Below are 144,179 nucleotides of genomic sequence, written 5' to 3'. Positions count from 1 at the left end.
AACCAAGCTGCTGTTCGCGTGCTACTCAAAGGTGGACACCTTTGAGCTTTGATTTATACGCGGCCGTCCAGCCGCGGAGTATGCACCACCCCGGTACCCTGGGGGTCACTACAGTGAAGCAGCAGTCGTACTTGGAATCGAGGACGGGCCCACTTGTGGAGTCCATACAGGACTTGATTGTGTGCTTCCCGGACCACACTTCCCAGAATGCACAGTCTCATTTGAGCCTCCCATCGGTGGGTGTGTTATATATAAAATGGGGAAGTGGCTCGGCGGTTGCGCACACCGCTTCCGTTAAAGCCCCTGAAGAGAAGCATATGGAGCTTCGAAACGCGTCGGGCAGATCCCGTACGGAGCGGCGTCTACGAGTGGATCCCCGTCCTCACCTATACATAAACCAAGCTGCTGTTCGCGTGCTACTCAAAGGTGGACACCTTCGAGCTTTGATTTATACGCGGCCGTCCAGCCGCGGAGTATGCACCACCCCGGTACCCTGGGGGTCACTACAGTGAAGCAGCAGTCGTACTTGGAATCGAGGACGGGCCCACTTGTGGAGTCCATACAGGACTTGATTGTGTGCTTCCCGGACCACACTTCCCAGAATGCCCAGTCTCATTTGAGCCTCCCATCGGTGGGTGTGTTATATATAAAATGGGGAAGTGGCTCGGCGGTTGCGCACACCGCTTCCGTTAAAGCCCCTGAAGAGAAGCATATGGAGCTTCGAAACGCGTCGGGCAGATCCCGTACGGAGCGGCGTCTACGAGTGGATCCCCGTCCTCACCTATACATAAACCAAGCTGCTGTTCGCGTGCTACTCAAAGGTGGACACCTTCGAGCTTTGATTTATAAGCGGCCGTCCAGCCGCGGAGTATGCACCACCCCGGTACCCTGGGGGTCACTAGAGTGAAGCAGTAGTCGTACTTGGAATCGAGGACGGGCCCACTTGTGGAGTCCATACAGGACTTGATTGTGTGCTTCCCGGACCACACTTCCCAGAATGCACAGTCTCATTTGAGCCTCCCATCGGTGGGTGTGTTATATATAAAATGGGGAAGTGGGTCGGCGGTTGCGCACACCGCTTCCGTTAAAGCCCCTGAAGAGAAGCATATGGAGCTTCGAAACGCGTCGGGCAGATCCCGTACGGAGCGGCGTCTACGAGTGGATCCCCGTCCTCACCTATACATAAACCAAGCTGCTGTTCGCGTGCTACTCAAAGGTGGACACCTTCGAGCTTTGATATATATATATATATATATATATATATATATATATATATATATATATATATATAGTTAAAGAAATCTAAACACAGATGTATGTTTTTGTGTGTTTCAATACATATATATTTATTTTTATATCATTAACTATTATTTAATTTAGATTATATTAAAATTATATATTAATCTATTTAACATGTACTACTTTAAACTCTATGTATTTTGTCTGTTTTTGGATGAGATTAGTGGCAACAATATTTTTATTCTGATATTTTTGTACTTACCTTTATAAAGATAGAATCATGATATTATGGTAAACAATATTTATTTACCACGATATTGTTTCAGTGATCCGTCTGCGAGTGCATTGCCCGTGCAATGTCTTGCTCCTTCAGTGATGGCCTGGACTGCTGTGCGATGAGCCTCCTTGCTGGCCAGGCTCACTACGATGTTGCACAGGGTTGTGGATGTGCTGATCCAATTCACCTAATAGCCTACTGGGTATGTCCCAGGACTGTGGTGTTGAGAGATGCGGGTGAGTGTGGGTCATCAGTCTCATCGGCAATTGTTTATTTTGTCCCCATAGGCCTCTGGAACCTATCCTCAGCACAAACAAACACACTACACTGTACACAGGCTCTTTGGCTCGAATCTATGACAGAATATCAAGGGTCAGAATATCGACAGACAAAATATCGACGTTGGAATATCGAAGGCAAGTATATCGACACCCTATCGACAACATGGTAAGTACAAAAATATCGAAAATAAAATATCGATGTTAAAAATATCGTACTTAAAAATATCGTTTTTTTTAATTGAAAAAAGTTAAATTAAGTTAATAATACTTATATATTATTTAAACGTATTTAAAAATATGTTATAATGTTTAAAATGATTAAATAATACATATTTAATATTAAACATTTAATTAAATGTAAAAATACAATATTTAATATATACTTAATTAATAATAATATATATATTTTTTTTAATTAATTAAAAAATATTAACAAATAGTATAACTTACAAATACACCAACACTCATAAAATTATAACATAAATAATAATAAATAATTACATTTAATAAATAAAACCAATTATATATACTTTCAATATTTTAATAATTAATTAAATACAACATTATGTAACATATTAAATACATAAATAAATATAAATAATATTGGATAGCGTAAGGGTAAAAAATACTACTCAAACTCCAGAGGGTGCAACATTAGGGAAAGCGTTGGATAGCGTAAGAGTAAAAATTACTATTCCATCTCCAAATGATTCAACAGTAGGGAAAGCGTTGGATAGTGTAGGGGGAAAAATTATTAGTCCCTCTCCTGAGAGTGCAACAGTAGGGAAAGCGTTGGATAGCGGGTGGGTAAAAATTACTATTCCCACTCCAGTGAGTGCAACAGTAGGGAAAGCGTTGGATAGCGTATGGGTAAAAATTACTATTCCAGCTCCAGAGGGTGCAACAGTAAAAAAAGCGTTGGATAGCGTAAAAAGAAAAATTACTATTCCAACTCCAAAAGGTGCAACAGTAGGGAAAGCGTTGGATAGTGTAGGTGGAAAAATTACTATTCCAACTCCAGAGGGTGCAACAGTAGGGAAAACGTTGGATAGCGTAGGGGGAAAAATTACTATTCCTACTCCTGAGAGTTCAACAGTAGGGGAAGCGTTGGATAGCGTAGGGAGAAAAATTACTATTCCAACTCCAGAGGGTGCAACAGTAAAAAAAGCGTTGGATAGCGTAAAAAGAAAAATTACTATTCCAACCCCAAAAGGTGCAACAGTAGGGAAAGCGTTGGATAGCGTAGGTGGAACAATTACTATTCCAACTCCAGAGGGTGCAACAGTAAGGAAAACGTTGGATAGCGTAGGGGGAAAAATTACTATTCCCACTCCAGAGAGTGCAACAGTAGGGAAAGCGTTGGATAGCGTAGGGAGAAAAATGACTATTCCCACTCCAATGAGTGCAACAATAGGGAAAAGGTTGGATAGCGTAAGGGTTAAAATTACTATTCCAACTCCAAAGGGTGCAACAGTAGGGAAAGAGTTGGATAGCGTAGGGGGAAAAATTACTATTCCCATACCAGAGAGTGCAACAGTAGGGAAAGCGTTGGATAGCGGGTGGGTAAAAATTACTATTCCCACTCCAGTGAGTGCAACAGTAGGGAAATCATTGGATAGCATACGGGTAAAAATTACTATTCCTACTCCAGAGGGTGGAACAGTAGGGAAATCATTGGATAGCGTAGGGGTAAAATTACTATTCCAACTCCAAAGAGTGCAACAGTAGGGAAAGAGTTGGATAGCGTAGTGAGAAAAATTACTATTCCCACTCCAGAGAGTGCAACAGTAGGGAAAGCGTTGGATAGCGGGTGGGTAAAAATTACTATTCCCACTCCAGTGAGTGCAACAGTAGGGAAAGCGTTGAATAGCGTACGGGTAAAAATTACTATTCCAACTCCAGAGGGTGCAACAGTAAGGAAAGCGTTGGATAGCGTAGGGGGAAAATTTACTATTCAAACTCCAAAGGGTGCAACAGTAGGGAAAGCGTTGGATAGCGTAGGTGGAAAAATTACTATTCCAACTCCAGAGGGTGCAACAGTAGGGAAAACGTTGGATAGCATAGGGGGAAAAATTACTATTCCCACTCAAGTGAGTGCACAGTAGGGAAAGCGTTGGATAGCGTACGGGTAAAAATTAATATTCCAACTCCAGAGGGTACAACAGTAGGGAAAACGTTGGATTGAGTACGGGTAAAAATTACTATTCCAACTCCAGAGGGTGCAACAGTAGGGAAATTGTTGGATAGCGTAGGGGTAAAATTACTATTCCAACTCCAAAGAGTGCAACAGTAGGGAAAGTGTTGGATAGCGTAGGGTGAAAAATAACTATTCCAACTCCAGAGGGTGCAACAGTAGAGAAAGCTTTGGATAGCGTAGGGGGAAAAATTACTATTCCAACTCCAAAGGGTGCAACAGTAGGGAAAGTATTTAATAGCGTAGAATTTTATTTTAACATACTTATAATTAATGTTTATATTTGAAATAATGTATAATAATTTTTTTTAATACATCAACATCAATAAAAAACTATTCATAATTAATAAAACCAATAACATTTGAATAATTAATTGACAATAAATTAACAACAAACACCAATAAATAATAATTATTAAATATTACTCACCAAATAATAAATTTAAAAAAATAAACTATTTATCATAAAAAGAATATATATTTTTTTAATTTAAATCACAATTAAAAAACAATAAAAAACTATACAAAATTAAAAAAATTTATAAAAATGTTTACCAATTAATTGATGAATTTTTCTACTGATTAAAATATAATTACTAATTACAAATATTAATTGCCAATTAAATAAATTAATTATGTATTCAAATAAATATTTGCCAATTAATAATTAATTAATACATTAATTATCCATAACAAAAAATGTATAAATAATTAAATATTTACAATTAAATTACTTCCCACCCAATAGCCCTATAAACCCACAGCACGCTCCGATACTAAAACAAAACATTTAATTTAAATTAACATTAATTACCAATTAAATAATTAATTCATCAATTAACAAAATTAATTGCCAATTAATAAGTAATTACAAAATAAATTATACATATTTTTTTTTATTTAATTACAATTAAATTACTTCCCACCTTATTCTCCTATAAACCCACAACCCGCTCAGGTACTAAAACATAACATTTAATAAAAATTAACATTAATTACCAATTAAATAATTAATTTATAAATTAAAATAATTAATTGGCAATTAATAATTAAATAAAAAATTATTTATACATACATTTTTTTTTTATTATTTACAATTAAATTACTTTCCACCCTATTCCCCTATAAACCCACAACACACTGCGGTACTAGAACATATAATTTACTTAAAAATACATTTATTAATATATAAAAATAATACACATATAATATAAATTAATTTAAATATTTAACAGAAACATATAACACATACATAATAAAAAACATAAAAATAATACAAATATCGATATTAGTGACATCGAAATTAGTTACATCGATATATCTGCTATCGATATTACTAACTTCGATATTACTTACATCGATATAAATGAATTCGATATTACTTACCTTAGGGTCGATATTCTGTCCTACGATATTCTTGACATCGATATTCTGTACCTTCGAAATTTCAAACACGATATTTTGGTAGGTCGAAATTTAAAACTCGATATTTTGACTGTGTACCCTTTGGCTCATTTGTTATCACCCTGGCGTCAAATGGATGCACACACTTAGAACCCAACCACAGGGGGCGACAGTGTTCCCAGATATGTCACTGGGAGCATTCCCCCACCCCCATCCTGCATTACAGGTAACCTCATCAGTCAAAAGGCTAACATTTGTAGCATGAGCTACTCTCTCTCTTTGTGCCTGTCATTCCAATTTGATGTGTATACTAAATGTCAGCAAAACTACCTCAAGAAAGCATTTAAATACTGACTAATAAAATTAAATTAAGTCATCAATAAACATCTACAAATATATACTTGAAACCAAAGTTATCATTCTCTTTAAGCACATCATATGCTTTACTATTTCATCTTGTAGTGTGCACTGCTCTGACAAGTTTCCCCTTTTGAGTGCTCCTGACTAGTAATTTTCCTGTTTCTACATTCCAATCTTTTTGGACAATCCTACTGTGGCTGCCTGGGTCAACGCTTCCCTAAGTCAATTTGAGGTAGCCACCTTCGGGCACCACAGCAAGAGGGCACTGCATTGTAACTAAAAGGCTCAAATGTGACCCACGTATTTGTGGGGAAGGGAATGAGTGGGAACACACACTGCAACATTTTAATTTGCCAAGGTCATCAAATTCTTGCAATATCAAAGTTGACGCCTGATTCCATGCTTTTTCTCCTCCCTTCAGTGCACTCATTCCCAACCCGGAAAAAGCAGAAACCTGATTTTTTGTAAACATCCTGTATTTCCTCGAACAGCTGCCAGTATTCTGTCCTTCTCACCTTCCTTCTTCATCTTAAACATTACAAGAACGTGCTCTTTTTTTCTACTCATGATGACGGATGGCCCTGAAAAGAGGGATTATTTTCTTTTGAGAGATTAAGACAATTAATATTTGTTCGTCAGGCACGATTGAGCAGTCTTAGTGTGTTTACATTATCTGAAGGAAACAGATTCAAAGAAAGGAGCAGAGTGAGAAAAGAGGCGAAAAGGAAATGCTACTGGGTGCCAAACTTAAAAACCTTCTCGCAGTCATTTTTCAAAGACAATCAAGCAAAAAATACTTTATTTAAAGCACTGAGGGTGTCCAAAGTTTAAATGAAAGAAAACATAGTGCAAATCAGGAGATTATATTTGACAACCAGCATTGGTAGGAAATCGCCATTTTCTTTGTGGTCACCCCAGATTTTTCACCTTTTGCTGGACTCTTTATTTTGCTGGCTGTAGAACTTTGTGTACTTTACCCCTGATAACCAATAGTAAAGTGTCTGTGCTCCCCCTTCAGCATGGTTGAATTGTCATACTTGTAATTGGTATTTTTAAATTGCCTGTAAGTCTCTAGTATATGGTACAAAATGTAACCATTATCTGGGAGTTAAATGCCACCAGTGATCTGCAGCACCTATTGTACCATCCACTACAGTGGCAGTGCAAACATGGCTTCTGGCCTTCTCTATGTAGCATGGCTGTAGCAATGTAAAAACTGCAACATGACTTGTCAAAATAAACCGTTTTCACAGGTCACAAACCTACCTTTTAAAATTAATAAATCAACCATAAGTAGACATTGTAGCCCTCAAGGCAGGGTTCATGGTATTTAAAAGTAGGACTAATAGAAATGTAAATTCCTTGCTATGACTAACAACCAAAAGCACTGTGGCAGGCCTAGCTGCCCTATGTAGAAAACCAGACCACAGATTAAAATGTTAATTCTGTATCTCATGAATGAGATTAGCTACAAAAATATATTCCACAACTACTTTGATCAATTATGAATAATTCAAATCATTGGTGAAATTGGATTTTTAATAAATAGTATGGGAAAGAAACTTTTAGGCAGTCACCTTTTCCTTGCCTGAAGTTCCTGGAGGCTAATTTACATTTGCTATGCAGCTTCTCCCAGTCATGATTAATATTTAAATAGGTATGAAGATGGTGTTAAATGCCAGGAGCAAACTATACGTTGAGGTGATTGGGCAGAGATGACTCCTCGTAACCTTACAGAATATGTAGGCTGGGGTTTGTGGGCATCCTTTTTAACCCTAAAGTGTCAAATCCTGTTGTAGTGTCAAATCCTGCTTGACAGGTCTGCTGGGTTATAATAAAGCACCTGGGGTGCACTAGAAAGGCAGAGAACAAGATGCCCAGACAATTCATGTATATCCACTGGCTGGGTACTGGTGGGCCTTGCTTTTGTCCTACCAGACTTCTGTCTCTGGGCATTATATATAACTCATGGGGTACACTTGAAAGGAAGGGAACAGGATGCCAAGACAATTCTTGTGCATCCACTGTCTGGTTGTTGATGAACCCTTCTTTTGTCCTATCAGAGGTCTATCTCTGGGTTTATTGGGGGTGTAGTGGCTACTGCAAACCAAACTTTAGTGTTAGATGTTGGAGGATATTAGGACTTGCATAGTATACTTCTCTCACACACACCCAGCCCTCAGTGCCCAAGTTCAGTGTTGGCAAAGATTTTTGCTATTTTGTAAATGCCCAAAGGGACTAGGGCTGGCCATGGGAAGTTTTACCCGGGACAAAGACTTGGATTCAAAGGGACATAAGGCTGATCTCCAGTTCAACCTACATGGGTATAACAAGCTCAAAGTGGCCTTTCCTGTAACTGCCCAAGTAAACACTTGTAACTGGACTTGGACTTGACCTTGCTGTTGGCCTCTGCCTGACAGAATTGGACAATATGAGTGGACGTTTCGGTCTTAACGCTTAAATCCCTAAGACCTTCTTCAGGACAAATAAACTTAGCATCTAGCGATGCCCCCTTAGAAAGAAAAAATAGGTAACCAACTTCGCAATTATTGAATAGGGTCGGTGCCTAGTCGTCTCTGAATGAGTGTGTAGAGAGCTCATCAAAAAAGTCTCAAGGCGTCTTATTTCATCGGAAGTCTTCCTTATGACTTAATCAAATAGGAATTTCAGAGTACAACTCTACAGCGGCAATAATCACAAGCTGTAGATGCAGGCGCGATAAGCAACCGGCGTTGTCATGATTAAGGAAAGCTCTACCAGCTTGTACTTTATAAAACTGTAACCGCTGAGTTATTTCCAGAGTAGAGAAGTCACAACGGCAATGCTCGCAGGCTGTGAATGCAGGGACGGCTAACAATCGGCGTAGTCACGGTCAAGAACAGCTATCTTTTCTTTCTAAGGGGTCATCGCTAGATATGAAGCATAAACATATTACATCGCAATATGAAACGTCGACTCATATTGTCCAATTCTGCACTCCAGACATCTGCTACAAGTGACTTACCTTCAGTGGATTAGTAGTCACTGTGTCTTTGTATTACAGTTTGGACTCTTCTTCTTATGTATTATAGGAGTAATTGTCTAGATCCTGTGTACATTTGAAATGCATCTTTTTGGTCAATGTTTATGACTGATTGTGTACCCTTGATAATTGAATACAGAAAGTAAATAATAATACTTTTCTTGGATATTAAGACTTCCTGTGTTGCTTTTCTCTTCTTTTGTTCATTTAGTTAGTGTGGTAACGTTATTCCTCTCATAAGGTATTGGATACATTTAAATTTCCAGCGACTGAGTGCACTAGTCTGGATCTTTAACCAAAAATATAGATCCTGTTGCTGTAATTCACAATCAAGAAAATTCCCTTGCTGGCAGCTTTCTATTTAACCTATTCTGAAAGAAGACAAACTTGCTTTTCGTAAGGGTCGCAGATCACTTTTTTGTAGGGCTGTGATCGTGCGGATCCTCCGCAGGAGTATTTGATGAACAATAGGAGTCTGCCTGTGAGGCTCAGAACAGACACAGGAAAGAAGAATACCCCCTAGTTGGTTGCATTTGTGGTCTCAATTTGTAAAGTACTTTCTATGTACCTGTTTGGTTGTTCAACAATGAGAAAGGAGCGCCCTTTAATGGCTCCTCTGATACAGCAGAATGGGCCTGGATGGTCTAATTGGTCCACTGGAAATAGGGTAGTGGTGGTGGGTTTTATTATTGTACTGATGATACCATTATTTTGAATAGTCTGGTATTTGGAGGACCAACACCAAGTACATCTTCTGATAGGGACTACCACAGTTCCAGTTGAGCATTCGTTTATTATATTGGCCCCAAATAAATAAAGACATAGACAAACTTACACTCAGAATATATTCATTCAAATGCTTCATCAGGTACATAGCACTACTGATATCACGAAGTGCTGGGTATGTGGACTACTCCCCTCAGTTATGCATAAAAATGACTTATTGATTTCCATGCCCTTGTCTTACATAGAAAGCTGCGAAGCTTGGTTTCAAATATTATCTATGGTTTATATGCAATGAAAATGACACAGGCTGATTATAAATCAGTTCTAGAATATATAGTGGTGCATCAAGGATATACACCTGGGGATGACAGAAAGGAGGGTACATTGCACCCTGATGCTTGCATGAATGTTTCCACAGTCCACAAAAATGTCACCTGGTTAAAAATTAAGTACTAGACTTCCAAGGATTCAATGTCACTGAATAATTTAAATATTTCCAAGAGCCCAATATCACTGAAGATAAAGCTATGCCCGTTCCTGTGATAAATGCTACAGCTAGTTTCTGTGTTCAAGGGTCAGGGAATGTTTCTGTGGGACAGAGTCATTGTAACTATACCTACCAACTGAATACGACCTGTAGTCCACCCTTACTGACACCTCCGAATGTGTATTTCAAATGTGGGGATCAAGCTTATACATGGCTCCCTAGGGCGTTGTCTGGCCAGTACAATCTCTCCTTCCTTCTGTCTCCTGTTTACATTGCGCCATCCACATACCACAAAGATCAAAGGTTGCATCGAAGGGATACCTCCATGCACTGAGCCAAAAGAGTGGTCAATGTAGATGATATTGATCAAACGGATACTTCACTACAGCAATTCACTGATATAATGAAGGGAATTGTGCCATTCTGGGGTCCCATGTTTAATAGCTGCAACATACGCCGTCTTGCCAGAGTAGTTGAGTGAGTCATTAAGACTACTGCTGGTATACTCACTAATATCACAGTCGAGCTCCGAGCAACGAGACTCATTTCACTTCAAAATCGGATGGTTTTAGATGTCATACTGGTCGATAGGGGTGGAGGATGTTGGGTCATCGGCAGTAGCTGCTGTGTGTACATACCTGACAATGCTCCAACTGTATATTCTGCATATAAAAGTTACACAGATTGCCCGCAGAGCTCCACCAGGACAATGGTTCATGGTCTCTCACAGGGTGGCTCTGGGGCCTGTTGACTTCATAGGGTTGGAAGACATTTCTGGTTCTGATAGTCATTGCAGGGGTTACCTTCACCTGCTACTTATGCATCAATTGCCTCTCGGCCTGTTGCATGTATTGTGAAAACAAACTCACCCCCAGCATTGTACTGTCCACACAGGAAAATGAATATTCCCCCATGATGGTGCAAGAAATTCAGTCAATTATGTTAATAGATGAGGGAATATTTGATTACTGAAGACCAACGATTCTTATATGTTTCTTTTGTATGCTTTGAATGCGTTTTGCCATATGGACGATTATGCAATAGCCCCCCCCCTTTTAGAATTGTAAAGACCCTGCTGGATAGCAATAAAGCTTTTAGCCACATATGCTAAAAGGAGGGTCTGTTTGGTTTGAAATTCCTTTTCTTGCTGTGCATTTATACATACAATGTTAGGTTAGCATTATGTGGCTAAATAGATTTGTATTCATATTATGCAACCCACTGAGTTATCCTTGCAATGTATATGTTTCATTAGCCTGTGTGCCTTCATTTTGTATTTCATGACTATTAGAAGACTGTTTGGGCCGCATCTACACTAGGCCTATTTTTGCTTTCCACTTGCTTCAACAGAATTGTAAAACTGTACACCGTTATTATTTTCTCTCTCATGTTCAAGGTTAAAGCCTGACTTGCTAATGACTCGGCAAATTGGCCTTGCAGTACTGATAATGCACCCATCTGGCAGGTGTTAGCTCATCTCTCTGTACCTCCTTTGCTCATGCCTGGCTCAAGCCGATACTTTTCCACAAGAAGCGTGGCTGAAGTCCCCAGAAGGGTTTATCATGTATTAGCATGCCTTGGGGAATCAGTCCCGCTCTGCAACCATTTTAGGGTGAAGGCCTGACTGGGCTCCTCTGCAGAACATATATTGAATAAAGTTAGTTTGCATTCTCTACTGTCTGACCGACTCTTCATTTGGGAAGGCATAGCAGTTGGTTGCGGAAATAACCCGCGGGCCCTAGAGGGCCCGTCCTTCAGCCCGGCCCATAATCCCAAAGGGTGGCCCTTCTGCCCTTGGTATTACGATACTCGGTCTTCGGCAGGCTCTCCAAGTCGGGCTTTCCGACATGGAAAGCCTGTCTGAGAGCAAGTATGGGAGCCACTAGCAGGGCCCCCTTGCTTCCGTGAGCTCTGGTTGGGAGCCAAGAGGGCAACTATGGTGCCCCCCTGTTCATCTCTGTACCATGTGGCAGGCAGCCTGATGTGCAGGGCTGAACACAGACTCCCATTCCTCTAAGGCAGATTGTTTTAACACAAGCTTCCATTGAGGAATGAGAGTATCATAATGAGGAGGTCGGGCTGCTGATTGAAGGTCAGTCGGTCCCGGTTCCAAGACAGTGTCGGGCGGATGTAAGTATGCCTGACACCCTATGTGTTTACCCTGACTAAGGTTGTTATTTTTGTTGAGGTGAGTGATCACCCATCCCAATTATTAATCCAATATTTTTGCAGTGGGCATTCCCCAACAGGTATTTTGGGAATGGGTGCCCTGTATTTAACCTTGTGGTCTACTAGGCTTTAGCAGCACATATCCTTGCTTACAAATGGTATGAAAACACACCATTTTCAAACAAATCTCTTTTTTTGGTGGTACTGATGGTAATTCTGAGAAGAACCACACAACTGTATCTCATTGACAATGGGCTTTGTCATTTTTTTCTCTTAGTTATAATCAAATGTTGACACCCATGAAGTCAGAAGATATTGTAAGTACCTTTGTAAGATGCTGCACACTGGATAATGGGCCTGTGTTTATTTATTGTAAGGACAGAACTTCTCAGCACACAGTGCAACTGTACTATCCCTCAGTCTGCCGCTCCCTTTGCATTTTAGGCACTTGTTAGTAGGCATTCTAAACCCTAGGCACCCCTAAAATTGCAGATTGAGGCTCCTTAGGGAGTCCCTATGATGGATCATGAAGATAAAGACACATCTATTGATCTCACCTCCAAGTTATATCAAAGGGGAAGCCCCCTCTACCATTGGCTGTTGGCAGCCCAAGGTGTAAATCTGTGGTACTAGGTACCGCTCAGGCAAAATGACGAATGGCTGCTTTTTGGCTCTAAATTAAATCCATACCATCCAGGCTAATGGACAGCCCTTCTTATTTAATTTAAAAAAAGTGTAATGTTTGTCAATATTATGAACCTTATGCATGGACATAAGAAGGAGTGAGTGGAAGTAATAAAATGCTTGACCAATTTTACCAGCGCACCAACCCCTAAGGTTACCACTAATTGTTTGATAATGGTTTGATACAGTGCCTGTGGGTGTGGTCATCAAATCTGCTGGTATTTTTCACCACAATGTATTCACAACGTCCTCCAAGTTTGATTGGTTTTATGCTCACTTGCCATTGATGATTTGCTAACTTTAATGGTCTGTTCCCTGCCCAGTAATGCTAAGCTGAGAAATTTGGACTGCTTACAGCTTGGCTCTGTCAGACCCTTCTTTCACCAAGATACCCTCATGGGTAATGGCGTTCTTTAAAAACGCATATCACATAATATAACTACAGTGAGTGGCTATTTACAACAACTGAACTGAAGATAATTATTAAAATTGACACAGGATGCATTAAACAGGGTGATACCCAAAAAACCCAGCTTGCTTCTTTGTAAAAAAAGGTCGCAGACATTCAGCGGACACTAAGTTGAGGAAAGAAAGATTATTCTTCACCAAAGAATCAAAACCGTAGTAGCTCGTGAGTAAAGATCAGAGGACCCAAGATCTAATAAGAAAAGGAGGAAAACTGAGGTCATGGAATACATTGGACCTGACGTAAATTGTGTCACTGCTAACATCAATGAAATCTGGATCTCCCGAAGATGAAGATTGTTGGACTTGGCCCGCAGGGCTGGTTCACCCCTGAACTTTTTGCCTTATGTGTGACCCTGTGTCAGTGATTTTTGGGTCTCTGCGCACTTTCCCCTGGGTCCCAGAGTGAAAGTGCGTGCGTGTAGTATGGCTGGCCTGCCCTCCCATAGGAATGCATGGGGAATGTGTGTGTCCCTGGTAGTTCCTGATGCGTGGGGAGTGCAGGCTCGAGTTTAGTATGTATAAACTCATGAGAGTGAATGCTGCGAGGTGGTGTCTGCGGCGTGTGTGTGTCTAGTTGGGAAGTACTACTTCTGGACATTGAGATATGTGTGCAGTGAGGGTACTGGAGCGTGATTGGCTGGAGCTGGCTGGCATGCCAGGCTCCAGGAAGTCTGGATGGGTCTGCCTGGTGGTGAGTGGGAGATTAGCATGAGTGATGTGTGGGAGGAGTGTACCTGTGTCCTGGATGGGCTGGGTTTTCCCCACACAATGCTGGCTCCGCCCCCCTGTGGTGCGTCTAACGACCCTAGCCTCCCCAGTGAAAGAAATGGGTGGTTGGGCCATCAAGAGTGCTCCAGAGCCAGCTGAAACTGGTTTTCCCCCCACCCTGCACCTTGAAACAAAGGATTTGTTACTATAAGAAGGGGCTGTGTCCCCTTAGAAAATGTTCTGCTTTTGGATCCTGCCAGAGGGGGCTGCTGCTGCTGCTGGGGCCAGGAGGACCGCCACTTGGGGTGTCTCCCTGCCTGGAGACCCAGTGTGCTGGCTCTGGCCCAGCCTTGCCCCCCCTGCCTGCCTCCAGCTGGAGCTTGTGCTGTGCCTACAGCACTGAGAGCGCTGCTCTCTGCCCTTCAGCGCTGGGGAGCTCTGAGATTCATTGCCTAGCGCTTGAGAGCGCTTTATTTGGCCCACAGCGCTGTGAGCGCTGGATATTTTCCCCTGGCTGCTAGCGCTTCGAGCGCTGTGAATTTGCGCATAGCGCTGCGAGCGCTGCTCTCCTGTCCGTGGCGCTTGAGAGCGCTGCATTTTTGCCCGTTTTGAGGATTTCATAGGAGGCCGGTGCCCACCCGGCATTGCCCAGGTCCGTGATCTATTGGGATCACATGGGAGCCCGCCTGCCTGCCTAAAAGCGAGCCGCCGCGCTGCCCGCGGCGACCCGGAAGTGGTTGTGAGCCCGGCCACTCACAGCGCGGCCCGGGAGAGGCCGACCGGAAGTCCCGCCCCGGGGCTCCCGAGGACGAGGGAGAGCCCCAGAGCCCAGCGAGGAGCAGGAGAAGAGTGGAGAGAGCCCCCGAGGAGCGGGAGCTCTCGTGGAACAGCCGCCCGCCGCACGAGACAGCCGGTGAGTGCCTGGAAAGGGAGAGGGGCGTCGGGACACATTGTCGGTGTCCGCCCCTCCCCCGTAGCGCGACCTCGCGCTCGCGAATGTTGGGAGCCAAAGAGGCTCTTGGGGGCATTTCCCTTTAAATCCAGGGGCCGCATTGTCTGTCGAGCCCGGAGAGGCTCGTGGGGCACCTGGTGATTCGGAGTCCCTAGAGAGGGGACTCCACCGACGGCAGTGGTTGAGAGCCAGAGAGGCTCTGGGGTGCCACAGTAATTTCTCTAGAGCCCAGCGAGGCTCCTACATTGGCCCCCCCCCCATTTGCTCTTGAGCCCTGAGAGGCTCCCCCGCCCAGATGTCGTGTCACGAGCCCTGAGAGGCTCAGGGGCATAATTGTGGTTCAGAGCCTAGTGAAGCTCTTGAGAGACAGTCAGTTGGGCAGAGCCTGCGAGGCTCCAGCGTTGGCCCATTATTGATGATTTAGCTGCCCAGCACTTTGTGGGCAGCTGCCACGTTTAGGCCCTGACATTTGGACACAGAGACTGTCACAGGTGGTGACTTATCTGAGTTTGGCGCAATTGTGTGCTTTTACACCTCTGAATGTTAATGCATCATGTGTGTTGTTTTTACACCCCTACAGGAATTGAGACATGTAGGTGGTTGTTTTTCTCCCTAGTACAGGTGGTGCTAGTGAGGTCCTGCTACCAGTGATTACTGGTTGTGTGCTCTATTTTCATATTGTGTGCTACACTGAATTTACTTTCTAAAGTGCTATTTCTGAAAGTATTATTTCTAAAAGTGCTGATACCCCTGACAGTGGTCCAAGTGGCCCTGTCCTGTGCAATATCCCTTGTAAATTCCGCCCGTGCCTGTTGGCACAGTGTAACAAGATGTGTGTTTTATCTGATGTATATTTATTATAATACAAAGGCTATTTTCATATAACCTTGTGTGGAGTTTCCTTTGTGGTGGGCCTTTGGTTGTTGTTGCTGGGGTGCGTGCGCAAATACTTAACTTACATCGCCTCCAAGTTTAGCCTTGCTGCTCGCGCCACGTTACCTAGAGGGTGAGTAGGGGTTATCTTGGCGTGTAACTCCCTTGCCCTGACTTGGGAATGGTGGTCTCTGACTGACTTTAGCGAAAGCCCTGGCCAGCCAGGGATCCCATTTCCAACATTGGCGGCAGCGGTGGGATAAGGATTTGTGTTTGCGTTGTACCACAGTGGCGGCTGGCCGCACTTCAAAGCTCTACATTTTTAGATAACCACATTTTGGGGATTATTGTTGTTGGTAAAATTCCATTGTTTCTTCTCCTGAAGAGTGTCATTTTATAATTGTGTTCAGTACATTTGTCCCCCGCCCTGCTTCCAGAGTTTGGTACCTGTGTCACTCTTGGTCAGGTTGAGAAGTCAGGGATGGTAGAAACTGCCTTACCGATCCGAGGGGAGGGTGTGTGTGGATGAATGGTGTGTTTCCCTGGACGCTTGAGTGAGTTCTTTTTTTAAGGAGAGTGTGGAAGTTTTGGAATTGTGTACTCCTACTTCAGATTGCTAGATCCCTTGTGTTGCACGTGTCTGTGAACATCCTGTCAAGATGGAATCTCCTTTTAACCTTTGTGGCCTGTTTAAGTACAGTGTGCATGAGTTGGTACGGTTATGTAAGGAGAGAGACATCCCAGTGAGTGAGTCAGACACCCAGTCCAAGCTTAGGGATAACATGATCCTGTGGCAGAAGAGTGACTGGGAGCGTGAGCACAGAGAGAGAGAGAGGGCCCGGGCCGCACACCAGGAGGGTGGTGGGTCTGAGGGGAGCCCTGAAGAGTCTGATGTGGAGAGTGAGTTTGACAGTGGATGGGCGCCAGCAGAGAGTGAGTACCCCCTAGATAGGGAGTCCCTTGCTGGGTCCAGTGTCAGATGTAGCACCCCATCCCTTTCCCTGTCCCCAGAGGAGTGGGTGGATAGGAGAGAAGAGAGGGAGCACCAGCTGGCCATGGAGAAGCTCCGGTTAGAGTATGCCAGAGAGATGGCGCAGCTGGGTGTGAATGAGCGGATTGCAGAGGCTGAGAGGGCCTTGGCCAGGGAGAAGATAGCCCTAGAGTGTAGGTTATCCCCTGACCGCAGTCATAATTTTCTGGATCCCCCAGGGAGGGTTGAGTCCAGTGGTGGCAGCTATTTAGATTCCAGTATAGGGAATCCCAGTCCCAGTTCCCCCAGTCTGGTACCTGTTTCCCCAGAAGAGGAGTTAAGGGTGAAATTCAGGGGCAGTAGGAAGCTGCCTCACCAGTCGTGGGAGAAGTTTGAGGATGAATGTCATGGAGCACTGTGGGCTTGGGTAGAGGTTCACACTGACTCTGATTTTGAAGTATTGTTTGATCTTATTGTCAAAGAGCAGGTGCTCAGTGGTTGTTCGCCAGAGTTGCGCCAACACCTGTTGCAAGTTGGATTTACTGATCCAGAGTTACTTGCTGAGGAAGCAGACCGCTGGGAAAGGGCCAGAGGTTCTGTAGAGTCATTGGTGAGTGACTCCGAAAGTAGTGGGTCAGGGATCTTCCAGCCCAGCGTGGTGGAAGAGACTCAGTGTAGCCCAGCTAGGTCCCAGTATAGTGAGAAGGGTGTAGGGGCTGACTGCCTGGCTCAGTGGAGCAGGAGTCAGTGGGTGGCTGAGAGCCCCCAGAGGCCCGAAGCCCTGTCTCAGAGCCTGGGTGGTTTCTTGAGGGAACACCAGGTTGGGGACCTAGGCTGTCCTGTTAGCCCATTTGAGGAGGATCTCCTAGTGAGTAGAGGACCTGGAGCGTCTGTAACCAGAGCTCCTGTGGTTCTAGAGGCTGGCAGTACCGCTCCGGTAGGGAGGGTACAGGAGTCCAGCTTGAGGAGTGATTGGGGGATGAGTTTCCCAGTGGATGCACCAGTGGACCAGAGACTAGCCAATTGGGCTAGATCTTCTTGGAGGGACCCGGGTGGTGCCACTTCTGGTCGGGGGGATCGTCACGCACTGTCAGGTGGACAGAGGGCGGGAGATCTGTGCCAGACAGACAGTCACGCAACAGATGTGACATTTGTTAGCCTCAGGGGGATTGAGTGTGAATCCCCAGAAGTCCTGGAGTGCCAGGCAATTGTTCCACCAAAGGTTTTAGACCGGAGGTTGGATGGCCAGGTTCAGGATCAGCCTGACCTGAAGGGTAGGACGACTGTAACCAGTGTCCTGACCGGTTCTTCTTCCAGAGGAACTTCTCCAGTTGGGAGAGGGCAGACCTCTGGAAGGGGGTGCAGAGGGTGGGAGAGCCCACCTCTGACCCCGGTGCAACCTGAGGGGTTAAACCCTGGGTTGGAATGGCGTTCTAGGTTTCCCCCTCGCACGGGGAGGAGGAACCCTAAAAGAAGAGGTAAGGGGAGGAGAGCCTTCCCTGAGACTCCTGGTCCGCCTGGGGTTGTAGACCCTAGGCTGGAGAACCAGTGGCAGTCTAGCCCTGTCTTGCAGACAGGAGGAGTGGAGAATGGCTACTATGTGCCAGGGGTTACTACCCCCCACTTCGTGAGTAGGCAGGAACCAGTGGCACCTGGGTGGCCTAGGGCCTGGTCCTGGCCGCGGACAGCTGAGGAGTACCAGTGGGGTAGCCCAGCTGGTCCTTACAGTAGCTTTAGAAGGAACCCTAGGGGTTCACCGTGGCATAGAACAGGAGGGTGTCCCGGCAGTGGCGGGCCTGCGTCCGTGTTCTATCGCCCCAAGCAGGGAAGTCCATCACGGTGGTGATTGTTCTCCCCTGCGTTTTGGCTGGAAGGGGGTTATGTTGGACTTGGCCCGCAGGGCTGGTTCACCCCTGAACTTTTTGCCTTATGTGTGACCCTGTGTCAGTGATTTTTGGGTCTCTGCGCACTTTCCCCTGGGTCCCAGAGTGAAAGTGCGTGCGTGTAGTATGGCTGGCCTGCCCTCCCATAGGAATGCATGGGGAATGTGTGTGTCCCTGGTAGTTCCTGATGCGTGGGGAGTGCAGGCTCGAGTTTAGTATGTATAAACTCATGAGAGTGAATGCTGCGAGGTGGTGTCTGCGGCGTGTGTGTGTCTAGTTGGGAAGTACTACTTCTGGACATTGAGATATGTGTGCAGTGAGGGTACTGGAGCGTGATTGGCTGGAGCTGGCTGGCATGCCAGGCTCCAGGAAGTCTGGATGGGTCTGCCTGGTGGTGAGTGGGAGATTAGCATGAGTGATGTGTGGGAGGAGTGTACCTGTGTCCTGGATGGGCTGGGTTTTCCCCACACAATGCTGGCTCCGCCCCCCTGTGGTGCGTCTAACGACCCTAGCCTCCCCAGTGAAAGAAATGGGTGGTTGGGCCATCAAGAGTGCTCCAGAGCCAGCTGAAACTGGTTTTCCCCCCACCCTGCACCTTGAAACAAAGGATTTGTTACTATAAGAAGGGGCTGTGTCCCCTTAGAAAATGTTCTGCTTTTGGATCCTGCCAGAGGGGGCTGCTGCTGCTGCTGGGGCCAGGAGGACCGCCACTTGGGGTGTCTCCCTGCCTGGAGACCCAGTGTGCTGGCTCTGGCCCAGCCTTGCCCCCCCTGCCTGCCTCCAGCTGGAGCTTGTGCTGTGCCTACAGCACTGAGAGCGCTGCTCTCTGCCCTTCAGCGCTGGGGAGCTCTGAGATTCATTGCCTAGCGCTTGAGAGCGCTTTATTTGGCCCACAGCGCTGTGAGCGCTGGATATTTTCCCCTGGCTGCTAGCGCTTCGAGCGCTGTGAATTTGCGCATAGCGCTGCGAGCGCTGCGAGCGCTGCTCTCCTGTCCGTGGCGCTTGAGAGCGCTGCATTTTTGCCCGTTTTGAGGATTTCATAGGAGGCCGGTGCCCACCCGGCATTGCCCAGGTCCGTGATCTATTGGGATCACATGGGAGCCCGCCTGCCTGCCTAAAAGCGAGCCGCCGCGCTGCCCGCGGCGACCCGGAAGTGGTTGTGAGCCCGGCCACTCACAGCGCGGCCCGGGAGAGGCCGACCGGAAGTCCCGCCCCCGGGGCTCCCGAGGACGAGGGAGAGCCCCAGAGCCCAGCGAGGAGCAGGAGAAGAGTGGAGAGAGCCCCCGAGGAGCGGGAGCTCTCGTGGAACAGCCGCCCGCCGCACGAGACAGCCGGTGAGTGCCTGGAAAGGGAGAGGGGCGTCGGGACACATTGTCGGTGTCCGCCCCTCCCCCGTAGCGCGACCTCGCGCTCGCGAATGTTGGGAGCCAAAGAGGCTCTTGGGGGCATTTCCCTTTAAATCCAGGGGCCGCATTGTCTGTCGAGCCCGGAGAGGCTCGTGGGGCACCTGGTGATTCGGAGTCCCTAGAGAGGGGACTCCACCGACGGCAGTGGTTGAGAGCCAGAGAGGCTCTGGAGTGCCACAGTAATTTCTCTAGAGCCCAGCGAGGCTCCTACATTGGCCCCCCCCCATTTGCTCTTGAGCCCTGAGAGGCTCCCCCGCCCAGATGTCGTGTCACGAGCCCTGAGAGGCTCAGGGGCATAATTGTGGTTCAGAGCCTAGTGAAGCTCTTGAGAGACAGTCAGTTGGGCAGAGCCTGCGAGGCTCCAGCGTTGGCCCATTATTGATGATTTAGCTGCCCAGCACTTTGTGGGCAGCTGCCACGTTTAGGCCCTGACATTTGGACACAGAGACTGTCACAGGTGGTGACTTATCTGAGTTTGGCGCAATTGTGTGCTTTTACACCTCTGAATGTTAATGCATCATGTGTGTTGTTTTTACACCCCTACAGGAATTGAGACATGTAGGTGGTTGTTTTTCTCCCTAGTACAGGTGGTGCTAGTGAGGTCCTGTTACCAGTGATTACTGGTTGTGTGCTCTATTTTCATATTGTGTGCTACACTGAATTTACTTTCTAAAGTGCTATTTCTGAAAGTATTATTTCTAAAAGTGCTGATACCCCTGACAGTGGTCCATGTGGCCCTGTCCTGTGCAATATCCCTTGTAAATTCCGCCCGTGCCTGTTGGCACAGTGTAACAAGATGTGTGTTTTATCTGATGTATATTTATTATAATACAAAGGCTATTTTCATATAACCTTGTGTGGAGTTTCCTTTGTGGTGGGCCTTTGGTTGTTGTTGCTGGGGTGCGTGCGCAAATACTTAACTTACATCGCCTCCAAGTTTAGCCTTGCTGCTCGCGCCACGTTACCTAGAGGGTGAGTAGGGGTTATCTTGGCGTGTAACTCCCTTGCCCTGACTTGGGAATGGTGGTCTCTGACTGACTTTGGCGAAAGCCCTGGCCAGCCAGGGATCCCATTTCCAACATTGGCGGCAGCGGTGGGATAAGGATTTGTGTTTGCGTTGTACCACAGTGGCGGCTGGCCGCACTTCAAAGCTCTACATTTTTAGATAACCACATTTTGGGGATTATTGTTGTTGGTAAAATTCCATTGTTTCTTCTCCTGAAGAGTGTCATTTTATAATTGTGTTCAGTACATTTGTCCCCCGCCCTGCTTCCAGAGTTTGGTACCTGTGTCACTCTTGGTCAGGTTGAGAAGTCAGGGGTGGTAGAAACTGCCTTACCGATCCGAGGGGAGGGTGTGTGTGGATGAATGGTGTGTTTCCCTGGACGCTTGAGTGAGTTCTTTTTTTAAGGAGAGTGTGGAAGTTTTGGAATTGTGTACTCCTACTTCAGATTGCTAGATCCCTTGTGTTGCACGTGTCTGTGAACATCCTGTCAAGATGGAATCTCCTTTTAACCTTTGTGGCCCGTTTAAGTACAGTGTGCATGAGTTGGTACGGTTATGTAAGGAGAGAGACATCCCAGTGAGTGAGTCAGACACCCAGTCCAAGCTTAGGGATAACATGATCCTGTGGCAGAAGAGTGACTGGGAGCGTGAGCACAGAGAGAGAGAGAGGGCCCGGGCCGCACACCAGGAGGGTGGTGGGTCTGAGGGGAGCCCTGAAGAGTCTGATGTGGAGAGTGAGTTTGACAGTGGATGGGCGCCAGCAGAGAGTGAGTACCCCCTAGATAGGGAGTCCCTTGCTGGGTCCAGTGTCAGATGTAGCACCCCATCCCTTTCCCTGTCCCCAGAGGAGTGGGTGGATAGGAGAGAAGAGAGGGAGCACCAGCTGGCCATGGAGAAGCTCCGGTTAGAGTATGCCAGAGAGATGGCGCAGCTGGGTGTGAATGAGCGGATTGCAGAGGCTGAGAGGGCCTTGGCCAGGGAGAAGATAGCCCTAGAGTGTAGGTTATCCCCTGACCGCAGTCATAATTTTCTGGATCCCCCAGGGAGGGTTGAGTCCAGTGGTGGCAGCTATTTAGATTCCAGTATAGGGAATCCCAGTCCCAGTTCCCCCAGTCTGGTACCTGTTTCCCCAGAAGAGGAGTTAAGGGTGAAATTCAGGGGCAGTAGGAAGCTGCCTCACCAGTCGTGGGAGAAGTTTGAGGATGAATGTCATGGAGCACTGTGGGCTTGGGTAGAGGTTCACACTGACTCTGATTTTGAAGTATTGTTTGATCTTATTGTCAAAGAGCAGGTGCTCAGTGGTTGTTCGCCAGAGTTGCGCCAACACCTGTTGCAAGTTGGATTTACTGATCCAGAGTTACTTGCTGAGGAAGCAGACCGCTGGGAAAGGGCCAGAGGTTCTGTAGAGTCATTGGTGAGTGACTCCGAAAGTAGTGGGTCAGGGATCTTCCAGCCCAGCGTGGTGGAAGAGACTCAGTGTAGCCCAGCTAGGTCCCAGTATAGTGAGAAGGGTGTAGGGGCTGACTGCCTGGCTCAGTGGAGCAGGAGTCAGTGGGTGGCTGAGAGCCCCCAGAGGCCCGAAGCCCTGTCTCAGAGCCTGGGTGGTTTCTTGAGGGAACACCAGGTTGGGGACCTAGGCTGTCCTGTTAGCCCATTTGAGGAGGATCTCCTAGTGAGTAGAGGACCTGGAGCGTCTGTAACCAGAGCTCCTGTGGTTCTAGAGGCTGGCAGTACCGCTCCGGTAGGGAGGGTACAGGAGTCCAGCTTGAGGAGTGATTGGGGGATGAGTTTCCCAGTGGATGCACCAGTGGACCAGAGACTAGCCAATTGGGCTAGATCTTCTTGGAGGGACCCGGGTGGTGCCACTTCTGGTCGGGGGGATCGTCACGCACTGTCAGGTGGACAGAGGGCGGGAGATCTGTGCCAGACAGACAGTCACGCAACAGATGTGACATTTGTTAGCCTCAGGGGGATTGAGTGTGAATCCCCAGAAGTCCTGGAGTGCCAGGCAATTGTTCCACCAAAGGTTTTAGACCGGAGGTTGGATGGCCAGGTTCAGGATCAGCCTGACCTGAAGGGTAGGACGACTGTAACCAGTGTCCTGACCGGTTCTTCTTCCAGAGGAACTTCTCCAGTTGGGAGAGGGCAGACCTCTGGAAGGGGGTGCAGAGGGTGGGAGAGCCCACCTCTGACCCCGGTGCAACCTGAGGGGTTAAACCCTGGGTTGGAATGGCGTTCTAGGTTTCCCCCTCGCACGGGGAGGAGGAACCCTAAAAGAAGAGGTAAGGGGAGGAGAGCCTTCCCTGAGACTCCTGGTCCGCCTGGGGTTGTAGACCCTAGGCTGGAGAACCAGTGGCAGTCTAGCCCTGTCTTGCAGACAGGAGGAGTGGAGAATGGCTACTATGTGCCAGGGGTTACTACCCCCCACTTCGTGAGTAGGCAGGAACCAGTGGCACCTGGGTGGCCTAGGGCCTGGTCCTGGCCGCGGACAGCTGAGGAGTACCAGTGGGGTAGCCCAGCTGGTCCTTACAGTAGCTTTAGAAGGAACCCTAGGGGTTCACCGTGGCATAGAACAGGAGGGTGTCCCGGCAGTGGCGGGCCTGCGTCCGTGTTCTATCGCCCCAAGCAGGGAAGTCCATCACGGTGGTGATTGTTCTCCCCTGCGTTTTGGCTGGAAGGGGGTTATGTTGGACTTGGCCCGCAGGGCTGGTTCACCCCTGAACTTTTTGCCTTATGTGTGACCCTGTGTCAGTGATTTTTGGGTCTCTGCGCACTTTCCCCTGGGTCCCAGAGTGAAAGTGCGTGCGTGTAGTATGGCTGGCCTGCCCTCCCATAGGAATGCATGGGGAATGTGTGTGTCCCTGGTAGTTCCTGATGCGTGGGGAGTGCAGGCTCGAGTTTAGTATGTATAAACTCATGAGAGTGAATGCTGCGAGGTGGTGTCTGCGGCGTGTGTGTGTCTAGTTGGGAGTACTACTTCTGGACATTGAGATATGTGTGCAGTGAGGGTACTGGAGCGTGATTGGCTGGAGCTGGCTGGCATGCCAGGCTCCAGGAAGTCTGGATGGGTCTGCCTGGTGGTGAGTGGGAGATTAGCATGAGTGATGTGTGGGAGGAGTGTACCTGTGTCCTGGATGGGCTGGGTTTTCCCCACACAATGCTGGCTCCGCCCCCCTGTGGTGCGTCTAACGACCCTAGCCTCCCCAGTGAAAGAAATGGGTGGTTGGGCCATCAAGAGTGCTCCAGAGCCAGCTGAAACTGGTTTTCCCCCCACCCTGCACCTTGAAACAAAGGATTTGTTACTATAAGAAGGGGCTGTGTCCCCTTAGAAAATGTTCTGCTTTTGGATCCTGCCAGAGGGGGCTGCTGCTGCTGCTGGGGCCAGGAGGACCGCCACTTGGGGTGTCTCCCTGCCTGGAGACCCAGTGTGCTGGCTCTGGCCCAGCCTTGCCCCCCCTGCCTGCCTCCAGCTGGAGCTTGTGCTGTGCCTACAGCACTGAGAGCGCTGCTCTCTGCCCTTCAGCGCTGGGGAGCTCTGAGATTCATTGCCTAGCGCTTGAGAGCGCTTTATTTGGCCCACAGCGCTGTGAGCGCTGGATATTTTCCCCTGGCTGCTAGCGCTTCGAGCGCTGTGAATTTGCGCATAGCGCTGCGAGCGCTGCGAGCGCTGCTCTCCTGTCCGTGGCGCTTGAGAGCGCTGCATTTTTGCCCGTTTTGAGGATTTCATAGGAGGCCGGTGCCCACCCGGCATTGCCCAGGTCCGTGATCTATTGGGATCACATGGGAGCCCGCCTGCCTGCCTAAAAGCGAGCCGCCGCGCTGCCCGCGGCGACCCGGAAGTGGTTGTGAGCCCGGCCACTCACAGCGCGGCCCGGGAGAGGCCGACCGGAAGTCCCGCCCCCGGGGCTCCCGAGGACGAGGGAGAGCCCCAGAGCCCAGCGAGGAGCAGGAGAAGAGTGGAGAGAGCCCCCGAGGAGCGGGAGCTCTCGTGGAACAGCCGCCCGCCGCACGAGACAGCCGGTGAGTGCCTGGAAAGGGAGAGGGGCGTCGGGACACATTGTCGGTGTCCGCCCCTCCCCCGTAGCGCGACCTCGCGCTCGCGAATGTTGGGAGCCAAAGAGGCTCTTGGGGGCATTTCCCTTTAAATCCAGGGGCCGCATTGTCTGTCGAGCCCGGAGAGGCTCGTGGGGCACCTGGTGATTCGGAGTCCCTAGAGAGGGGACTCCACCGACGGCAGTGGTTGAGAGCCAGAGAGGCTCTGGAGTGCCACAGTAATTTCTCTAGAGCCCAGCGAGGCTCCTACATTGGCCCCCCCCCATTTGCTCTTGAGCCCTGAGAGGCTCCCCCGCCCAGATGTCGTGTCACGAGCCCTGAGAGGCTCAGGGGCATAATTGTGGTTCAGAGCCTAGTGAAGCTCTTGAGAGACAGTCAGTTGGGCAGAGCCTGCGAGGCTCCAGCGTTGGCCCATTATTGATGATTTAGCTGCCCAGCACTTTGTGGGCAGCTGCCACGTTTAGGCCCTGACATTTGGACACAGAGACTGTCACAGGTGGTGACTTATCTGAGTTTGGCGCAATTGTGTGCTTTTACACCTCTGAATGTTAATGCATCATGTGTGTTGTTTTTACACCCCTACAGGAATTGAGACATGTAGGTGGTTGTTTTTCTCCCTAGTACAGGTGGTGCTAGTGAGGTCCTGTTACCAGTGATTACTGGTTGTGTGCTCTATTTTCATATTGTGTGCTACACTGAATTTACTTTCTAAAGTGCTATTTCTGAAAGTATTATTTCTAAAAGTGCTGATACCCCTGACAGTGGTCCATGTGGCCCTGTCCTGTGCAATATCCCTTGTAAATTCCGCCCGTGCCTGTTGGCACAGTGTAACAAGATGTGTGTTTTATCTGATGTATATTTATTATAATACAAAGGCTATTTTCATATAACCTTGTGTGGAGTTTCCTTTGTGGTGGGCCTTTGGTTGTTGTTGCTGGGGTGCGTGCGCAAATACTTAACTTACATCGCCTCCAAGTTTAGCCTTGCTGCTCGCGCCACGTTACCTAGAGGGTGAGTAGGGGTTATCTTGGCGTGTAACTCCCTTGCCCTGACTTGGGAATGGTGGTCTCTGACTGACTTTGGCGAAAGCCCTGGCCAGCCAGGGATCCCATTTCCAACATTGGCGGCAGCGGTGGGATAAGGATTTGTGTTTGCGTTGTACCACAGTGGCGGCTGGCCGCACTTCAAAGCTCTACATTTTTAGATAACCACATTTTGGGGATTATTGTTGTTGGTAAAATTCCATTGTTTCTTCTCCTGAAGAGTGTCATTTTATAATTGTGTTCAGTACATTTGTCCCCCGCCCTGCTTCCAGAGTTTGGTACCTGTGTCACTCTTGGTCAGGTTGAGAAGTCAGGGGTGGTAGAAACTGCCTTACCGATCCGAGGGGAGGGTGTGTGTGGATGAATGGTGTGTTTCCCTGGACGCTTGAGTGAGTTCTTTTTTTAAGGAGAGTGTGGAAGTTTTGGAATTGTGTACTCCTACTTCAGATTGCTAGATCCCTTGTGTTGCACGTGTCTGTGAACATCCTGTCAAGATGGAATCTCCTTTTAACCTTTGTGGCCCGTTTAAGTACAGTGTGCATGAGTTGGTACGGTTATGTAAGGAGAGAGACATCCCAGTGAGTGAGTCAGACACCCAGTCCAAGCTTAGGGATAACATGATCCTGTGGCAGAAGAGTGACTGGGAGCGTGAGCACAGAGAGAGAGAGAGGGCCCGGGCCGCACACCAGGAGGGTGGTGGGTCTGAGGGGAGCCCTGAAGAGTCTGATGTGGAGAGTGAGTTTGACAGTGGATGGGCGCCAGCAGAGAGTGAGTACCCCCTAGATAGGGAGTCCCTTGCTGGGTCCAGTGTCAGATGTAGCACCCCATCCCTTTCCCTGTCCCCAGAGGAGTGGGTGGATAGGAGAGAAGAGAGGGAGCACCAGCTGGCCATGGAGAAGCTCCGGTTAGAGTATGCCAGAGAGATGGCGCAGCTGGGTGTGAATGAGCGGATTGCAGAGGCTGAGAGGGCCTTGGCCAGGGAGAAGATAGCCCTAGAGTGTAGGTTATCCCCTGACCGCAGTCATAATTTTCTGGATCCCCCAGGGAGGGTTGAGTCCAGTGGTGGCAGCTATTTAGATTCCAGTATAGGGAATCCCAGTCCCAGTTCCCCCAGTCTGGTACCTGTTTCCCCAGAAGAGGAGTTAAGGGTGAAATTCAGGGGCAGTAGGAAGCTGCCTCACCAGTCGTGGGAGAAGTTTGAGGATGAATGTCATGGAGCACTGTGGGCTTGGGTAGAGGTTCACACTGACTCTGATTTTGAAGTATTGTTTGATCTTATTGTCAAAGAGCAGGTGCTCAGTGGTTGTTCGCCAGAGTTGCGCCAACACCTGTTGCAAGTTGGATTTACTGATCCAGAGTTACTTGCTGAGGAAGCAGACCGCTGGGAAAGGGCCAGAGGTTCTGTAGAGTCATTGGTGAGTGACTCCGAAAGTAGTGGGTCAGGGATCTTCCAGCCCAGCGTGGTGGAAGAGACTCAGTGTAGCCCAGCTAGGTCCCAGTATAGTGAGAAGGGTGTAGGGGCTGACTGCCTGGCTCAGTGGAGCAGGAGTCAGTGGGTGGCTGAGAGCCCCCAGAGGCCCGAAGCCCTGTCTCAGAGCCTGGGTGGTTTCTTGAGGGAACACCAGGTTGGGGACCTAGGCTGTCCTGTTAGCCCATTTGAGGAGGATCTCCTAGTGAGTAGAGGACCTGGAGCGTCTGTAACCAGAGCTCCTGTGGTTCTAGAGGCTGGCAGTACCGCTCCGGTAGGGAGGGTACAGGAGTCCAGCTTGAGGAGTGATTGGGGGATGAGTTTCCCAGTGGATGCACCAGTGGACCAGAGACTAGCCAATTGGGCTAGATCTTCTTGGAGGGACCCGGGTGGTGCCACTTCTGGTCGGGGGGATCGTCACGCACTGTCAGGTGGACAGAGGGCGGGAGATCTGTGCCAGACAGACAGTCACGCAACAGATGTGACATTTGTTAGCCTCAGGGGGATTGAGTGTGAATCCCCAGAAGTCCTGGAGTGCCAGGCAATTGTTCCACCAAAGGTTTTAGACCGGAGGTTGGATGGCCAGGTTCAGGATCAGCCTGACCTGAAGGGTAGGACGACTGTAACCAGTGTCCTGACCGGTTCTTCTTCCAGAGGAACTTCTCCAGTTGGGAGAGGGCAGACCTCTGGAAGGGGGTGCAGAGGGTGGGAGAGCCCACCTCTGACCCCGGTGCAACCTGAGGGGTTAAACCCTGGGTTGGAATGGCGTTCTAGGTTTCCCCCTCGCACGGGGAGGAGGAACCCTAAAAGAAGAGGTAAGGGGAGGAGAGCCTTCCCTGAGACTCCTGGTCCGCCTGGGGTTGTAGACCCTAGGCTGGAGAACCAGTGGCAGTCTAGCCCTGTCTTGCAGACAGGAGGAGTGGAGAATGGCTACTATGTGCCAGGGGTTACTACCCCCCACTTCGTGAGTAGGCAGGAACCAGTGGCACCTGGGTGGCCTAGGGCCTGGTCCTGGCCGCGGACAGCTGAGGAGTACCAGTGGGGTAGCCCAGCTGGTCCTTACAGTAGCTTTAGAAGGAACCCTAGGGGTTCACCGTGGCATAGAACAGGAGGGTGTCCCGGCAGTGGCGGGCCTGCGTCCGTGTTCTATCGCCCCAAGCAGGGAAGTCCATCACGGTGGTGATTGTTCTCCCCTGCGTTTTGGCTGGAAGGGGGTTATGTTGGACTTGGCCCGCAGGGCTGGTTCACCCCTGAACTTTTTGCCTTATGTGTGACCCTGTGTCAGTGATTTTTGGGTCTCTGCGCACTTTCCCCTGGGTCCCAGAGTGAAAGTGCGTGCGTGTAGTATGGCTGGCCTGCCCTCCCATAGGAATGCATGGGGAATGTGTGTGTCCCTGGTAGTTCCTGATGCGTGGGGAGTGCAGGCTCGAGTTTAGTATGTATAAACTCATGAGAGTGAATGCTGCGAGATGGTGTCTGCGGCGTGTGTGTGTCTAGTTGGGAAGTACTACTTCTGGACATTGAGATATGTGTGCAGTGAGGGTACTGGAGCGTGATTGGCTGGAGCTGGCTGGCATGCCAGGCTCCAGGAAGTCTGGATGGGTCTGCCTGGTGGTGAGTGGGAGATTAGCATGAGTGATGTGTGGGAGGAGTGTACCTGTGTCCTGGATGGGCTGGGTTTTCCCCACACAATGCTGGCTCCGCCCCCCTGTGGTGCGTCTAACGACCCTAGCCTCCCCAGTGAAAGAAATGGGTGGTTGGGCCATCAAGAGTGCTCCAGAGCCAGCTGAAACTTGTTTTCCCCCCACCCTGCACCTTGAAACAAAGGATTTGTTACTATAAGAAGGGGCTGTGTCCCCTTAGAAAATGTTCTGCTTTTGGATCCTGCCAGAGGGGGCTGCTGCTGCTGCTGGGGCCAGGAGGACCGCCACTTGGGGTGTCTCCCTGCCTGGAGACCCAGTGTGCTGGCACTGGCCCAGCCTTGCCCCCCCTGCCTGCCTCCAGCTGGAGCTTGTGCTGTGCCTACAGCACTGAGAGCGCTGCTCTCTGCCCTTCAGCGCTGGGGAGCTCTGAGATTCATTGCCTAGCGCTTGAGAGCGCTTTATTTGGCCCACAGCGCTGTGAGCGCTGGATATTTTCCCCTGGCTGCTAGCGCTTCGAGCGCTGTGAATTTGCGCATAGCGCTGCGAGCGCTGCTCTCCTGTCCGTGGCGCTTGAGAGCGCTGCATTTTTGCCCGTTTTGAGGATTTCATAGGAGGCCGGTGCCCACCCGGCATTGCCCAGGTCCGTGATCTATTGGGATCACATGGGAGCCCGCCTGCCTGCCTAAAAGCGAGCCGCCGCGCTGCCCGCGGCGACCCGGAAGTGGTTGTGAGCCCGGCCACTCACAGCGCGGCCCGGGAGAGGCCGACCGGAAGTCCCGCCCCCGGGGCTCCCGAGGACGAGGGAGAGCCCCGGAGCCCAGCGAGGAGCAGGAGAAGAGTGGAGAGAGCCCCCGAGGAGCGGGAGCTCTCGTGGAACAGCCGCCCGCCGCACGAGACAGCCGGTGAGTGCCTGGAAAGGGAGAGGGGCGTCGGGACACATTGTCGGTGTCCGCCCCTCCCCCGTAGCGCGACCTCGCGCTCGCGAATGTTGGGAGCCAAAGAGGCTCTTGGGGGCATTTCCCTTTAAATCCAGGGGCCGCATTGTCTGTCGAGCCCGGAGAGGCTCGTGGGGCACCTGGTGATTCGGAGTCCCTAGAGAATGCATCATGTGTGTTGTTTTTACACCCCTACAGGAATTGAGACATGTAGGTGGTTGTTTTTCTCCCTAGTACAGGTGGTGCTAGTGAGGTCCTGTTACCAGTGATTACTGGTTGTGTGCTCTATTTTCATATTGTGTGCTACACTGAATTTACTTTCTAAAGTGCTATTTCTGAAAGTATTATTTCTAAAAGTGCTGATACCCCTGACAGTGGTCCAAGTGGCCCTGTCCTGTGCAATATCCCTTGTAAATTCCGCCCGTGCCTGTTGGCACAGTGTAACAAGATGTGTGTTTTATCTGATGTATATTTATTATAATACAAAGGCTATTTTCATATAACCTTGTGTGGAGTTTCCTTTGTGGTGGGCCTTTGGTTGTTGTTGCTGGGGTGCGTGCGCAAATACTTAACTTACATCGCCTCCAAGTTTAGCCTTGCTGCTCGCGCCACGTTACCTAGAGGGTGAGTAGGGGTTATCTTGGCGTGTAACTCCCTTGCCCTGACTTGGGAATGGTGGTCTCTGACTGACTTTGGCGAAAGCCCTGGCCAGCCAGGGATCCCATTTCCAACAAAGATCTAAGATGTGGATAACTTACAACAATTATTAGAACTCATCAACTCTTCGCTAAAACACAGAACAATTCCAAAAGCATGGAAAAGTGTTACGGTCTGACCCCTTGTAAGGGAACACAGAAAACTGGGCTAATTATAAACCAGTATATCTGTCAATGGGCAACTATAGAGCTTCTTGGAGACACAAGAGGTCCTTCATCCATCCTAGTCAGGACTCAGGAGAGAACACACTATGGAGTCAGCCCTGCTAGAAGTTACTGACTTTCTGAGAGGGCTCCTAGACAGAGACGAGACTGTAGCACGATTACTTGATCTCAGCTCTGCTGTCAACAATCTGTTGCATATTTTTCTCCTTAAAAGACTTCCAGAACTAGGATTAGAGGGTATGGCCCTCATCTGAATTACTTTTTTTCTACAAGACTGGTTATTTAAGGTGTTCTCAGCAATGGCCTCCTCCGAGTGACACTCCTTGGTCTTAGGAGTTCCTCAAAGATCATCCCTGAGTCCGGTACTGTTTAATATATATCTGCATGTGATGGCGCGCATGGGTTAACCTGACCAGTTTATCATACTCACCTGGGCCCATAATCTCATTTAACACCTTTGTTGAACAGGTTAAACTTTCACGCACTCTACCAAGTTGTGTGTTTACCTACAAGGTACTATACCATTGACTTACCAATTCTTGTCACCGGTACCTAGAGACCTATTGGATCAGGGAGTTAGCAAGAAAATAGGTAGCAATTAACATTTCCTGCATAAATTGACCACAGACTCGGGAAAAGCTTTAAACTCTTTATCTATTGAAATTTCATAAATCTCATAATCCAAGCATTTGCAATGAGGAATCTTGCAATTAGCAAGATAATGATTAGAATAAAGTTTTTCTGAGATTTCATAAGGCTGTTTAAGCATTAAACAGTAGGGAAGGTAAAGAGAAAGGAAACAATACAACAACAAACCCACATTCAATATTTACCTAGAACGGTGTGTGTGAAGACCAACCCTGGCCACGGGCTGATTAAAGGACAGAAACCACGGAGAGGCAGGTGTCAGCAAAGCACACAGGTGCAGATCAGAATCAGGAGAGGTACATCCAAATTAGATTTGGACAGGACCACCAAGGGCTAAGACCATCATCCGCAGTTAAAGTTGCAACGCCTGCGTTACTCCCTCTGTGCAGCTAACAGCCTGAACCCGGTAAGAGCTATCGATTTCTCCGACAAAGTGCTTCGTCAGCACTTCAGCTTTCAAACCTCGATCTGGGTTTCCAACCTTCTGACAGAGGGCTCCGCCAGCACCTCTGCTCCCGATCACCTATTGAGTGCGTTGGGTCAGTGACAGGTCAGCTATTCGGACAAGTCGGACAAATTAGCTAACTAAGCCTACTCTAGTTATACTATTTTCCAGGGCAGTGTACCACCCACCAATGTTGCAAGTGTAAGAATCCCCAATTTTGATTAGCCAAAAGACAGGGAGATGTCATCACACCATACTAAAATTAGACTTTTTTTCTAGAAATTTTAATTTGACATTCCCGCCCATCAATTTTATTTTCCCATGCATGTTTTATTCCACCCAGCAGTAAATGTATCAATGTCGGTTACAAAGTAGTCCATTTAACAATTTTGCTTCCTCTGTAGAGTTCAGGAGGTGAAGTTCCCAGGCACATCTTGGTCAAGACTGTCCCTGGCACTCATTCAATGCCATGACTTGATGGTTTTCAGACTCCGGGGCGCACGCTCAAAGGTTTCAATATGAAGTGCAGTGGGTTTCAAAATGGAGTATCGGGTACATTTCAGGCTCAGAAGCGTGATTACATGAAAGAATAGAAAAGAAACAGTTTTAGACTAAATGATATCCCTACTCTATTCCCATTAATTTATATTTAACTATTGCGTTAGAGTTAAGCAGAACGAATAGCTTAGCAAAAGCAGCAGTGCAAGCTTCATGCATGCTGTAACAACGAGCAGCCATCTTAGTTCTAGTGCGCAGGAGCAAAAGTTTCCCTCCAAGCGAAAGATACGTCATGTCACGTGAGTATGACAGAAGCATGCACAGTAGAAAATCCCGCGTAGCAGCAGCCATTTTAGTGCAAGCGGATTATAGTTAGTAAAAGCACATTGAAAAGCTTCCCTTCGATACTAGTTGTGTCATGTAATGCAATTTTTTAGTACACGAAACATGTTAATTAGTACATTAACGTTATGTCGAGTGGACTGAATACAAGCAAGTCGCATTGAGTGCAAATCCTTGCTCCATCACACCCACTAGTGGACCTAGTGGAACATTGTGGTCTCACCTTATTCTCATATCCAGATGACACCCATATCATCTTCTCATTGTCATCTGCACAGAGACACAACTCAGAGACCTTGAACTCCAGACTGAGGTTGGTCGCGGAATGGGTGGTCAATCAATCCCTTAAACTCATTGGAGAGAAGACAGAGGTTCTTGTATTAGGCAAGAACCCATTTTTGTGGAGTCCCCAACACTGGCCAGAAAGTCTGAGACCTCTCCTGATGCCGGTTTAAAAAGCAAATATTTCGGGTGATTATGGGGAAGGATAAGTGGTCCATGAAACCACAGGTAACAAAACTAGCTGCTACGTGCTTTGCTTCTCAAAAATGGCTCTGAAAAATCATCGGGCAGCTACCAACTCATGCTAAGGGAAGTGCTAAGGAATATACGAGGGTTGGTTAAAATTTACCAACCATCTCGTACTTTAGGATCCAGTGATCTCTCTCTATGTGCGGTTCCCTTGTTTAAACATACATGCATAAGAGGCCAATCCTTTACATTTCAAGGAGCAAAACTGTTTAATGGATGCCCAGAATTTCTCAGAAACTGCCCATCACTAATGACATTTCGTAAACAGCTTAAAACATGGTTGTTCTAAATGTAGCTGAACTGGAAGACTACAAACAGGTTTGTGCATCACTGCTCTAATAGAGCAGAACTGGAAGACACCCACCTAGTTGGTGCATCGTCAGGAAACCCCAGTGGGTTAACCAAGCGCTTAACAAATGGCTATATAAAAACAAATGGCTATATAATAACATTAGACGTTCCACCACAGTATGCACTGTAATCACTGTTCCCTCGAGAGTGCGTGCCTGGACAGCCACGCACCTTGTCATTTATTGCCCCCAAAGGGAGTCTACAGAGCATGCATTACAAAGGGTCCTTCTGCTGATCAGTAGGAGAGATTTTTACAGACATCTGAAGATCAAAAGGCATCTGAAATCCAACAAAGACACTGGAACCAGCAATAAAAAGAACAACACAGAGCAGGGGTAACAGGCTCTCTTTACTTAAAACACAGCAGAATGGACCATATTTGCCTTTGGAGGCAGTTTACTGTGGGTTGGGGTCCTACTGTTGTGGCATTTTTTTGTGCTCAGATAAGACTAGAATCTATTAAGCAGAGCACTGTAAATCTAAAGTATAAACACATTTTACAAAGAGTGATTTTTTTTCTTTTTCAGCATAGACTATATTCTGTGTTTACAGTTTACAGACATTCCTTTAATTTTAGCTGTAGACCAGGGTTTCCCAAACCTTCGATTTAGGGTGGTATGTCCAAGCTCTCAATAAAGATGCCTTTAAATTCTGTATTTATCTTGTCACGTTTGCTGCAAGCTTCAATCACATAGTTCAAAAGTCAGGCTGTGTCTTCTGCTGTTTATATTTTTAGGTCTCACCGAGGCAGCGCTTGCGCTGTCTCTTCGAGTCACGCTATATTCAAGATAGGGCATGAATCCCTACCCACTTTCCACCCATTTCTTTTTAACCCTTTGCATGCGTTGGGCGACCCCCAGCCACCCGACATCACGGTGGGCGTGTGCGTCAGATGGCCGGGGGCTGTCCGATTTGAGCACGCGTGGAATTTGCCTTCACGTCGGAGAAATTCCGGCCACGCACAAAGGGTTAATTGGTGCCTGTCCTTTATAATTTGTGGCTTTTCATTGGTCAATAGGCTCAGTAGTCCCTCCTTAGTAGCACCTTATCTCTTCTTGTAACCTCTCATGAGGACACCCCCGTTATATGTGTTGTTAATCTGTAGGTTTTAATTACAGCCTCAGAGCTCTGTTTTCTTAAAGGGCTGTGCCCTGCCTGCTTTTGCAGCAGGACACGCTCCCCCACAATGTTTTTTAAAATTTTATTTAACAGTGCAGCACGCCTCAGCACTAATAATGGCGGCTGCGCTTATCTTTTTTTACTTGCAATCACGGCTGCATGCCTTTTTTTCTATTTATTTACTTTTTCTTGCAATGGCGGCAATAAGCAAGGCTGGCAGTAAGTGTGCCTCTGTAACGGGCAGCCCTGCTTCTGTAAGCAAGGACTATAAGAACAAAGTGCGTGTTTATGCACCGCTTGCAGGTTTTCAAAACATATAAATAAAAGGTATTGTCATTTACCATGCCAACAGTTCAAACTCTCGCAAATGTGAGACCAATTGCATTGCAAATGCTTGTTTTTTAAACTCCTGATGTTTTCAAACTTATCTCAGTTTGCAGTCAGAGAAAGATACATAAATTGAGTTACGTGCCAATCTTGCTGGGGTACATGAAGCATGATAAAAGGAATGACTGTAGGATGTCAATTTCACGTAGCACACAACAAAATGTAAACACCTGTAAATAAACGGTATGAATTCAGCAATTAGGAAAACGAAAATTAAGCACATTCCTGTATAACTCTGAAGTGTGATTTAAAGAAACATTTTAATAGGATCAGAACAAATCAAGACCCTTTACTTGGTGTTGCACAAATAATAAGTATTTGCTGAAAAACGATTTCTACACATTAATATTTGTGTGCAATGTACTTTAAAACTGAATGTCTGTGTAAATTTAGTGACCGTTTTAAGGGAAATGTCCTCTCTGTAAACCAAAATGCATGAACACACTGTGCTTTAATTACAGTAGAAAATCGCCCACCTCATGTCCATTTAAACTAGGTGGGCAACCAAAGATTGTCGTACCAAAAAGTGGTCTTTAACTTCAGCTGAGCAGGGCGCTTTATTCGCGAAGACCGACATCATTATTTGAGCTGTCTACACCATGTCTAAATTGACCGAACCCAGCATACGTTGTGGCATCTAGTGGATTAGCAGCTCGTCCACCTTGTCAGGATTATCACTTGTGAGGACTAGGTGGCATTGAGAAGAACCCTAATCTCCTCACTGTTATAGCCATCATTGCTATAAGAGCATAATATGTGGAGATGGAACTCCTGAGGAAGGCAGTGTTCTGCTGAAACGCGTGTTGAGACAACATGGAAACCACCCGAAAATCATGCGTTCATACAGATTCTCTGTTACGGCCTATATGGCTTGTCAATGAATTGTATTTCTATCAAACAGATTGAGTATTGAAAATAATATCAGTTTGAAGTATGAATGTGTGATGGATGACTGTAGTAAGTATGTTGCATAAATTATGGTTTTTTGTAGGTTTACATCTATTATATTTTTTTATCTGACACAATATTATATATAATAAACAAACGCTTTTGTATTTTTCTAAATGCTAGTGTCACTACTTTTATTTGACATGTTCTGATGTTTTCATTGATTTGAAGTTGCCCTAGATTATTTACAGTACGTACTTAAATTGGGTCATGGTTCTAAAAAGTTTGGGAACCACTGCGCTAGGCAAAAGTGATGGCAGCCCAATATGTACTATTACTAAAGATCATAATCCAGATGTATGAAGCACTGGTCGCAAAAAACTGGTCGTATTTTGCTACCACTATTTCTACAACCAGTGTGGTATTTTGCAAACCGACCTATGTACTAATAGGTTGGTTTGCAAAATACAAAATTATAGTGGGTCACAATTTGATCTAACGCATGGTTACTAATAAGGTAGGTAACAAAATGATTTGCAGCCATCACAGGGATAGTGGCCTGCTGGGGTCAGCAGATTATCCCGTGAGTGATTGCTTTTAAATAAAGTTAGTTGCCGGAATTGCCAATGGATGAGCAACCCCTGGCACTGTCCTATTAATCTCACTGCCCCCAACTTGGTCTTAAAATGTATTCTGCTAAATGTAAGGTCCCTCCCCAAACATGCCATCGAAACCTGGGACATTCTCAAAAATGACCAACCAGACCTAGCCTTCATCACAGAGACATGGCTGGACAACCACAGTACCCCGGACATCGCTTCGGCCCTCCCTGATAACTACAAAATACTCAACCTGAATAGGGAGAAAAAGAAGGGAGGTGGGGTAGCGTTATTGTTTAAAGATTCCCTCACTTGCAGACAGGAGGTAATCACTCAAGGCAGCAGCCATGAAGCTATGGCATTTTCAGTACTAATCAACACCATCATATTACTTGGCGGTGCCATCATCTATAATCCTCCTGGCTGCACCTCTGATTTCAATGCCCAACTCCTATCACAAGTTATGCCAATATGCCTTCAGAACAAAAACATACTGCTCATAGGGGACTTTAACATCCACTATGACGACAGTAATAACCCCCTCACCAAACAACTGACTGAGAATATGGAGATCCTGCAGTTGTCCCAGAGAATCAATCAGCCAACGCACAAGGCGGGACACACCTTCGACCTGCTGTTCTCCAATATCAACTCCATCTCTATTTCTGCTATAAAACCATTATTGTGGACGGACCACTCCTTGGTCGAGTTCAACTTTCACCTACCTGCCAAAAACCCTAGGTCCTCCAACCAAATAACAACCCATAGGAGAAGTTACGCCAACTTTAAGGTTGAAACCTTTCGGAAACACTTTGTCCATCCCTCTAGAGGTGAGTCAGATGTTGACGAAGCAACAGACAGACTTCAGAGCCACATTGCCTCGGCTCTGGAGCACTGCTCACAGCTCCGTCGTGATGCCAACCCCAGGCACACCGTGTCCGAAAACTGGTACGGGCAAGAACTAAAGGCCCAAAAAAGGAAATACACAATGCTCGAACACAAATGGAGGCTTACAAAAACTCAGGAGACGAGGGCTGTTTACAAGAAAGAACTGTCACAATATACTAAAGCCATCAGGAAGGCAAAAAAAGACTACTTTTCCAGCAGAATTTTAGAGAATAAAAACTCCTCAAAAGACCTTTTTAAAATTGTAAAAGAGCTCTGCAGTCCTGCCAGTCTCTCATCTAACCTGACTCCCTCTCAAACAGGCTGCGACAATATGAATAACTTCTTTTGCGAAAAAATAGACAAGATCTATTCATCTTTCTCTAAAACCAAAACAGGCAGCCCGGTGGATCACGAGCCCTCCTCCCCCCAAGCCTGCTGCACTAGCTTTGGCCCATACTCCGAAGAGGAAGTAGGCAAAGCAATGCTCGAAATCAAATCTGGCTCCCCCCTGGACCCCTGCCCTCATCATATTTTCCGGCAGCTCATTCCCCTGATCTGCCCTGCAGTGACTCAGGTATTAAATCATTCACTAGATGTTGCAGAGTTCCCATCCAGCTGGAAGAACGCCACAGTCACTCCCCTTATAAAAAAAGCTGGTTTAGATATTAATATTTCGGCCAATTACAGACCCATATCCCAACTTCCCTACCTGTCGAAAGTCCTAGAGAAACTGGTCAACAGACAATTGGCCAGCTTTCTCGAGGCAAACAATCTTCTGGACATCACACAAACGGGTTTAAGGGCCAATAACAGCACGGAAACAACTCTCCTAGCAGTGCTGGATCACATCAGGATACACGTAGATCAGGGGAAGACAGTGGCCCTAATACTGTTGGATCTCTCGGCGGCTTTCGACACCGTCCCCCACCATCTGCTTCTGGAAACCCTAGCATCTAAGGGTATCAGGGACAAAGCACTGGGCTGGCTGCGGTCCTTCCTATCGGATAGATCACAATCAGTGCGCATGGGCAAATTCTCGTCCCCATGCCGGAACATCAAATACGGGGTCCCACAGGGGGCCTCACTAAGCCCAACTTTGTTCAATGTTTTTGTTTCATCCCTGGCGGGAATAGGCAGAAAGTGGGGTGTGGAAATCTGTTCCTATGCCGACGACACCCAACTCACTGTCATCTTGGATGAAAAAAACAACCCTAAAGACAGGCTACTTAACTGTCTTGCGGAACTGGCCGAATGGATGCACCAGCATTGTCTAAAACTTAATGCAGATAAATCCGAGATACTTCTGTTCGGAAGTCACACTCAGCTGTGGAATGACAGCTGGTGGCCAAAAGCGCTGGGCACCCCACCTGCCCCGTCACAAACAGCAAGAAACCTTGGAATAACCATAGACACTTCCCTATCCATGAAGACTCATGTAGCTGCCATATGCGGAAAAGGCTTCGCAATCCTAAAAATGCTTAAGAGAGTCTTCCCCGGGATTCCAATGGAGTGTAGAAAGATCCTGGTCCAGTCTCTCTAGATGAGTAGGCTGGACTACGGAAACTCCCTGTTCGTAGGCATGGCCGAGTATCTTTTCACCAAGCTCCAAATGGTGCAAAACGCAGCAGCCAAGGCCATTTGCATGAAAAGGAAATATGACTCAGCCAAGAGCTGTTTGCGTTATCTCCATTGGTTACCAATGAAGCAAAGAGCGACTTTTAAAATGATGTGTATTACCCATAGAGCACTGCACAAAACTGGTCCCCTCATCCTTAGAAATAGGATCCAGTTTTATGCTCCCACCAGGAACCTCCGCTCCCAATTCTTGGCTCGGGCAAAAACCTGCCGGGTAAAGAGAGCCAGGATGGGCGAGCGCGCTTTCTCCCATATCGCTGCTACCAAATGGAACGAACAACCTACAGCCCTCCGACTCACAGAATGCCACCTGGCATTTAGGAAACAGCTAAAATCTTTCCTCTTCCCCCATCCTGAATAATTTAACTGAATTCATACCTATGTCACATGCACATTAGCAACTATAGCGCCGTGATATCCTACCTGGGATGATTGATAGCGCTTTATAAGAAATTAAATTAAATTAAATCATTTTATTTTTATAAATGCATCCCATTTTCCTTTAACAGAAAATGTGATGCATTTAAAAAATAAATAAAAGGAACGCTCAAGTAACATTGTTTCAAAAGTATTAATGGGACCACTGAATACTCTAAAAAGAGATTTTTCAACATTCACAAAGGGGAAGGGGTTACTGCGAAATTTGTGTTGTCAGTAAGATATTAATGTTTTGCGACCTGATTTCGGTCAAAAAACAGCATTGCATAGCATTCCAAATTGGTATTTGGAAGGGATACCCTAAACACACTACTTACAAATACCAATTTGGCATTTATTTGCAAAGACAAATTGTGATTTGGTAACTATTTCTGTAATGCAATTTGGAGTTGTTACATACCAAAAGGCATTTTTTAAGGTCGTAAACAGTCCAATACTGTAAAATAGACCTTTTGTAACCAGAAAATACCTTTACATAACTGGCCTTGTTCTTGTTAGCCCTCTTTGGCTTCATTGACCACCGTTTTCCATTCCTGTAGATCCCATTAGTATGCTGAAAGTTGGATTTTCACTTAAGAACCCTGTGCAGGCTAGGAATTGTCTTGGTTACATGGGTTGATCCACTTGATCTGACACACCTGGAAATAATTTTCTTTCAGCAATTTTATGTAGCACAAACCTGGCCTAAGGGCCTTGGAGCACTGTATAAGCACCAGAAAATTATACCCTTTTTTAGGATTTGCCTAAGACAACACATGCAAGATCTTTTGTTTTATATGCAGTGGGCTTGGAGGCTGCTTATTACCATTGGTTGACTTCATTGTCACTTAAATTTGCTTGCATGTTATTGGTCAGCTGCTATAGGTTTTCTACCTCTTCGTGTGTTTGTCCCTCCCCTGGAGTATTGATGAATTACTTATGTCCTTCCTCTGCTAATTTTGGGGCATATTATCAAGGGTCAATTCGCCTCTTTTTGGCTTTTAATCTTTTCATCTCCCTATTTACAATGCGGAGCTAACATGCATTAACGCATGTTAGCACCCGTTTTTGTAACGCATCTCATTTTAGTGATGAACATCGCTAATGAGATGCAAAGTAGTTGTGCCGTCAAAGTTACAACATGTAATAGAGCGCTAACACAACAGCGCTGTATTAACAAGATTTGCGAGGCGATATCGAAACTTCCCCTAACCGCAGGTATTGCCGGTTCCTTACGTCTCCTCAAAACCTGACTTAAGCATGTAGTGTATGGGAGGTGGATTGGCAGGTTAAATCCACACTCCCATATTTACAAGCTCATCATTAGCGCTCACAAGTTATCGCTATGTTTCACGCGATATTGGTGCTTTTCGCCGCTATCGCTGGATTTCTTATCACTTTTGGGAAACGCGTTGGTAATACCGCGCTAACTCGGCGAAGAAATCCAGCGATAGCCGGCAATAGGAAAAACAGCGATACGCGTGCTTTGCGATCATTATTGCTATTTGTTGCTTTTATTAGGTGCTACTTTTTTCTTTAGGTGTAAGCACTTCGCCAGTGTGTCATTTTCATCTGGCTCCCTCCTGTATCTATCACCCCTCCTGCTGTCTGTGTTGTTGCTTGCCCCCTCTTGGCCATTGTTCGTGCTGTAGCTTGCCCTCTCCCACCTTCCACCTGATGTGTTGTTGCATGCTCCCTCCCACTCCTTGCGCTGTGCTTGCCCATCCAACCCTCTTTCTACTGTCTGTGTTGTTGCTTGCCACCACACGCAGTCCGCATTCTTGCTTGCCCCTCTAGCCATCCATGTTGTTGCTTGCCCCCAACTGCTGAACGTGTATTTGCTTGCCCCCAACCGATGTCTGTGTTTTTGCTTGCTCCCTCCCTCCTAATAGAGACCAAGCTGAGCCTTAATGGCCTTTCCCACAAGCCCACACCTTTGGTCTATAGTCATTGGTTGCTTGTAACTGCTGAGCATTTTATCAACACATTTTTTTTATAAACCCCAATTGTCTACTCATAACAGATTCATGCATATGTTTACTCTTTATTTGCATTTTTATATGAAATAAAGCGTTGATTTATTTTTAAGACTTTTTTATTTTTATTTTTCAATAAATACATAATTTCATCTACATTTATCATAAATACATCTTTACAATTTCATAAGGATTCGAGTGGAATGAAGTCATTGAATGCAAACATTTGGGTTTTTTTTTAAAAAAAGAAATACAATATAGAGCTACCTTTTTAAAGTGCATAACGAGTTACACCGTCCAATATTGGAAGGTTGAAGTGAAGATATTGGACATTGAAATTCTCGGTGAATACAGCATTGCCAAGTGAAACACGCCGGATTTAAATTAGATACATCCTTTATCTTACAAACATTGTACAAGAGGCCCACGAAGTACGAATTTATATATACAAAACATAATGCATCTTGTATTAATTTTAAATTGCATACAATCATCAGAAAATGAATTAAAAAGTGTTTTTTATTTTACCTAAATGAAAAACCTGATCACCCTATCCCGGTTTCATCATGTATGGTAGGGCTTTCTCCAAACACTACGGGGCAGATTTAAAAGAAAGTGACGCATCTATAGAGATGTGTCACTTTCCCTGCGCCATCATGCAAAACCCTTGCGTCACCATGGATACACCATATTTAGAATATGGTGCCCCATGACGCAAGGATTGACAGATTCATCAGAAATTCTGATGCATCTGTTGACGGAAAAGTCACGCATTGCTGGAGTTGTGTCGCAAGCACGATGCAACTCCAGCAATGCGTGTTTCAGCCTATTACGCCTGCTTCAAACAGGCGTAAGGTTTTGACGCAGTGGCGTCCTAAGTGTCACACAGTGAAATCTTGTAGATTTTACTGCGTCACTTTTACAAGGCTTTCCTGCGTGGGAACGCCCACGCTGCATACAATATACCTGACGCAGGCTTAATGTCACGCAGGGCTTTACAACGTGACGCATCTCCCTAGATACGTCACGTTGTAAATGGACCCCAACTTTTACGCCGCTGCTGCATCACAAAAGTGATGCACCGACGGCGCAAAAGTGACACAAGGGCCTTGTAAATCTGCACCTACATATCTTACGTAAGGCTCGTTTTTGGTTTCCCCATTTAAACTTTACAACCCGCCCCTACAATCCTTGGTCTCTCATTGCGCACTAACCTGAGTAAAGAGATTGTGGGTGGCTGGCAGTGCTTCCCCATTGAAGCTGCCTGGCGCTGGAACTTTTATGTTGGAAATCAGACATATTGAAATGCAGGAAAACTGTTCACATGACTTATTAATTCTAAACTCTCCTGGACTGAGGATTGTTAGTATTAGAGCCAAGGAGCTCCGAAGCTAAAATGATGCTGTACAATGCCAATAAAAATACTAAATTAGAAACACATGCATTCCTCTCAAGTCCTAAAGATATACTAGAGAACTTAAGCCATGTACCGAGAAATGTAATATGCTCCTGACACCTCAACTTGATTCCATAAATATTTTTTTTTGAGTGACTGAGGTATAGTTTAATTTAAAGTGCATTCTAGGCAATATTCATTCATCAGTAGCAGCACATATATGTGTTAATTTGTTTGCATTTTAATAAAAACCAGCTCTGTTATTGAGGTGTTTGATCACTGCACAGCAAGAGAGGAGAATTTTTTTTTAAATTAAAGACACGTATAATGGTTGCAGTCAATAGCCATAATTTAAAGCGATTGCAAACAGGCAGATGCTCTGCAGTTTGACAACGCCGTGCACCGACATTTTCAAAACGCAGAGATGCACCGTATTTACAAAAATACAGCACACCACTGCATTTCCCCTACTGCTGGTGCAAAAAAGCTGCCTAGTACCAGCGCAGGCCACCCTGCCGCCATGTTGCAAGGGTGCCTGCATGCAGGAGCGGACACCTTCCTGCACATAAACAAGAAATAATGGGTATTTGCTCTTACTATGTGTGCTGCAGAATGCAGTGCACATAGAAAGAGCAAAAAAACAAGAAGAAATTAATAATTTTGCATTGTATCGCCATCCTAAGACCAGGTATTACTTGGTCTTAATTGTTGGCGCTGCCCCACCCGTATAAATCTGGGGCAATGTTAAAAAGCAATGGGTGTTGTGTTGGTACGCCAACAGCAACATCGATGCAAGATTGGCATCCAGGAACTCCTCACCATCAGGACAATTAAGCACGATGTTGCCCTAAATGTGTCCCACACAGTGCCCTCGAAATCAAAATAATTTCTCCCCTAATATTCTCCTTTTATGAGCCACATAATGGGTCCAGTTCACAAAGGCATTTATGAGTATGTGATGTATTACTACAGCAGTATTACTTCGAGTGTTCATTAATGCCTTTATAAATTGGCCCGCAAATATCCATCATAGAGGCCCTATAGTGTGGAGAAGTGTGGCTCACTGGTTAGAGGAGGCAGACCTGGAAGCAGAGGTCAGCCCGGGACCAGGGTTCAATTCCCGGCTCGGTGGGGTCTTGAGTCCTAAAATGTCCATGGACTCGACAATTCTCGCTCCGGTGCCTACTCGATTCACGGGTTCACACTCTGCGACTCTGGGCAATAGCTTGCTTAATCTCCACAACGGCCCCTCGCGGCGGGATGCCTGGCTTTCACCTTGCGGATACCCTGCCGGGGTTATCTCACAGGGGAATACCAGGACGGGTTCCCTAAGCAAGCGCTTAGAAACCGCTCGGTGATTTGCGCTATATAAATTCCTGTACATTTACATTTACATTTACATAGTGTTATTAATGTGCAGTTCGGGAGCTGAAGGTCGTAGGCTTGTGCTGAAGTAAGTGCTTAGAATTCATGAATGGAAGCCCTTAGCCACATAGCCTGATCTTAGGATGCCATGGAGAATAAAGGTTCATCACTGAGTGCTTTTAACAAATCTTTTAGTTGAAAACACTTTAATATTTTTCTATATTGACAGGAATCGTAAATATTTAATAGATTGATGCAGTTATTACAGCCTTTTGCAAAATACATGCTCATCCAAGTTTAGCTTAGAGTCCATGAAATTGATTTATTTAACTTTTTGTCAAAAGAAGACAGACAGGAGGCTGATGGCCCTAGTTCTGTCCCTTGAAGGCGGATACAGTGCAGCTGCTAAGCCCACCCATCTGAACACTGACTTCACACTAACCCTGCACTTCACACTATGCACGCTACGTGTAGCTACGTGATTTGCGTAGTGCAGTAGGGAAAATGCTGTTTGCACTGTTTGCACAGTGCCAGATGCTTGTCCGCACTGTGCATTCATTGCAAATGGCATCTTGCACACTGCAAGCGGTTGTTTTCTGCTGCTCAAGTAGATTTGTACTCGAGCGGCAGCTTTCTCAACGCGGACTGGTAACTTCTCGTGAGCTGTCACGAGCATACGCAACCACTCGCAATGAGAAACCTGACCTACCCACATTGAGAATCTCGCCAGGAGGTTTATTTTCCATGCTGGTGATCGGCAACTTGATGTTGCTGATCCCGAATGAGGACAAAGTCTCGCAGGGATGTTGATTTTGCTCGCTCCCGGTCGCCAACTTGACGTTGAGTACCGCGAGCAAGCAAAAAATGACCGCTTTTGCACTGTACTATGGGCAATTTGCGTAGTGCGTAGTAGCGCATACTTTGCACGCTCCGCGAGAGTAGCATAGTACTACGCCCAGGCCTACTTCACACAAACACCCCCACCACTCACCACCCGCCCAGCATCCACTGAGTTTCACATGGTGATGTGTGGGTGACCAGTAGAGGCTGGCTGAAAACTCATCTTTGGTTTCGCCTCTACTAGTTGATAGGGCAAACAGCCTCCAAATGTATCGGCTGGGCAGCTATGCATTTGTGCTGACAGCTCTCCAGAAGAGAAAACAGACATTTTCCTTCTACGACTTTTTTGAGGCAATATTTCCCACTCACCTGTAGCGGGCAGGTGCGATTCTCCACCAGATGTGGATCTCATGTCTTGTGCATGCCTCTTGGACTTTAGCAGATGTGTTAACACTTGTTTCATTCTTCACATGTTTTTTTTGTTCATTTTGTTTTACAGTACTGTGTTTTACTTCTCGTCTGCTTTGCAGTTCAAGAAGATATATTACCTGTGACTCACTTTCTTCCTTCAAATACCTTAAATAGTAGTTGATAACTGTGCTACATAAATTAACATAAAATTTATTATACTTTTCATATTCACAGTTTATCTATTGTATTTTTCCGACCAGCAAGGAAGCAGATATCTTCTATTTAAATTGTTGTCATATTGATCTCATATTATGAGCACATTCATGCTACTCTATGGAATGTAAAAAAACTTCTATGCCCAAGTAAGCAAGGGCTACAACAATCTATAGTGACATATTTTCGCACCTTAGTGATAGCTGCTTCCTGATTGGACAGATAAGAAAAGGATCATCAACAGAGGTGTAAATGTAATGCAACCGTGGGCATTTTGTTTCCTTAACTGTCAAGTGCCAATATGAAACATATATATTATAGACACACAAGCAGCCCACACAAAACAGTTGACAACATGCATTGGAGAGAAGACAGCCGTGGATACCCATTCCTAAAAGTAAAAACAAACACTGGTTAGTTACTAGCATTGCAAGAGCATGTTCACAGTTATTGTTTATATTTGTGCATCTTCCAAGTTAGTCTGCAGCACCTTTCACAAAACACAACACTTGTATTCCTTAACTTTCTGTGCTGGAATTTGTGTGGACAATAGTATTGTTGATTGAAACTGATTAGGGTTAATATTATTCCTCTCTATTAAAAATGTTTCATTTCCAAGGACACATTGTGGCTGGGGTGTTCGAATTTCTGAGGTCAGTAGAGATGGAATGGTTTTAAGAGTGGCGGTGCTGCCATCAATGTTGCATCACTGAAGTCACCAGGATTGTGAGAAATCCAAGTGTCACACAAAGAGTAGTTATAGCAAATGAGAGAATCCCATTCAGCAGGGGAGTGGCATGGCTGTGGTATGTAGCTGGTGGTACATTTTGTAACACACCGTCACAAATATATTACTAAAGCAAGGCGTAGAAGCACACTGTCATTGATAGATGGCACATATTCTATCAAAATGGCCACAAAATCTGTACTTACTTGCAGTTTTACTGATAAGACTATGTAGTACACAAGCGATAATGTGTGGAAATTGGGTTTAAGCCAATATTTATCATTTGCACATCACCAACTAAAATGTTTTGATTTGTTACAATACTATTAAAATCTTTATTTCCATCACATTTCAGAAATATGAAAAAAATAATGAGCTTCGTGTGTGCTGTCCTAACTTCTGATATACTTTGAAATATCTGCACAGTTTATTTACAAGTCTTTAAATATTGTGTGGCAGACAAAAACTGACATCCTACATACAGCCTTTCCTTTTATACTATCTATACACCAGCAAGAATGTCAGGTAGTTCACGTGGCAAAATCCTTTAAATCTGAAGTCAGAGAGAGAAACCAATATCCATGTTCAAAGAATAAGCAGCACTTTGTAAAAAGGCATAGCCTGACATTTGGCATGTGTTTGAAGCATAGCAAATGTGACAAGATAAACATACAATTTACAAGCTTTTTTATTGCTCATTCACCTTCTAAACTGTGGCGGCATCCTTATTTTGGGGATGTTGCACCCCCTGCGTCCTTCTTTCCAGTGCCTGTATATGTCTAAGGTAAGTGTTTATTTTGAGGAGCTGTTTTTTTTTAATTCTAGTCATAGCTAGCCTGGCCATAGGGTGCAGTGTGTGCAACCCGCAGCTTTTCCTCCTCAATGACAAAACCAGAGAAGAGGATTTATTTTGTGGGTCCTCACCCAATCCAGTCTGCTGACATGCTTTCTGCACATAGCAGGGTCACTTTTTAGACATTCCCTTATGCAAAGCAACACAAAGTTGATGGCTGGGTTTTTAGAAATGTGAGTGATTAATCTCCAACACTTTGATTCTTCTATATGAGAAACACGGTAGCTAGCTCTCTCATAGACCAATGCACTCCATCTCATTCTGCCTCTCCATGCTAAGGACAAACCCCTCACCACAAACATGCTGAGCGTTTAGTTTCTGTGTCAATGAGTAGGCGATTGAGTTCAATACTCAACTGCTGATGACATGTTTCAAAAATGAAATTCTTCAGGTCTCTTCATAACTGGCAATTCCAAAACCAAACCTACTCACATGTGGCCTGGCAAAGCCATTGTTAATTTGAGGTGGTCAACCTCCGCCTTGCTATGCTTTGTTCTAATCTAAGTTCAATCATTTGTTTAATCAATCTCATAGCATTAAAATGAAACATTAAAGGTATAGCTGTAGGGGCGTGGCTTAGCGCCCGGCGGAGTCGGAAGCGTCTATGTGAGAGCTCCGTGACCGCCGGGACGAACCAGCGGTAAACGGACCCGTTTCTCGGCGGCAATACCTTAATTAAGTCTCGGAAGGGTCCAAGAATGATTTGAGGACCTGTTTTCTTGCCCTGGTCGACTGTTTTAGGAGTTTCTGCCGTTCTTCTTCACTCGCGGCGATATGACGGCCGCGGCCGCCATTTTGCTTGACTCTCAGCGCGTTTCCTGAGCGGCGCTCTTCTTCACCATGCAACGAACGCCAGGCATGCTTCTCTCCTGCTTCTTTCAGGTTGGCTGATTTTTCCCTCCATGATGCCTGCATTGCTTACATTGTTATGACTTTCTCCATTGGATGTTTTTTTATTTATGAGGTATGCTGCTCTCATATTCCCCATATCAGCTGCCATTTTGTGGTATTTATCTCTTCAGGAGGGCTTCACAGCTTACCCAGATAAGCATTTCCTCGTGCTCTTGCATGGCTATTGACACTCTTATGTCATTTTGAGGTGTTTTTTCCCTGGTCATTTTATACCTGCTCCTGTGGGCTCTTCAACACTTCACTGTTCCTCTACTCACCTGCTAGTGTTTCACGGACGGACAGTCCCAACTGCTGACTCCTTTTTTTGTGGTTGCTTACAATCTTATGGATAGCGGCACAACAGGGCGCGCTCCCAGGAACCCACGACGTGTCCTCATTAAGAACTCCAAAGTGTTTTCTGCGCTGGCTCGTCTGGAAGCTTCTCAGGCGTCTGCTGACCACATGTCGCAATCCAGTTCGGATCATTCTGTGCAACCATCAAGGAAAGCAACGATCAAACGGCTTAAAAAAGACCCTCCATCGCCGTCTGGTTTCTCTTCAGCTGTATCCATGGAGCTGTTATTGGAGGAGATACGGGCCCTTCGTCCCTTTATGGAAGAAACTAATACCAAGCTACAGGTTTTGACCGATAATTGGTCGCAGCTAGAGGCAAGAGTCACGACAGTAGAACACAGTGTTTCTTCTCTCCAGGAGTCTTCCTCCAAGGTTATGCATATGCAGTCGCAGATTTCCTCTCTCCAGAAGCAGGTTGAGGAGCTTGAAAATCGCAATCGGCGCAATAATCTGCGTATTTACGGCCTGGCGGAGAATTGTGAGGGAAGCGATCCTATTGCTTTCTTCACATCCTTCCTTCCTAAGCTCCTCCACTTACCAGAAGGCACCATGCTCAACATCCAGCGCGCACATAGGCTTGGCCGTGCCCCCTCACCTGCTTCTCCCTCTTCGAGACCAAGGGGCGTTATGATGTATTTCCTGGAGTATACCGACCTTCTTAAAGTTCTTTCAGCAGCTAGAGCTTCTCCTCCTCTGACTTGGTCAGGATCCACGTTGTTCTTTGCGCAGGACTATGCAAGGGCCACAGCTAACCGACGTAAAGCTTTTTTGGACATGAGGCCAGAACATCGAACATTGGCGCCAGATATGGCCTTTTTCATCCTTGCCTCTTCAGAGTCACCTATAACAATAAGACGACGACATATGAGGATCCGGTTCGCCTCCGGAGCTTTCTAAATTCTTGTCAAACAGCTGACATGGACTCATCCAGCTCCTCATCTGCTTTTCCTCCATGACTTTATTGAGTTGTTAATGCTCACCATGTGGCTCTCTCAGTTCATGATGATTTGGTCATGCATGTTATACTAGTTCTTTCTTTCTTCCTTTCACGGAGTTCTTTTGCTTATTGTTCCCTTATATTTATATAAGTCATTTATAAGTTCTTTGTCGTTGTTTGGTACTGCATCTTTGTTGTTCTGTTTTTTGATGTTTTTCTTTCCTCATCTTTTTACACTTCGCTGTGTGATGTTCCCCCGGTTTGACGGTTCGCTCCCACTGGATGTCTTGCCCTCTCCAGTTGGCTCTACCCCCCCAGTTTCTCAGTTTCTCGTTTTCTCGTTTGTTCTCCTTTTTGATTACCCTTTCCTGGTTTCATCCCTCGTAAGTACGTTTACATTCCTTCCTTCAATGTATGCCTTCTCCTTTTTCCTCTTAATCATCCTTTTTTCTTATTTTCAACTGTGTTCCAAGGTGTCCTCTCTCCCTTCCCTTCATCAATCTTTCTGTTCTTTCTTTCTCCGTGCCTTTTGTCACTTGTTGCATCTTTCTCCTTTTGTTAACTAATTGGGTGAATCTTTCAGGTTTATGTTCTATCCTCTCCCCTTATCAAAGATTTTTGGCTCATGCGTTTGGAACCTTACTGCTTTCTTATTTATCATCAGCTTTTCTATTATGGTTTTCTATCTTCCCTTCTGTTTCTCTCTTCCTTTTTTTCCTTCTTTGACATTCCTCTCATTTTCCTTTTTTCTTCTCTTCCTTTTTTCTTGTACTGATGCTCACATTCCTTTCTTTTACTTACCTTTTCTCACAGGCTCCTCTTCTTATATTGCTATTGAATTTCTTTTTCTTTTATTTCGTGTATTTTGTCTCTGAAAATAATTACGTGGAATGTTAAGGGCATTAATTCTCCAATTAAGAGACAACGAATTTTGTCACACTTAGCCCGTTTGAATGTAGACATTGCGTTTTTGCAAGAAACTCATTTATATGATATAGAATCAGCCAAGCTTAAAAGAGGTTGGGTGGGTGAGGTTTACTACTCCCAAGGGGACGGTAAACGAAATGGAGTAGCTGTGTTGTGTCATAAAACTCTATCTCACTCTCTAATTGCTCAGGAATCCGATTCTGAGGGCAGATGGCTACATGTTAAACTGTCTCTAAAGGGTGTTCCAATTTCCCTCCTCAATGTCTATGCTCCTACCGGTGGTGATCCTGTTTTTTGGCACACCTTTTCCCAGCATATCACTAGATTTGCTGACGACAACTTTATTTTGGCAGGTGATTGCAATCAACCCTTTGATCCCTTTATTGATCGAAACTCTAAGTCTCCCTATGTTCCAAATAAGCCTCACAAGCTTTTTACCCAAGCTATCTCTCAACATAAACTTATCGACGTTTGGCGTTTGTGCAATCCGACATTACGAGAATTCACTTTTTATTCCCCATGCCATCACTCCCAGTCCCGAATTGATTATATTTTTGTTACTCATAATATTGCCCAAACTCTTACCTATGCTGAAATTGGTCCAATTTTGCTTTCAGATCATGCTCCTACCATAGTTTGCATTGATATCCTCCCCAAACCCGTAGGACCTAGAAGATGGCGCTTTAATAACGCTCTTTTATTAGATCCCAAATTTACTGCTTCCTTTATTGAATTCTCTGATGAATTTTTTTTGTTTAATGACACTCCCTCCATCCCCAAATCTACCATTTGGGATACCTTTAAGGCTTCGCCAGAGATTTTATAATTGGATATGTTGCAAAGAAACGAAGAATCGCCCGTAAACTTACGGGGGATATTCTCCACGACATCAAGAAATTGGAACATGCCTATTTTACTTCACACTCACAAGACAGTTTAACAGCCCTTGTTAATGCTAAAATGAAGTTTAACAAAAAATCCACAGAGGATGCTTCCCTTTATTTATTAAAATCTAGTGCAAAATTCTATGGTGGCAGAAATAAGGCCGGGAAAATTTTAGCCAACTATTTGAAAATTAAACACAACAAATTAAATATTGAATCCATCTATGACGTTCAGTCTAATCTTCATACCAAAGATGCAGACATACTCACCGCATTTTCCTCTTTTTACAATACTTTGTATTCTTCTGAAACTCAACCCTCTACTCAGTCACTAGATCACTTCTTTTCTACCATACATAAGCCGGACAATTTCCCTCTCGACCTTTCCTCCTTAGAATTAGATATTTCCCAGCACGAATTGCTTCTAGCACTTCAGACCTTACGGAAGGACAAGGCCCCTGGACCAGACGGTTTCACTGTTGAGTTTTTCATACATTTCTCCAAACTCCTCATCCCCAAACTACACTCTTTATTGGATTCCTTTCTTACCTTAGGTGCCTCCTCAGGCTCTTTCTCTGATGCCCATATCTGCCTTATACCAAAGGAAGGGAAAGATGCACAACATTGTAAGAACTATAGGCCTATTTCCTTGGTCAATATTGACTACAAGATATTTGCTAAATCAATCGCAGCCCGTCTTGACCTCTTACTTCCAGATCTCTTGGGCGAGGAACAGTCTGGCTTCGTCAAGGGCCGATTTATCACGGATAACACTAGGCTTTTGTTTAATGTTCTATCGAAATCTCATAAATCACCTGATGCCCTTGCAGCAATTGCCCTAGATGCTGAGAAGGCCTTTGATAGGGTTGAGTGGATCTATTTGTTTCATACCCTTAAATGGTTTAGTTTTGGCCCCAAATTTATCTCCTTGATTTCTCTATTATACTCCAATCCCCGTGCGGCGGTTTGCGCCAATGGCCTAGTCTCTTCCTTTTTGATCTAGGGAGAGGTGTACGTCAAGGTTGTCCCCTATCCCCCTTTCTTTTCAACTTGGCCTTGGAACCTTTTTTATCCAAACTTCGCCAAAACCCTAACATTTCTGGTTTTCATGCTTCAGACTCTCAAATTAAACTTGCTGCATATGCAGATGATATTTTACTTTTTATTTCCAACCCAACTCAATCCATTCCTGCCTTTCTTGCTGAAGTACGAGATTACTCTCAGATCTCTGGTTACAAGCTTAATAATGACAAGTGTGAGATTCTGCCTTTGACGAAGTTCACGTTTAAGCCTGATTTTAGTGCCTCCAATTTTACATGGAGCTCCTCACACGTTAAATATCTTGGCCTCTCTATTACCTCTTCTATTTCAGACACGGTTTCCCTCTGTCTGAACAAATGCATTCAAAAATTATCAGACTTAACTTCCAGATGGCATCCCCTTTACTTATCATGGTGGGGCCGCCTTGATTCAATTAAAATGATGCTTTCTCCCATAGTTCTCTACACTATTTCCAATATTCCCGTCCCCATTCCCTCTAAATTTTTCAAGAGACTCAACTCACTTATGACATCCTTTCTCTGGAGCAAAAAGAAACCTAGAATGTCCCTTGCCCGACTTATTCGTCCCAAATCAGAAGGTGGAGTCAACTTTCCAGATTTCCCAGTTTATCATAAGGCATTTCTGCTACGACAGGCTTCCCTCTGGCTGCAGGACCCGACTTCCCCTTGCCCTTTATGGGCTAAACTTGAGCGTCTTTTCCTTTCACCTTTCTCTCTTGCCGAGTATCTTTCTTTCTTACACAAGCCTTCCTCTATTCCCACTCCTATTCACAAATTCACTGTTAAGTTGCTTCACTCTCCCTCTCCTGCTCCTCCCGTGACTGTTGATGAGTTTCTTAATTCCACTGTCTGGCACAACACCTCCCTTTTGATACGCGGCAAACCCTTTTACTGGAAGTCCTGGCGGCATAGAGGGCTAATACGGGTTTCCCAACTGTTCTCACATTCATCTTTCATATCCTTCCCTACTCTCTGCACCACCTATGGTTTGCCTGCTTCTTTTATCCACAAATACCTTCTTCTTAAAGAAGCTGCAATGATAACTTACATTCGCCTCGTGCATGCACCCTCCCCTATTTCTCCTCCTACCCATGTCTCATTACTCCACTCTTTCTTACGCCCTTCTCCCAAAGCCTCCTTCATTTACCAATATCTGCACACCACAGATCCTATTAGACCCAAATCTAAGGTGGAGGAAAGCTGGGAACAAGATTTTGGTACATCTTGGTCCATCACTTTTTGGGATAAGATTTGGATTAAGATTCGCAAGTCCTCTAGAGCAGCAACACTGACACAGACTTTGTTCTTCATTTACAATAGGCTTCTTTTCACGCCGTTTGATCTCCATAAGCGCTTCTCTACCACTCCACACATTTGTTGGTCCTGTTCTTCACCGCAAGTGACTTTGTTTCATATGTTCTTCGCATGTAAATCTGTTCATAACTTCTGGTTGCAGGTTTGGGCCCAAATTAACGTAATATTTCAGACTCGCATTCCTTTCTCTTTTATTAATGTTTTTTTAGGAAGCCTCTCTCCTTGCTGGGATGATGTTGATCTTAACACCCAGATTATTGATTTGTTATTAGCTGTTGCAGTTCAGCAAGTTACAGTCAACTGGAAGAATTTTTCTAACGTTTCTTTTAAAGCATGGTGGTATAATGTATGCCATAATCATAGATTGGATACTGCTTTTGTTTTTCCTGCCCACATGGCAGCAAAACGTACAGACTTATGGCTTCCTGTTATGCTTTATCTTGATGTATGTGCTAAACGCCCGTTTCATCCACAGCCCTCGCAGCAAGAAGTTCTCAAGCCTCCTTGACTGCCCCCTGCATTCCGTTTCTGTTCCATCATCAATTGTATGTACTTCCTTTTACACAATTGTATCTCTACACCTGTGGTTTTCATTTTCTTTAGCCCTGATACCTGTGATTAGCTTTCAAGTTGTTTCTAACTGTATTATGCCCATTGCTTACTGATTTGCTTGTGTTTTCTATTTTTTATTGTACTTTGTTTTGGCACCTTGTCCCTTCTTTTTCCCTGCAATAAAATTCTTTCTAAACTTTAAAAAAAAGGTATAGCTGTCTTATTTTCCAATCCAAACGTGAGTCAGGGGGTTTACATATTGCATAGTAGCATTGGAGGCAAAGGACATAATTGTGGTATCTGTCATATCTCACACTGTGAGTCCTTGTCTGCTCAAGCATAACCAGGATTGGCCATGCTTACCCAGAGTCACTGCAAAGCCTCTAAAGGTATTCACTGTCACAAGAGGAGTAAAGAAAAAGTATTCCCATCCTTCTTTATATGCCTGCACAGCTGCTCCTGGAGGCAGGGTTGGAATGGCTGTGTCATAGTGTCACAGGATGCACGTAACAATCCAAGTAACGGATAACCACAGAACACAACATGACCGTTGTCCAAGTTATATTGCCACACCTCACTTCATTAATGGCACACAACAGGAAAGAGAAGCCTAGAATCCCTTCGGTTGACATCTCATTACATGCACGTTCTTCAGATCATGCTGGTCTTTAACCGGTATGTTAGCATTTGATAAAGGTTTGTCTTAACTTCTCCTCAAATATACCTAAAGATAGTTTATTGTGGGCTATAGTATACTACACCTTCTAAATGACAGCAAGCTGTGTTAACAGTTTCATGCCTTTTTGGGTGGAAGTACTTTTGGAAAAGTTCTTAACTGAGGGTAGAGTAAGGTAGAGGTTGTTTATGGATCTGCCATGTGATTTTCTTCAGTAGAATTCAGATAAACCAAACAGAGAGCCATATATAGGGACTCATTACGATGTCGGTCAGAAAGCACTCCGACTGACACCTTTTAAGAATGGTTTTCGACCGCATCGGGTTCGGGGAGTCTGACCGACCGATTATGATGGTTCTAAACACTGTTCAATCGGACTCCCATTGACTTCAATGGGAGCCTGTGTTCCGACCGACAACACAGGCTCCCATTGCAAAAAGGGGTTGTTGCGTAAAACCCTGCACCATGTGCAACAACCCAAGGTTCCTGCCACACTGTGCATGGTTTGAAAGAGTGGTCCCAAGGGGACCCCCACAGGCCGCAACCGGAGACCTCCGGGTGAATGGGGGCCTGCTATGGGCCCCCAAATTTGGTTTTCGACAGCCTTTTTGTGTCGGACAGACTGAGTCGGAACGGCTGTCGGAATGGGACAGTGTAATCGGTCCAGGCACTCTCTTGGGGCCCGATGTAGGTAATCTCGATTTACCTACTCTTAAATACCAAATCATACCGATTCGGTATTTAAGAGTAGGTAAATTGGAAGTAGGCAGATGTAGGTAATTTTTCTTTTTCAACCAAATCGGTATTTGCCATTGATTCCTATGGGCCTTGAAGCCCATAGGAATCAATGGCAAATACCGATTCGGTAATTACCGAATCAGTAAATACCGAATCCTGCCAGGGGGAACAGGGTGTCACTTTGACACCCTGTAGCACCCCAATGTCAGGCTTGTGTGCCATGTGGCAAACATACATGCCCTAAGGGCATGTCTGTGTGTCACATGGCACAGGTGTACATGCACAGATGTGCATGTACACCTGAATTTGTTATTTACCATGCAATAGTATTACATGGTAAATAACGAATTCATAGGGGCCTCTGGCATTGTTTATAGCGCCTCCTACATCTGCATTTACAGATTCGGTATTTTTACCGAGTCTGTATTTACCAGTTCGGTAATTTACCGATTCGGTAAATATAGATTCGGTAAAAATACCGAATCTGTAAATACAAGCCCCCTACATTGGAAAAGGCATTTACCGGTCGGTATCGGCCAAATTCGGCCGTTACCGACCGGTAAATGCCTACCTACATCGGGCCCTTAGAGTCTCAGCTTTTATCAGACTCACTGGTGCAGTTCAATTTGATATCTGTCAATTGCCATCCCTATGCTTTATCAAAAATCTGCCCCCTGGTAACAATCAAGCACCATAAATTATTGATACAGGTTGTACTGATCTTAATACCACAATATTTTAAAACAAGATTCAGAACAAGATTCAGAACTTCCAATCGACTCAAACGAGAGTCAATTGGATTCAGAAGATTCAGAACAAGATTCAGAACTTCCAAATGACTCAAAAGAGAGTCCTACACATACTATTTGGGAGGCTGTAATATGAGATGAAATGAAATGAAAATGAAATGAAAAAGAAACTTAATTAAGCGCTCTGTGGCCAAGCGGCTTCCTGGCGCTGGGAGAGGAAGAGGGGGCTGGGAAGGGAAGAGGGAAGGGAGGGGGGGGAAAAACGGATTCAGCACTGCAAACGGAGAGACTAGCCGGGAAAGGCCTGGAGAAAAAGAAACGTTTTTAATGCCTTTCGGAAAGCCGGATAAGTAGGAGTTGATCGGATAGAAAATGGAAGACTATTCCAGTACTGAGGGGCCAAAACCGAGAAACGGGTGCCACCAATACGGGCTTTACGGTAGCGGGGAACTTGAAGAAGAAGTTGAGAGGACGAGCGAAGAGTGCGAGGGGGAGTATAGGGGGTGATCAAAGAAACAATGAACAGAGGGGGGGAGTGGGTGAAGGCTAAAAAGGCTAGGCAGGCTAATTTGAAAAAAGAACGAAAGCGTACAGGAAGCCAGTGAAGGGACTTGAGAACGGGCGTGATATGGGAGAATTTGGGGAGGTGAAAAATGAGCCGGGCGGCCTGATTTTGGATGGCCTGGAGCCGGCGCATTTCAAAAGCAGGGATGCCGGAATAAAGGGCGTTCCCGTAATCGAGACGAGAGGTGATAAGGGCTGAAATGATGGATTTGAGGGCATCAGTGGAAAAGAAACGGGAAATTTTTCAGATAAGGCGGAGGGATAAAAAACAAGATGAAATTACAGCGCTAACTTGGGAGTGCATGGAGAGGTCACTGCTGACCTTAATGCCTAAAGTGCGAACAGAGGGAACTGGAATAGGGGGGGTGCCAAAAGAAAGGGGCCAATGAGAAGGGGACCAGGGATTAGAGGGACCACCAGTGAGGACAAGCTCCGTCTTGTCGGGGTTTAATTTGAGGTGGCTCGTGATCATCCAGTCCGAGATAAAGGCTAAGGTGGAACTAAAAAAGGAAGAGGAATCAGGAGTGGAGAGATCAAAGATGAGCTGGAGGTCGTCAGCGTAATTGTACACGGAGACCCCCAGCTCGCGGAGGGAAAAAATGAGAGGGTAGATATAAAGATTGAAGAGAAGAGGAGAAAGGGAGGAACCTTGGGGGACCCCACACACAAGAGGGCGGGGAGGGGCGGAAAAGCCAGCAAACTGGACTGCCTGGGACCTACCCTGGAGGAAGGACTTCAACCAGGAAAGTGCTACCCCCCTGATGCCGGCTGCGCTGACACGGTCGAGAAGGATGGCATGGTCAACCGTGTCAAACGCAGCCATGCTTCTCAATATGTGAGGACAGGCAGGAAGTGACATGGCTTTCCACAATCTTCCCCAAATAGGGAAGGAGGGAAATGGGCCTGAAGTTAGAAGGTGAGGAAGGGTCCAGGCCAGGTTCTTTTATTATGGGGAGAACAATAGCGGTTTTGAAAGAAGAGGGAACAGATCCAAGAGCCAGGGATGAGTTGAGGAGTGTAAGAGGGGGTCCGGGAGAGTGAGAAAAAAGAATTTGAAGGATCCGGGCCGGCGCACAGTCAACTGGCGATCCTGATTTGACCTTGACCAGCAGAGCAGAAAATTGTGCAGCAGTGATGGGGGGGAAGAGGTCTAACGTGAAAGGCGGGGGGTGAGGGGGGGGGATAACCAGAGTTTGAGAGACTGCGGGAATGTTAGCTTTTATAGCAGAGATTTTGTCGATAAAGTAATTATTAGGGGAAAGACAAAATGAGAGGGAGGGGGCGACGCTAACGTTAGTGCGATCAGATGTGGCAAGTTGTTTTACAAGTGAAAAAATCTCTCGGGATTTGTTGGAAGAACGGGCCACTTTTTCAGAGAAGTAGTCTATTTTCGCCGAAATGATGGCTTTTTTGTAACCGTTGAGTAATGATTTATACTTAGTACGAAGAAGAGGACAGTAGTGATGCCTCCATTGGCGCTCTGATCACCTAAGATTGAGTTTTAGCTCTTTGAGTTCACTAGTGAACCATCTGTGGGCCTCATGGGGCCGCACAGATTTGATGTTTTTGAGAGGGGCGACGAGGTCGCAGGAGGAGGATAACCAAGCACAGACAACATCTGCTTGATCTTCCAGCGGGAGGTCGGTCAAGTCAGGTGTAGTGGAGGCCAGAGAGGAAGAAAGGAGGGAAAGATATGTCTGATTCCAGCAGCGGGCTGTCAGGTTTTTGGGGAGAGGGACTTTAGTATGGGAAGGAAGGGGAATGTTGAAAGAAATTAAAAAGTGATCTGACCAGAGACAGGGAAGGGTGGAGAGAACAGAGAGGGGGCGACGCAGGGACCAAATTTGGTCCAAGGTATGACCCTTAACGTGAGTGGGTGAAGAGACGTGAGGAATAAAATTTAAAGAGAGGAGAGTTGCAGAAAAGTCTTTAGAGGTTGGACTTTCTCGAGGATCGTCCGGCCAGTAATTGAAGTCGCCTAGTAGGACAACTGCCGAGTTGTTCACTGACAGAGTGGCCAAAATGTCTTGAAGAAGGGGGACAAATTGAGGCATGGACAGAGGGGGCCGATAGACAAGGACAAAAGTGAGGGGGTCGATAAGATTGGTGGACCGAGCGACCAGGAAATCCACGTTGGATATAGGAGAGTGATCAAGAAGCTGGAACTTCAGCGTGGATCGAATAATCATTGCCACTCCGCCGCCGGTTTTACTGGCCGGGCGGTCCGCGCGGAGGGCATAATATGTGTCAGGAAGGATAGCTAAAAGGTCGGGGAGTTAATCAGAAGAGAACCATGTCTCCGTGAGAAAGAGATAATCGGGGGAATCAGAGGAAAGAAGATTGAAGAGTTCAGTTTGATGCTTAACAGCTGACCGGGTGTTTAACAGAAGAGCCGAAGCTGCAGGGGGTGACGATGTGAGAGAAGGGATTACCTGATGAACCATTGGAAAGGGGGTGGAGGAAGAAGAAGAGGGGGATGAAGTTGGACAAGAAGGCGCAGAGACGCCAAGTGAAGCAATACGTGAGGCTAACGAAGGAGGGACAGAGGTGGGAACCATGAGTGCGGAAAGTTGAGCAGAGGTGTAGGACACACATTGTGCAGGATCTGTGGCCCCTGGTCCCGGCCGGTCGCGGACGGGCGCAGACGGGCTTGCCTTAGGCGTGCATTCGGCGCGCCCGCTGCGCCCGTCCGCTGCGCGTATGGTGGAAGCACATGATTTGTAGGGCCACAAAGGGGCGTGGCCAGAGAAAGTGGGCATGGCCTGGGGGGCGGCCGCTGAAGGCAGCGAACAGGGAGTCCTGTGTCCGCTGCAGCGTCAAGCTCAGCTGCGCGGGGATGGGTGTGGCGGGAAAAAGTCCCTGAAAGCAAGAAGGTGAGTTAAAAGTAAAGCGCTAGGCGAGCGCTGTGCTAGCAGGAAATTTTAAAAATGCTGAGGGCGTAGCTGTTGCTCCCGCGGAAGGCAGGGGAGGAATCCGTGCGTAGGAGAGCTCGTAGTCAGCTCTTTAAGGACCCAGGTGGGCGTGGCCAGAGAGAGTGGGCGTGGCCTGGGGGGGCGGCCGCTGAAGGCGGCGAACAGGGAGTCCAATGTCCGCTGCAGCGACAAGCTCAGCTGCGCGGGGATGGGTGTGGCGGGAAAAAGTCCCTGAAAGCAAGAAGGTGAGTTAAAAGTAAAGCGCTAGGCGAGCACTATGCTAGCAGGAAATTTTAAAAATGCTGAGGGCGTAGCTGTTGCTCCCGCGGAAGGCAGGGGAGGAATCCGTGTGTAGGAGAGCTCGTAGTCAGCTCTTTAAGGACCCAGGTGGGCGTGGCCAGAGAGAGTGGGCGTGGCCTGGGGGGGGGCGGCCGCTGAAGGCGGCGAACAGGGAGTCCTGTGTCCGCTGCAGCGTCAAGCTCAGCTGCGCGGGATGGGTGTGGCGGGAAAAAGTCCCTGAAAGCAAGAAGGTGAGTTAAAAGTAAAGCGCTAGGCGAGCGCTGTGCTAGCAGGAAATTTTAAAAATGCTGAGGGCGTAGCTGTTGCTCCCGCGGAAGGCAGGGGAGGAATCCGTGTGTAGGAGAGCTCGTAGTCAGCTCTTTAAGGACCCAGGTGGGCGTGGCCAGAGAGAGTGGGCGTGGCATGGGGGGCGGCCGCTGAAGGCGGCGAACAGGGAGTCCAATGTCCGCTGCAGCGACAAGCTCAGCTGCGCGGGGATGGGTGTGGCGGGAAAAAGTCCCTGAAAGCAAGAAGGTGAGTTAAAAGTAAAGCGCTAGGCGAGCGCTGTGCTAGCAGGAAATTTTAAAAATGCTGAGGGCGTAGCTGTTGCTCCCGCGGAAGGCAGGGGAGGAATCCGTGTCTATCTGTCATGAGATCTGAACTGAACTGGCTGACCATCGATGAACAGGTCCACCAGCTTGTTTTGGAAAATGATTATTGGGAAATCCCCAATATACTTCTTTGACCTCTTTCATTTCCACCAAACGCCCAAACTCCTGCTCTGTCGGAAAATTATTCATCCATAAATGTGCCTGCTCAAATCAGCAGGCAGATCATTAAAAGAAGAAGAGGTGACACTCTGGAACAATTACCTTTCTTGTTTGCTATCATTTTAACTTGAACATCATTCTTCCTACATTAATGTTTTGTGTATTATTGAAACATCTCAGACAGATGTATTGTCTTAGTCAAAATATACGTCTTATTGGTTGATGCATGTAGCAACTGAGTTCTAAGAACTTGCTTGGCCATTAAAATTAATAAACTAATTATTAAAACAACTTGCAGATTCTGTTTTTAAAAATATTGCTTCATGTTATATCAGATCATTTGAAGCCGAACTTTAAAAGATAATATCCCATATCATTCCACGACATTGTATCAGACTACTGGAACATGACAGAGTGACACACCTACTGGAAAGTCACTTACTTGAGAGATCTGCTTGTGTCATGTGGTCCCTTGGATTCTGTGGCATGTGGTCTCTTGCTTTCGTTAGTAACTGTGATCACAAGGTCCATTTTATTGTTAATTGAAGGTATATCGTCTGCATTGCGACTAAAACAAAATGCAACTGCTGGTTAGTGCCCCTTGCATATGTTGATGATAAGAAGAAATTATGCAACTTGAAATTAAAAGTGTGAATCAATGTTTATTAACACATTAACCTGCAATCATATAGATGGAGTGTAGCACTGTCATAACATTAGCCCCCGCAGCCCCTGCAATGCGGGGGGACCCTCAGCTACAGGGGGCCTCTGGCACTGTTCATGGGCAACTCCTGAATGGGTCTGGGGGGGAGGTGCCTCCGTGTACTTTGCTGGGGGCCCTCAAGTTTCTTACACCACTGAAGTGCAGCTATGATGGGCTCGGGTAGTGACTTCACATAACATTACACACCCGTACATATAATGCCAGGCATAGTCATTATATCCAGCTGGTATTCAAGTAAACGTGTCCCTGAGTAACTGTGTGCACAGCTATATGTACATCAACAATTTCAAGATGAAATTTTACATTTTGTCAAAACACATCACAAACAAATAGTCATCGACTCAATTGTTTTCATTCCTATTGTATTACACATGTATTTTTGTACACAATATCTCATGTAATTTTTCAATTTAAGCACCTATTCAATGTGTACAACAAAACAACCATAAAGCAAAATAATATTGGAAATCTATGCTGCTTTGACGTCACTCCATCTCTATCCATATGTTGCCCTATGCATTTTGGGACACAAGGGTCCCTTCTTCAGGGATTCTAGAAAAAATATAAGCTTCTATAACTATCAATATCTTCCTACCTCACCGTGGGTCAACTGCATACCCTTGCTACAGTCTCAACAATATGGATGATAATTTAATAGTGATAGGTGTCCACATTACATGCCACTATTCAACAGAGCTGATGTGCAAGTATCGCTTAGAACACCAAAAGCCTGAAATCCCATGGCTCACAGAGACCACAAGCCTATTAGGACTCTTTCATTTTAAAGTATAAACCCCCAGTGGTGGAAGCATGCTTAAACCATACCGTGTATTTAAATAAGAGGTTACTCACTTTCAAGACGGAGTCTAATGGTTGCTCTCATCTAGACAGCAGCCTCATGAGTGCAAATCTGTAAAATATGTGAGTCTTATCAGTACAAAGTCGCTCTTTCTATGCCCACACACCTCACCAAACGTGTAATGCAAGATTCTCTGAATGATTGAGCTGTGATAAGCCCATCTGCCATAGTTAGGCAGGTGCCTGGATACAAACATGTTATGAAGGGACAGCAGTAAAATGATGTGTAACAGGTAGTGTACCAAGGCAATGATCAGATACACCCAGATACAATCATCAAATGGCAAACACAACACTTCGAAATCTTCATCTGGTCTTTTTGTATCTATAATATGTGCCGAGGATAAGCAACCATAGATCCAGAGGTGCCCTTCAGATGCTTAAATATATCAAACGTGCCATGGAACGAGCTGTCCTTATGTGCCAGGTACAACCATCATATATCGACATACCAGTGACAAAACTAGATGTCGCTAATTACCCACATTGCAAATAATTGTATTGTTTCTGTAACTCATGCACCTGGTACTCACTCCAAATCAGGGACAATTATTGATCACTTTATAAGAATAATATCTGTTACTTGCCACTATATAACGATTTTCTGAGGAGAGGCCATGGAAAGTATAGAGATGTTTTACTTTAGTTTAAACAGGAATAGTACATGTATTATTGATGTGAATGACCTATTGAATTCTTTAACAGTATTATGTGGACAGACCCACTGTAGAAAAGAGAGATCTTATTTTCTAAGACTGTAGTCTTCATTGCTGATGATTTATTTATTTTCGAAATTTTTATAGCGCAACAAATACCCTAAAGTGTCTCGGCGCTTGTGAGCTACTAGAAATCAGCCATTAACTTACTGGTTGAACAACCATGTCTTTAAGAGCCTGCGAAAGCTCATCAGGTTCGGGGCAGTTTTAATAGCCAATGGCAAGAGATTCCAAAGTTTTGGAGTGGCCACCAGAAAACGTCTGTCTCCCCAGGTGGCAGTTCTTGTACGCGGTACAGGGAGGAGACAGTTGTTAGCCGATCTTAGTTGCCTCTTGGGGGTGTATAGCTGAAAGGCTTCTGTGAGGAACCTGGGTCCAACGCCATGTACTGCCTTATAGGCACTGCAGAGGGCCTTAAATTTGATACGGCTTTCGACTCTCAGCCAGTGGAGATGACGAATGGCAGGAGTGGTGGGCTTGCGACGAGGAATGTTAAGAAGAATCCTTGCAGCCGCATTCTGAATAGACTGCAACTTCATTAGGACACGCTTCTGTGTGTTTAAAAAGAGAGCGTTCCCATAGTCTATTTTTGAGAAAGCTAAGGTAGAGACCAAGGTCTTCCCAGCTGAGGTAGGGAGGTAAGGCAATAGTTTCTTAATTTTTTTCAAAATGAAGAATGCTGAAGAGACAACCTTGTTTGTGTGGAGGTCGAAAGACAGTTTACTGTCAAAAATCACTCCCAGGTTTCTGGCCTTTTCTACTGGGACAGGTGGAGGGCCCAGCTTTTCAGGCCACAAGATAGAAGACCATTCAGGAGAGAGCCTGCCGAAGGTCATGATCTCAGTCTTATCCGAGTTAAGCCTCAGACATGAATAAACTCTTCTAATGACCAGACGTCTTCTATTCATGTTTGTGTAATGTGCATGTGTGTATTGTATCAACAGACCACACACACCAAAACGTAGCTTAATATATGGCTGTGCAATGTGGCTTTGATAGATCATATTCCATTTATGATGAAGAAAACCAGAAATGCTTTTGATGTAAGCCAACAATGACTGGTTCCTGCTATCTGCAGGTGTGTTAGACTGTGTTATTCTGTATAAAGAAGAAATAGTTCACTTGAATATTAACTCAATCAACTCCTTTTAGGCAAACTTCATAATTTTGCTAACCACAAGTTGCCTTTTTGGGTTTCTGAGTCCCCAGAATAGTATCCAAATGACTGGACCGGATTGATGAAATCACAAACCTCACACAATCCATCAGAAACTGTATACTTTCCATTTAGGTGAAGGTGAAAGAAAGGGGTTTATATTAATAATCACAGCCACAACATTTCAGTCGACTCTGCTATACCCATTCTTGGACCAATCTGATACACAATGTAAGCTGACCCAACATTTCCTCACTTTATGTGGAGCCGTCGCTGATTGAGGAGTGTTGTTCACTCCCTGATTGCTAAACAATTCTTCCTCTCTGTACTGATCGTTTTGGTCTACCAGATGAAGGTTGAGGTCACCGAGGAGAATGTAGGCTCCGGAGTTAATTGTGAGCAGAGCTACAAAATTTGTGATGAGGTTGGTAAAGGTGGCTCTTGGTCCTGGTGGTCGGTAGGCGGGGGTTCCGTTCAGGGCAAAGTTTTCACAGATTTGCAGCTTGAAATACAGGTGTTCCATGAATGGGATGGCAATCTCTCTGGAATGTTGGACATTGAATGGATGCCTTGTGGATGATAGTGAGTCCTTCCCTTCGGCTTGTGAAGCCGGTCCTGTAGAGCAATCTTGCAGCCCACTGGGATTACCGTAGCGATGTCGGGAGCCGATGAGAGGTTGAGCCAGGTCTCTGTGATGAAGAGTTTGTTGGGTGCATTGCTGCTCAGAAGGTCCCATATTTCGGTTGTGTATTTTACTGAGTGATCATGTGTTCTGAAGCATGTATGCGAGTAGGTGTTAGCATGCGGGTTTGCTGTGGCATGTGGTGTAGGGTGGGAGTGTAGGTGTTGTTTGTGCTTGCATGGGGGTGTGGGAGGGTGGCTGCTGGAGAACTGGCAGAGGAGACAGCGGAAAGCTCCTACTGTGGTGTGAGGCTCAGTGTGGCATCAGTTGGGGGGAACAATGTCTGAGGTCCTGCAACCTAAGTAGTGCTGCAGAGTATCAATAAGCAGTGAACAGACCGGAGTTCCTGGCGCTGGGCATGGACAGAGGCTGATACGGTGACTGCACACCACATTGCAGCTGTCATTAAGTAGATCCTGGGGGTTGGAGAGGAGTTCAGGGAGCCATGTCATTTCCTTGTCTGATGGGTGATGGAAAATAAAGTCCTTGCTTGGCTTATTGTTTTAAAGATGTTTTGGCAGGAAAACCAGAAATGTCACTTCCGGTCCATATGGATGATGGGAAAATCAGTGATGTCGCTACCTGAGCAGGTGAATGATGGGAAATATAGTGATGTCACTTCCTGTGCCAATGGGTTTATGGGAAAAGAAGTCCACGTGCGTGGCTGCTTTGCTTAAAGATGTTTCTGGCAGGAAAAGCAGTAATGTCACTTCTTGGCCAGACGGATGATGGGAAATTCAGTGATGTAACTTCCTGTGCTGATGGGTCCTTGCATGATGATAGGTCCATGGCCTTAGATGTACGGAGGCTTTTGCTGTATTCTCATAGTCTTATTTCTCACGTTGCAGATACTCCACTGGAACTTATCAAAGCGCAGTAGATTATGGAAGATATAACACTATTTTCAAAAGGTATATCTTTGTCAGCTCAAGAGTTTTAGAGTTGTAAGAATAGTTGCTAAACATTTCAGGGTAGGTGTTGTTATACCAGTCCCCTATAATTCTTAGACTTAAAACCATACTATGTGTCCATTCAAATATGATGTTTACATGTGGATTCCAGCTTGAACTTTAAATGTAGGAGCCACAAAACTCACAAAACCTTTGCATGGTTCTCCTAGTCTTTGCCAACCAATGTTACAAGATCGCTATCTATAACTCTGCGCACTAACTCTCCAGCTGTCTCTTTTTTATGTACGCAAATAAATCCATATCTCTAATTTATCCTGATGAACATATGGCCCTTTTGCCATCTAACATAGCCTCCTCTTGCAGCAGTACGCAGCTTCAGCCGTTCCAGTCAATATTGCACCGTACTGGTCTGCTACTCTCAACACTGAACATAGCACATTTGCCAGGCATGTTGTCCCACGTGTACAGATAAAAGCCCGGCGTGATATGCTGTACGTAACTTGCGCCTTTTTATGAATATTGACAGACACTGACTTTGCCAGACGTGATCTCAGCTTGACAAATACACCACCTTGAATATCCCACTGCTGGGTGCTGAAAATACACTTTTAAAAGATCTGTTCAGAGGTCTGTCAAAACCCTCTGTATTGTATTGTGTGTATTGAAAGCGAACTCTGATTGGTCAACGAAAATTGTTCTGCCCCAGTGGACTGAGTGCAACCCCCTAACAGTTATAATCTGCAGCCCATTCATTTTGTTTATTCCGAAAGCTGCAGCTCTCTGCTCTTTAGAAGGCACTCTTTGAGTCAACAGGTTTTGGATGTGATGAGCACAATGTAATGGCTCAAGGTTTCTAAGACTGAGCAGAGCACTTACCCCAGCACATCTACTTTATGGGATGAATTACTCAATTTTAGGGAGGGTAATAACTAGTTGGGGAACCCTACAGACTTGTGAGGGAAAGACAGAGAGAGTCTATGGTGCACGACCCTAGTACCTCAATGCTGAACAGTAAAATGCTGAATTTGGGAGAAGGCCCACTTTGGGCATAGGCACCTCAAACCGCTAGGAGCATAGTGACTTCATTGAACAGCTACAAATGCCAGGTGCAATGAGATGCGTCACTCAATTACGCAATCTTACTTTCCATACATTAACTGTAGGAGAGAGCATTGGTGGGTAGGGCATGACCTTCCATAGCAATGCATAATAGGAACAGAAGATGAATGCAGAGTTCCAGAAATTGCATTGTCGTTTAAGGCAGGGCATTCTCAAGAAGGGATGAGGACAAGGGAATAGGACACATGCCACAGGGATGAACTTTGCCAGAAGGAATATGCAGCCAGATACATCAACCTAAAAAACGGTTGCAAACGGGCAGATTCTCAGAATCTGCCCCTTTGCGACCGGTATTTAAGGAATCTCTAAATTGAGATTCCTTAAATTGCGATTGTATTTAAGGAATCCCAAATTGAGATTCCTTAAATGCAATGCATCAAAGTCGAAAAATTAGCGATTTCGCTAATAGGAGTAGCAAATTACCATGAAGTTGAACTTCATGGTAATTTGCAAAAACTTTGAAAAATGCACTTTTGTGCATTTTTTAAAGTTTCATGTTGCTCACACACATGCCCTGAGGGCATGTGTCGGTGCAACATATGTGCACAGATCAATTTCAGGGGTGCAACAGGGTGTCATTTTGACACCCTTGCACCCTTGAAATTGCATGAGCAATTTGCGAGTACCACCTGGTACTCGCACATTGCGCATGCAATCTCCAATTCATTCCTATGGGCCTGGAGGCCTATAGGAATGAATGGTACAGCATTCCTTAATTGCGATTCGCAATTTGCGAGTCGCAATTAAGGAAAGTGTAGGAATCGCTATTTTTATAGTGATTCCTTCATGCATAGGCTTTTGCGATTCCTAATAGCGATTCCTTAAAAATCGCTATTTAGGAATCGCAATTCCATCTGTTGATGCATCTGGCTGATGGACACTTATTAAGACATCAGGATAACAGCTGATGCTGCTAATCTGAATTTTATGCAATAGTAAATGAGAAACAGGATCCTCAACTGTAAATACTATTACAACAACAGAGGGCAGTCTAACACCTAATATATAAATAAGGTCTTGTTCAACATGTTACACTATCACCACAACCACAAATAGTTACCTGTTTATCATTCTGTCAATTATTCGCTTCACCCATTCCGCTTCAGGGTCCAGGCAGGTCTGCATTCCCTGCTTGAGCGTGGCGCTAGAAATAAAACATCCTTTAGTACATGGTTCGTTCTTGCATCATGCATGTCATGCAACTGGTAAATATATTTAAGCAGCTTTATTTGGCAAACTATCAACTCCATTGATAATATTATCCGTGTTTCTTCGACCCATATTTTGCCCTCAGTCAAAGACTGTGTCATGGGCAGTATCAGGATTATCTCAGCGTTGGACGACTTCACCTTCTGAACCTGAGCTTTCCAAAAAATGGAGCTAGTCAGTTCTTACACTCACCCAAAAGCAACCTGAACTGATCTTCCATTACATTTTGTTCTAAAGAGTGCCTTCTTGGAAGTAAATCAGTCCCATGACCGAGGTGTCATTTTAAACAATCTCACATCCATATTCCTATTGGAACCAGTAGTCTGGACATGCTGGTTCCCGATATTGAGTTAACAGGTAAAATAGCCCGTTTCTTATTATTTCATCACAATTCCAGGATTGATCACCAGACTCTTATTCATAGGTCACTTTTACATACTCCCTCCAATCTGAAACATTTTAACCACTCTTCTCCAGGTGCGGCTCCTTCGCAAGGGCGGAGGAGCGCCATCCCACTGGCTCAGAGACAGCAGGGGAGAGATAAGACAATATACTATATCGTTTTCTTTTTCATTTGCCAGCTCTGAGCCAACATACGCAGGGAGGGGCGGGCCGGGGCCCCGTGAGGTGGGAGGAGGACTGGTTTGTGCACTTCTAAGTGCGCATGTGTGTTTCACTGGCTGTATCAGGCCGACCAAACACACATAAACACTTAGGTTTCTCCAACAGGGCTGCCTTGAACAGCCGGGCTGGAGAAACCGCACAGACTCTCTGTCCTGAGCGGAGTGTCAAACCAGCCCACTCAGGCCAATCCCTGCGCTGCTCTCGAGCAGTGCGGGGATTGCACAGGGAGTCTCTGCTTGCGTTGCAGTGTCAGGAAGCAGCAAAACCCCCGCGCTCATCCTCCTGCGCTCCCTGACAATCCCTCCACCCGCCCAACCACATTTTCTGCCACTGCTCTTCGCTGACTATCATAGGCATGGTGAAGATAACTGATAAAGAAGAAACTGAAGCCTCGCATGGGTTTCCTGGGCTGGAAAATGGTGTATACATATGGATCTCTGAACCATGCCTCTTGCCTGTGGCTACAAGGGCATCAGTTTACTGGATGTATCTAAATAATATAAAATACACTTGTTCAGTCTTGTTGTAGAGTCTTTCCCAATTCACACGTTCTTGGAATTTGTGACTGTTTTTGTCTCCCGTCCTTTTTTTCACACCAAATGAGGTGTCATTCGCTGTTTTGGGTTTTTGTTTTAGAATTCAGATACTTAAGCAGAGTAACAACTTGTATTAAATGTGAACCCTTTGATAGTCTTGATCATTTCTGAAAATGCCCTGCGCAGAGAATGTTGTGTGCATCATTGGGAGTCCAATCCATGAAGCAAAATATTACACCTCTACAACTTGGAGGCACCTTAAGAATTCATTCTTTCCTACTCCAAGATCTTTCTTAGCCTAGTCTCAATTATCACACACTCTACAATTTGTGTCTCAAACTATGCAACATGCAAGGCGTGGCATTTCGCGTAGCATATAGAACAACGTTCCTGACACACAGGAAGGAAACTCCCTACATGCCAAGGGCACAGATATTTTTTCTTCCTCAGATACAACCCTCTCTGCTTTTGTGGTTTCTAAAAAAGAAAACAGAATGCCAAATGAACAGCAACATGGCGGGACCCTTTCACTCAGGTTTCCCAAAAGTGTATCTGTGGCAAGGGGGATGCACTTTTATCTGTAAGATCCTCACGAAACAGGTGGAGATGTCTGAGTACTTTCGTGAGTCCTCCTTTCTGGTGGTGTGGAAGGCGAGGGTGTAGTACTGAAAGTTGCAGGATGACCTGGAGAGCTAGAGGGCTGCATACAAGCTAGCCTAGAGGTAAGGATAAAAATGAAGGTGTGTGGACCACCAATGTGAACTCACATATTTGGCACCAAGAAATTGAAGTTGGTGCTGGTAACAGCCTCAAAAACTAACAATCAGATACAAAGCTATATTATAGGTGGAGACCAGGGTTCGCCTTCCTGCTCTTCGCAAAGGACAGCACCCGGGTGAATGGTGCTTTGGGATCGATGCCATAGCTATCTAATACCCTAATGTGATCTCTGCAGATCCTTCTCATGCCAACCCCTCTGTCTATGTCTCTTCCTGGGCCTGCATTTTTGCAGTTTTATTTTTGATTTTGCTGATAAATGCCTGATGCATGGGAAACTGTTGAATAGTGAACATTTGGATACAGAGACCCAAAGACGTGGGGATGTGGAATGGGGAGCTAAAATCCCAATAAGATGCTGATTTGCTGACCAGAGGAAAGGCAGAGCTAAATCGAACTGAACCAAACTTTGCGTCTTGATGAATGTTGTGAGGATTTAAATGCTCTGTTGCCTGTGTGCTGTTCCTAACTATGGTGCCCTCTTTCGCCAAGTCACTGTTCTGGCATAGGCATGTTGATCCAAATTCTAAAAGACTGACTGCCATTTCTCATATGTGAGGTCCTGTTTTGATCTAAAAGGAACTTTTTTAGGAATGTTGCATGGAGTTGAAAAACAAACACAATATTCCTCTGCAAAATGCCGGTAATAGACTTCCTACATGTATTAAATATAATAAGGACATGGTATTTAAAATAATCTTTGTTGCAAAAATCATTCATTGTCATCAGGGCAGAACTGTGTGGAGAATAGAGACAGATCTATTAGCCTTCTGAAAGGCTGGGGCCCTTGCCAAGCGTCCAATTTGCCCATGCCTTAAAACGTCTCTGTTCCAGTCAAGTTCGGGCTATATAAAACTCCCCAAAAAAAAGTGGAGCCTGATTCATGAAGGTAAATTTACACTTTCGTATATGTATATAATTGTTTGCTAGTCATAAAGGGATTTATGAGTAGTATCTTTACGAGTGTGAGTCTCTACACATAAAAAGGTAGTTATCGTAGATCTCGTAAATCCTGTAAGCCTGTGTGTTGTTCCTCACTATGGGCTAATGTCATCAATACTGAAGCTTAACGTAGGCATATTGCAAGCTACAGGGATTGGTAAAAAAAGGGTTTTTGTTCATTGGACCTCACTGGGTAAAGGTAGAATTCAGAAGCAACATCGGTCTGTCTTAAATCTAGCCCAGGCGTGATTAAACCCCAAAAATTCAAATTTTTTAAAGTCAAGCCCCCAAAATGGAGCATTGTTTTAAGAAAATGTATGAGGGTGTTTTTTGTTCTCATGGGAAAACAATCAATGTCCCCCACATGCGGGGAGAAAACTACGTTTCTCAGGTTGACTAATTGGTGATATTGCAGCCTTGCTGACAGAGTTATATCACCAAAGTCACCTACATAATTGTATCAAAATAATATATATAAAAAAATGTTCAGTTGAATTGTAAAATAGTTGAGACTGTTTTTCACTCCATTCTTTTCTGGCACCATGAGGAGGTGAGGCATCATTCAGTGTTTTGGGTTTTTGCTTTAGAGTTCAGTTAATAAAAACATATCAGTCAACTAAGTCAACCCAGGCCCTGATCCTCCTCGACCTCTCCGCCGCCTTTGACACGGTTGATCACTCCATCTTACTTTCCCGTGTCAGGGCGGCGGGGATCGGAGGCTCGGCCTTGATCTGGTTGTCCTCCTTCCTGAGGGACCGCACCCAGGCAGTGCGCCTGGGTGACTTCTCGGCGGATTTCCACAAAGTACAATGCGGGGACCCCCAGGGCTCCTCCCTTTCCCCTCTTTTATTCAACCTGTACATTGCCCCTCTTATTTTTGCCCTCCAACTAATGAAGGTCTCCGTCTATAATTATGCAGATGACCTTCAGCTTATTTTTTCCTTATCCCCATCCCCTGAGTCCATGATCAATTTCCAGTCTGTCATGACCTTCATTCGGGACTGGATGAACTACAACCACCTGAAGTTAAACCCAGACAGAACTGAGCTGGTTTTGACAGGTGGTTGCTCCAGTCCCTGGTCCTCTCTCTTCTGGCCCCCTTCCCTAGGTCCCCCCCCCCTCTCCATCTTCCTCTGTAAAAACTCTTGGTATTAAACTGAATGACCAACTCACCTTGCACTCCCAAATCAGCCAAGTGGTGTCCTCTTCTTTCCTCTCACTCCGTACCATCCGTAAAGTCTCTCGTTTCTTTTCACCCTCGGCCCTAAAGATCATACAGCCTGATTCATGAAGCGAAATAGCGCCCGCAATGGCAGCGAAAACGCAATTGCGGGTGCAAAACATGGAATCGGCATTCATGTACGAAATAGCGAAATCGCTAAAAAATAATAGCGAGCGGAATAGCGATTACGCTGTAAAAGTCGCAGACTCCGGGAAGTCGAGCATTAGCGAAAATGAAATAGCGACCAACCACGGAATCTGCGATTTGAATAGCGAAACGCAATACTGTCTCAATCGGCATTCATGAAAGAAATACATTAGCGAAAAATCGCTAAATCGCACATTAGCGCGGCGCAATTTAAGGACAACTCAAAGCAGGTGGTAACCATAAAAGCCATGATTAACCAAATTTTGAAAAACTGTTAGCCAATCACCAACAGGTCCAGGCCTGACCAATCACACATAAGGACATTCAGCAGCAGCAATAGGCGTTCCACAATGCCTGGGATGTACATGGTGGTGAGGCGGCGAAGGCTACAGCGAGCAGCACGGAGGAGACGCATGAGGCAGGCACGGATTTACCGGCAGCGGGTCACCTTGCTGGGGCAAACCAGAGAACAGATTTATGCCAAATACAGGCTGAATGGGGAAATGATCACCTGGCTGATACAAGAACTCGACCCCATCATGCAGCACCCAACAAGGCGAAACAATTCTGTGCCCACACATGTGCAGGTATTGTGCAGCCTGCACCTCCTGGCATCCGGCAGTTTCCAGGGCATAGTAGCCGCTGCTGGGGGGATTTCCCAGCCCACCATGTCACGCTGCCTCCACACTTTTGTTGACGCCATGCTCACCCAGCTCCACCAGCACATCACATTTCCCACCAGCCAACAGGATTTGGACCTCACAAAACTACAATTTTATAATGTTGCCCATTTTCCCCATGTCCTCGGCTGCATAGACTGTACCCACGTCGCCATCTGCCCACCAGCTGGCACGGAGTATATGTACCGCAACAGGAAGTCCTACCACTCCCTCAACATACAGATGGTCTGCAATGCCAAGACCATCATCACTGACATTGTGGCCCAGTACCCAGGGAGTACCCATGACTCCTTTATCTTCAGGCACAGCGGACTCCACACACGACTGATCAGGGGAGAGTTTGGGGAAGGACACCTACTTGGTAAGTACACTTTGTCGACAATGTCACATTGCTATGAAGTAACTGCGCTGCACAGGCAATCAACATCTGCTCCTCTCATTCAGGTGACAGTGGCTACGCCCTACGGGAATACCTCCTGACCCCTTACCTCAACCCTGCCACACCTCAGCAACGCCGCTACAATGTTGCGCACATCCGGACAAGGAACTGTATTGAAAGGACATTTGGCCTGCTCAAGAGCAGGTTCCGTATACTGCACAAGACAGGTGGGGCCATGTATTACAGTCCTGCAGCGTGCTGCCGCATTGTGGCTGTCTGTGCAATGCTTCATAACATTGCAACCAAGCGCCGGATACCTGTTGACATCTCAGGCAGTGAATCTGAGGGGGACGACCGGCCACCAGCACATGCGCACCATGCACGCGGGGAGAACCCAGCTGAAGGCCACAGACGTCGCAACCATATCACAGCTAACAATTTCTAGCCCACCCCCTTCCCCCACCCCACATATCACAATTGCATGCAAACTGTAATGATTACACAAGGCGTATGTGTGCACCAAAATAAATGTATTTGTTTGAATCACAAAAAATATAAATGGGTGTTCGTAATAACTATATACAAAAAGCAGTATTCATGCATACTGCATGGGACGCTCCATTGCAGGCTTAAGTTCAGCCTGCGTCTGTGTCCCTGTCACAATGTCATTGCCGTCTCCGGCGCACAAGTTGCTGGCGCCTGGGAGCCTCTTCCTCTTCCTGGGCAGCTGGAGGTGGGGCAGCCCTTGCGCTGCGCCTAGGTGGGGGGGCCTGCGCGGCAGAGTGGCTGCTGACACTAGAGGTACCCTCACTAGCATCATCACCCCCCACAATTGCCGGAATCACAGGTGCGTGCAGTGCGGTGACCGCGGTTGTCAAGTGCTCCAGCACCCGGGTGATATCTTCGCAGCACTGGACGAGTTGGTGCTGCTGGGTTAAGGAGCGGCGCGCAAGCAGGGCGGTGGCATTTGCCGAGGAATAATTGGAGCGGCTGTTGGTGGTCAGCCGGCTCAGCAACTGGTGGTGGCGCCTGCCAGCAACACTTCGGTGCTTCACCAGCGCAGCGGTGTTGTCTTCCATTGCGGTGGTCATGCGGTCAATGGCCGCCGTCATGCGGTCCACCCTGTCGCCCACTCCCGCAACATTGCGGCCGATCTTCTGCAGCTGGAGCTGGATGGCTCCCTGCTGCTGCGACTGGCGCTGGTGTAAACGCAGCATGCGCCGCTCCACACTCATGCATGCGTGGAAGTGGCCATTGCCCCTCCTGGTGGTCGGCCGCTGTGTAGCCGATGTGGCTGGCCCAGATGGTGGTGGACGAGCTGCAGGTCTTGCAGCAGCTGGTGTTGCAGGTGCGGCAGGTGTGGTGGGTGGCCTGGCCTTGGCAGCTGGTGGGCCTGAGGCGGATGCTGCAGGCAAGGTGGGTGGCCTAGACTTGGCAGCCGGTGGGCCTGAGGCGGATGCTGCAGGCAAGGTGGGTGGCCTAGACTTGGCAGCCGGTGGGCCTGAGGCGGATGCTGCAGGCAAGGTGGGTGGCCTAGACTTGGCAGCCGGTGGGCCTGAGGCGGATGCGGCAGGTGTGGTGGGTGGCCTGGCTGCTGGTGATGGCGCTGGCGCAGGGGCTGGTGGCTGGGTGGCAGGTAGGGATTCCTCCTCCTGGGCCTCCTCGTCGATCAGCAGCCTCTCACTGTCGCTGCTATCTCCTGCACCTGTGAGGGTAAGTGGATACTCATTAGGTGCATGTGACTGACAGACGTGCAGATGTTACATGCATGCTGGGTGTCATTCCCTGGGTGGCTGTGTATTTGCGCACTTTGGAACCTTTCGGGCCGCATTGTGGTAGTACTACATTGTGGACATACTACGTCTCCCACAATGCTTCAGGGCATTTCCTGATGCACGGCATGACTAAGGGCCAATGAGTGAGCCTATTTGGTCATGGGCGGTCATAGGGACAGGGTCGCAGTCGCATGCCACTTACCTTGGGTGTCTTGGGTGGGGCGGGAGGAGTCCAGAGTGGTGACGCCAACACACGCCTCCCTCTCCAACGTGTCCTCTACCCGGTCCTCCAGGGGGGTGTTGGGTGGGACAGTCGGGCCACCTCCTCCGGTGCCTGATGCCTCACCAAGGCGCTCCGCAACCCTCTCCTTGGCACGCCCTCGGAGGTCGTACCACCGCTTCTTTAATTCCTCAAGGGACCTGTCCGCAACTCCCACAGAGTTCACACTTGCCGCAATCCCCACCCAGATCCTCCTCTTCTCCTGCTCCGGGACCCTCCGGGAGTTTGCACCAAACAGCTGGTCGTGGTTGGCCACCACACCCTCTATGAGGTTCTCCAGCTCCTGTTCCGAAAATTTCAATTTGCGCTTTCGGCCAGCGCTGTTGCTGGGTCCTGCCTGCTGGTCCTCTGCCATAGCGGTCGCTATTTCGGCGGGGTCGGGATGCGCAAACGGCGAGTTGGTGGCAGCTTTCTGTCGTGGACAGTCGACAGTTGGCGTCACTGTGGTGTTTGGGGGTGGGATTTGGCTGCTTCCTGGTTGTGATGTCATCACGGTGCTCGGAATGCGTCTTCCCGTTTTCCTGATCCCGCGAGAATGCGACTCGCAATCCCGATCGCACGAGAATGCGACTCGCAATCCCGTGCAATCGGGATTGCGAGCGCAATCTCGTGCGATCGGGATTGCGAGTCGCAAATCCCGGTCGCAGGTAGCCGGAAATAGCGATTATTCTGCGTTTTTGGTGGGTCGCTAACGGCTTTAGCGCCCGCATGCGAGTCGCTATTTTTTCTCAGATAGGTACATGAATGCCGTTTTGCGTTTCCTCAATAGCGAGTCGCTATTGATCGCTATTAGGGACACGCTAAACGGCCCGTACATGAATCAGGCTGATAGTCCTGGCGATGGTAATCTCCCGCCTAGACTATGGCAACGCCCTATACTGTGGCTTGCCTGCTTATAGTATGCGACGATTGCAGCTGGTCCAAAACCAGGCTGCCCGCCTAGTTTTCAACCTGGCCAAATCCCATCACGTCACTCCTCTCCTTAAATCCTTGCACTGGCTCCCTATCCGAGAACGAGCCCAGTTCAAGATGGGTTGCATCATTTTTCAGGCCCGGGCCGGCTTAGCTCCGGTCTTTATCTCCTCTGAAATTAAAACCTATGCCCCTGCTCGGGAACTACGTTCATCCTCCCAACAACTATTGACAGTTCCCCGCTTCAAGCGCAAAAAGTGGGGAGGTACCAAATTCTCTTCACTGGCCCCTGCCTTCTGGAACTCTCTCCTCGTCCACCTTAGATCTTCCACCCAATATTCACACTTCCGTAAAGCGCTTAAAACGCTTCTTTTCTCCCAAGCCTTCCTATCATAATGCTCCTATCCTTTGCTCCTTCCCGATTTTCTTGTCCTTTTGAGCTCAGCACTCTTTAGCGCCATGGAACCGCTAGGTGATCGCGCGCTCTATAAATATTTTAAACTCAAACTCAATAATGTAGAAGCTGTGCGCACAGATAGAGCTTCAACATTGGCCTTCAGACGGACGTTCATCTAAGTGTTATATGATAATCAGGAGCAAAATTAATCTACTTTATGTATTTGCTAGACGCCTTCAGACGTTCTGTCATATCTTAATTTTGTTCCATATATCTGCTGTGTTGTGTATGGTGGGCCTTGGCAGAAAAATAAAAAGGGGACATGGTACCAGGAGCCACACCTCAACAGGGTGTGGCTTCCAACATCATGTCTGCTGCCAGATGCAAACCTTTGCTTCACTTTGATAGTCGCTGCTTTCAGGATGAACTCTATTCCCTGAACTCTATATGAGCATGGGATGCAAGCGGCTTGTGAAGTAGGCATCCTCCAATTGTAGCCTGATTCCCTGTTGCGGACAACCTCAAAATTAAGTGTTTGTTTTTCGTTGGTCAATGACTGTGGAATCAGTTATGTAGATGCAACAGTTGTGGTGCAGCCTGCTGCTAAAAAAATGGTTTCTTTCTTGCCTGTTTGCCCAATATTTTTTGAGCTAGGCAATTTCAGGTGCGACTCCACAATCAATTTCATCTTCTAAAAAAATCTTTACCATGAGCGTACCCTACTTTTCATGTTCATCTATTTTTTCCAGGGTGAGGGGTTGGTGAGATTTGCTTAACTGTTAGCATCAGCTTACTATCAATCAGTGACTCTGCAAGCTATGACATGGATCGCCACGTGGCGCTAAATGTGGCAGTAGCACCCGCTTAAAACAGAATCAAACCCTCACTCACTGGGCTTTAGCATCAAACTGTTTCATTCCCAAAACAAAAAAATAACACAATATTCAGAAAACCATCCGTTAGCAAAGTCTCCAGAGAAATCAATACAGGAAACTCTTTCTAGGTAGTAGTAGTTCATAGTAATTACATATTAATTACCCTTAAACAGAAATACGGATACAGTAACCTGATTACTCACAAAATATGTATATACTCTTCCTCCACTAAATATCTACAATCAACACCTCAATTTTTTCTTTCCCATTGAACTTTTAGTTAATACCATTGAAAGTGTCCCTACTTTAAGATATATTCGAAGGGCAGGTCGAGACAGTAGGCATTATTACCTGCTTGTGAGTTTTCTTCTTAGTATCTCTATCTTACATTTAAAGTCAATTCTGTTTGTTTTGTCTTACAATTTCTGATTTAGGTAGAAATAGTAATAAAACCCAGATCATGCCATTTAGTCACGGTGAACAACCTTTACAACGCAACTTTTACCACGCAGTGCCTTTACGACGCAACTTTTACAACGCAAACCATTACAACGCATTGCGCTGGGGGGGCTCTAGGATAGGGAATAGGTTTAATGTACTATCCAACACCTTCCCTACTATCCACGGGGACTGGAGTTGGAATAGTAAATTAAACTATTCACTATCCAGCGCCCAAAAGCATTATGCCTTGTAAAGGTATTCATTGTAAATACCGCGTTGTAAAGACATGCGATGTAAAAGCATGCGTTGTAATGTCATACATCCTTTAGTCACAATTTTTAATTTAATGGAAGCAGTATCTTACATTATTTTATCTTAGTACTTCAATGTATATATCAAAGACCATTTGGCATTGTGGCAAACATGGAACCTTCCATTAAGAGTGAAAATAAATTCCAGTCATTTAGATATTCTTCGATATTTATACTACAATTGTTTCTCTACCCTCTTGAGATACTGCATATTTCTCTCAAAGTATTAAATCAATTAATAAGCATCAATCCTCACGAAATGTGCAAGTTTTCATTTAATCTTGTGAGTCCAGATCAAGTTAAATATTAATTCTAAAACCGTAATTGATCTGTCATTATGTCCAGAGGAATCGACCTAAACGCTGGGGAACCGGATTCAAATCTTGGCAGGGACGCACTGAACATTCAGTGATTCCGGGCACATCACTTATCTCTCCGTGCCTAACAATAACAAGCATTTGCAATGCAATAGGTCTCGCATTAGGCAAAGTTTGAGCTTTTAGTATTGTAAATGGCATTGGCTATTTTTTTTTGCAGTAGTTACGTTTTGTTTTTATAAAAAGGGACATATAAACCCAATACAAGGTAGGTCACTTGGTTAAGTGGAGCTTCAGGTCTGGACCAGTCTGACAGCTGATACGGACTTGCTGTGGCTGTTAGTGTCGGGACTGTGTTGGAAGGTGCAGGGGAAAACAATCATGGGAATTTGGGGAACGTACGCAAACAAATGCTGTCGTGAAATAGCCAAATGACAAATGTCCAAACAGACGCCCCACTCCACTGCAGTTTTCAAAAATAGGTCGTGTGCTGGATTACAGACAGCTTCCTGATGCAAAACTACAGAAATGTTATTCAGCATAATTCCCCTGCTAACATGAAATGGAATGGTGCAAAACTGTTTGTGCGAGGAAATATTACAGGAAGATTTTCAAAGCATGAGCAGAAAATGCAGCAAACCAGTTTTCATCACTTGTAAAATATACAAGTTAAAACCGAGCGTGAGGCTAAATCAGTTAGCTGAGCTCCCTTTCTTATTACAAAATAAGCAACCATTGGGCAAATATAACGGTTGCTTCATTTGTGTAGTCATTCACGGAGCAGTCGTTTTACTTGCTAAGAACTGTATTCATTAAAATACTGAATAATGTACAGTTTTAGTTTGCTTTACATTTTTATTTAATCTTACCCAGAAAAAAATGTCGAAGTAGCGAAGGATAAAGGAAGACACGTTTGCATTAATCCATGTTACATAAGCAGCACAATCAGCGCCAACGAGCATTTTCGACGTTTTGCATAGTGAAAAGTTTATGTAATACAGTATATGTATGGGTTTCGACACAGCTTTACACAGACACCCCTATAATGGATTAACATGGGTTTCTGCATCCCCGCTGCACCTATATATTAGGGTTTTGTTGCGGAGCGCGGGCACCTGCTCCGAGTTCGGCAGCCCCCCTCCGGATTTTTCTCTGCTCCGTGTTTCGAGGGCACATAACGGCCCGCGTATGCCAGAGAGCACGGCGATGGGGCCGGAATAAAAACCAGGAAACTCATTGGTGCTTTCCAGAGATCACGAGCAGATAAAACATCGTAAAAACGAAACAGCGCACATAAAAAAAACAAGGTTTTCAATCCCGGGCGGAAGTCAGGCAGGCCGGGGGCGGGACGTGAAGACACACCGGAAGCCCGGGCGGGCTCCCGTGAGGTGAGAGAGCCTCGCACGCACAGAAGGAAGAGACCGCCGCCGCCTGCAACGAGCCCTCGCCTGAAGACAAGTACCGGTGAGTGGGGGCCTTTACTGAGCCTTTACTGAGCTGCGAGGGCGGGGGGCATGTGTGTGTGCGTGGGGCGGCGGGGGGCTCTGTATGTGTTTGAGCGTGCGTGTGTGTATGTGTCTTGGAGTCTGTGTGTATGCGTGCGTGTGTGTATGCGTGTGTGATGACTGCGGGGGGGAGGGAGAGAGTGTGTGCGAGCGAGTGTCTGTGTGTGTGTATGCGCATGCATGTGTGTATGTGTGGGGATGTGCACGGCGCGGGAATTGCTGTGAATGTGGACGGAGCCGACGTGCGCGTGCAAGCAGCTGAATCCAGCCGGGGAGAAGCGCGTGCACCTTCTCGTCCGTCCTTCCCTCGAGACAGGTGACTATACGTCTCCGTCCCTGGAATGCATCCTTTGGATGCTTATTCCAGGGCGAGACCTAAAAATGAATGTATCTGTCTTTAAGGCAACTGGTGCTCATGTAAAGCCTCTGATAACTTCCAGTCCAAGTACATCTTAAGGTTTTTGGGGACCCTGGGCCAGACATAGTTTGGGGGACCCTGTTCGGAACAGCATTGGATTTATGATCCAATTTCAGCTTTTCGGTGCCCTCTTTGGCCAAGTCACTGACCAGGCACAGACATGCTGATCCAGATTCTGAATGTGTTTCAATTTAATATTTAGGTATATTGATGCGTGTTTTCATTTTGGGACAAAGGAGCAGACGAATATAGCATGTTACATTGCATGCTAATACAACGCGTACTTTTACAACGTGGTTGTGACAACGACCGCGTTGTTAGTACGCAATACCCTTACATCGCAAGTCATTACAACGACTTGCTGTAGGGGGAGTGCTGGACTTAGGAATAGTATAATTTACTAGTCCTACTCCAGTTTGGTAACAGCAGGGAAGGTGATAGATTTCATATCTAATACCTTAGCGCCTTATGACTTGCGATGTAAAGGTTTTGCATACTAACAACGCTGTCGTTGTAGCAACCGCATTGTAATGGTACTTTGTTGTAAAACGCTGTTTCCTGGAGCAGACTCGCTGCCATTTCTCATATGTGAGGTCCTGTTTTGATCTAAAAGGAAGTTTTTTATAAATGTTGCAAGGAGTTGAAAAACGAACACAACATTACTCTCCAAAATTTCTATAAAAGACTCCCTACATGTATTAATAAAAATAAAGGGCATGGTATTTAAAATAATCTTTGTTGCAAAAATCATTCATGGTCATCAGGGCAGAACTGTGTGGAGAATAGAGACAGATCTATTAGCCTTCTGAAAGGCTGGGGCCCTGGGCAAGATCCCACTTTGTGAAGGTAAACTCACACTTTCGTGTATGTATATAATTGTTTGTTTTTCATAAAGGGATTTATGAGTAGTATCTTTACGAGTGCGGAGTCTCTACACATAAAAAGGTAGTTCTCGTAAATCCCCATGTGAATAGCAAACAATCGTATACTTACACAAAATTTTGAGTCTACCTTTGTGAATCCCTGAGTGTTTTTTGCTACCTACTATGCTCCATTCACAAATTTGTTTAAGTATTCACTGCAAATACAGTGTTGATCATTTTGTATATTTGATAATAAAAGGTAAAACATTGAACACAGCACAGAGCAACCTCACAATTTCCCATTTGTGACAAACGTTGTCGAGGGGATAGAAGTCACAGAGAAACATGCTGATCTCACAATACACTGGAAGATATCACACTTCAGGAGATAGCCTTCATCAGATGCTAAGCAAGAACAACTACTTGTCAGCAGTCAGAAACTGGCTGGTGGTCCAGGAGTCAGCACAAGGGCAGCTCAGGGTGCAGGAATCTGCAAAGGTGACCAAACAGCCCAAACTCTACTTGATCACTTGTGAACCGACTATATATATGGAAAGTGGGGGCAGGTTATAAGGGCAAAGCTGAATTTGTAAAAAGAAAAATGTGCCAGGGCTCTATTCAGCAGGTTACTTCTGCGTGTACTGCCTATTGTCTATGTCAAATACAGCAACAGCATAACTAATAGGTCAAACTCCTACAAGTGTGACAATTCTGCCATTTTCAGGATCCCAGCGTTAAAAGAATGGCATTGGGAACAGGTATTAGTTATTCTTGATGTATATTGAATTAATAAACAACAGTTGTTGTGCTAATCTCTGAAGTCAAAAAACAGCACCACCATGTGGCAGACTGTCATCAGTACTGGTGCCAAGCACCGGAAACTACCAGCTCAAATTAAGCACTGGGTTGTGGGGAGGTTGAGAAGGTCAGAGAACCTGAGAGGCAGATGCCTAGAATGCAGACAGGAATGGGGCAAGTGGTGGTCTTAAGCAAATTGATCCCCCTTCTAGGAAGGTGAACTGACAAGAATTGGTGAGTCAGTGGCGGAGAATTCGCCACACGCTGGTGGGAAAAATCTAACAGGAAGTAATAGCCGAAAGCAAATAGGCATCTATCCAGCACCTTGCTTGGAAGTTAATGTGTCCATGTGGAAATGACAAAATGACATCGATTATCTTTAGTGCCAGCAATCAGCCATCGCAATTACACACCTGTTCTGTAAGTGATAAAAAGTAGCGATAGCCTCACGAACTAATTAAGTGTAGATAAGGCTAAGATTCAGAAATGAACGTTGGACCAACAAGAGCTATGATCCTTACTGCATTGAAAATGGACTATGCTTTGTGAGTAGTGCTGTGAGCATTCCTAGCAATGACGTCAGCATGGAATTAGGACAGGTGAGCAATACGGTAGTGGAAGAACATGTTATATTACGTTAAACACCAACTATTTCATAGTTCCTTAGAACCTTTTTGTGTGCCACTTTTCAGGGAATTAGAATAACAATTATCCTATTTCCTTTCAGTTCCTCCATCCTTAAATTTTCTCAAGAAACAGTCTATTGTGATCACAATATCGAAAACCCCCCATATCTAGGCATTTAAGCAAGGCGTCTATAGTTTTGAAAGTGATGTAGTAGTGTATGACGTACACAGTTATTTCTCGGGAAGAAGCAGCTGCTTGGAATGTATGTCTGCCTTTGATCCCCTGAGCATCAGGTGTGTCAGGGCTGGGAGGATGTCTCTTGTAATGTCTCACCTCTTCCACACATTTCATTCAGTACTTTCTACTTGAAGGTGCAAGCTGTATATACAGATTTTTTTTAATAATGCCCCAATAAAACTACATACATTATAAAAAACATTAGGAACTACCAAAAAGCAAGAGCTAAAGATACTCTTCAAAAAAGGTGGTTTGTGTTTTCAGACTTTAAAGCACATCTCTAAGCCCTTACCTATTGTCACGCCTGTCACTAAATGGCTAACACTCAAAATGCTGTTAAAATGTTTGATATTTAGAAACATGCTGCTTGCTGTGGATGCTTGTCAGTAGTATTGGCTTCTAGCTGACCTACATTTAGGGCTATATGTATGAAGCCAATTTGTGATCGCAAACGCTAAAGTTCACAGAATTTCAGCGTTTGCGATCGCAAATTAGCAGTGTGCAATGTAGCACACAAAAACCCCTGGCAAAATAAGGAATCGCAAATTTTACGAATCCCTATTTTGCGATTGCATTTAAGGAATCGCAAATTGCGATTCCTTAAATGCAATGTAAGAAGCACATAAGAAAGTGCGATTTGGCCTTAAGGAATCGCAAATTACCACCAATTTCAAGTTGGTGGTAATTTGCCATTCCACTTAAAAAGGCACTATTTGGCATTTTTTAAAGAGCCATGTGGCGCCACATATGCACACATGCACATTTCAGGGGTGGAACAGGGTGTCCTTTGTACACCTTGGCACCCTTGAAATTGCATTCTCAATTTGCGATTCTTTATTTTCTTATCGCAAATTGAGAATGCCTTCCCATTTATTCCTATGGGCTCTTGGCCCATAGGAATGAATGGGAAGGTATTCCTTATTTGCAAATCTCAATTTGCGATTAACAAATAAAAAATATGTGGGATTCGCAAACTTATTAGCAAATCCACATACATTGCATTTTGCGATTCTCATATTGCGATTCGCTGAAAATCGCAATTTGAGAATCGCAAAACTTTATTTCCATACATCCTAGTGATGTAAATTCACCCGCTCTACACTGAAAATGGGAACAATTAAGGTTAACTTGAATAGCAAAGCTCATATTGGCAGTGATTAATTTGTGATGGTGTTTACCGGTAGGGGCCACAGGCACTCCTTTTTTAGGGTCAGCACAAATTTTTGGGCATCAGACAGTTAAGAGAGGAACAGAAGGAAAAATAAACAAAAAGGAAAGACAGATGACGGGAAAGACAGAACAACCATCGAAAAAGGGATGAAGGAGAAACCTACAAATGTTAGATAAACTGTCAGGGAGTGTCTAGAAGTGGATTAAAGGGGCATAAGGTGCCTTTAGGACTGCACAGCCTTGGTATTCCGTGCACTCACATTGAATTTCACTGGCCGCGCGGTTCGGACTAGAGCCCTTGGCCCAGCACTAATTCTTTTACCAGTTAACCTCTGTATATTTGGCCATCATTACAATACAATTGATGGAAACATTCCTTACCAGCAGTCTTCGACTGATTGTAGAGTGACATTTATGAATTAGGCTTAAATTAACAACAAGTCTATATTTTAATCCCTTCCAAGACTGTCTCCTTTGCATGAAAGGGACTGTTAGCTAAGCCAATGTTAGTGCAGAACAAAGCCTATATGCTATTAATGTCTAATCCAGTTGATTTTGTTCAAGTATTAGACAGCGAGGGCCAGCACCTGCAGGCTCTGGTGAAAACCTGTGGTGAACTTTGATAATGTATAAGTATGCAGCCAACAGAAACCTGCAGCCCCCGGAATTAAAAGGTAATAAACTGGGTGACTCAACCAGTGGCGGCTGGTGAACTTTGAAAGTGGTGAGGTGTGCGAGGAAATCCTCAATTTGACTGTATGAGCGTAGTAGTGAGCAAGAACAACAGTCCCAACTGCAGTTTTGGAAGGGGGTTCTCCACAGAGAATTTTTTTTAAATGTGGTAAAATGGTGGATTTTTCAGCACAATTTTCGTAATACATTAACCAAAAAGTGCTGGAGCTAACGTAGCATATTGAAGTTTAGCTATTGTTGCGGGGCTTATCATGTAGAAGTGTATGATGTCATATGTTTATAGAGTGTTGTCTTTTATTGTGCATTTCTGGCGTGCCAGTTACAAATTATTCTTCTGCACTGGTCTATGCCAGGATGCGGCTCTGTTGAGTGTTAAAATGCAGAATACTGAAAACGAAACCTGCCTGCAGTGCCATTTTGCCTTAAGAACAGTGGTGACAAGTTTCTGCCACCTATGTTAGTTCATTGCAATTTAATATGAGAATACATAGCCCAACCTTGAAAGTATAATAAATGCATTTCCCTGCTGCTATGGAGTCAGACTGTGCTCAGACTACACTACGGTCCGAGCAGCTGCATGGTAAGATTGTGCCCAGGACGCACTAGGGTACTCACAGATGTCCAGATAGATTATGATGGAAACTGATTTATGTTTAGAAAGACAAGTCAAGGAGGCAGATGAGGCAGAGACAGCAAGAAAGGGACACACACATGGACAGAGGTGCATAAAGGGACACAGGGCCATATTATCAAGAAAGGCCGATACATTATCGCCGCTTTTATCGGCAGGAAATTGCCGCTAAATCGGCGATAATGGGCTTGATAATTTGCCCTTGTGAATTCCCATTGAAGCCCAGGTTAACACCAGAACCTGGGCTTCTATGGGAATTCACAAGGGCATATTATCAAGCCCATTATCTCTGCTTTAGCGGCAGTTTCCTGCCAATAAAAGCGGCGATAATGTATCGCCATTTCTTGATAATATGGCCCACAGTTAGGAACAGAGCTACATTGAGAGACTTATAAAGGTAGATAAGAGATGGGGTCAGACTGACAGTGAGATAGATGTGGCAGATAAGTACATAGCTATTTATACACAGGCCGATACAGATAGAGACAGAGATAGATAGATGTAGGCAGATTAATATAGATAGATTTAGGTGGATAGATATAGAGAGAGATAGAGACAAGTACATGGATATACATACATAGATAGAAAGGAAATAGAGTTAAAATTCATTTCAGAGTCATCTTGTTGTCTCTTCCTCCCTGTCTATCATCACGTATCTGTCTCTATGTCTTTTCTCTTTTGCCATATTTCTATGTCTCTCCCTGTCTTTCTTTGTCACTCCCTATCTTTTCATAGCTCTCCTCTAGCCTTTGCCTCTTTCTTTATCTCTGTATCTGGCTCTACCTATCTTTCCCTTTCTGTCTCTCCATCTTTCAATCTCTTTTCCTTGGTGTTTCTTGACCAGTGTCTATTTTATGCTGTCTCTTCCTGTCCTTATGTCTGACTTTTTTTCACTCCCTTTCTCTATCTCTGTTGTCTGCCTTTGAATGTATCACTTTGACTTTGACCTCTGTCTGTCTCTCACTTCTTCCATGTCTCTCACCACTCTCTCTATTACTGTTTCTCTTGTTCATTACCTTTCTCTCTCAACCTCTTCCTTTCTATTTTTTCTTATCTTTCTCTGACTTTGTCTCTCTGTGTTTCTGTCTCTGTGTCTGTCTCCCTGCAACGGGCCTTTCAAACTTCAAATGTTTCTTTTGCTGTGTGCTCTTAGCAACCAAGTGTCCCACATACATGAGTTATGTGCTGTTTCAGTGCTTTTTTTCTTTGAATTCTGGGACTTGTAGTCCTGGTTGTATATTGAAATAAATAAGACTAGACGTACGCACAATTCGAAGAAAAACACCCGGATGGGAGCAGCACTTCACACATAGATTTGACCTAGGAAAACTGGCTGGGGTGATTGCTGTATTTTTTTCTTACATAATCTTTAGTAATGGTACATCAAATATTTGAGCTTTCATCGATTTATGTGTTTTTTGTTTACATGCAAACGAAAATGTTTGCTTTGTGAAACATTTGCAGGCCCTATTGATTCCTTGTTCAGCCGAAAGTGTGTGGCCACAAGCATATTCTCTGTGGCTGCATTTCTCACATCTTCAGGGACCCGGGCACAAGACCTATAAAAAGAAGTGGGGGGACTGACCAAGTTGCAGGCAGTATGTGTCGTGCTTGTGACGCAGGTGCGCAGGGGCGATGGCGCTGCGCGCAGAAAAGGACCCGGGACACTTGTTTACTCTTCCGCGTGGTCCCGAACTAACTCCGGGCCACGCCTCATTTATTTTTATACAATACGCGGTGTGATGTCACACACCCGCGTACACGCACGCCTACGTGCGTGATCAACTAGACTGCGCTAGACAGTCTCAAAGACATTACATTCCTTTTAACCTTTCATTAAACAACAATTAGAAATATCACTCCGGATACATTTTGCGACGAGATCTGCAGATGACATTAAACAAAATTGGCCGCAGGGCCTGTTACCAGTCCGGTGGTTGTGTCTCTCGGGATTCAGTCCACAGCAAAGTCAGCCAGTTGCGAAGAGGGGGCCGGGTTCCTTCTTAGTCCGTAGCCGGCCGCCTCTCCACGGAACAGCGCCCTCTGCGGGGCCTCTCGTTGGGGTGTCTTCGCCGGTTGGGACTCCACCAGGAGCCGGGGGCTAACAGTTGTTGGTGTCCCCATGGTCCGGGAGTCCGCAGGTGGGCTACTCACTTGATTCTCGTGTTCGCTTCCTGGCATATCGTGGCGTCCCTCCGGTGGACTGGGTGGCTCTTGATCTGATTCTTGAATTAGGTGGTCCCTCGACTGAGGGGTGGCTCTCTTGAAGAATGATACATTTCGTGTGACGGTTTCTCCACCTCTGTGCGCTGTCACCATGGTGCCAGTTCGACGTGTAACTGTCCAGGGCCTTGGTTCGAAGGGGAGCCTGAATTTGCTTCCAGGATATCTGTCTTTCACATAGACTTGATCTCTTTCCCGAATAGATGGTTCTTTGGCCCTGCGTCGGAAACTGGCGTAGTCATTAGACCGCCTCCTGTTGGTCAGAGTCCGTCGGGGATTTATTCTGGCCGGGGTCAAGGTGTGTGTGGTTGGGGAGCGTGTCTCAGACTATCCTTCCCATAGCTGACGGGCCTGGGGCGGCTTCAGTGGTGCGATGAGGTGTGAGCCGGTACTCTCTCAGGAACGTGTAGATCGCTTTTTCCAACGGGGCCTCCTCAGCGTGGGCGATTCGGATGACTTTGTTTAGAGTGCGCATAAACCTCTCGACTTCCCCATTGGCTTGGGGCCACCTGGGGGTCACCTTCCTGTGCTGGATTCCCCACTCTTCGAGGTAAGCGGCAAACTCTTGTCCCTGGAATGGTGGCCCGTTGTCCGTCTTGACTCTTTCAAAGATTCCATGGGTGGCGATGACTTTTTCGAACTTGGCTACGACCTCTTTAGCGGTGAGTGTTGCTATTATTTCCACCTCTGGATATTTCGTGAAATCGTCCATTATGACTAGCATGTATCTGCCGTCTGGAAGGTGTCCGAAATCAGCACTGACTTGTTCCCATGGCCTCTGCGGATTGTCCTCTGTTATTACCGGGGGCGGGCAGTCGGGTTGCCCGGCAGCTTGGCTCCATTGACACTCTTTGATGGCTTGTTCCACTTGGGCATCCATGTTCGGGAACCACACTTTCGCTCGGAGTCTGCTCTTGGTCTTTACTGTTCCTTGGTGCCCGCGGTGAGCCAGCTCAATTGCTTGTTGGGTCAGGCTCGCCGGCATAACAATCCGAGGTCCTCGTAGTAGACATCCTTGGCTGTCCACAGACAGTTAATCTTTTACCTTTAGAATGGTCTCTAGGGCGCTCTTTGCTCGGGGTGTCCTCTTGTTCAGGGAAGACTGGAGGGTCCTCCATTTGTTCTCTTGCACTGCATGGGCCACCAGTTGGAGGACTTCATCGCTGCGGGTGGCTTCAATTATCATGTCCAGGCTCATGGGGAGTGGTCTTGATCTTTCTAGTATCACTTGTACGTACTCTTCTGTCTCGTCGGCGTCTTCCTTTTCTTTGGTGGTTGCTGCTCTGGGATGCCTGGAGAGGTAGTCCGCCGGGTTGGTCGCTCCTGGTTTGAATTCCAGCTGGTAGTCATACTCCTGGAGTTGTAGGATCCATTTCTATATCCTGGGTGGTGGTTTGGAGACAGACCCTCGGAATAGGGGGAGAAGGGGCTTGTGGTCTGTCGAGACGGTAAAAGGATGCCCATAAACGTACACATGGAAGCGCCTGCATGCCCAGTGTATGGCGATCGCCTCCCTCTCGATTTGAGAGTATCTCTGTTTGGTCTCCGTCAGCGACCGGCTGGCGTAGGCGATGGGCACCCAGTCGTCGGTCCTTCTGCGTTGGGTCAGCACCGCTCCTAGACCGTAGGGGCTGGCATCCACGGCAATGTTTGTGGGCTTGGCTGGGTCGAAATATGACAGTCTGTTCCGCCGACAGGGCTGTCTTGGTGTTCTGAAACACCCTTTCTTGTTCCTCTCCCCATTGCCAGGGGGTGGTGGATTTGGTGAGGTCTCGGGGAGGCCTGGTGAGATTGGACAGGTCGGTGATGAACCTCCCACAGAAATTCACCATGCCGAGGAAACTCCGTACTTCCGATATGTTCGTCGGCGCTGGTGTCTCCTTCACATCCTTCACCTTGTCTGGGTCTGGAGCGATCCCTTGGTCTGAGAACGTGTACCCGAAGAAGCTGATTCTATCTGGAGGAACTGGCACTTCTCGCGGTGTAATGTGAGACCAGAGTCTTTGATTCTCTGCAGCACGCCCCTCAGTCTTTTGTGATGTTCCTCGACTGTGTCTGCATAGATGAGCAGATCATCGCTGACATTTAGAACTGCCGGGAGTCCGCTCAGGACCTCTCTGATCGTGTTTTGGAAGACTTCTGCGGCGCTCGAGATCCCAAAGTTGAGACGTCGGTATCTCCGGAGCCCCACATGGGTAGAGAAAGTGGTGATATATCGGGAGTCCGGGTGCAGAGGCAGTTGATGGTAGCCTGACCGGAGGTCCATTTTGGAGAACCACTTTGCTCCGTTTAGTTCACCCAGGATGTCGTCGATGGTGGGCGTCAAATGTCGTTCCCGTTTCACTGCCGCGTTGGGTAGGCGCATGTCGACGCAGATGCGGACCTGTCCGGGCTGTTTGGGTTTTCGCGCCACCACGATTGGCGACACCCACGGCGTGGGCCCGCTGACTTTCTCAATGATTCCTTGGCGCTCAAGAGTTTCTAGTTCTTGTTCCACTTTCTTCCTTAAGTGGAACGCTATCCTCCGGTGCCTGAGGGCTACTGGCTGGATGGATGGGTCAATGTGAAGGGCTACTTCTTTGCCTTTTAGACACCCTATGCCTTGGAATGTGTCCTCGAATTCCTCGAGGATGGTGTTGAGTTCTTCCTCCAGCACCGCCATCGCAAATGAGATCAGTTGGAGATCTTCGGCGGCTTGTCCACTGAGAAGCATGCCACTGCCCTCTTTGGTGACATAGATGGTCGTGGCGACCTTCTGGTCTTGGTGGTGTACTTCCGTGTGGAAACATCCAATCAGAGGGATCGGGGTCTTTTGTCCATATGCGAAGACTCGGATCTTGGCTGTCTTGAGGGTCGGCTTGTCTCGGAGTTGGTTGTAGACGTTTGCTGCCATAAGTTCAATCGAGGCTCCCGTGTCTATCGTGGCTCTCACCTCTTGGTTGTTAATTCTTATGCGGCACTTCGGGAGGCGCCTCTTTTTCCGCAGGGGTTGGTCGATGGCGAAGACGTAGTGGACCGGGTAGCCGTTGGAGTCGTCGTCCATGTCTTCGCTGTCTGGACTGTCCCTGATGGCGTGTGCTGCTTCAGGCTTTTGTTTGGATGACCGGCAGACTGACGCGAAATGGTTCATTCGCCCACATGAGCCACATTTTTTTCCTTGTGCTGGACAGTCTTGAGCGCGATGAGGCATACCGCCACAGTATCCACATTCCTTTCTGCGCTCTGGTGGTTTTCTTCGTCCAAACTGGCGTTGTTTCGGTCGGACCACGTTAGCCTGTTTGGCTGTGTTCACCTGTTCTATCTTGACAGGCCTGTGGAGCGCCGCTTCCATGTGTGACGCTCTCGCTTGCGACAGCTCCTTGGACCGTCCCAGCTTCAAAATGTCCGCCAACGGTTTTCCATCTTCCTGGAGGATCTTCACCCTTAGGTTGGAGGAATAGCAGCCTTGTATTATTTGGCCTCGTATCTCTTCCTGCTCGTCGCGGAAACCGCAGGTGCTGGCGAGTTCTTTGAGCCTGCCATGGAAGGCGTCGAGCGATTCCTCCGTCTCTTGTCGCGCTTGCCTGAAGATGAATCGTTCATAGTCCTTGCTGGCCATGGGCTCGAAGTGAGCGTTGAGCGCGTTGAGGAGTGTGACGTAGGTGTGCGGCGTGGCCTCCACCAGAGTCTTGTAGATCCTGTGAATATCCTTTCCACCCAGATGAAGGAGGAGTGCTCTGCGTCGTTCTCTCGCCGTCCCAGCCCCTTCGAAATAAAACTGTAGACGCTCCGTCCAGTCCTTCCATCGCGGCGCTAGGGATGCCGGCGCGCCGTCGACTAGAAACGGCTCTATGGGGGGTATCGCCGCCATGCTTGGGCTACCCACGCCGCGCAGAGTTCGATGGATCAGTGACGCAGGCGGTGGCGATAGGCTTGACTCGCACGGTGGTGATCACGCAAACGCCCTGGGACCGGAGATGGTAGGTAGAGGCTGGGGCCGAGGTGGGCAGATGAGAGTTGGGGCGGGCAGGCCGGGTGACAGTGTGATTCAGGCCAGCTGCAGGCCATACATGCTCCTACCCGGTTGCTCCAGCGATGGGAAGTGACTGCATTCAGTTTGCCCTACTTCCAGCCCTTGGTGCTGCACCTCTGAAGATGGGTCGGTACAGGAGCAGAATCCACCGGTAGAGGGCGCCGCCAGGGGCTATTGTCCGTGACTGGGGGAGACGGGCTAGATCAGGCCTCCCTCTCAGGTGCTGCCGAAGTTGGCCGTTTCTCGGTGCACAGCCGTAGGGAGGTGTGAACACACCAGGCGTGCTGTGCATGGGTCTTAAAGTACCCTCGTCACCATTGTCGTGCTTGTGACGCACGTGCGCAGGGCCGATGGCGCTGCGCACAGAAAAGGACCCGGGACACTTGCTTACTCTTCCGCGTGGTCCCGAACTAACTCCGGGCCACGCCTCATTTATTTTTATACAATACGCGGTGTGATGTCACACACCCGCGTACACGCACGCCTATGTGCGTGATCAACTAGACTGCGCTAGACAGTCTCAAAGACATTACATTATGCAAGTAACAACATGAAGCGTGCAAACACAGCACATGACTTCACGACACGTGAGATCTCACATGGCATCACAGGAAGTGGCATCACTGGAAGACTGCATTAGGATGAGTAGGCCCATAAAATAGCGCTTTTTATATTGTTATTTGTGTAAAACTGGGACAGACCTTCCCATCTGACATTCTTACAGTGCATGCACTTATATACAGGGCCTGAAAAAAGTAAAAAGCATGCATCTCTTAAGTGTCTGTGAAGAGATAACAAGCTGTGTGCTTTTGTTTCCTCTCCTGCGCATTTGCCTTCAAGTGAGAGGTTCCGGGCCTCCTCCTGTCTGATAATCGATCAACAGGGGGCCTGAGGGCCCCTTAACTTCTTCCTTAATCTTTGGCACAGCTGAAGGTGTTAAAAAAAGCCCCTAACTGTAAAAAACAAAAAGCCCCCTAACTGCCTGCAGGTTGCTGCTGCGAATGAAAAGCAGACAAAGTGCTGCAGCTGCTCCTGTGTCTGAAAGTGACACTGGGACAAGATCAACTTATTTCTGTGGGGCCCAACTTCTTGGCGGGGGAAGGCGTCCACCCTGTGAAAAGAGTGGGTGGACGCCGTGTACCCGCGTGTACCACCGACTCTTGCCCTGCCAGGGACTATACACTAAGAACTTTATAACATGGTTCTGTATAAAGTGAATCAATGAGATACAAGGATGTGACTCACACTTATCCTCTTTTCATTTGGTACGATGGACAGACCGTCCTTTCTTCTTTTTAGGACTAAACTGGGGTGGGCCACTCAGTACTAGGCAGGGAGCACTCATCTGAGACAAGGAAGGCAGTCAGTGCGCGCTGACAAAACTCAGGTGGCTGAGTACTGTAAATTCCCCCGCTCGCCCCCTCCAGTCGTCAGCCTCAGCAGCTGTTTCCGTTCTTCATCGTAGGCCAGTGTGATAATGCCCACGGCGCGCTAATTACTGCGCACCACGGTGCCTGAATAAAGACACAATGCTCTAATTGCTTTCATAGCGTGGTCCCGACTGCCGGAGCCGGGCCACGTCCCTTTATTTTATATTTGCGTCTGGCGTCATGCGCCAGCTCTCTTTGTCACCTCCGGGCATGGATAGACTGGAACGCTACCCCGCCGGAGGATATTACATTCCTTCTAACCTTTATTAAACAATAAACAAAACATCAACATGTAGATCTGTTACCAGTTCCAGGTGGGTCATCAGTCCTCAGTTCCTACCTAGACACAGGATACAGTCCACTGCGAAACTTCGGTCCCTCTTACCATGAATCCCGCCAACTGGGAGGATGGAGCCGGATTGCTCGACGAGTGTCTGCAACTAGTCATCACTGCAGTTCAGGCGCACGACTGGCGCCCCATTCAGACCACTATGACCCATCTGACCCTCCAGGCGAAGGCCACATTCGAGTCGATCATGCGGATTAAGGACAAACTCTCAGTCAACGGCAGTGGCTGATTGCTCAGAGGTCAGTGACTGGTGATCCCGTCAATCCTTACTCAACTAGCAGTGGACCTCACACACAGGGGGAACCAGGGTGTGGGGAAGACAAAGGATCACCTAAGAGCGAAGGTGTGGTTCTCGGGGATGGACCCGATGGTCGAGCAGACAGTCAGAACGTGCCAATGGTGCCAGGTGTCAGGCCAATCGGATCGTCCTCACCCCATCATCACCGAAGACAACCCCCGACGACCGTGGGAGGGCGTCAGTATTGACTTTGGGCATCTGCCGGATGGGCACTATGCCCTCGTGGTCATCGATGATTATGCAAAGTAACCCGAGATATAAATCGTTGGAGGTCAAACAGCCATGGAAGTAATTACGAAAGTAGAAAAGATCATTGCAACTCACGGGATCTTTGCGGTGGTGAAGACAAATAATGGCCCGCCCTTTCAGGGGCAAGAGTTTGCTGATTATCTCAAGTCCTGGGGCATTTAACATCGGAAGGTGACACTGCGCTGGCCCCAAGAGAACGGGGAAGAAGAGAGATTTATGTGCACTCTCAATAAGGTCATTCGTATTGCAAATGCTGAAGATGAACCCCTTGAAAGAGCTATCTACAGCTTCCTGAGAGAATACAGATTGACGCCTCATCTCACAACAGAGAGAGCACCGGGACCAGCAAGCATGGGTCGAGTGGTGCCTGACACTATCCCCCAACACCCAAATCTTTGCTTCGCGCAAAGGTGGGCGTGGACTCAACTGGTTGAACACGTTGGTAGCCATCAATTCAATTGAGGCTCCAGTGTCTATGGTGGCCCTTACTTCTTGGTGGTGAATCTTGACTCTGCACTTTTGGAAGTCGCCATCTCTTTCGTCGTGGCTGATCCACTGCGAACACATAATGGTTAGGGTAGTCCCCCGTGTCATCATCCATATCTTCGCTGTCTTGTGTTTTGGCTACCGTCTGTGCCTTCTATTTCTGGGGCTTCGACAACCTGCAGACTTCTGGTCACTTGCTCCACACAGGTGTCTTCAATGGCTGTAGGGCCATCATAAATGTCGCAGGGTATGCTCAGACGTGATTCCCTTGCTCACTTTGCCACTGGATTCAAGCAAGTCAGGCTGAAGAAGGCTTTAATGCCAGAAACCGGTCCTCGGAAGCTTGTTTCCGGTCCAGGGAAGGCATGGCTTGGCAGTTCGGGCTGGACTGTTCCCAGGAGGCACAGGGTCAGACTGATTTGCATATAGCCATGTCTGAACTGGGGTGGCAGAGTGGGCTAAAGAACGGTGATGGATCAAACCCAGATCTTTTGACTGGGTGTGAGTGTTTGATTGGTTCAGACACTCCGTCCATCACCACCCCCTTTTGTACCGCTTTTGGCCGCCATATGTGTGGCAGGGTATGCTCAGACGTGAGTCCCTTGCTCACGTTGCCACTGGATTCAAGCAAGTCGGGCTGAAGAAGGCTGTAATGCCACAAACCGGTCCTCGGAAGCTTGTTTCCGGTCCAGGGAAGGCATGGCTTGGCAGTTCGGGCTGGACTGTTCCCAGGAGGGGTTTACCATTTTTGGTCCGAACTGATCACAAGCTGCTTGTACACATGTTCGCCTGCAGGAATGGTGAGAGCACTACTCCCTGAAGCAAAAGATGGGTTGAGGGATTTTAGGAATATAACTTTACAGTTATCGGCTCGTCCTCAGCGTGTCCAGAATATAGCAGCCCGAGTCCTGCTCAGGCTTCCCAGAACCTGCTCTGTGACGGGTGCGATTTGTCACCTACATTGGCTGCCGATGACCAAAAGGATCAAATTTAAAACCCTGTGCCTGACTTTTAAAATCTTAAAATGTTCTTCCCCTGAGATCCCGTCCAATTTGCTGGTACCCTACGTACCCACGCGCCAGCTATGATTAGCTGGGCAATATCTGGCTACGGTCCCTTGTGTGAAGCGTCTACCTTCTGGAGGAAGATCTTTTCGCTGTTTTCCAGCTAAGTTGTGGAATTCCCTGCCTACGCAGATTCGCTGTATGGGTAGCCTGATGGCCTTTTGTAAGACTGCCAAAACCTATCTGTTTCCCTTGGCTTAGTTCCGTGTTTCCTTATTGACACTGCTACTAGCACCGGGACGCCTCTTCGCTGATGCAGCTGTGCGCTATATAAAAAGAATTAACATAACATAACATAACAGTTGAGTAACTGCCTAGCCTTATAAACGTTACTGCTGATTTCCTTTCTAGGATGCGATTAGAGAAAAATGGTTTGAACTCCCCTGACTGTGCTGTATCTTGGGTCAGAGAATGTGCACTTAATAAGGAAGAGTGGAGAGCTTGTGCTGAATGTGATGACTCAAGGAGACCATAGATGGAGTTTGTTGTGAATGGGTGACCTGCTCTTAGTGATGTCCCTAGTACTGCTAAGACATTGTGGAATGTTCCTGACGAGTTGAACATTGTGCAGGGGGAGCTTTTCCGGTGCAACAGATTGGTTCCTCCTCGTTCTTTGAGGGATACAATTATCAATTTAGCTCTTGAAGGTCATCTGGGACAAAGCTTGCCCAAAGCAAGGGTCAGGGTATCCTACTAGTGGGCAGAGGTTGACAGGCATGTTGAGGAAGTTGTCAGGGATTGCACCATTTGCGCTGGTAATGACAAGTCCAGGAAAATCAACACAACACCACTCTCTCCCGTAGCTCTACCTGAACGCCCTTGGTCCAAGCTTGCCATCAACATTGTTGGACCATTTGATGTTCTAGCTCCCACAGAAAGGTTCATAGTAGTCCTGGTTGACTATACATCCAAATGAATCTCTGCATGCTGCATGAGCTCAGTTGTTACAAAACACATCATTGAATTTCTAAAAGATACGTTCACTTGTGAGGGAGTACCTGACATTTAAGTTTCTGACAACAGAGTGCAGGAGATAACAGATTTCCTGAAAGATCTTTTCATCACCCATCATCGTACGACTCTTTACTCTCCACAAGCCAAGGGCCTAGTTGAGAGCATGAACAAGCTCATAAGAACCTGTGCCTAAACTGCTGTTGAAACAAGGTCCCCTCTTAGATGTGTCCTTAGAGAAAAATGATGGGCACACATCAACACTTTCAGAAACAACTAGAGAGTATCTCAAACTACAAAAAATAGAAATAGAGGGTAAGAAGAGGTAAGACAGCCTATCACTACCACCAACACCCGTAAGTGCACTAAGCAAACAAAGACTGTGTCAATTTGGAATAAAGGTAGTGAATTCCTAGTGAGGAAAAAGGAGCCCTCAGGCACCCACACATGGTCAGTAGCCGTTTGTCTTCATCGGGTTCCAGTTTTTAGTCAGTGCAAAAGTATGACATAGAGGTGCAAGTTAAAATGAGTATACACCATTCCCCCTGCCAACACTTTTAATAGAGGGGTGATTCAAACTCAATTAAAAACAAAGTGAAAGAATTGGACACATAAGGGTTAAGTCAGTTTGAACCCACTGTCCTAAAACAAGAGGGTCGACATGTTTCAGCTAAAGAGTCCTTATCGACTCAGCATTCCTCAGGACCAATAAAAAATTTTCTCACCTTGCGAGAGGCACACACTAAGGAACCTACTCACACTTGGTGGAAAATTGTTCGTTAATATGCGTTTACCAACTTGGCATCGCTGCACGCCCTCTAATCTCTGAGGGAAATGGAATTCGGTTTATTTTTCAACCATCTTCCTTAGCGCATGGAAGGAGAAAAACTTCCACCTTCAGGATTCGATTTATCCTGTAGCCCAACTTCCTGAGCACGTGGTGGGGGAAAAAACTCTTCACGCCAGCCTTGAATCACTGGCGACTCCCCGCTTATCCACCTACGCTGTTTCTCTTCCACGGCCCGTATACAACACATCAACACTCCCAACAGTGTTACAGGTTGCTCTCTGTTTAAAAAACTTAGGGGCAGGACAGCTGGTTCTAAAATCAACCCTGTGTGGTTGAGTGTTAAGGACAGTAACAATTCCGTGAACAATTAGAGAGTCAAAAAGTATCAAGAGGGTTATAAACAAATGTTTGATACCAAAATGAGAGCACGTAAGCGTGATTGGAAGGTGGGTGATTTTGTTTTCGTGAAGAAGGCAGTCTGGTCTCCCAAAGGTGAGACCAAATTCTTTGGTCCCAAGCGCATGATTAAAGTCATGAAAAATGTTGTCATGCTCTCTGGTGGTGATGTTTGGAGCATGGCCCGCCTTTCTAAATGAGGGAATGTGGATGGTAGTATGGGTTTTCTGACTCAGACTGGACACTGTCAAAGTTGTGCTGGATATTTTCAGAGTCGTGATGGTGAAGCTCAAGTTGAATTTCCTAGTCGTACCATCAGAGCTAAGAGGCCACCTTCGCATCTCCAAGATTATGTTCTTGAGTTATGATGTTACCTTTCGCTGTGTTTCTTCTTATGTTTTCCATTTTACTTCTTTTGTTCTCAAACACATTGTCCTCCTTATTATTTATCTGTCTTCACCTTTTCCTTTTTTCCTTTTTTCCTTTTGATCCTTCTCTATTGTTTTACGTTGTAAAGGAAAGATGTGTTGTAACTTGCCCTTTAATGGTTAGTTATTTTTGTGAATGTTGGGCATGCCAGCTGCGGAACTCATAGACCTCAGATGATGAGTGTCAGCTGTAGCGTCTGCTGCTGGTGTGGACTGTCTGGTGGGTGTGCAACAAACTCATCCTGAAGTTACAAGAAGGTTTCCTCGCTTCATTACTTTTATGTATAAAACTAGGACTTTTTTAAAGGTTTTGGCTGAGTTAAGCAAAATACATTTTTAAGTGCTTTTGCATTCGCTGAGATGCATGTAAGCATATTTTAATCATAGACCAGGACGATTTTAAAGTAAAATACATTACAATGTTTTTTTTTATATCAGATTTTAATGTTTTAAATGTATGGTCTTATTTTAAATGTTTTTAATTGTCTGCGTTGATGGTTTTCCAATAACCGAAAAAAGCATTCTTTTATTTGATTTGACTCATCATGGGATTGGTGGCTGAGGCAGCCTCTGCATGTATAGCAGAAAGTCATCCGCATACAAGGACACATTATATTCCCACCCCCTGCGACTATGCCCCTGTCTCTGCCCTCCATTCTCAGCAGTTTCTCCAATGGCTCTATTGTGATGGCAAATAGAAGAGTGGAAAGCGAGCATCCCTGGTGTGTCCCTCGATGTATGGAAGAGCTCTTTGAGATCATGTCACCAGTTTTATCGCTAGCTGTTGGGAGATAATACAACAGCCACACCCACCGGATCCAGGAGTGCCCAAGTTCCATGTGGCGCATGACTTCATTGAGTAAGTCCCATTGGATTCTATCAAATGCCTTCTCAACATCAACTGACATGATCATGGCTTTTTTGGAGAGCCTGAACTTCGGGGCCTTAGAGGATACTGCAAAGCCGCTTCAAATTATGGGAGGTGTTCCGTGACAGAATAAAGTCATTTTGATCTGAAAGGATCATTGTCTGCATATATGGCAAGAGTTTGGCCACCAGTACCTTGCAAGGGACTTTAAAGTCCATATTCACATGGAGAGAGGGTGAAATGTCATCACCGGGGCATCTGAAATTCTAGCTGTGGGGAGGGGTACTACCATGGCCTCACTCATCGAAGCCTCAGTGTAAAGCGATACCAGTCAGGAGGCTAACATATCCATTTATGTAATGTAAAACTGTGTGTGCAAGCCATAAGGCTTGGAGTCTTACACATGTCTTTAATGGGCACCTCAACTTCCTGTGATGTTACCGGACCCCCCCAGTTCCTCCATCAGTCCCCGTGGCAGACATCTAAGTGCAACCTGGTCCCAGAATTCCTGGAAATCCCCCTGTGGGAACTGGGCCGTGTGCCAATAGAGGTGAGTATAGTAATCATGAAAGGTGTTTTTTATGGCCCTGGGAGAGTATAATATCTTGTTGTCCGCTGTGTGTAGTTGTGTGATGGGTGTGCCACATGTGTCTGGCCTGACGAGCCAGGCCAGGAGCCTCTAAGGTCTGCCTTCCACTGTGTGGGCCCTAGTGATGTATTCCTTATAGTTGAGGTGCTACAGGCACTCCAACATCATGCAGTATCTCTTCTGTGCAGCCATGAGATTGGCATGTGACTCTGGGTCGATGCCCAGGTCATTATCGCAAGCACAAAGTACCCCATCGCGATAGCGTAGCTCCAAATCCAATTCCCTCTGTACACCCACTGAGTGGTTAAAGCAGTGTCCATGGATCACCAGCATGAGGACCTCCGATCTGTCGCTGTACCCTGATTTGTCTCAAAGTACCCCCATTGACTCCTGTAACTCTTCCTTACACTGTGTGTCCACCAACCCGGTCAGTCGTAACTGCCACGTGGAGACCTCAGGCCACTCATCCTCAAGATGAAGGCCTAAGAGCAGCAAACGGTGGTCCTATAGATGCGACCCAAATACTCTGACCGTGTTACACATGGGGTCAAACAATCAGAGCAGACAAGTCTGTTAAGTTCAGCATGGAGTTGGTATATGTGAGAATAGTAGGATTATTCTCTGGCCACGTTATGCTGGACCACCATACATCCGCCAGGCTTCAGTCCTGGTAACCTGCTTCCATTCTCAGTGTTAGTACCCCAGGGAGAGGAGGGGTGGTGATCTTCATGCGTGTTAATCACACAATTGAAGTCCCCCCAGTAACAGTGCCTCACCGAACAGGGTGCCCATGGGTGCAGATAGGGTGTGTAGGAACGCAACCTGGTCTTTTTGTGTCATGTATATGCACCCAAGTGTGACCTGACAGCCGTGTAATTTTCCCTCAACCAATACTTAGCAGCCCCCCATCAGTGCACATGTCGCCTCAATGGGGACTCTAGCCCTCACCTAGAGCAGAGCCCCTTAGGCTGATTATGTCATAAAGAATAGCTGGCTGCACCAATGGCACTGCAGCTGTTCTACCTCCATCCCAATGAGATGAGTCTCTTGTAATACAGGGATGTTGGCCCCCATCCCACCAGGTATCTATGTATTGAGTGTAGTTTAGCCGCTGATCCAATACCCCGAATGTCCAAGGACAATAGTACTGTATCACTGCGTGCATCAGTCATGTAAAGGTATCTTTAAAGGGACACCTAGACATCCCCTCTCCACCAGTGCAACACCCGTTGGCTCCCAAGACAAGTAACAATCAAAACAACCCAAACTCCCCAAACCAAGAGCAGTCCCGCCACATCTGACCACCCAAACTATAATGTCACAAAGTGCGAGTCAACTATGGTTCTGCTCAATCGCTAACCAGTAAGCTAACGGGATGCGAGGTGAGATAATGCATGTGAAACAGCCGTGCATCAGCCCGTGACCAGTAATTTAATACAGTCTTTATCAATCAATGCTGTACAATATGCAAAAAACAGACAAATGATGGATGGAATGTGCAAGTATCCTTTATTTCCACTGGGAAATTTGGGATTTTTGCGTCTGGTTGGAAAATTTATATTTACATTTCTGGACATAAAAATGTAATATAGTCAGTATCATTCAATGCTGTACAATATGCAAGCTTCCTTTATTTCCACTGGGCAATCTGGGCCATTTTACGTCCGGTTGAAAAATATATCTTTGTATTTCTGGACATAAAAATGCCCAAATCTCTGAGTGTAAATAAAGGATGCTTGCATATTGTACAGCCTCCTTTATTTACACTGGACGGATGGGCATGTTTATGCCCGGTTGAAAGTTACATATTTGTGTTTCTGACAAGAGATGTCTGGGTTGGCATGCCCACCTAGACAACACATATGTAAACCAAGTCCATCTAGTATTAACTTGGTTTACCATCATCATTTTTTTCCAAAGGTATAAACTCACCACTTTTTATTTTCAACTAAAGACATGATTGTTTTATTTCCACTCTTCAAAATGTGTAGTTGTTCAAGGTAGACAAACATCCCATGATCTTGTTTAATGCTGCTTTAGCCATCATCATAACATTCATCAGTAGAATCTATCTTCACATTTTTAAATTCAACTATACAATTTCCTCCTGCAGCTCCTAACCTGCCCCCTTTTGCCCCTGAGAGCAATCAGCCTGGATCAATAACTGCCACTGAGGATGTTTTCAGAACTTCTGTGCTTTCACTTTACATAAATCAGTTTATATTTAATTTGATTGTTTTGCAGACACTACATTTTTGCTCAACAGATTTCCATTCAAAATATCCAATTTGCCTTCAGCTTGGGCCACCAATTACAGTTATGACACCAGTTCTTGTAAAAACTTACCGGGACGCCATCGGGCGGTGCCGTGAGGTGAACGGCGGCAGCAATCTCCAGCCCAGGACCACACTTCCCAGCAGCCTGTGGGACAGCGCGCCTGTGACGCGCTAGGAGCGCCCGGAGGCGCTACAAAAACGCTGACCCCCACGAGGCCAGGGGGGACACCAGTTCTTGTAAAAACTTACCGGGACGCCATCGGGCGGTGCCGTGAGGTGAACGGCGGCAGCAATCTCCAGCCCAGGACCACACTTCCCAGCAGCCTGTGGGACAGCGCGCCTGTGACGCGCTAGGAGCGCCCGGAGGCACTACAAAAACGCTGACACCCATCTCGCCACGCGAGTCGCGCGCGGGAGAAGCCCGGGACAAGGGCGGGCCCTCTGTTGCCCTCAGAGGCCGGAGGAGGTCGGGACGGGCGCAGTCCTCTAACATCTTAACCCAAAGGTACTTGACAGTTCTGATTCTGACATCGACTCTGGGTAGTTGCTCTGAGGACTAAGGTGTACTGTCCCATTCAACTAACATGTGGCCTGGGTGTATGAACTCATTGATTACTAGCCATTTTTTGTGACTTGACATCGATTTTGAGTGGATATTTATTATTATATTGTGCCCCAGGTATCTGGGTAACTGTGTATAACTGCGTATATTTGTATATTGAAGTCCCTCATAAGTCTCTAACTGTGATTACATTTTGCGATAGGCGCAGTATACTACCAGCTACTGCCAGCATGTCTCCAAGGGGGAGTCGCAGTAGAACAGCAGCTGCAGGGGGTAGCTCCAAAACTGGCCCTATCGATAACTTTATCATCAAGGCCAATGATGCCATAAACCAGGGTATATCTCTTCTTGAACGTAGGGTTTCACAAGATCTTGCCAATGCTAAACGTTCCTCCCTGGGACTCATTGCCTCTGCTACTACACCTGCCCAGGCTTTGCCAGTTAACATCAGACCCTTATTACACACGAGCGTCGATATTCATACTATCCCTAACGTAGTAAATCTCTCCGCCTCTATCCCCGTGATAGATTCTGACACTGATACTGACACGGACCTAGAGAAGACCCCGGATTTATATATGACCCCTACCCCCAAAATTGTACCAGCAGAAAACACGAGGGAATTAAGGGGCAGACGTGAGGGTGCCATTCAAAAACAACACGCACTCAAACCCCAACCCTCGAAGGTTAGTAAACACAATCAAGCTGGGAGTAATGTCAACTCTAATTCCAACCCAAATACAAGCAGGGCAAAGGAGAATACTAAGGGTAATGAGGATGAAGAAAGAGAGGAGGAGCAGCAGGGTGGGATAATAGCGGAGGATGGTACATTAAATGATGATAACACCATAGCAGTAACCGACTTTATGTTGGCTAAACTGGGTGAACTCCTCAGCATCTATCTATCCCCCATTGAAAGCAGACTCACCCGGATAGAAAAGCAAATAGCTGAACTAATTATTCCCATCAAGAGTTTATCCACAACAAATACTGTAAATAATATAACAAAATCCACTTCCACCAAAACAGTGGGTCCCGTACTTAATACCCCCCAAGCATCAACTACAAATACAGTCATTACACCCAAACCTCCACCAGCACCCCCGAAAGGGATAAGTGTTAGCCAACCAACAGCTAACTGTAATAATGCAGCCCTAGTTACAAGGAAGGATCAGAATACCAAACAGACTAGTGTGACTATGGTGGGCCACCCTCTAAACCCTGTGAATGCCCCAACCTCGGTCCAACCGTTGCGGAAAACAGCTACTCAGGTTCCTTCCCGCATTAACCTTCCACCAGAGTGCGGGGCCTATGTCCTTGTTCTAGTTAATGTTTCCAAATTAAGGAAGGACCAAGAGGAAACTCCTATATCCCTTAAAAATAAAACCTTACATTGGTTAATTGCAAACTGCAACTATCCCATAGAAGGTGGAAGGGAGATTATGAATACCCAGAGAGTGGGTTGGATAGGCCCACTAAGAAAAAAGTTTGAGGGTGATTGTGTTACAATTAATTTTAAGAACCCACAATGGGCAGAGAAAACTCTAGCAAATGCCCCACTACCCTCAACACATGAATTCAACACCACACTCCTTCCACTAGGCTATTTTTACAGACACTTAATACCTCCTAAACAAGTTATGATGAACAACCCCATCACCACTCATCAAGATTTGAATTTTGGTGCGAGGATCAAATCACCGCTTTTCTTACAAAAACAGGACTCTGGCCACTTTAATGGCCACAATTGGCGGAATCAGATCCCAATGTCAGCACCCTTTTCCCACCCCCCGCATCATCATTTTCAATTCTCAAACATGCACCAATATAACTGTAGAGATATGTCTTATCCTGCTTCTGACCTCTATGACCCCCACCAGTTCCAGCCATTAACTGAAGTAAGGTCAATGTTCAACATTCCTACACATAACCGATTTGAATATTTTTCTAACTTGGATGAACAGGATTGACTGGTTTCAATGCCTAACATGGATATTCCTAGCCAAGCCACAGTCAGCATACAAAAGGAATACCCAACATTAGCCATAGACCACCAGGTTTTGGATGGCACACTGGAAACTATGGAGCCGGTGTCTGCCAATTGTAATCTCCCTGTTGTTGTTAACACGACTTTTGAGGAAGCAGGGAGTGCTGGGGTAAGGCCAGGCAAATGTTGTAATATCCATGGACTATCAATCCTAAATTGGAATGTCGCAGGATTAGAACCTAAGCTCTTGGACCCTGCATGGATGGAGATAATTAATGATGCGGATATTCTTATGTTTCAAGAAACATGGGCTGTCGGAGATTTATATATTGAGGGCTACCACTGTTTCAGCCTAACTTCACCTAAACCGAGTTTCGGCCGAGCAGTGGGTGGCCTATTTGTTGGAATTAAGATCCTTGCAGGCGGTACAATCAGAAACCTGCAGAATGATGGTCCTGTTAATCCCAATATCCAGTTTCTAGAATATAAGTTGAAGTCAAAGACCACAGTTTATTTAATAAATTTTTATAATAATGACTTTTATAATGTACCGAACAAGAACTTTATGGCATTATTCAAGGTTTTAAGTACATTGGAATGCTCCCTTTCAGTAGATAACAAATCAGGTATTTTAATAGGGGGCGATTTCAATGCAAAATTAGCAGTGAGTGTTGGATCAGGAAATCAGATCTCCTCTGATCCAGCAGAGCGCAGGGGTTCAGAATTGTCCAAATTACTCACTGAATTTGATTTGGCTGACGCCCTGAGAATAGGACATAACTCTGCCTCCCCTTACGTTCCAACGTATATTGGTAGGGACAGTAGTTCCACTATTGATTATGTATTTACGTCACCATTGTTGACTGATTGTATAGTTAAAACTTCTGTGATACATACATCCTTTAGCGACCATAATCCTTTGGTTGTAATTTTGGATTTTGCCCCAAGTCCGATTTTTGCGAAACTAAATGGTGCAAGGGACATTACCCCATCAATTGATGGCCTTCGTTTAAAATGGAGTGGAATAGATTGTGGGGCTATCTTAGATAGCATACAAACACTATACCCACATTTGATTGACTCTTGTTTGTTCCCAAGCGATAATTGTGACCAACTAATTGCTGATTTCGAAGTTTTGTGCTCAACAATTAAAAATCTCTTGTCAGTCCCATTACCTAAGGAAGGCACAGAGCCAAGGTGGTTTGATTCATCTTGCTCCTTGGCAAACAGAGAATTAAGAAAGGCCCTCCTTACAAAACCAAGGTGTAAAGCTACCGTTCAATTAGCTAGGAAAAATTACAAAGCCAAAATACTTGAACGGAAGTCGAATTTGCTTTCTGAACAATGGGACTCTTTGGTAATCAGCGCAAACTTGGGTGGCAGTGGCCCGTTTTGGTCTGCCGTTAGAAAAACGAGGGAAATGGGAAAGAAGCTCACCCAAATTAGCTGTAACATAACAAGTGCAGCTTGGGAGACCCATTTTTCTAGAATTTATGCTGCCCCCCCAGAGGAGCATTCTCCTCTTATTCCTGACCAATCAAGTGGTTTACAAATTTTGGAACATGAAGTTAAATTAGCTATAAAAGAAAGCCTGGGAAATAAGGCGCCCGGACCTGATGGCCTGCCCATTGATATTATTAAATATGATGCCGATTTGTGGACACCCATATTTCTTAATATCTTTAATAGCCTTCCAAAAACAAGCATGCCGTCTACATGGGCAACCAGCATTATTGTGCCAATCTATAAAAAGGGAGATAGGTCTGACCCTGCAAATTATCGCCCTATCTCCCTTTTGGACAATACGCTAAAAGTATTGGGGCGCATAATATACCACAGAGTACTGGAATGGGCAATTGACACTGACTTTTTAGACCCCTGTCAGATGGGGTTCCGTAGTGGGGTTGGAACTGTGGAGCAATGCCTAAACCTAAAATTAATAATTGACAAATATAGTATTGCCCGCTCATGCCCCACTTATCTTGCGTTTATGGATCTCTCATCTGCCTTCGATCTTGTGAATAGATTGAAGCTCTGGTCTATCCTTTCAATTAATGGTCTTGATAATACCCTTGTAAATTTTTTAGCCTATCTCCATACCGACCTGAAAGCACGGGTACGTATTGGGATGGGTGGAGAGGTATCAGGAGCCATTGATATAGGAAGGGGGGTGAGACAGGGGTGCGTTTTAGCACCCCTGATGTTCATTATTTATATTAACGGATTATCCACCTGTCTGAAAAAAGTCACTACAGATGTCCCAGTTATTTTAGGGAAACAACTTCCAGCGCTTCTATACGCAGACGATGCGGTGCTTATGGCCCGCACCCCTAATGCTCTTCGTCTGCTTGTAAATAGTTTTGTAAATTTTATGGAGGATCTAGACCTGAGGGTAAATTTAAAAAAATCTTTTATCATTTCCTGTGGCCCCGGCAAAAGGAAACTCAATACTATTCAAATAGGCACAGATGAACTGGAATCTGTCCCTAGATTTCCTTACTTAGGGTTGGTTTTCGCTGCGAACGGCTCGTGGAGTGGGCATTTGGCCCACGCCACGAGCAAGTTCTCGAAAGCCAACAACTCTGTCTTGAGTCTCCCTCGCCCAAAGAGAATAGGTGCCACTAAGGCTATTTTAAAGATTTTTAAACTACAGTGCTCACCTGTTGCCACGTATGGAGCAGAGGTATGGGGATCAGGAAACAGCCTCTGCATCCAAAGGGAGGAAAATCGCTTCTGCAGAAAAGTGTTGGGCGCACCGATCTCCTCATCCAATTTTATTTGTCATAATGAATTAAATTTACCACACATAAGTGATTTTATCAGAGCAAGACCGGCACTGTTCTGGATTAGAATCTGGAGGAATGATGCTGCTGCTCTCACACAAAACATTATAAAAGATTGCTTAAGTTGTGCACATGGAATGTTATGTTATGTTATGTTACGTTGTTTTTGTATAGCGTACGGCTACTCGAAAGGAGTGTCCCGACGCTTTTCCACCCGTGGCTCATAAAAGTAACACAACACAGCTAAAACACAAAACCCTAAAAGGAAGAGAAAGAAACAGTTTAATAAAAAACAAACTAGGAATTAAAAAGCCAAGTCTTCAGGCTCCTCCTAAACTGAAGCAGATTGGCAGTACTGCGCCAATCTGCTTCAGTTTGAAGAATGAATGAAGATCCCATGGTTCTTGGAAGTATCCAAATCACTCAATGAAGTTGACAGAGGTACCCTGTTCAACGATCCCATGACAATAGAACCAAAGGACAAAGATGAGGTCAAACATGCACTATATGCACTTTATAATAGTGAAAGGATAAGAAGCGAATCACAAAAATCAAGTGTCAGTAAATATATAGGAAATGGACTGTGTAGTCAAACTCTGCCACCCTATCTCTCCCTGCCTATGACTGGGTGGGAGCGATCATTACTGTTCCGTTTAAGGGCAGGCACTGTAAAATTTATGCTGTCTTTTCCACTGGGATATTGCCATAGTGCTGACTCTATCTTATGTCCATGTGATGGTGTGAGCTCACAGGATGATTTGCACTTTTTATTTTTCTGTAAATTTTATCTCAAATTCATCAAATGGTTTTTAACTCCGTATTTTAAAAAATTCAGACCACTGTCACTTAAAGACTCATATTGTATGCTAATTGCTTTGGACAGTGATGAATTAACTTTTCGTACAACCTCTTTTTTAAGATTAGCTATACAAGCACGTAAAACGATGGAAAATCCCTGAATATAGTAACTAGTTTGATCTGTGTCGCAATGGGAACGTAGTATAATGAATTGAGGTATACTGTATTGTCACTGTATGGAATCTAATGTCATATGTCATGTTTACTATTTGTATGTATATATATTATTATTGTGTGATGTAATTTTGATCGGTACTTTTATGAATTTTAATGAATTCGAATAAAGGTCTTTTGAACTTGAACTTGAACTGATACTTCATTTAAAAACATAAAAGGCATTCTCCTGCTCTTACGAAGCGAATGTAAGTTTCTCTTAAACGACAAAGCAGTTACTTACATGACTTCTACCCTGGGACAGTGGGCTCCTGCCAGTATAAGTTCAATCTTGCTGATCTGTGTGGTAGGGATGAAGTCAGCCATCTTCTTGATGCACTGGCAGCGCAATTCTAGACTTGCAGTAATTCCTGCTGGTGCAAAATGAAGACAGTGTTTTAATACTATTTTTAAAATTCGTCTTAGAATGTTTCCAAGGCATGTTTAAGTTTCAGACAATCTTGCGTGTGAGTTATCTATGGGAACGCAGATTTTCAACATGCAATTTGTTCAGTGTATAATTGTTTTCTGTCGCTGAGAAGAATACATACCTCAACTTCAAACAAATATTTCTAGCCCATAATTTACAAAATTCGCACAATAAAAAAAATCACTTGCATTACAACACTTGAACAAGTTTGTGTATCGTGCACATTTTCACAAATATATATATATATATATATATATATATATATATATATATATATATATATATATATTTATATATTCTCGCTCCAAGATTCCAGCGGTACTCCCCGCACAGAAGACAAGCACTCAGGGTGGCGAGCTCAAAAGATTTATTAGAGAGCTCACGGTGTCCAGACGCGTTTCGGCATTCACCTTTGTCGATGGTACCATCCAGCGGAGTACCGCTGGAATCTTGGAGCGAGAATATTGCGGAGGGCACCATCCGCTGGGGAGCACCCGCCCGTGAGTGCAAGGACTCGGTGCAATCTTGGAGCAGTGATATATTTATATATATATACATATATATATATAAATACATAATTAAACAGTTAAGAAATAGAGTGTTATACCCTGTTCGTGTGTGGGGCAGACTGGCCATACAGGGGCTACTGAGAGCCAACCATGGTGGTTGGGGTCGTTTGTCACTGGTGTTGTGGGGTCCATCCTACTGAAGCTCTGCAAACTGGATCAAATCTAACTCTTTCTGCATGTAACTCTTGTGGTAGTGAGGACGACCAGTCAAAGGCTTCTCAGAGAGGTAGTATGGGGAAAGTGAGCTCAGAACTCACTCAACAATCAAATCACAGACAATGATATCAATGTCAGGCCTGTGCTTGTGTTTTTTAGAAAATCAATCCTGAATATAGAACAGTCATCCTTATTACAATTGTCCCTTGTGGTGCAACCTGCTGATCCCCCCTTGTGCTATCATCGCCTTGGGGACCATTGAAAAACATGTCTCTCAATTAATTATGAAAGGAGTATGAATGAGTCTCTCTGGTGCCCCACTAGTGAAATGAGCAATCAGCTTGCTGTGTATCACTTGTTGTTACCCCTGGTTAGTAGGATGTTAGTCTCTAAGGGCCTCATGTATGGCATTTTGGCGAAGGGAAGCGCAGCAAGGTACCTACACCAAAGTGTTCCACTAGCCTTTTTTCAGTTCCTGCTGTGACCGACTGAAAGACCGGTTGAACTTCTGCAGCACGCTTGCTCCTTGCTTCATTCTCGAACTGTCAACTTTTTCTGGGTGTCCCTCCATCCAGGGATACACCGGCCATAAACATTTGGACTGTGTCTCCTCCTGCAGGGTCAGGCAAACATTTTCCCACTCTCAGAAGACAGGCAAACAGGCTTCCAGGTACTAGGGAGACCATCAGCTCATCCAGCTGAAGGTGCAGATTTCAGGTGATGTTAGTTCACCTATGGGAGGGAAGCGGTCTGTCAGACAGCCACCAGCCCTGGACACACAGCAGCCTCTGCAGATCAATTCCTTCCCCAGTAGTGACGGGTTTGGAAGTGGAATAAAGTGGGGTGGCTTGGCTTCAAATTTTATAAACATTTTCTATGCAGGAGATGCGCATCTACTGTTTCAACCTTCAGAACCAGTTTTGGTGGTTATCTTTTCAAGTTTTCTTCTCAGGCTGCTCTCAAGAATCAGCCTCCATCTAGAATGCTGCTTCTCACAACAGGGGCCCCGAGGACTGTCTGTAAACTAGAGCATCCATGACATGTGCACAATGAAATGTGAAGTTTCTGCATCTGACTGTCTTCAGCCTCTCTGTAGAAATATTTAGGGATAGACAAGAAGGCATGCCTCACCTAGAAATGTCCTTACCTTGCACAACAAAAAGTGAGGTCCATTGATAACAAATTCTTCACAGAATTTCTAATGGTATCCATCTGTATTCAACATATGCATACGATGTCACATCAATGTACTGGGCACTCAAATAACGGTCAAACTTTTAGCGCAGTCTCAGTGACACAGATGAACAGTTCTAATCACACTATTAATCTCAAAACACAGTATACTGCCCCACTGCTTTATTTTCTATAACCTTGGCAGAGACAGTAGTCCTCTGTCCATTATGGGTGCAAACACGGTGCCCTCCTCCAGGTCACAGGACAGGGCCATGAATTACATAGTAAGGGATTGGCCTTGGCCTCTGACTCATACCTAGATTATTACAATGCTAGGGGCAAAATGAAAGTCAAGATACCAGATACATATGTCGGGAAATCTGAGCAGGGGAACTTGCTGGTATACCATGCAAGGGGCATTCTCATCCCAACATATAGTAAAAGAAAAAATCACAAATAGACACAAATTGAAATGTTTTAAAATAAAGCTACAATATACATCCTTTAGGGCCATCAAACTTCTAACTTTGATCCTGTACCTCCACATAATACAGGTCAATGACCAATGTATCTACCCTATTAGCTTCACGCTGCATACCAACCAAGTGTTTTATTTGCTCTAAATCATTCTATAGCAAATATTAAATGAATTGACTATAAGCATTGCATTAGCCAAGGCCTTGTGTCATGAACATGAAGAAAGATAAAAATATTGACAAAGGAGCATTCGGTCAGCATCCTTCAGTCATTAGTTGAATAATATGTCATTTACATTTTGGATCAATGCAGAGGTTTAATTCTTCCTCGCTGTCATGTTCCTATGGTATGAGCAAGTATTATGTCTATTAGTCCACCCATAGACATAAAGGTCGATTCCGATCCGGTAAAATCCCCGTCTGTACGATTCGAATCCGGAGCTGTTTCCGTACGACTCGTACGGACGCCGTACGACCGGACGATTCCGATCCCGATCGTCCGACCCGGGCGCGATTCGTACGGAACACGTCGATTCGTACGGAAAAGCGCACGATCACCTACACACCGTACGGCGCGTACCCCCCATGATCGCAGGGGTACGCGCCGTACCCCTGTGATCATGCGGGGTACGTGCCGTACACCCAGCGTACATGGGGTACGTGCCGTACACCCACCGTACATGGGGTACGGTGCGTACCCCATGTACGCTGGGTGTACGGCACGTACCCCGCATGATCACAGGGGTACAGCGCGTACCCCTGCGATCATGGGGGGTACGTGCCGTACCCGGGGGGGGCGTTTCGTACCTGTTTCGGTGCGAACTCTGCGTTTACGACTGTTTTCGGCTCCCGTAGGAAAAGGGTCGTACGGCGCGTACCCGACACGGATCGTACTTGCTGGGTCGTAAAAACCAGCCGCGAACCATAGTGATGTCACGTACAGCCGGTTCCGAGTGAAACTCGTACGGAGATCTGAGTCGTACGGAGTCCTGTACGACTCGTACGGAGTTTGGCACCTGGTACGGATCGTACTTCGTCATACGTACGGGACGTCTACGGGTACGATTCGTATGGGGAAAAAACTCTCCGCACGACGATTCGGAGCGCATTTTACCGGATCGGAATCGACCTAATAATGTCCATCTCAAAGCACAAGGCAATTTTGTTTTATTCAAACAGCCGCAGAAGGCAGGGACTAACTGGCTTCACATGGAAAGTCATGCCAAAAGATCCTCCCTCTGAAAAGGAATACATTCCATGTGATAATGAAACAGCGTATTTGAAAATCCACTCTTTTAGGTGCTATTGTTTAAAGAAATAATTTGTTTTATTGTGAAAAAAGTGAATACAAAATAAAAGAAACAAATCATTTTATTAAAAAATAAGAACTGTAAAGAATTATATTGTGTTTACATGCTTCTGTAGATGATAATTCAGAATTTGTATGTGGCTTGTGTGATTTTAGTAGGGTAAGCTGTCTTTTAAGATATCATGGACAGAGTGGCTTGAAGTGGTAGAGCAACTTGTTTGTAGGAGAACAAAGTAGCAGCCATTTTTGAATGGCAGCAGCTGTGCTCATCATTACATATATTATCTTACCTAAAAAGAAGATTTCTATGGCATTCATTAGACTAGTGTATTCACCATTAATTATTATTATTATAGAAAAATATTTATAAAGTGCACAGCCACCCAGTAACAGGTGCTGGCAGAACAAAGTGAAGAAATGTGAGGATTTACACTGCTCGGGTGAAAACTTACATCTCCAGCTGTTTCCTAAAGTTAACTAGACCATTTTCTGACCTTAGATGGATCTGAGGGGTTTTGCAAAGTTTGGAGACCAGGTAGCCGAAAGAACGGCCCCGCCTCTTGCTCACTGGTGCTAGGGATGGTCAGTAGAAAGAGGTCATTAGATCTCTGAGGGCAATATAAGGAGTGACAATTTTTTGGAGGATATGTAGGCCATGGGGGTGATTTATCTTGTGGGTGATCCTGAGGGCCTTAAAAAGGAATCTCTTGTTTTTTGGTAACCAATGAAGTTGCACCAAGGCTGAATGGGCAGATTGTGTTTTGGACAAGCCCATCAGTACTCTGGCTGCATCATTCTGGGCAACCTACAGCTTTCTGAAAACATACCCAGGGTTTACCAGCTAGATTGAATTGCAGTAGTCAAGATGAGAGAGAATCAACCCTTGTACTACTGTTCTATGACATTCCAGCAGAAGCCATATGAGTGTTTTTCAAAGAGCCCTTAGAAGGCGAAAGGAGGTGCCAGCAACCTTCTTAGCTTGAGGGCCTATCGTCAGGTCTTTATTCAAGATAAAGACAAGGCTCTCTACTTCAGGTTGGGGGGCTGCTCCCCCAGTACAAGAGTCCAAGGAATTGGTCCCAGAGTGCTGGATTATTTCCAGTCATCATTACCTCTGTTTTGTCCCTGTTTAACTTGAGGCAGCTGGAATCCATCCAGTTAATCACCTGTTCCAGGTGATGCTCAGTCTGTCAAAGGTATGTTTAGTGCATCATTATTAGACATCCCTAGTCCTTCTTTTGAGTTTGGTGGTAGTGGTCTTCTAGGGGTCATCACTAACAGTTGTAAACAGACTCACAAAAGAAGTAGAATACTTAGGAGGTGGGCTGCATGTAGGTAAAGCACATTATATAGGATCTTTGCTTGCTTATGTATTTGTAAAGGCTTAAGTACAAGTCTGACTATTCTATAGCAGCTGTACAGGATTAATAAGGACGAGCAATAAAATTGCCAATTAGTGTCTTGCAAGATCACAGCTCTACTTTTTAGTCTTTCAAGACATCAGTCACATTTGAGCCTGACACTATGATGGCCATGTTGAGTGTATAATGATACTTTGCTGTCTCCTCCTTTCATCCAAAGCCTTTGTTACCCCCACACTTTACTGATACTCAAAAACACATGATGTAAGAACATGTACAGGACTGTGCTTTTTAGAGTAATAGGATAGGTAGGAAATAGTCACACCTGCACTTCAAGAGAATTAAACATGAAAAACACTTACAATGCAGCCACAAGTGTGTGTGGTACCTCAGATTGTGTGTTACCCTAGACAGATGCCTAAGTATCTTCATAATGGGGAGTCAGCCCTGCTGAGTAGACCTTGTTGTAAGATACAAGTCATACATTTAAAAGAACTAACAAAGGATATCTAAAGATGTAAGAGTTACAGACTTGCTTCATGACAGGATTCACCATCATAGGGATTGTTGTTTCCCATATGGAGAAGAGCAACCAATTTGCCTTCAAGACTTCACATGACCATCAGCCTTATCCCCTTAGATTTGGATATTCTGCATGCAGTTTAGTAGTTTACAAGAGTCCTGGTGTGATAACTCTCTTCTACTCTTTAAACAGAACCAGCGACTGTGCACAATTGTAGACTGGTTTTCTTAGAATGTGTGTTTTAGTGTTTCACATTGCTAACCATTACATGCCTCTGCTTTCTCTTCCCATAGGTCCCTTATTTACATCCACTATCTACACTTCTGTCAAAACATTCTCTGCCACCGTTTTGACCTTTTCCACATGCTTTCTTCTCCTGCACTTCAGTTAAACTGTCCTTCCATCAACCACTATTGGACCTTTCTCTCTTCCACTGCACATTGCTCCCCTAACAGCTTCCCTCACCTGACTCTCTGCCCTCTTGTAGTCACAGATCTCTTCAGGCCCTGCACTATCCATACCATCACTACTCCTGCATGTTGTATCCTGCTGTGGCAAGACCCACTCCCTGTGGTGTTGTTTATGAGTTATCATGGGCGATATTGTATTTTACTACTGTCTCACACACATCTCCCATGTGTGTGATCTCTATGACGGTGAATACGAATGTCACTTTGCACCTTCAATCCTTCTAGTGAAGTTAATGAAAGCAATCTCAAACAAAGCACATGTGAGAATCAATGCCTCACACAAAGCTGGGCAGAACAGAAGGCTCACTCCTTTGTATTAACACAAGGGACGGAGTGCAATATGATAGTAAAATGTTGCTATTTGATGTAGCTTTTGTCAGCCTCTCCCATCGAACAGCATTGATGCTGCTAACACCCCTTTTCCTATACCTCATTCCCTTATGACCTGTGTTGTCTTTCCAACGTTTATTTAAACTGGATTGTATGGCATCTGATGTTTACAGCAAGGGACGGGTTGCTTTAAAAAAAATAGCCTGTTTCACTTTTATGATGCTGTTACAATCTTTTCTTCTTATTTCTCCTTCTTGTGGTTGTTTGTTAAAAAGAATGTGTCAATTTAATTTGAAACGATACATGATTACATGAAATGGTTTGGTGTGCAGGATTGTTAGTTAGCAAGCATTGAAAAGCCAAATTCTTTGGTGGAATGAGTATGAAAATGTGTTGTGCGTCACACTTGAAGGGGGTGTATGTATTTTGCTTGTTGGCAGTTTCAATAACAGGTACATGGGACAGAATAACAAGTGTTGGGATGTATTTTCACCACATGGTGTACAACTGTGTTCACCTACCACGAGTGCTCAACTGAGAGTATCTGGTATCCTGTTTTTTTTATTTTGGCCCCAGTCACACTAATCTAGGGTGCGGGCAGAGGCCTAGGCCTGCCCCTTGAGATGAGTGAGTTTCTTGACCTGCCCTGTGGCCTAAAGGGGTGCACCAAGCATTGACTCACATGTGGAACTGTGCTGATAGCATACTGTGTTTTGTGAATCTATAGCTGTGACCAACCATTTTGATCTGTGTCACTATAGTGAAGTTATACTGGCATACTTGTGTAAACCTTTACTTCTTTGTGCTATCCCATGTTCTAGCACTAACATCCTCAAGTGTCTGTTTATGTATTTGATCTATCTGTGAGGGACTGTCCATGCATCATGCGTTTGAGTGAGCCTCAAATTTAAAGATATCTCAAAACACCTCCTCCAACTATAAGCCAAAAACTCTGCATGAAAAATTGACCTGCACCTGAAACCTTGGAGTGTTACCTCCTTTTTTCTCTTGAGTGACCCTCTCCTTAACTTACATCTTCTGAATGTCTCCTCTCTTTTAGCCTATCCTCAGTTATAGGTATCTACCCTAAGCTGTATCTTTTAAATTCTCCAACTTACCCACACCACTTTTCAGAGAGCACAGCTCCTGCAACTTAACAATACCCAATGTCTTCTATCTATTTATCCTGCCAGTCATTTGCATGAACTCACAAACCCCCACTAATTATCATTCCTAACTCATGTTAATTTAATCTATAACAGAGCAACTTGAGTAAGTGCAAGGAATGGTTTCTTTAAGAGCACACGACTAATCCCAATAATGAATAACGATTGTATCAGTCCCTAACCTTGGATTCTCGAGTAATGTGCTACTTGCCGGATGCACTTCAGCACCTCATCAAGTGTTGTAAGTGCTACATAAATACAATTACAATACAAAGAGAAATGAGCAATGTGGCCTTTGGTTTTCATTTTGGAAGCCCATGCCCTGTTCTTGTGCACAAGAGAGAAGTGAGGTTATTTTCCCTGACAGTGGAAGTGTAATGCTGAGATTCCTAAAGGTGACCGGAGGAGACCTGAAACTGTCAAATGAAATGGGGACAGAGGAGACAAGGTGTTATATACTGCCTATGTATTAATGTTTCTCCTATGTCACTTGGCTCCTAGCTGCTGAGCCATGTGAGTTTATTCTGTGTGAAATGTTTTTGGGATGGAGATGATTGGAATGTTTGGGTGCTTGTTTGGTGAGGAGTGACAGTTGAAGATGGGCTGAGCAGCAGGAAGGCTGCTCCTGGTGGAGCTGCTTTACATGGATGCTAACCTGTAACCAAGATCTAATAAAGAAATTACCAAGATACAACGTGGACACGTCTGGTACATCACAACATAATTTTGGCGACGAGGATGGGATACAGCCTCATGCGTGACAAGTGGTCTTACTGAAGAGGATATAACATATCCGCCCCCGTTTAAACAGAGACTGAAATAAAAAAAATACTACATCCTTTCAATGTATTAATGTTTCTCCTGTGTTACTTGGCTCCTAGCTGCTCAGCCAGTGTAAGTGTTTTGAGTGGCATGTTGGTGGGATGCAGATGATTGGAATGTTTGGGTGCCTGTGTGGTGAGGAGTGACAGTTGAAGATGGGCTGAGCAGCAGACGGGCTGCTCGTGGTGGCGCTGCTTTACATGGATGCTAACCAGGAACCAAGATCTAATAAAGAAACTACCAAGATGCAACTGGGCTACTTATGGTAGATCACAACACAAGGCTTCTTTAGAAATTAAAATATATATTTTGCTGAGAGGAGCTGCAGATTATTCTTCCTGTAGTTTTGCCATGTGGTAAATATTGGGGGTCAACGGTGGCAATGCAGTCTCTGTTGTTCAGAGTGAGAGGGATCCTTTAACTGAGGCCTACCTCTTTCCTATTCACTGTCAGTGTGACATTAATTAAGAAAGCTCACACCTCTTGTGCCTTTGTTGATGGTATATCAGGCTGGAGAGTCCTCTGCTGTGAGACGCATCACTGTCTACAAATGCCATGTCTGGAAATAGCCTGGAGAAGACACTGTAATGAAGAACCACCTGCAAACCAATTCTCAAAGTATAGATAGAGAGTCAGCATAGCCTGTCTATTTGGCCTGTGTAACAACAGGAGTCACTGGTCCATTTGTTCATCAAGGTCTAAGCTCGTTTCAACCAAGAAAGCAAGTGCACCACTGAGTATTCTGAGTACTGTGATGCAGCCAGAGCTTCCGCCTACAATACAGACAGGTTCCCAGAGATGAGGGTGCATCACCTGGAGTCCCGACTTGCTAAAGAGATATACCTATGACCTGAACTGTCTGGAAGCCTGTTGAGATAGGGTAGAGGTCGACCATCCCAGGAGGATGTTTGTCTGTCCCCGGAGTGCCAGGAACAGCCAGATTCCAGTGCTGTGGTTCTATGAGGCCGAGAAAGGTTTTAGAGAGTGATGTGGGAGCTTAGAAGCAGTGTCATCTGGAGTGCAGTTCTGAGCGGGAACCGCAGATCCATGGCTGTCCCTGCCTTTGTGCAAAAAAACTGATCGCTCCGGTACTCTGCGCTATTATCAAGAGTTGCCTGCATGGTGGATGTTGCCACCGAAGACCAGAGCTATACCCATTATAGAAATTGCCACTGAGAGCCAAGAGTTATGCCCAAGGTGGACATCACTGTATGGAAGGAAGAACTGTGTCCCTGGTGGTCGTCGCCACAAAACCGAGAGTGTGCCTGTGGCATCACTGCTACTGCTTATGAGAAGTGTGCTCTGTACCTGAGCATTGTGGCCTGCTGTCCATTGTCAAGTGACCTGAAGCAAAGGCCACATCTGCTGCAGATGTGGGAGGGATCTGAAATGCATGTTGCCAGTTTCCTGCTAGCAGCAGAAATGTATATGGGATGAGCTTGTCATGAGACATGTTAAAAGGTAACTGCATTGAACTGAGCACATTTGCAAACAAAGTGGTGTATGTACACCGAAGCCTTGATTTATTTCACATGGTGACTTTATGTGCTACCAGGGGACCTCCGAGAGATATGAAAGGAGGCACGCCTGGGAAGAAGAGAGAAAGCGAGGGCTTTAGACAAGGCATAGTATCCCAAGCGCCAGTACAATTTTGTAGGTGCGTGGTATTCCATTTTCATTTTCAGTTTGTGTGTATTAAAGTACTTTTTTTATGTAACTAAAGCACCGAGTTGGCCATTCAGTTATTGGACTGCTGGATAGGTCTAGATTCCTGAGAAGCCTATTACTGATCGCCATCACTACCACTGATATTCAAGTGCTGAAGGGGTTGTATTTATCCCAGTTTGCAGAGCTATAGTAGGACGAACCTCTGGACATCAGAGGCAAACAAGTCCAGCCTCCACATCTAAAGCCCAGTAGCTCCTTCTTGCCCCGTTGCTCTCCGAATGGGGCCCGAGTACAAGAATTGGCAAAAATACATCTGACTTTAAGGCGATAACCAATGCAAACAAAGCTATGATCAAATGCTGTTTGCACCGTTTAGCAAATTAAAGTGGGGCCTATTGGCTTTGCCAGTGCTTGTTTTTAAACAAAGTAGTAAAGGACAGACTAGTGAAAACTGATGTTAAACGAAGCCATTACTTAAAGTCCCATGTAAATTTGAACTGTAAAAATCCCGAAATGAAGAAGGATAGACTTGATTCTTGCATAGGCCTTCCAAAATTGCTTCCTTTACGATGGCCAAATCTCAAGCAGGTCATACCTCTAAGGTGACCCACATATAATCTAAATTTTTTTTTTTCAAAAAAGGTTTCACTATGAGAAAATTATTTTTAACATTGGTAAATACCAGAAAAAGCTGTTTTTTTTTCCAGTGCATTCTGCATGTTAATTGTTACATCAATGATTTGAATAAGGAAGAGACATTATTCCGCAAAATTTAATAAAAAAAAGATGAGTGCTTTGAAGGAAACGGTAATTGCTGGGCTGCTCAGTGGCTTTAAAGCAATGGTAATGACTGCAGTCATCTATAATGACCAATAGTACGAACACCGAAATGTCGCTTTCAAAGGCATGAAACACACATCAATCTTTTTGTCAATGTTGCCACTGAAACATTGTGTTACAGAAATACTTCATGACTGATTGCTTGCTACGTACAATTTTTGTGATATAAATGAATAAATCATTATTTAAATTTTCTAGAAGAATCATCAATCAACCAATACATCACTAAATCCCATTAATTTAATGTTACTTTCACATCAGCACCAAAGAGACCATTTACACTGCTAAAACATTCTCAATGTATACAGTTACATCACAATGTATTGCCTTCTATCTGTGTAATACTTTTGTTTCTCACACTTGCGTTAAATGTTAACCATGCCATTAAAGATCATCAGGACCCATACAAAAGCTGTAAGTTTTCATTTCCTGCACATTTGAGTGTGGGCCCTCAGACTATTAACTTCTTTGAGTGTTTATTAAAAATGTTGAGAATGCATACACCAGGGGCCTCATTTATGAGGCCTTGCGTCAGTTTTGCGCTTCCGATGCATCACTTTTTGTGACGCATCGGCGGCGTAAAACATGCCTTCTGTTGCGCTCTATTTACAAAGTGACGCATCTAAGCAGATGCGTCACTTTGTAAACCCCTCCGCTACATTATACCTGCGTCAGGTATAATGTATGCAGGGGGGCGTTTCCCCGCAAAAAGCTTCGTAGAAGTGACGCAGTGAAATCTATGAGATTTCACTGCGTCACTTCTAGGACACTGTTGCGTCAAAATCTTGCACCTGCCTCACAGCAGGCGTAAGAATGACGCAAACCCTTTCACATGGGACTTGCCCCATGTGAAAGGAAGCATTGCTGGAGTTGCGTCACTTTTGTGACACACTCAAGCAATGCGTCACTTTTGCGCTTACAGATACGTCAGAAATACTGACGTATCTGTAACTCCTTGCGACATGATGCGTCATACATTAAATATGATGCATCAGGTATGTCGCAAGGAGTGCGCACTGAGAAGTGACACATCGCTGCTTTCACGCAGCAATGCGTCATTTCTCATAAATGAGGCCCCAGGTTTTTTCTTTAAAGAATCTAGTCCAACTTGGGCTTTAGCTGTCAAAGAAGAGTAGATTAAAGACAAAACAGTTTTAAATACATAGGGGGCCTGCAAAGTGAGTATAATTTAGTGTGTATAGTGTTGCTCCAGGGCAGGCAAGTGCAGACCATTTCTGGTACGCCTGCTGTAGCCCTCCATTATCACTCTATGTGGGTTTTGCCCCAATGTAAATTTGAGGCACTCCCATCAAACAATGCGGCCTGTGATCTCTTCTGGATACCACCCATTAAACGTTGGCCTTATTTAGAGGGAAAAGCAAATAGGTAATTCACTTTCTGACCCTCTCTTTACCTAATTGCAAGCTTACTAGATACATTTTGAATTTAAGGGGGTTTATTTACAATTTTGTAATTGCTATGCTTTCCAAAAATACCAAAAATCATATTTCGTTTGTAATTGTGGAAATCATTTCACTCAGAAAATTTGGATTCATAACATCCGCACAAATTAATCAAAAAATTCAGTAACTCAAATAGCGGGAGGAGGGTAGGTGGGTTGTAAGTCCCAGTAATTATCTTACAGAGGGTGCCCAGACGTGGGTCCCTTGCTCACTGTGCCACTGGATTCAAGCTAGCCTGGCTGAAGAAGGGTGACAAACCCTGAAACCGGTCCCAGGATGCTTGTTTCCGGTCCAGGGAGGACCTGGCCTGGCAGTTCGGTATGGACTATTCCCATGAGGCACAGGGTCAAGGCTGATTTGCATGTGGCTGGGTCCAAACTGGGGTGACGTAGTGGGCAAGGAACGATGGATTTAACCCAGATCTTTTGACTGGGGGAGAATGTTTGCATTGTCAGCATTCCGTCCATCATTTGTTTGCTGTAAGTCATTATACCTAAGGCACATAAAGCACATTGTAGGAATAACAGGGTATGGTGAAAGTAAGACTGGCGCCGCTGTACTGGCCTTTTTCTACATTGACAGCAGGAACCTTACCATCTCCCTTTTTTTAAATAAATCCTCCATTGTTTCATGAGCTATTAAAAAATGCAAGATGGATGTGGCACACCAAACTCTGGTAAGTTTTGGAAAAATCGAGTAGGACCTATAAACAAGATAAATCATTATTCGCATCAGCTTCGTCTTTGCAGTTTTAAAGTGTTTGTTCTACCTCCCAATTTTGAAAAATCTTACTGGCATGTAAGTATATTGGGAGGCCTCTGCTAATACGGAAACCCAAATCACTAGAACAGTTTACTTGCAATTTAATATGCCACTTTAGGGTTAACTGAAGTCACGCTTTCTTGTTGCTTTTCACTACCAGCACCAGTCCCACCAGTTTGTCTTGCATTCTTATTGGCAATCTGGTTTCTCTTGCACCAAATTCAGGGCCTCAATTATGAGGTCCCTTGGGCAAATTTGCGCCACCGGAACGTCACTTTTTTGACGTTCCGGTTCCGCTGAAAATTTACAAGGCCATGTGAAGCCACTTTATGTAACTTTTCATGACCTAGTAAATATGTGCCCTTTTTACACAGAACACTCTGTGAAAGGGGCGTTCCATGGGCGTTGCTCAGGGTGTTCCCTTGTAAATATGCCGTGGCATCGGAATGTCTAAAAAATTATATTCCAGTGGCACAAAAGTACCCAAAGGGTCTCATAAATGAGGCCCTGGAATCTGAAGCATTTCAAGATTTATGAGCATTCTTAAACCTGGGAATGCCTCAGAATCTAACACCACCCCAGGGGTGGCGTTAGGGTGGCGCAACGAGGGGAATTGTTTTCATTTTTCCTTTTTCTATATGAATGCAGCACACATGGAACGAGGAGATCACCTGAATTGATTTATTTTGTGCAGCTTCCTGCACAAAATCAATCAGCCCCGTAACGCGGGTATCCTTGCACCTTGGTGCAAGGGTGCCTGCGTTGGCGCATGGCAGCCCATTGTGTGTCGGAGCGGTGAAAAAGGACAGGAATTTGCCCAATCTCCTAGATACAGTGCATTCCTACCCTTTTCAATTGACATAGGGCAGCGTAGCAAGGTTCCCTGTGGCGCTGCCCTGCTCCAAAACCTCATGAATGGGGCCCTCATTCTATTGCCCAACAATATTAATCTAGTAGCACAGCCCTCTCAATGGGCCTCATTTATGAAATGTGACGCATCGCTGCTTGAAAACAGCGATGCGTCACTTGTCACTGCGCTCTCCCTGCGACATGATTGATGCGTCATATTTATAATATGATGCATCATGTCGCAAGGAGTTACAGATACGTCAGTATTTCTGACGTATCTGTAGGCGCAAAAGTGACGCATTGCTGGAGTGTGTCACAAAAGTGAAGCAACTCCAGCAATGCTTCCTTTCACATGGGGAAAGCCCCATGTGAAAGGGCTTGCGTCAGTCTTACGCCTGCTGTGAGGCAGGCGCAAGATTTTGACGCAACAGCGTCCTAAAAGTGACGCAGTGAAATCTCGTAGATTTCACTGCGTCACTTCTACGAGGCTTTTTGCGGGTGAACGCCCCCTCTGCATACATTATACCTGACGCAGGTATAATGTAGCGCAGGGGTTTACAATCTGCTTAGATGCGTCACTTTGTAAATAGTGCGCATCAGGAGGCATGTTTTACGCCGCCGATGCGTCACAAAAAGTGACGCATCGGAAGCGCAAAACTCACGCAAGGCCTCATAAATGAGGCCCCATGTCTTTTTTGTGGACTCCCAGTCCTTATGCTAATTGTTCACTAGGACGGCTGTTGCGTGATGATGCAATGTCATCTGCTGTCACCTGCTCATCTCCCAATAACCCCAGACAAGGAGGACACTGAACACCCCTTCCCTAGGACCCTGCTAATCCTTACAATCAACTTTTTACACAACGGTAAGGAATGTCGGGGCACATACAAAATTAAAAATAGCACGTCTACCTATAGGGCTTTCAGATAAGTTGTCTGCCTGCCGTTTCGGGTACTGAATACTAGCGACTTAATAAGAAAGTCACCTGCTACAGCTGCAGAGAAGCCCTTCGCACACTGCTATCTATGGTTTCTCACGCAAAAAATAATTCACTCTATTAGTTATTTAAGTAAATTCAACTTTGTAATTCATCATCTCCTTATTAGTTACGTTCTAAAAACCAATCATGCCACTGTTAAATCACATTAAACTCTTCCAGTGCACTGTTTTCACGACTATAATGAGTTTTATATTTCCATATGGTGAACCAAATAAGATACAGAGTGTAAATAAGCAAATATAATAGTGGGCTAACATATTATTTTATCAAAATAGTCCCGGCGTCGGCTCAACATCCTGTGATTCTGGGCAGATCATTTAATCCCTCTGTGCCTAAAATAAAGATCTGACTTTGTGTAGTTTCATCTGGTGTTCGTGCAGAGCGCTCTCATGCCTTTGAGCCAACTTTGCGCTATATCAAACTGTAAAAAAAGGTTCCATCAAAACAAACCGTCAAATGAATTGGAGATAGAATGTAATAGATAATGCACCGATTCACAGGTGGTATTAGTGTGGTGTTGAACATGGAAGACTCCTGAACGAATCGGTACTTGCCCAGAGAGAACTTGTAGCACTGGAGGGATTTAGCTCCAAATAAAAAGGTAAAGCCATCGTGGCTGAATCCAGACAGCCGAGCAACAAAACAAAAGAAAAAGTTGGAAAGGGCCGTCTTCTTACCCACGGACAGGAGTGCACAGATCACCAGTAACTGGAGAAGGGTGAGGCTCATGTTGTAGTTCCTGCTGGGACAGGTTGCAGTGTACTAGTTTCAAGCATGCAAATCCTTGGGTCCTTGGCGTCGTGATTTGTTGCTGCTCGGTCGCCCTCTCTCGTCACAGCTCTTCTGGTGCGGTAGCAAGAAAGCCCCCTTTTTCTCAAACATTTCCTCCTACAGCTCCTTCATAGGTGCAATATACCAGATCCTTTCTGCTTCTTAAAGGGCGCAGATAGCGTCAGTCACAAGGGAAGACCAGTGAACACTGTCATTTCTGAGTGGGACAAGAAGGCATTTATCCAAAACAAGCGGGGATGAAGTGAAGTGATCCAAGTGACCCGTCATCTAAAACGTGACTCATGAAAAATGCCCAATAGATCTGTTGCTCAATCTCCGCCCAAGGTAAACCGCAGTATTGATTTTACCCAGGAGTCTGTGGTTAGCCTATTGTTGTTGTATACAATGCAGTGCTAATGCATCACGAGAGCGCTACTCTTGAATATGTTACCTAAACAACCAGTGTCGTAGAGCACGTGAAGAGAGGAAGGGTGAGGGTGGCGTCAGGTGAGACCACAGGAAGATAACCAGAATGGTATTCATGTATCCACTGAAAGTGGAAGACACTCTCTTTGATAGTAGTAACCAATTAGAAGTGTTAGTTTGTGAGCAAACATGAGGGAAATAATATTGGCACAGGCAATAGGTCGGGCATGGGCTGCCAGCGTTTTGTCTTTGCCAATGTTTATTTTGTGTTGTGCTAGTTTTTGTAATATTTTCTTGTTGGGGGCGCTGCCAGGCCCTCATTAATTTCTACAAATATTGATGAAAGCAAAAATGTGTTGGGGGTCTCAAAAACAGAACTACTTTTTATGCGGAAGTACTATTTGTAAAAGAGAAGAATCCTGTCACTCATACTCACAAGCGAAGCTATCCAATGACTACAGTGAGTTGCCTACTGCCTCAAGCTAGCTGCTGTAGTGAGTGGAAGAGATATAGGAACGATACAACAACAGACCACTGGACAGAGAGGACTGGCATAAACCACCCTATTTATAGCCTTCCTCTCTCTCTCAGTCGCCAGTAGGTTTTTACAGTTAGAACCAAACTTTCAATAGGAAAAGCATTTTTTGTATTGCCAATTAATTTTTGCACCACTTGACGAATCCTAAAAATTTCCCCTTTTTGGTTCAGCTGTTGAGCTGAAAGCTTCAGGGGCGATCCGTCAACTGGGGGCCGAGAAAACAGAGGGGTCCCATGTTTATGTCTATGGGGATTTTTCATTTTGTGAACACGACTACAGCCCGAGCTGCTGAACAGAATTACACCAAACTGGCAGAAAGCTAGATGTTGGTCCAGAAAGTGTGCTTTTTATGATTTAGTGTAAATCTGTTCAGTAGTTTCAGAGATATTTAAGTTTAAAAAATGTAGATATTGATAGTGCGCTTACAGCACTCTAAATTGTATGGGTGCATTATATTCATGGTTCAAATGCACTGACATATATTTTTGTCGTTTGCAGTGTTACATGATTAATACAATGCATTTATTCAAGTCACAGGGTTATTTGTAATGTAGTATGCATATTTACGTAGGACTTTGTATGTATTAGAGAAGTTTATTATTCCTGTATGTATAATGTGCAGGATGAAATTATATTCATATATTGTAACTGTGTGTAGTTGTAACGATCTACCAGACAACTCCAAGATCGAAGTGGGCTAAGGACAATGAAACACTCGTTTAAAAACTAACAGGAAGAGACAACATAAGAAAAACAAATTAAAGGTTACAAAACTCTTTTTAAAACGGTGTATTTTAACCATCCAAACATCGAACATGGCAGCCGCAGATGCCTGTTGTGATTGAAATTAGCAGTCTAGACCTTTTGGTCTCGCGCCTGTCCAGGTGCTTAATGCGCCCCTTCCATATAGGAACTGCGCACTTCAACCGTCTGCGTGACGAAGCAAGATGTCTTCGTGAGCTCGCATTCCGGTTGTTTGGTGTAAATGTCTTTTTGAGTTTCATGACTTAGTATTTGTAGAGAAGACGCGAGTTGCATCTTCTTTTCGGGTTGCTACATTGCATTTCGTTGGTAATTTCCTGAACGCATGCGCAACATGGGATCTTACGCGACTCTGGCTGACAAGAAGACAGAAGCTCCAAGAACGCATTCAAGCTGGACCACATCTTGTAAATTAGCTCCAGAAGTTGTGGTGGTGAGAGGTGTCTTTTGCACCAACAAACTGCCAACAGTGTTTTTTTCTTTCCCATTTTAATATCCTCTAAAAGTCTTCTGAGGTAGAGTTAAAACGATATTAAGGTCAGAGCAGGAACTAAGAATTATTAGTCTCCTAATTTAGGGCTCATTACGATCGCGGTTTTCCCACATCCTCCGGGCCAGCGGAAGCCTCCGCCGGCCCGGAGGATGCGGGAAAACCGCTGCGGACCCACCAAAGACCCACCGCCACATTAGGATGGCTGGTGGGTCCTGGTTGAAGTCCGCCGCTTTTCCGCCGCGGTCGGCTTACAACCACGGCGGAAAAGCTCTAATATGGTGGCGGTGTCTCTCAGACACCGCCAGCCATATTAGGATGTGTCCAAAAAAATGCTTTTCCGCGCCAGGTTTTCCGCCGTGGAAAAGCATGTGGGACTTCACTGCGGGGGCCCGTTGCGGGCCCCCTGGGTGAAGGGGGGGGGGGTGCACATGGGGGGTACCTATGGTACCCCCCTGTATTTGTATGCAGAAATCGGCAGGCACCGCACAGTGCCAGCCGCTTTCTTCATACAAATGCAATGTATGCATTTTTACCATTGCGGCGGGTGCAGCTTGAAGCCGCACCCGCCGCTCGTAATGAGCCCCTTAGTACCAATAGAAGATAACTGGATATAGGTTTCCTGAGCCGGTATAAGTAGAAGAGCTAAATTCCAAAGAAGAAAAAATAATAATAACTGAATAAGAAACGATACAGAAACAGGTTCTAAGCATTGTCTCATCTTTCAGTTGCAGAAATTCAACTACTTAACACACCACATAGATATATGCAATATTCTGGATATTTTTGGTACAAAGCGTGTAATAAACAAAATTTGTGTAATGTAAAATTGTATATGCATGCATGTTTATGAGGCTTATATCTCCACTGTAGGCACAGCATCCTAACAGTACCTACTCAGCTGGACCAAGCGTGTGCGCAACATCTTCAATCCACTCCAGGCTGTCTCTCTTGTTTCTCCACTTCCCCTTTCCCCCCTTCTGGTGCACTGCCTTGAAGAGTTAAGTTCTTTGGGTGGTGGACTAGTGGGCGGGCGTTGGGTTCATCATCAACTCCAATGGTCTTGTCTTGGTTCCTGACAGTAGCCTAGTTTAAGTTGTCTGCATTGTAGGCCCAACCTGAGGGTTGTTTTGAGTTTCGTTTCTCCTTGGTTGTTATAAAATCATTTAATGAATCCTTTTTAGGGCTCGGACTCCTTCCCAGTGAAACTGGGAGGAGTTTGAGAACTAATGTTAAAGGAGAAAAAAAAGAAGAAGAGGGCCTTGGAGAGAGAAATTCCAGACATTCCTTAGCGTTTTCTGTCATCTGGTCAGTGATTCGTCTTCCTTGTGTTTTCTTTTTAATAGGCTTGAAGTGATAGGGTAAATGTAGTTTTGTTCCGCCATTTTGAGGCATATTTCGTGCGTGCTCGCGCAAAGAAGTACATTAATTATAATTAGGAGCTGTCAGGGTGCCTCCGTTAGTGAATACAGATGGCCGGGCGCGTTCACAAATCTGCAGCGCGCAGCTTCCTTGTTTTGCAAGATGCGATCACCGCTTTAATACAGATTCGCTGAGGTACGTTCATGAGGCATTTATAAGGTATTGGCAAAATTAATGGTCCAGGCTTACGAATTATTCACGGCAATTCATGAATATATGTTGTTGTTTTTTTAAAGGCACGATTTCTCACGAGCGTGTGAAGGACTGTTTATTTTCCAGACCATTGGATTATTTTTTTTTCGCTATCACAAGGTATGTCAAGTAAGACACGGTTTTTTTTAAGACACACACTGCACCGCAGTTATTAAGTAAAATAACAAAAAGGAAGCGAGTGGGGCCGTGCGTGAACGCACAATCGCCCAGTTGCAAAGAGTACATGGGAAGTAGTTTGCATTGTTCCCCGCCTGCAGCCGCGGTTTGAATCCGGTCCTGGAAGCCCGGGGCCCCGCCGCAGCTTGGCACACTTGTGGTTGGAAACTATGACTGGTCTGTTTTTGTGTAATCTGGCGGAGGGGGGGGGGGGTCGCTTGCTGTGTAATTACTGATGCTCCCGCTCGGATGCATTGAATCCCGGCGCACCCTTTGCCTCCCGCTGTGCACGCATGCACCGCCCGGACGAGGCCACCGCGCCATGCTTTGCAGGGAGATGCTTCATACGAGCCCCTGGAACGTGCAGACCTGCCCACCGCTCCGTGCCACCCACTGAGATGGCCGGGCGCGTTCACAATTCTGCAGCGCTCAGCGCGCAGCTTCCTTTTTTTGCAAGATGCGATCACCGCTTTAATACAGATTCGCTGAGGTACGTTCATGAGGCATTTATAAGGTATTGGCAAAATTAATGGTCCAGGCTTACGAATTATTCACGGCAATTCATGAATATATGTTGTTGTTTTTTTAAAGGCACTATTTCTCACGAGCGTGTGAAGGACTGTTTATTTTCCAGACCATTGGATTATTTTTTTTTCGCTATCACAAGGTATGTCAAGTAAGACACGTTTTTTTTTAAGACACACACTAATGTGGATGTAAGTTTGGAAATGACAGGAGCACCATATTTCTTACAGATGATTATGAAATCGGATGGTCAGCACCTGGTCCTGCTTTAATCAGGTCAGCTACATTCTATACTTATTTGAGGGTGTTATCGGAGAGAGTAAGCAGCACAGCACTTTTCAACTCAGGTGGCAATAGTACATTTGTTGATGTATGTACAACCATGCAACATTTGTATCAGTGCTCCCTTCACACCTCGCCATAGCCTTGTGCCCCAAAACGCTTGTATTGATCATCACGGGTTCAAACTGTGTGATCCTGGACACATCGCCCACCCCTCCTTTGTCCCCGATCTCTGGCAAAGGTGGGAGCGCTTAGAAGCAAGCGTATACCCGTGTTAAGCAGCATATATGGAACTGGGTCGGTACGTTGGCAGCTGCCGCTAGCGCCCCCCTCCAACACCCCCACAGCTCCCCCATCCCAGATGTAAGTCTCCCGCGCCCAGTATTGGCTACTTTACATGTCTCGGCCTGGGAGTTCATTCCGTAGGAACCCGGGCTCACTTAGCTGACGTCTCAGGGCAGGGAAGGATGTGCGCTGCCACGGTGCCACCCACATGTAAGTACGTGCCTGCGGTGGCCCTGTCTTTGCATTCCTATTTGCATTCAGTGCTCTTGTAAGGACATTTCATAATCCCACAATTTAAATCATCCCTCAAGGTGGAGCTTTGTGAGTTTATCAGGAGCCTGGGAAAGGGTACCAGCATGCTACAATAGAAGTCGGACAACTCGGTGGGTCAAGTGCCTGCTACAGAGATCTGAGTAACCTGCAGGGGTAATATTCGAATATAGACAGGGCCAACTTAGATTTCGCAGCACATTTCACTGTTGTAACACATGTGTGCAGCACCAGTACTATGAGCCTCTGGTGCTCAGTGCCACAAAGGCTGAAGCACAGTAACTTTCTAAAGTACAGAAATCCAAGCTTGTGAGCATGATGCTGCGGTCCAGTCCTAGATATTCTTACCAGCCTGCCAGTCCTCTTCAGACTGCAGCTCCTTTCCTCCCCCACTGGAGATCTAATGTAAGTATCGCGCCTGCCGCTGTCCATCGCAGAGTGCAGTAGAGTGCAGCGTGCAGTAGAGTGCAGCGTGCATTAGAGTGCAGCGTGCAGTAGAGTGCGGCGTGCAGTAGATTGCGGCGTGCAGTAGATTGCGGCGTGCAGTAGATTGCGGCATGCAGTAGAGTGCAGAGTGCAGTAGAGTGCAGCATGCAGCGTGCAGTAGAGTGCAGAGTGCAGTAGAGTGCAGTAGAGTGCAGCGTGCAGCATGCAGTAGAGTGCAGCGTGCAGTAGAGTGCAGAGTGCAGTAGAGTGCAGTTGAGTGTAGTTGAGTGCAGTTGAGTGCAGAGTGCAGTGTGCATTAGAGTGCAGAGTGCAGTAGAGTTCAGAGTGCAGTAGAATGCAGTAGAGTGCAGTAGGGTGCAGTAGAGTGCAGTAAAGTGCAGTAGAGTGCAGAGTGCAGCAGAGTGCAGCAGAGTGCAGCAGAGTGCAGCAGAGTGCAGTGTGCAATAGAGTGCAGAGTGCAGCAGAGTGCAGCAGCGTGCAGTAGAGTGCAGTGTGCAGTAGAGTGCAGCAGAGTGCAGAGTGCAGCAGGGTGCAGTGTGCAGTGTACAGTAGAGTGCAGTGTGCAGTAGAGTGCAGTAGAGTGCAGAGTGAGTGCAGAATGACTGCAGAGTGAGAGTGAGTGAGTGCAGAGTATGAGTGAGTGCGGAGTGCGTGCAAAATGAGTGCAGAGTGACAGTGAGTGCAGAGTGAGTGCTGAGTGCATAGTGAGTGCAGAGTGAGTGCAGGGGCAGAGTGAGTGCAGTTGCAGAGTGAGTGCAGGGTGAGTGCAGGTGCACAGTCATACAGTTGCAATATTTCAATAGATACATTTAATAATGTCTGATCTTACCTACAACTGTGTCAATGAAAACGTTTTCCTTTTCGAATATCAATAAACAACTTTTACTTGCAAAAAGTGTTTTTTTTCACAGACTGTAAATCAAAGTTACAAACACATATTTTACGTATAGTGTGTGAGTGTGCAGAGTAAGCAGTATGTGGGATTAGTGTACAGTGAGAGTGAGTGCAGAGTGAGAGTGAGTGCAGAGTGAGTAAGTGTAGAGTGAGTACAGAAAGAGTGAGTGCAGAGTACAGAGTGAGTGCAGATGCAGAGTCAGTGCACAGTGGGTGCAGGTGCAGAGTGAGTGCAGTGTGAGTGCAGAAAGAGTGAGTGCAGAGTACAGAGTGAATGCAGAGTGAGTGCAGAGTGATTGCAGATGCAGAGTCAGTGCACAGTGAGTGCAGGTGCAGAGTGAGTGCAGACTGAATGTGAGTGCAGAGTGAGTGCAGAATAAGTGTGAGTGCAGAGTGTGTGTAGAGTGAGTGCAGGTGCAGAGTGAGTGCAGAGTGAGTGCAGGTGTAGAGTGAGTGCAGAGTGAGTGCAAGTGCAGAATGACTGCAGAGTGAGTGTGACTGCAGAGTGACTGCAGTGAGTGTGACTGCATAGTGACTGCAGAGTGAGTGTGATTGGAGAGTGAGTGGAGAGTGAGTGGAGGTGCAAAGTGAGTGCAGAGTGAGTGCAGGTACAGAGTGAGTGCAGAGTGAGTGCGAGTGCAGAATGACTGCAGAGTGAGTGTGACTGCAGAGTGACTGCAGCGTGAGTGTGACTGCAGAGTGACTGCCGAGTGACTGCAGTGTGAGTGTGACTGCAGAGTAACAGTGACTGCAGAGTGACAGTGACTGCAGTCTGTGAGTCTGCAAGGTAAACAGTATGTGAGTATGTGAGTATGCAGGGTGAACAGTGTGTAAGTGTGCAGGGTGCAAAGTGTGTGAGTGTCCAGGATGAACAGTGTGTGACTATGCAGGATGAACAGTGTGGATGTGCAGAGTGAGCAGTGTATGTGTGTAGGGACACTGTGTGAGTGTGCAGGAGACAAACATTAAAACTAAGTTCACCACACACATACATAGGACCACACACATAAAAACCACACACCACACACACATACACCACACACACATACCACACTCACACACACCACACACACCAGCCTCTCACCACCACACACTCATCACCGCACACTCACCACCACACACTCACCACCACACACTCACCACCACACACTCACCCCCACAGACTCACCCCCACAGACTCACCACTACACACACAACCACACGCCATCAGTGCACGCTTTCACCAAGCACAAACACCACCAGCCATCAATGTACGCTTTCACCAAGCACAAACCACACCATGCGTCAGTGCATACTTCCACCACGCACACAACACCAAATGTCAGTGCATGCTTTCACCAAACACACACACACACCACCAGCTGTCAGTGCACACTTTCACCAGTCACACACAACACCAGCTGTCAGTGCACACTTTCATTAGGCGCACTTGCCACCAGCCGTCAGTGCACCCTTTCACCAAGCACACACATTACCAACTATCTCTGTACACTTAACAGGCACACACACTACCAGCCGTCAGTGCACGCTTCCACCAGGCACACACACCTCCACCCGGCACTGCATGCTTCCACCAAGCCCACATACCACCAGCCATCAGTGCACAATTTCTACAGGCACACACACCACCACCCATCAGTGCACACATCAATTGTTAACGCATCTACAATTAACTATTGTAGCAATCGCACTATGCTGCACTTACTTTTAAAAATATTCATCTAAAGCGCAGCATGCACCATTGCTACTAGTCCAATCCAACACACATATTTCCACTACACACCACATGCATACACTCCATAACACATGGCTACAAGACATTGCCATTTACAATGCCATTACCTCCAACTCAAAAAAATCCGAGACCTATTGCATTTCTAATGCTTGTTCTATTAGAAGACAGTATGTTCTCATCCTACTGCAGGTGCAGGAAGTCAACATCGTTATTCTTAGATTAAGCAGATACCCAGATGTCTTTGCAGAAGACTGGACGGCGAAAAGCGAGGACGCCTTTCGTGTCTGGCCTATCTGAGAACCACGGCCACTGGAGAGGAGCTGAACAAACTAATGCTCCTGTGGAAATTTACAAATGTTGCAATGCAGAAGTTCATTATGTGACGTATTGTGGGATGAACTTTGTCTTTTTGTATGATGTGCAGGGACAGATTCGGGGGGCTTCTGGTTTTTTGGAGAGGAAGAAGAAGGAGCATCTTAGAACGAGCTCCATGGCCTTAAGCTATCAGACCCATTTTGACGTGAGTACTTCTTAGGAAGTCAACACGTACTGACACCTTTGGGGTATGAGATAAGGGAACTAGGCAGGACCCTCATTGAGAACATTGTAGGAAAAGATATCTTTTGCTTTCTTCTCAATGAAAAGAGAAGTGGACTCAGCTTCTATTCTGGGTTGCATTTTGATTCTGAAGTTCATCACATTATGCCTTTTGTGCCGAATGAATTATATCCGTAAACTCGGCTCTGTATTGATTTTTATATACCTATATAATCTGATATTAAGGTGTGTTTATATTCAATTATTTTTGGCTTGATAATAAATCTATCAAATGAAGTCCAGAGTCTGTGGTCTTTTAAAGCATGATAAATTTGTAAGTATAATATTAAAGTGTTTTGCTCTCCTCTACCACTTTTAGCAGGCAAATAAAAGACCATCAGTATTGGATTTAGTAGGGAGCAGCCGCGGTCCCTGCAGGTAAGAGCAGAGGGGCCGGGTAAGGGGGGATTTGTTGGACGATGACGAGGGAAAATTAATTATTTATTTAATTTTCCTTCGTCAACGTCTGTCGAAATCCCCCTGAACCTGCCCCACTGGTCCACAGCTCTTACCTGCATGGACCGCAACTGGTAGGGAAGGCAAGGATAAAAGTTAGTGTAATCAAATGGTAGCAGAGGATGGTTTGCCTCTAAAAGAGAGGGGAGAAAGAGGAATCAGAGAAGCATCGGAAGACAATTGGGGTCTGGACATGGAGTAGGCGAAGGCGAAGACTGATGGAGTTGGGCGGATGCTGATGGTGTGCCGGAAACGGTGCTTGTTTGAGTATGACATTGTGTGGTGTGTTAGATTGCGGTGATGAATTATTGGTGTGATGTCTTGCAAAGTTGGTATGTGAGTTGAGTGATTTTGGGTTAATCGGTTTACTGGTCTGGACATGTGCGGATCCGGAAGTTTGGTGAGCGGACTCCAGAGAAGTCAAAGATCCCGGGATAGTTGTATTTGTAATTGTCTGATCAATACTGTGGGTGTCGTCAAGTGCTATTGACGATTCATTTGTGATAGGGAACTTTGTGTGAATGTGGGAGTAAGTCGCGGTAGAAAGCTTCAGGCTCCGGGGGTGGACTATGGTGATTTTGTGACCAACACAGGTCGGGGATCACAGGGAACGAATGTTCTTGTAAGAGTGTTCTATCGATTTTTTAGTGGATGGACAATTACTTGTTTTATGTAACTGTAAGTTATTGTGACTGTGTTAGGAAGCAGTTTCTTGATTTGAAGGCTTTTGGATATACAGTTACTTGTAGTACGAATGTGTGAGCGAGTGTACGAGGCGAAATTGTAAAGGAGGGTGAGCTGCTGCAAAGGGGGAGCATTGACGCAGGTGTGCGCCGTGCTGGGATTGGTTGGTTGATGTAACGCCACGCTGGGATTGGTGGAAGTTCGTCCGAAGTCAAAAATTGATCCTTGGGTTGCAAATTATTGATTTTTCATGATGAGATGTTTTAAGGTGTAGCAAGATTTGTGTAGAGGCGGCACAGGGATGGTGACTCAGGTAGGAGAAGAAGCTCCACCAGAGGATACCCCGGCACATTATATGGCAACGAATGTGGGACTCCATACTATAGTGTGGCTACAAAATTAGCATAAAATTACAGAGAAAGAAGGAGAACTGACTTTTCCTCATTTTGGGTCATTTCGAACGAAGGTGCTGTACCAGCTGAGGGGAGTAATGGCTTCTCTGAAACCGCTGCCTAGACCAACACATTTTGAGGCATTAGATGCATGGATGAGAGCAGAAATGGTGAAGAGAAGCGTCACAGGGAAAAATAAAAAAGGCAATAAAGGCATATCATGATACCAGCTGGGATGCACAACTGAAAAGATGGAGAGTAGACATCATAGAGGGAGAACGATTATATCCATTCAGGTTGCTAGAAGGCGGGTCTGGAGGAAAGATTAAGACAGAAGAGGACAGTGATACAGATGATAGTTTTCTTGGAAGACTGCTAGCAGAACATCCTCCACCTTGTGACTCCAGGTTGGAGCCAGAGAAAACGCAGCAACCAGAAGAATCTTCAGGAGTGGGACGAATGGGTTCAGAGGAGCAAACAACAGGAGTAAGAGGGAGAATGCCAGTGGCAATATGAATTCCAGGAGGGTCTGGAGGAGGGTACACAGCTCCTGAGCCAGACAAAACAACATGAATCCATGTGATTGCTATAAGCTCTTATGGTACCAGTTACTAGTTGACCTGTAGTTTCAATATATAACCTTAGAGAGAGGACAGGTTGAAATCAACCGCAAACAAGAGAAGGGGAAGAGACTATATCTGGAGGGAGTCTTACAATGAGCGGAGCAGGGATGGCTCAGATGCCAGTGGAAGCTAGTACTCCACTGCCAGTTCCAGCTGATCCATGAAGAATGGACAGTGGGTCGGAATGAAGACGAACCAGAGCTTTGGCAAATTCTAGATCAGATAGCAGAATGTGGGTTCCACCGGTGAGGGAGTCAATGATACAGAGAGAGGAATTAGATATGAGACGAGAAGCACCTAGAGTACTGTTCGAACCACAGAATTTGTGTGAGGGTAACCATTGGAGAAGTCAAAGTTGTGAGAGAGAAAGTCGTCCAGTGCTGAGAATGGAAGAGAGTGTATGTCCAAGTAGGTCACAAAGTTGTGGCAGGGAGGAATCAGGAAATGAAAGAAGTCAGAGAATTATAGAAGTTGCAATGAAGGCACCATTGATAGATGTGGTAAGATTAAAAGCAGAAATAGATGAGGTGAATGGAGGGAATCTCCCATTGGAAAGAATTGAAACATATGACCCAAGCGAGTTGTTATTTGCAGCTAAGGATGTTACTAAAAAGGCAAAGCGAGCTCATGAAGCATTGGTACAGTTAGCTCGAAGGTATGAGGTGGATTTGACCTATACAAAATTGATGCAGGGAAGCTGCAGAGTGAATTATTCTGATCAAGACTTAGAAGAAAAGCAAATGACAGGACTAAAGGCACAAATTAGAGACTTGGTGATAGCCATGCTACCATGGAGTGAATTAGACAAATGGGAAGAAAGGTGATGTAAAAAGAAAAGCGCCAAGAAAGTGATAGGAGATACTCCACCTCCGGGTGGAGGGACGGGAGCAGCAGGAAATTACCCTCTGAGAGAAGTACAAAATGGGGACGTATGTACAAGTGCCAAGGAGCAGGGGTGATTTGGCAGCATTCACTCATGATTTTCTTCGGCTGAGGGAAAACCGGCTGACTTGTATAAACAGATTGACCGGTTTGTTAAGATTTCGCAGGTGTTATCGATTAATTTGAATACTCTGTTTGATATAGTGGTCCTGGGTGATTTGTGGGCGGCATGCAAAGTTGCCATTGATTGGCCCACTGCAGAACCAGCTAGATATGAGGTGAATCATGGTCCTTGCCCGAGGTAATAAAGAAATATGAACAAGTGATCACATGGTTACAATTTAAAGTAGCTCCTCAAACTGTTGATTGGCTTAAAATTGATCGTACTACTCAAGATCCTAAGGAGTCGGTACATTACTATTATGAGAGACTTTTAGTAGATTTTAAACAACATAGGGCCTCATGTAGGTAAATAGTATTTACCGATTCGTAAATACCGAATTTTACCGATTCGGTATTTACGAATCGGTAAATGCTATGTAGCTAGAAAATCGGTAAAAAATACCGAATCGTTAAGATTCGGTATTTACCGAATCGGTAATTACCGATTCAGTATTTGCCATTCATTCCTATGGGCCTGGAGGCCCATAGGAATGAATGTCAATTACCGAATCAGTAAATATCGAATCGGTAAAATTGGGAAAAAGTCAAGGGTGGCAGGGTGTCACTTTGACACCCTGTTGCACCCCTGATTAGTGCTTGTGTGCACATGTGGCACACATACATGTCCTAAGGGTATGTATGTCTGTCACATGGCACAGGTGTAAATGCACATATTTGCATTTACATAGGAATTTGTTATTTACCACCAACTAATAGTTGGTGGTAAATAATGAATCCTTTAAGCCCAGAAGCACTGTTTAAAGTGCTACCTACATTTCATTTACCGATTCGGTAAATACCGAATCGGTAAATGATGATTCGGTAAATACCGAATCGGAAAATACCGCTTCGTTATTTACCGAATCGGTAAATATGCCCCCTACATAGGAAAAGTCTATTACAGCTCGGTAACGGACGATTTTGGCCGTACCGACCGGTAATAGGCCACCTACATCTGGCCCATAGTGGATTGGATATCATTGAGCAGAAAGACATGGGACAGTTTGTCTCGAAGTTTCGTTGGGATTGAAATCTAATATTAGTTTGATGATAAAACATGTTGGTAGAATAAGTCAGTGGAAGAAATTCTGCGTTATGCAAAATACTGCAGTGAGCAAGTAGAGGCAGCACAAAAGAAAATGAAAGATAAATGGATTTTGGTACAATTGAGAAATGCCGAAAGGCCGGATTGGATGCAAGGGGTTGGAGGAGCGATGAGTCGAGGAAGAGGAAGTGGTAGGGGAATGAATCACCAGACGGTACCTCAACCTGGACAGGGAAGAGGAAGGGATATGGATGCAGGTACGAGCGGTGATTGGGTGATAAATCAAAAAAAGGTCACAGCTTGTCATTATTGTTACAAAATCGGGCATTGGAAGCGCGAGTGTTGATTGAATCCAGCAAATCAAATGCAATATGAGGGAGAGGGACAGATGTCCGAGGGTTTGAACACCGTTACAAGACCTAGATCCATGTATGGGGAGGTTGTGAGTCACAAATGCAGATACCTTAGTGTTGTAATGAACTCAGACGAAGGAAGGAAAGCTGTGGTGAGTTTATGGTAGTACAGCTACACAGCGGCAAAGACAGCAAAGCGATGACCAGCAGAGTTGAATCCCAACTATTTCTGCCGCATTCAAAATATAGAATCTTATGACTCTGCAACTAAGCAACTATTGACACTCCATATGACATAGCTAAGAATGCAGATGACATAGCTTAGAATACAGATAACATCAATACAGTAAGTAGAGAATATAATATATCCTCTCTTCTCCATGAACAAAAACATAAAACATATTAAAAAATAACAAAATAACATTAGAAGTTCATGAAAGATATCTTTTGGAAACTATTTTAGGTCTCCTGCTCATCCTAAGAGGAACATGGACATTGACAGTTTTGGATGATAAAGATACATCAGAAGAATTAACATTCCTAACCTTAACAACTTTTCCTACATTCCACCAGTTTCCCCCTTCAACCTGAACAAAATGTTTTCCCAACCGGGTAACCAAAATGGGAGGACCAAGCTTACTATCGCCCTTCCTAACATAAAAAGGAGATTGAAACACACAATATCGCTGTGACGCCAAGCATGACGTCTTTGATGAACCATCCTTCATTCGAATATTCCTTTCTCTCTGGGTGCAAAACCAACAAAGTGGCAATTCAACTTGAAACTTCATAAGGGGTGGTATGCACACCGACTCTTTGCTCCGTGTAATCCTTGATTTAAACTTTTACATTTAGTACTCATATTGTGATAAAGCAACCAAAGTATCATCGCACGTTCCCCTCTAGTGCTACATCGCTTACTTTATACGCTGCCTGTAACCCCCTCTTACCTCATCTGCCCGATCGTATTCTCACCATTCTAACTAACAAGCATACTATTAAACTCCTCATCGGCAACAACCGTCTTCACTCCAGTTCCAGTCACACATACGTCCTAACTTTCTCACATCTATCTGCATTCATAAGGTCACCATGTTTACTTCACTCCCTCCTCTACTGACAACACTAATATGCTCGCAAGTCATCAAACAGTAACTGTGTACTTTTTTGAATTGTTATTTACAGCTAACCCCTGACGAAGGGCTGGGAATAAGCCCGAAATGCATTGGGTCTTTTAATAAAGAAATGCTGTTTGAAACGACCTGCTGCATTTTGATCGTATTTTCGTAGAGGTCCGGATGGGCACGCGTTAATATGGGAAGCATTCAAAATGCATAATGCCACACATGATGAAAAGAAAAATGATGATAATGATATATTTTGGCAAAGATGATGGATTATATGGGACTAATGACGAGCAAGGTCAAACGTTGAATTTATTACAGGATGTAGTATCCAATAAAGCTGTGCGGCTGGGTGTGGAGCGTTCGAATGCGCTCCCCATAGTATCGTATGAAATATGGTGCACAAGGGCATGGCACGGCCCAGTTTCGCACGCAATAAAAGTAAAAGTTTAAATCAAGGATTACACGGAGCAAAGAGTCGGTGTGCATATCACCCCTTATGAAGTTTACCTTCCCTGACACATGAACACCATCAAATTGGTAATGCATTAGACGTGAAACCATCCTGATAATCCTTGGAGTACAGCATTTACTGGTTCCAGCAATCAGTATGTTAACCAGTGGCTTATGGTCAGTTCTTAACAAAAAACGTCTTCCCCAAACATAGGAGTGAAACTTTTCAATTGCCCATAGACAGGATAATAATTCCCTTTCAATAACAGAGTATTTAAGTTCGCCACTTCTCAAAACTCTAGACGCTAAAGCAACTATGTTTTCACCACCAGCTGAATCTTGCTTCATGACACCCCCTAAACCTACTTGACTCACGTCAACTATAATACAGACAGGTAAGGAAGGATCATAGGGTTTGAGGGCATCATTTTTGACAAGGCGATTTTTAACCGAATTCAAAGCTGCAGCACAATCTTCCGACCATACAAAAGACATGCCCTTCCTGAGTAATGCACTAATGGGATGCACTCTAGACGCATAGTTCTGGATAAACTTAGAATAATATTCTAGTAGTCCCAGCAAAGACTTTACACCGGTTGCATCTACTGGAGCTGGAGCAGTTATAATAGCATCTGCTAGACCTTGCCTAGGTTTAATTCCCTCTCCAGAAATATGGTGTCCTAAATATTCGATCTCTTCACAAAGAAATTTGCATTTTTCTGGTTTCACAATCACACCATGGTCTTTGAAAATTTCCAAAACTTTCTTTAAAAGCACATTGTGGGAAGAAATATCTTTACTGTGGAGAAGCACATCGTCGTGAAAAACAAGAACGCCTTCAATATTTTCCAACATGCTCTGCATTTCTCATTGATAAACGGAAGCTGCAGAAGCAAGCCCGAACGGCATCCATTTGTATTGAAAAGTTCATAAAGGAGAAATGAATGCAGTGACATGACGGGATTCTGGTTCCAGTTCAATCTGATGATATGTGCTCGCTAAATCTAGTTTAGAAAAATAACGAGAACCTCTGACACTAGAGAACAAGTCACAAATCTTAGGAAATGGGAGAGGATCTATCCAGATATATTTGTTTAGAGTCCTTAAGTCCACACAGACACGCAACTTTCAACACTTTTTGCCTACAACGACTAAAGGCGAAAGCCACAAAGAGGATTCTGTAGGCTCAATTATACCTTGATCAAATAAGGATTTCAATTCTCTTTCAAGAGCCTCACGAACACTGAAAGGGTACACCCCTTAATCTGTGCTTAACTGGAGAGCACCCTTCTTTTACAATAATTTTATGCTTACACCCATGGATGTTCCCTAGGTTACTTGAAAAAACTGACGGAAAAAGATTCTTCCAATTGGTTTGATCTTCACCATCAGCAACAACAAGTATTTGTTCTGCACAACCTGGTTTGAGGATCATACGAAACAGACCTTGATGATACCACCCCAAGATATTTAAACCTTTCTCAGCAACATAGATTTTCCTGGATATTTTCCTATCCTTAAAAATGAGCTCATCTTCGAAAAATCCAAGAAGATCGATTTTGCGACCTTCATAGGAGACAGGCGAGGGGTCAGGAGGTTGCAAAGCCCTATTATTCCATGTCTCAAGAAACAACTCCTTGTCCAGAATAGTAATTCTTGCCCCGGAATCTACAAGTAGTTTGAGAGGTTTTCCCCCATCAAAAATTTCTGCAATAGGGTCAACACAATCGATAGGGTCTTTGATATTTGAAACATGTTCAGTAAACTCAGTAACAACAGATACTATATGAATGAATGAATGAATGATTGAATGAATAAGGTCTTATAAAGCGCAACTTAGCCCAAGGGCATCAAGGCGCTAACGCGAGTCATCCAACACACAGTCAGAGGGGTCAGCTTTACAAGTACGCCTCAGAGAAAAGCCAAGTTTATAAGGCCTTACGGAACAGAGAAAGAGAGGGCTGCCCTATAGGCTCAGGAGGGAGAGAGTTCCACAATCTGGGCGCCACAATGCAAAACGCTCTACCGCCCCATTTTACCCTTACAAACCTAGGGACCACAAGAAAGTTTTTATTAGAGGAACGAAGAGATCTACTGGGGGTATAGAGATGTAGAAGTGACTTGATACGCTCCGGGCCACTGCCATAGAAGGCTCCATGGGACAAACATAGAATTTTAAAAGTGATCCTACAATGTATTGGAAGCAAGTGTAAGTTCTCACGACCTGCCGAGGCTGAGCCGAATCTAGGGAGGTTCAAAACCATCCTCGCCGCAGCATTCTGGACCATTTGAAGACGATGAATAAGACTCTTGTTAATGCCCAAATAAAGGGCATTACAATAGTCCAGTCTGGAAGAGAATAATGCTACCGTAGCCTATTTCCGAGCATCTGGGGAAAGATAATGGGAGATCATTCTAAGGATCCTAATAATGCCACAGCAGGTGGAAACAGTCCTATTAACCTGACGGCCAAAGAAAGGGCAGTGTCCATTAGCACCCCTAAGTTATTGCCATACTGGCCTGGGCGGGGACATTCCCCAAGTGAGGACGGCCACCAGTCCCTCGACCAGATTTCCTGGTTGCCCCAAAATATTAATACCTCCGTTTTCTCCCCGTTCAATTTCAGGAAGTTCTGAACCATCCACTGAGAAACAGCCTCCATGCAACTCCTAAAATTCTGAGCAGAATCCTTCACTGAAGGAGAGAGACCATTATTTGGGTGTTGTCTGCATAGGACAGCACCTCCAACCCAAATGTCCTCACCACCCTGGCAAGGGGGGCAACATAGATGTTATTTCCAAATCAGATTCACAATCTGATTCTAGAACACATGCAACTGACCTCTTTTTCTCATTGAATTTTCTTTTGAAACAAACTTTTGCAAAATGTCCTACTTTCTTACAGAAGCTAAAACCACATTTGCACCAGGACACCTTGCACCCTTTTGATGAGGAAGATTGCCACATCTATTGCAAATTTGTTTCATAGCAGAATTGTCAGTTGATTTCCCATAGGCAGGATTTTTAGACAATGAATTCTTGTTCGAAGATTTCCGTAGATCACTCTGCTTTGGCTTGGAAGAAGATGAGACAACACCTACAGATTCTTTATTTTTCTCTTCTAACTCCTTTAATGATACTTATGAAGTCTCAATGCTTTTAGCAATTTTTATGGTTTCGTCTAGATCAGAATTTGCTAGAGATAAAAGTTTCTGACGTATTTGTTTGTCTCTACAGTGACAAACGAACTGGTCCCTTATCAATTGATCCTTAAATGTCTCAAATTGACAGTCAGACGCTATTTTGCGGAGAGCAGAGATATAAGTATCTAAATCTTCATTTTCATTTTGCTGTCTCTTCAAAAATGTGTATCGCAAAACCATAAAACTGGGCTGTTTGTGAAACCTTGTTCTCAATTTAGCAATAGTGTCTTCAAAAACATCAATGTCATCACCAGGAAGATGAATAATTTCGGGGAGATGCTTGTAGAGATACCATCAATTCTTGGCATAGAAACTGATGGAGCCACAGGAAGCAACGCAGCTGACTGGCAAACCCTTTCAGACCTGAAAAGGGAATGGGTTAGGATCACCCTTCACGGGGCACTCATGGCTGAATACTTTAGGGCCAAAATTGCACCTAATGGCCTTATTTTTAAAAACTTTCCTAGAATCTTCTGGGAGGATGGCCAATTTAAAATCGAATTGTCCCAAATATCGTGCAAATGCACGCATGATCTTCTCATCTTGCTTGTCAATACAGCTAAACGTCTAGCTGATGAACTACTCAGCCGAATTCAAATCGCTGAGAGTGGTCTCAAAAGTGCTGTACCCAATCCGGGTTTCAAAACAAAACTAGCAGAGCTCAATAAAGA

At 45.6% G+C, this 144,179-nt stretch overlaps 1 protein-coding gene across 1 annotated transcript; it reads right to left on the bottom strand.

Annotated features, from left to right (window-relative positions):
- Positions 1–52,885: 52,885 nt before the first annotated feature.
- LOC144820223 (uncharacterized) lies at positions 52,886–125,297 on the bottom strand. Its single transcript, XM_078677824.1, has 5 exons — positions 124,997–125,297; positions 109,197–109,323; positions 68,495–68,578; positions 61,711–61,836; positions 52,886–53,042 (listed from the first exon to the last, which is right to left on the bottom strand). Exons 1-5 carry the CDS (start codon positions 125,046–125,048, stop codon positions 52,886–52,888), a joined length of 546 nt encoding a protein of 181 aa, XP_078533950.1. The 5' UTR covers positions 125,049–125,297.
- Positions 125,298–144,179: the final 18,882 nt, after the last annotated feature.

The sequence above is a fragment of the Lissotriton helveticus genome, chromosome 2_1 (assembly GCF_964261635.1).
Source record: "Lissotriton helveticus chromosome 2_1, aLisHel1.1, whole genome shotgun sequence".
In the NCBI taxonomy this organism is placed as follows: Eukaryota; Metazoa; Chordata; class Amphibia; order Caudata; family Salamandridae; genus Lissotriton; species Lissotriton helveticus.
This window is presented reverse-complemented; position numbering and strand designations above follow the sequence as displayed.

Excerpts from the sequence above, each read along its gene's own strand:
- LOC144820223 (XM_078677824.1), bottom strand. The coding sequence starts at position 125,048 with ATGAGCCTCACCCTTCTCCAGTTACTGGTGATCTGTGCACTCCTGTCC. Across the intron at positions 109,324-124,996 it reads CTGTGCACTCCTGTCCGTGG|GAATTACTGCAAGTCTAGAA; the intron begins GTAAGAAGACGG and ends TTGCACCAGCAG. Across the intron at positions 61,837-68,494 it reads ATTGACAGAATGATAAACAG|TCGCAATGCAGACGATATAC; the intron begins GTAACTATTTGT and ends ATTTTGTTTTAG.